Source organism: Scomber scombrus, chromosome 19 (genome assembly GCF_963691925.1).
Source record: "Scomber scombrus chromosome 19, fScoSco1.1, whole genome shotgun sequence".
NCBI classification, from domain to species: Eukaryota; Metazoa; Chordata; class Actinopteri; order Scombriformes; family Scombridae; genus Scomber; species Scomber scombrus.
In genome coordinates, this window is record NC_084988.1 from 2,930,497 (window position 1) to 3,062,851 (window position 132,355).

At 38.0% G+C, this 132,355-nt stretch overlaps 3 protein-coding genes across 14 annotated transcripts; 1 reads left to right on the forward strand and 2 right to left on the reverse strand.

Moving 5' to 3' along the window:
* Window positions 1-23,991: 23,991 nt before the first annotated feature.
* On the reverse strand, window positions 23,992-46,359 carry trmt61a (tRNA methyltransferase 61A). The gene is made up of 4 exons (XM_062440022.1): window positions 46,231-46,359; window positions 44,619-44,965; window positions 34,007-34,273; window positions 23,992-24,621 (listed from the first exon to the last, which is right to left on the reverse strand). The coding sequence occupies exons 2-4, from the start codon at window positions 44,947-44,949 to the stop codon at window positions 24,317-24,319; spliced, it is 903 nt and encodes a 300-aa protein (XP_062296006.1). The 5' UTR covers window positions 44,950-44,965; window positions 46,231-46,359; the 3' UTR covers window positions 23,992-24,316.
* A 1,448-nt stretch (window positions 46,360-47,807) lies between these two features.
* ckba (creatine kinase, brain a) lies at window positions 47,808-50,999 on the forward strand. Its single transcript, XM_062440021.1, has 8 exons — window positions 47,808-47,902; window positions 48,287-48,488; window positions 49,190-49,344; window positions 49,428-49,560; window positions 49,808-49,979; window positions 50,064-50,187; window positions 50,315-50,504; window positions 50,652-50,999. The coding sequence occupies exons 2-8, from the start codon at window positions 48,296-48,298 to the stop codon at window positions 50,828-50,830; spliced, it is 1,146 nt and encodes a 381-aa protein (XP_062296005.1). The 5' UTR covers window positions 47,808-47,902; window positions 48,287-48,295; the 3' UTR covers window positions 50,831-50,999.
* Window positions 51,000-52,699: 1,700 nt separating this feature from the next.
* mark3a (MAP/microtubule affinity-regulating kinase 3a) lies at window positions 52,700-120,877 on the reverse strand. 12 transcript variants are annotated; one of them, XM_062440010.1, is made up of 18 exons: window positions 120,222-120,877; window positions 110,945-111,127; window positions 108,973-109,026; window positions 98,286-98,334; window positions 95,203-95,268; window positions 90,732-90,802; window positions 90,265-90,321; window positions 86,153-86,389; window positions 83,908-84,027; window positions 80,733-80,832; window positions 75,374-75,486; window positions 74,271-74,418; window positions 72,506-72,723; window positions 71,455-71,558; window positions 67,891-68,160; window positions 65,164-65,190; window positions 55,083-55,127; window positions 52,700-53,644 (listed from the first exon to the last, which is right to left on the reverse strand). In XM_062440010.1, the coding sequence occupies exons 1-18, from the start codon at window positions 120,270-120,272 to the stop codon at window positions 53,299-53,301; spliced, it is 2,259 nt and encodes a 752-aa protein (XP_062295994.1). In that variant the 5' UTR covers window positions 120,273-120,877; the 3' UTR covers window positions 52,700-53,298. The 12 variants fall into 12 exon arrangements, with proteins under 12 accessions (XP_062295994.1, XP_062295993.1, XP_062295992.1 ...); XM_062440009.1 differs by having other exon boundaries at window positions 67,891-68,163; XM_062440008.1 differs by having other exon boundaries at window positions 83,887-84,027.
* Window positions 120,878-132,355: the final 11,478 nt, after the last annotated feature.

A 132,355-nucleotide genomic window follows, 5' to 3' on the forward strand; every position in this document is an offset into this window, starting at 1 on the left:
ACTGCATTTATTGCTTGTTTCTCTTGTATGTCCTCTGAACTTGTTTTGATTTAGTTTTTATTGCTTTTCTTGCTTCTGACTTATTGATTGTATGTTTTAATGCCTTTGTTTTTTAATGTTTGCATGTTTTTATCTCATCTTTTTGTATTCTGTGAAGCACTTAGTGTATGTTATTCCTGTGAAAGGTGCTATATTAAATACATTTATCATTATTATTATTATATTTCCATCTCAAATATTGATCCGGAAACTTTCCTCTAGTGTTAACATCATTTATTCGGCCACTACAGTATCCATATTATGGTGAGTGCTGCTTTAGTTAAGGAGCCAGAGGACAGTTTTGTATGTTCCTGTCAGCTCATTGTCGTCCTCCCACATTTTCATTCCCCCCCCCCCTCTAAACAGATGCGAAGGGATTCAAACTGGCAAACCTCCACCGAGCGCTCTGTCTTCATGGTTGCTGCGACTTGACAGCCTGAGGAAGTGAGACATTTGGAGAGAAGACATCACGCTCCAGTTGAGACAGAATTTACATAACCTCATTCAGTCCGGGTCAAAAGTCAACTGCTTTAAAAAAAACAGAAGATACTTTAGAGGATTCAGAGAGGAAGAGTTATAAGATAATTTATGCTGCTCGTTAGATGAATAAAAAAAAGGTAAAACAAGCAAAAAACGCAAGTGAAGTAACTGAAAAACAAATTAAGATAGTTAAAGATGTTAAAAATGCATCAAATTAATGAAGTTTGATCTATTTTATTATTAATTGGAGGTCAAATAAAACATATTTCCTCTTTTTTACTAACTGATTGGAGGTTAAAGGCATTATATTTATTATTATTTATTGATTTATGTAATGATAAGTTACATTTTTGACTTTTCTGATAATCTTTTACGATCTTTTGTCAGTTTTGGGTCAAAATTTGGGTCAATTGTTTGCAGTTTAAAGGCGTTTCAATAACACTTATATTATTTAATTCATTTAAATGGAGACTTTTAGTGTCCTGTGTTGCTTCAATTGCTGCTTCCGAGGCTTTTCTGACCTTTTATAAGAAAATAATCTGAGATAAATGTCATGAATGTTATTAGTTTGAGTTATAGCCTGCAATTATTTATCTATTTCATTTATTTTATAACTTTGTATTTAGACTCTGAATGATTTTATTTGTTGTTACTCGTTGTTTTGCCTTTAATTTTCTTGTCTTCTTATAATAAAGTTATTCTTATTCTTAATTATCTTATTATTATTATATAGTGAAATTAAATATTGCCATAAAGAAACTAAATATGGATGTAAACACTTCATATTATCATGTTATCCATCTATAGTTGTGATATGTTCGGTGGGCTTCTCTGTGGATGTAACACTGGTACCTGACAGTGATGGGGATGGTGCCATATTTGGCTGGTTGCCACAGCAACAGCAGCAGGAATTACTCACTCCTCCGCGGCAGCTGCCCTCTGTTTGGCCGGCGGATATTATCGTGTGTCTCCACTCCCACGTCTTACATCTGCTCATCTACTCTGAGTCCGGAGTGCAACACGAGGAAGAGGCAAAGTGCACCAGTGGCAGCAGAAAGACGAGTACGTTAGGGTTAATCCTCCCGTCGGTGCCCCCCACTGACCGAGGCACTGACCAAAAAAAAAAAGAGGAGATGGTCTTTGGGCGTTGGTCTGCGGCTTCCCACTGCTCCCATTATGTGTGTGTGTGTGTAAAGAGGATCAATTTCCCCACGGAGGATCAATAAAGTGCTTCTTCCTAGAAATAGCGAGGGAGTTACCTAACATGATTGTGATTTTTGCAGACATGGAGAGGATTAGTGTCATAAAAGCCTGTTTTAGAGGTCAGGCTGGGTGTTAAATGTCAGAAAATCCTAAAATATGAACACAAATATGAATTTATCCTTCACCAACAAACACACATGCATGCTTTTACATCCCTGCAGATGCTCCACAAAAGGTATTTTTAGGTGTAGAAAGGGCAGTTGCGTAACACTTCCTATGTATTCTGACATATACAGATATATAGGAGTAGCATGAGTGCCTAAACACTGCAGCTTATATATAGTATATGAGAGCTGGGGTGTTATATTTTATTCACATCTATAAGCTTTACTGTAAAGTGCTGCAATGGGAAAGGTAGAAATACAGTCCACTTAACCCTTTTATTACGTCTCTATTTCAGGACAAATAATGCTGTATACTGCTGGTTGATACACCACCATCCGAGCTGCAGGGGGCAGCCGATCATCGCTCCACGAAATCCAAGTCCTTCTCACCTTGAGCAAGACGTGTGCTCCGTTTGGGTTTTTTAGGACAAGGGGGAAGTTGTTGTTCCCTTTCCTTTCCCCCCCTGTGGGAATCTTCCTAACCTGTGACACGAATGTTTTTGTGCAGAGGATAAAAAAAAAAGGAAGAAGAGGTGAAGTGCTTAAAGGAAAAGGAGCCTTTTTTTCCTGAATCTTTGTAATTACATAAAGTTAAGTTTTGTAAAAAATCAAAGTCTAGTTAGGGTTGTGTGCTGCAGCTAATAAGGAAGTGAAACAGAAGACAGAATTACGACATCCTTTTTTTTTTTTTGGCTAATGATTGTAGGGGAATCAGATGTTCTTAAAAAAATAAAGCAATAAAAATATGACCAAGCCCTGTGCACAGTCTCTACACTATGAATGCAAGCTTGTTACAAGGGGAGGTGCAAAGTCTGATGATAGTCTCATGACTGAATTGTTGCAGTAAAGCTCCTCTACTCAACATTTTCTACAAAGGAATCAAATGACTACGTGTTAGAGAAAGGAGGTCACTTGTAGTTTGGAGCTTTTTATGCCTCCTTTAGCTGAAAGTTAAGGGTTTTACTGCACATTTAATCAGCATCAAACTGGCAAAAAGAAAGTGCATTAAGCAGGAATTGGTGGAGACTGAACCAGAGTGAATAATGGACTTAAATTCATGAAGTGGTCACGTGATTGAGTGCTAAAATATGGTCTTGATATGGAGCTCTTCTGCCTCCCTTTAAAAAAAACATAAAATACAGCATTTAAAGCTACATGGGAAGTGTGCATGAGTATGTCACCTAAGAACAGGATATGAAACCAGGTGGTGAATTTTCCTGAAAGGTCTAATCACATTTACTGCCTTGTACTGCCTTATCTCTTTATCTGTGTATGAAAATAAGGCATCTAATAGATTTATGAACATCTCTAAACTGACTGAGTCAAGAGCTTTGGAAGTGGTTCAAACCCCTTTCAATCACTTTTGTGTACAAGACTTACAAAAAGTATGGATTTATAATCAAACCACATGCAGCAGATGGAGTAAAATGTGTGTGTAGCTTCCTGGTGTTGAGCTGCTGCAGTGCTGCGCCCTTTTGGCCCGAGCCCAACCTGCGACTGTACGTCTGTCTTCCTGCTTCGCTGCACGTTCACATCGCTCGGGACAAGCACTCTGCTGCCGCTGCTGCTGCTGCTGCTCCTCGCAATACCTCCAGGAATGTGACACACCTTCTCCTCACCGCTTTAACCACAAGTTGTAAATGAAGAGACAACGGCTGCACCCATCCGGCCAGAGTTGAGCAACGTTAACTAACTTTAATTAAGGTTTTTTTTTTTAAATTTATTGCTTTGTTTACCCTTTATTTTGGCAGGTCTTTACTCATGTTAGCAGCGGCTCTGAGGAGGGAAATGTCTTCATGTATTTTTGTATGAAACCAATAAACCAACTTCACCAGGTGGTTAAGTGTTTGGTGCTCGTAACCACATTTACTGGTCCTGTCTGTGTCTTTTATCTATGTATGAAAATAATGCAGATAATAGATTAATGAATACACAGGATCGACTCTTTATCTCTAAACCGACTGAGTCAACTTTAGGAGGAGTTTGCAAATGGTTCAAACCGGCTCAACTACTTTTTTATTTGTTTGTTTGCAAAGACAAAAAAAAAACAGCTCTAGCTAATAATGTGATCTGTATTGTTATATAATAAAACAGTCCGAGGCTGATGGAGTAAAAAAGTCAGTGTTGCCTCTTGCTGCTGCAGTGCTGCACCTCTTTGGCCAAAGTCCAACCTGCAGCTACACATGATCCCAGGCAAGACAAACACAAATGTTACACTCCTTCTTCTCACAGCAAATACAAACATAAAGGTACAAAAGCTTTATCAATGAAACATTGGCAGGATTTTATATTACTGATACTAGTAGTGTGGCTCTAAGGAGGGTCTGGCATTTGAACGCCTTTAACACTTTTAACTGTTAAAGGGTCAGTGACAAATAAGGGCTGACAAGATGAGCTATTCAAAATATATAATTAATTTTTTTACCAAAAGTAAGACTGAATGCTCCTGAAAATGTCAAATGGTGTAACCACAAAAGAATGATAAATATTAAATAGTTTATCCACCTACAGTGAATTTAAGTGGACTTATACTAATAATGACTTCATTTAAAACATGTAAATGGTTCCTGATCTCCATGGTTACCAGATGAAATGTAATATTTAGAACAATTGTATTCCATTACCTTTATTTAATATAAAAAGTTATAATGTAAGATCATGCCAAACTAGTTGATATGGTGTTTTATTGACAATTTACAGTTTTTAAGCAAGTTGAATTATTTGGTACGAAGTTTTTATGGTTACACCACTTAGACATTTTTGCCATAATCCTCTAATATATTCTCTCAAAATGGATTAAAAGCAGAAATTTGATGCTGGGTCCACAAAAAAAGAATGTGTGCAAGTTATTCATACTTTTATTTTCACATTTTAACCCCTTTAAATTTAAACTAAACCACATGGACACAAACAAACCCCATCACTGACCCTTCAATGGATTGCTAGAATATTTCCATATTTCCATTTTTTTCCATAAACAACTTTACATGACTCACAGTTTGTGTGCCGACTGCAAATTGTATTCATGTGGAGTCACTGAGTCACATTAAACAGAAGATACTTTAAATGGGAGGCTCAGTGAATGGAAATGAAAAAATATCACATAGAATAGGCTAAATATGTGTGATTTGGTTAAAGAGATGCGGTAGTTTTGGCAAAGTTTACTATTTAGTCCCACTTTCCCACAATCAGACACTAATAAATGCCTTCAGACAGACCTTCTCTTATGTATTTGGTGTTATCTGATTTATATCAAACAGTAATATTGGGTAATCTTAGCTCAACTGTTGAGTGTCTATGGGATCAAATAACAATAAGCATGATCCCATATGTATCCAGGAATTAAGGAACCTTTTTCCAAGCTTTGTCTGAGGGAAGGCCGACAGTCCCCTGCTTTAACCTTTGTGTCGTCTTCCCGGGTCAAACTGACCCCGTCTGTTTTGACTGTTCCTTCTTTCCTCGCTTCCTCCCTCCCTCCTTCTCTCTTTCTTTCCTCCCTTCCTTCCTACCTCCCTCCCTCCTTCTTCCCTTCCTTCCTCCCTCCTTTCCTTCCTTCCTTCCTGCCTCTCTCCCTCCTTCTCTCTTTCTTTCCTCCCCCTACCTTCCTCCCTTCCTTATTTCCTCTGTCCTTCTTTCTTTCCTTCCTCCCTTCCTCTTTTCCTTTCTACCTCCCTCCCTCCTTCCTTTTTTCCTCCGTCCTTCCTTCCTTCCGTTCCTTCCTCTCTTCCTTCTTTCCTTTCCTCCCTTCCTTCCTCCCTCCTTTCCTTCATTCTCTCCTTTCTTCCCTCCTTCCTTCCTCCCTCCTCTCCTTCCTTCCTTCCTTCCTCCCTCCCTTCCTTCCTTCTTCCTCCCTTCCTTCCTTGACTCGAGGACAACAGGAGGGTTAAAGAAACATTTGAAGACTATGACTTTTCCTCTAGCGCCACTAGCAGCTTGACATTTTTTAAACTGATTGTCACAAAATTTGGTGCATTACTTCATGTTCCACTTATAGGATGACTTACTCCTTTAATTCTTCATACATATCGCCAGCAGCAGGTCAACACGTTCATGCTCCGCCTAGATGATGAACGTGTCAAGTCAAGTTAGTTTTATTTATGTAGCGCCAACCCACAACAGCAGTTATCTCAGGGCACTTTTCACATGGAGCAGGTCTAGACTGAACTCTTTAGGTTACAGAGACACAACATTCCCACATGAGCGAGCAGGAAAAAACAGATCCGGGCTCTGAGTGGGCGACCATCTGCCTTGATACGTTGGCTTTTAACATCGTAACATTATACCTGCTTGGCATCAGTCTCACGGAGCTGCAAGCGTGTCGACGATTTAACCCTTAGATACTGCTCAGGGTAAACATTTTTTACATTTAAGAGCTGTAATAATACCATATACACATTTATTTTAGCCTGACTTTTTCCTAATTTGATCCACAGTTTACAAAAATGGAAATAAAATCCATATTTTGTTCATTTTTTGTGCAGCTGATACACCTTTTTATATGCAAATGCACAAATTTGACCTGTGTTTATTAAAGGAAAATTCAAGTATCAGCATTCAAACATGTTGTGTTCATCATATTCATTAATAGTGATTGTAAATGTCTTTTTCCATAAGATTAATCAAACATTTATGAATGACTGATGGAGGAATTTTATGAATGTGTCTCGGTGTAGAGACTAATTATGAGTCAGAATATGAACAGTATGTATAGTGAATAAGATACCTGCTACTGTAGCTACACATCAGGTTTTTTACACCACTGTTTCATTGTAAATAACGTTATAACTTCATTTAGGAAAGCGCTGATGTTTAATCAACTTTAAATATGTTGATAATTTTTCATATTTGTATTTTAGCTGCTGTCTCGGCCAAGAACAGATAAAGGTTCGCTTTCAGGATTAGAAGTGTTACAAGCAGGAAATAGTAAAGAGTTCAGACAGTTGAAGCCTTTACAAGCTAATAAAAGAAGATTTGTTTTAACGTGACAATTTTATTGGAAATCATTCAATAAAACTGTCTTTTAAAAGCTATTTAAAGTCTAAATATCAGCTGTGGTGGTGAAGCTAAAATTAGAGCAGCTGTTTCTTGATTATGAAAGAGGACACTGTAAAAGTTTCAACCAACATTAACACATAGCTACATAATTGCCTGGAGGTGTTGCTTTGTAATAGTCAATAAAATGCACCAGTATTTAATCATTTTGTCTTTCAACCACTCTGTAAGTGTAGGTGTTATTTTTTCCCCCCATCCAGTAAATATCTCATGTAGGGATGAAATTCTTCTTTCTATTGTTAACTAAATGTCAGCTGTTATCAGTCAGAGCGCTCGTCCCCGATGTTTCCATTTTCCTGAGAAGAAGTACACAAAGCTTTGGATGCTTGTCGCTGCGCCCCGTGACACAGTGACTCACACATGGGCTCACAGACGTGGAAAATATACATCTGACTTTAATTCTTTGGCACAGCAGTGTCTCCGCCTGAAAGTTCAACTGGTTATGAATCAGATTTTATGTTTTAAGGAGTGATTTTTTTTGTTTTCCTGCAGCACAAAAAGTCTGCATGTTTAATGTCTTTGCAGGAAGTCTTATTTGTGCACTCCTTAAAGCACATTTTCAGCTCTATATTTATCTTCTGCAGCTCTACTGGAATATCTTTACATGATTTACAGTTTTAAAACTCCTTATTTATCTTATACTGGTCCTTTATGCAGCCCTTAGGTTCAGCCTCTGTCTGAAACAGGCCGTTTTAGCTCCTGTCTCTTTAAGATGAGCCCACTCTGTTCTGATTGGTCAGTTTCAGGAACATTCATCACTGCTAACTTGTGTCCATTCAGGAGGCTACGTCTTGTAACTCTAATCCTTTTTCTAATTCTTTACTCAAAATCAACTCCTCAAATACACCTGAACACGTTAGAGTCGAAATCTGATCCGAAATATAAGAGTGGACAGCGCAAAAAACCGACCCAGTCTCACGGCAGTAGAGTACATGGACAATTATTTCGTGACACTCAGCACGACTTCCAAACTAATGAATTTCTATTGTAAGTAAATTTCGTGCCTGCAACACGTTTTGAGTGCAACACGTCATCTATGACATCTATATACGTTTCAGATTTCCATGTTTGGAGGAGGTGTGTTGAGTGGATGGGTAGATAGGTGGCAAAAAAGTGGACTTTGCTGCAGGAGACCGCTGTTAGCCCTCCATTTCCAACTTCAACTCGGGACATTTTTATGTTGTGGTGTTTTTTGTTGCTATGATGACAAAGGTTGCCTGACGTTGCCGTGCCAACTGTGTGTGAATGCTAGCTTCCTCCTGATGAGCAGGTTGGCACACTGCATGACAGCCCCTGCCGTCAGTGTGAGAATGGGTGAATGTGACATGTAGTAAAAGCACTTTGAGTGGTCAAAAAGACTAGAAAAGTGCTACAGAAGTAAAGTCCATTTACCACTTGATGTCACACCATAAAACATCATTATTTTTTAACAGTGATTTTTAACGGTTTCTGAGTCCTGACTGGCAGAAAGATATTTTCTAATTGAAATACATTTGTTTAAAAGTCGTGCTGAGTGTCATGAAAAAAAGAGGAAATTCGTGTCCTTGTTCACGTATCTATAGATTCAATTTCGTGACATTTCACGAACTGCTGAGAGACTGTTGAAACAACACATTGAAAAACCTTCGCAACAAAGACTACGGACTACACGTTGTCAGAGTCAGTCAGAATCTTGAGCATTTCTACATACGTTCACCTCCAGTTTTGGAACTTTGACTACATTTATCCAACATTACAACAGTATATAAATAACAGAAAAGCAGCAAAAGCATAATATTATCCCCTTCAATGGTGGAACTGACTTCTCCATTACACGTCTTCGCTTCCCACTATCATGTTGGATTTACCGCTTAGACACCTGTGTTGTTATACTTGGCTGACAACACACAGACACACACACACACACACACACACACACACACTATCCATTCATGCAGCACTGATCCTCCTGACATCCACATCCCATACTTTAAATATTGAGTTAACTTGTTTATTTCACTAAATCAATTATCTTCTGATAAAGTTCAACACGGAGGCTCTCTTTTAACGATGTCACATGAGCCGGATCATAACAGCCGCTGTAATTGATATTTATATGTCAACAATGATTCACATGACTACTTGTATGTGAAAGCATGAAGTGATGATTCAACAGAATAATCAGCTGACTCAGCTCAGCATTTCAGTGTCTTTCACTGTTTTGGTTTTTCAGCTTGTTCTCACGGCTCTTTTCAGCTTTGTTTATGGTCGCCCAGCATCAAACAGAGGATTACCTGGTGATCATAGCGGAGCATTTAGCAGCTAAAGAGACAGATAAGTGGAGGCCGATATTGAAATGAGCTATTTTCCTTTGCTTCCTGTCTTGCTAAACTATGCTAATCACCTCCTGGCTATACAGTATAGTTTTACATGTACAGTAACACAAAGACATCTATTTTCCATATCAAGATTAAAAAGGCAAAACACGTGTGGAAAAAGTTGATATTTTATGTCTTTATTAAAGTGATTTTTTTGGCCACTTGGGGGCAGCAGAAACAAGCTGTAAACACAACGCTGACATATTGTCGCCTTATTTCTACATCCAGCAGTTACTGATCAACATTATCATTCATTTGGAGTCATGTTTCTGTCCACCTGCTGAATGTAAAGTCCAGTATTCACTCTCTTTTAGCTCTGTTTTAGCTCTCTACCAACTTGGCTTGCCTGTTGCTGCCTGTGCTGAGCAGGTAGTGAACTTTTCCTTTAAAAACGACACTATGAGAGTGCTGAGAGTGAACCAAAAGAGAAAAGTTGCAGCCAGACAGCTAAACAATGAGCTGAAACTCAACTATAAAGCTCCTTAAAGCTGAGAGGAGCTGCAGAGTCTCTGTTAATTCTCTTCACGGTTGTCTTGCTATAGTTTTGTTATACTTGGCTTGCACACACCTGACAGCACCCCTCCCCCTGACAACACTCCTCCCCCTGACACACACATACAGACACACACTATCTATTCATGCAGCATGCACCTCACACTGATCCTGCAAACATCCGCATCTCATACTTTAAATATTTAGTCAACTTGTTTTTTTGATTGAATAAATGAACCTTTAACTAAAGTTCAACATGGTACTTTCAGCAGGCAGCTGTATCTGCACAGCACCAAACAGGAGATTGAAAAATGAGCTATTAGTGACTATTATTAAGGTGTTTTTAAGTGAGGTTTGTCTATTTGTTTTTTGGACTGAAGCTTAAGTCATTATAAGCACAACAAAGCCAAAACTAAGCGTGTTTCATACGAGTCAGTCGCCCTTTAAAACTGTGTCATTGTGCCTGTTTTACTATCACAAGGTTGAACTGTTACTAACCTGCTCTCGCTGTCAGTTTGTACAGTGCAGCAGGCAGTGATTAGACGGCACCGAGCCAACATGCTGGCAGGTCAACAGCTCCTTGTGTTATATCGCCTGTTTATGACATTCAATGACAAGCATTTAAACATGTGACATCACCGGGAGCCAATCAGAGAGCTTTATGACACTGCTCTCACCGGTTTTTACATCTTCCTGATAAACTGGTTATGAAATGAGACATGTTGTAATACTGTGATCCAAGAAGAAGGAATGAAGTTGATACAGTGCATCCAGGTTGTGTCTCTCATGTTTTAATATTAATGTCACATAGGTAGGGTGTTTAAAACCACTTACCGCTGCTCTGAGGGTATTTCCAGAATCCATAAAGACTCATTTAAACATCTGGATAAAGAAATAGTTTGTCTGCTGCACAGTAAAAAAGATTTGTATCTATTTCCCCAAGCTGCACCTCTCCTTCTACATCAAGATAAATGGTATGCTGGTTTGTCTTGACGTCTGCAGGTTTTGTCCTTTCTTCCACTGTCGCACTGCAGTTCATTCAGCAGATGGAGTATTTTTTTTCATCCAGATGGTCAGAGGAGTCTTTTGGGGAGCAAGAACAGCTGTACGTGGTTTTTAAAACGACCTTCTGGGTCTTTCAAACATCGCCACTTATTTTTTAATGAAGCCGATGGTTACCTTTGTGGCCAGCGTGAATGCTAATATGAGACTGTCCTCCCAAGAAGAATCACAACAGACTGTAATGTCAGTTTAAAGTACTTCCACACTGAGCGGCAACTGGCATTCAAAGCAGCTTAAAGTCGCACAGATCCTTCAACTGACTCCCATTCAAAAAGTCTCAACTGCTCTCAATTCAATCATTGTTTTCAATTACCTTCCAACATCATTATGGTCTCAGTCTCTAAATTGAGGCCCTCTTATAATTGTGTTTGTGGTCAATTAGGAAATTACTCCTCCGTTAATAAGATTAGAAGACTTATAGTGGCTTTGATGTCTGCTGTCTGCTGTGATTGACAGCTGTGATTGACAGTTGGCTCACCTGCTGCTCAGGGACTCACACTGAGTCGGACTACTGTCGCAATATCTCACTAAATCTAATGTTTCTTTATTATGATATCGACAGCGTTAGCAGGCTGTGTTTCCAGAGAGTGAAAGGCAACACCCCGCTCTCCTTATTTGGAAGGTCCTGGATCAGAAATGGAAAAGATGGCACCGAACACAAGCTGCAACTCTGAGCTTCAAACCAGCTCAGATGCAAACCGATAGGTGACGTCACACCTCGCTACATCTTTACATCTTTTACTACAAGCTATGTTCCACACTGGCTTCTAGGGGTGGGAATCACCAGAGGCTCCACGATACGATATTATCACGATACTTGTGTCACGATACGATATAATTGCAATTTTAAATATATTGAGATATATTATTAATTACCTTTTTTCAACTGCAAATTATGTCCCCAAAGGAAAACTTCCTCCTGCACGCTGACCGTCACCTCTGCTGACCTCACCAAAAAACAAACTAGAGCCCTCTAGTGGACTGAAAAAGCAATTGATTTTATTATTCTATTACCAAAAACTTAAATTTTAATTTGCAATTTATATACAGTAATAAAATATCGATACTTGGCGTCCGTGTATCGATACAGTATTGCCACGAAAAATATTGCGACACTGTGCTGTATCGATTTTTTCCCCCCACACCTACTGGCTTCAGACTCAAGCTGATTTACGTCGTAAAGGAAACTAAAAATTGATGAAAATCTGCACAACATCAATGTTAGAGTGCTCAGAGACACATATTCATGCTAACAAGTTTATTCATGTTGCTTTCACTCCTCCAGACCGTGATGTAAGCTTTACAATCACCTTCTCGGGCTGCACACAGTCACCTCTGCAGAGGACTTACAGAAAGTATATAGAGATAACAGCCTGCGTTCACGCCACATATCTGCTCTTATATGTACTCTACGTCTGCAGGCACAGAACAGGCTTCACATTTACACTTTGTTCAGATAAGATACTGACGGCTGCTGTTCTCTCTTAGCAGCTGATACAAGCAGGCTACAGTATGTACAAATAGAAACACTATATATTTCTATTTGTCTGTTTTTATTAAGTTAGGGGTGGTAATAGCTACAGATTTACAGGGTTTTTTCTCTGTATTTCAGTTTTCCTGTGCATCAAATCTCACACTGTGCATCTTGATTTTTCCAATTTGTTGAGTTTTTGTCTTTTCTAATGTGTTGTATTTTATGTTATGTGTATTTTCTGTTGATTTTTTATTAATGTGTTGTGTTTTGCACATCAAGGCTGCCATATAAAAGTCTTTTAACTTGAAAATCATCAAGTCAGATCTTACTTTAGCTCCAACGCTTCTCCCGAAAACATTCAAAGAACAGTGGAGACAGAAAAAAGCAGAACTAGTGATGCATGGCTTCACATTATGTTGCTTCAAAAGAAAAAAACCTGCAGGGGAAAAAAGATATTTTGGTGAATTCGGCTGAGATGACGGGTGCATTATTACATGAAAATGTTGCACTCTGAAGGAGAGGGCATTTATCATCAACTTTATAAGCACGTTACTAAAAATGGATTATGGGTATTTAATCTCCTGCCCTTTATAAATCCTCTCAGAGCTCTCTGTGGTTTTGCGAGCAGAACACAGGAGCCATTTTCAGAGCTGCAGATACTGTAACAAAGACTCAGCTGACGGGTCGGTGACGTCAGAGCGAAGCAGAACAAAGCCTCGCCTCTGACCTCTGAGAAATCACCACTGATAACACACATCGACCACACAGCAGCCAGAGATACAAAGACTTACAGTGCAGCACATGCTCGCTCAGCCTCATCTTCAGGCGTCAACACTTCCTGTCTGCCGTTTTTGATTTCTTACAAGAGAATCTCGACCGAAGGAGGCGATCCTTATCTACGGAGTACTAAGATAATCGTCCTTTCACAATCAGGAGACGATACTGTTGTTACGTGTTGTACATCCATGAAGGACGGTGACACACTTATGTGGATGATAAGATGTTTTTGCATGTTTGGACAAATACAGATTCTCTTCTTTCTACACTGTAGCTGGTCTTCTTTTATTTCCAGTGCTGGAAGATGTTTTGAGATCTTAAGTAAAAGTAGAGATACCACATTTACATACTTAAAATACTCCAATACACGTACTTAAAGCCCCTATAATCTACATTTTTACTCACTTTACTTACTGTACACTACCTGCTCAGCACCAACCAGCAAACAGTAACAGTTAGCTGTAAACTAGCTGGTGAACATAGTGAAGCATTTAGCAGCTATAAAGAGTCAGATATTTCCCTCAGGAGGTGGTGGAGAACAAAAACAGAGCAAAAAGAGAGTGAATATTGGATTTTACATTCAGCAGGTGGACAGAAATAAGACTCCAAATTTATAATAATGTTGCTCTGCTGGATGGGGAAATAAGTTCAACATATCAACTTAAAAGGTGATAATATGTCAGTGTTGTGTTCACTACTTGTTTCTTATTGCAGATTTAAGCGTTAGTGCAATACAAAAATAGGAATATCAGTTTTCCTGGATAACCCTGCATGTTTAAGTTATGTCTATATTTATATTCTGAGGCTCAACTGGAATATCTTTCCATGATTTAGAGCAGTGGTCTCCAACCCTGCTCCTGGAGAGCTACTGCCCTGCATGTTTTAGGTATCTCCTCACTCTAACACACCTGATTCTAATAATCAACTCGTTATCAAGCCCTTTGACGAGCCTCAGCTGCTTGATAACGAGTTAGAGTGAGGAGATACCTAAAACATGCAGGGCAGTAGCTCTCCAGGAGCAGGGTTGGAGACCACTGATTTAGAGTAATAAAAAACTCAGTCCAGCCTCTGTCTGAAACAGGCCGTTTTAGCTCCTGTGTCTTTAAGGCCCCCCCCCCCCCCCCTCCTGATTGGTCGATTTCAGGAAGTTTCACCACGACAGCTCCAGTGGCAACACGAACAAACCATGAAACAACAAACTATAGTCGTAGGATTTAACTACTTTTTTTTGTTCTTTTCGAGCCAGAATCCTTTCTGAAATACGAGTGGACAACTTAAGTTTAACATCCAACATTATAAGAGTACATCAATAACAGAAAAAGGCTAATATGTCCTCTTTAAAGAAAACAAAGCTGAAATGTTGTCTTACCACGAGCAGCAGCAACATGAACTCTGTCTGCTTAAAACAGCTTCAAATTGGCAAAAGTATGCTTTTAAGGTAAAACTGCTTTTAGTATTTATCATTTTTTAAATTTAAGTATCAAAATATTTACATATAACACTTTTAACCCTTTCATGCATGGATTATGATAACATCAGTCAGGTTTTTGTGTTTTTATTTCTCTTTAGGCATGAACAAAAATTCAAACTTCATTTTCTTTTTCATCAAATTACATTATAATAACATAAATCAACTGATTTACAACCACAAAAGGTTACTGCAGATGAAGTGGTAGAGTATGGGATGATGCACTAGTGTCCACTGTATTGGCTAAAGTACAACTATGCCATGAAAAGCCATGCATATATAAAAAAACAGCTTTTAAATAGCTGTCCACTGTAGTGACCACTATGCATGAAAGGGTTAAAAGGAAGATACTCTGCCCTACTTGTAACCACGAGTTTAACACAATGACTGAAATCATCGTCCAGCTGGTTGTGTTTTATCACATTTATACAAATCTGGACAAATTTGTAAATGTTTGTGTAGTTTGAGCTGAGAAAGTAATGTCATACCACTTTTTCTAACCCTGGATTTGAGGTTTTCTTGTGCGCTCCTGGTCTCAGCAGACACACACACACACAACAACCCTCTCTTCCGTGGACAATAATGATCCCCAGTGTCCCCACTGCTGAGTGCCCATTTTCAGTGGTGGATCCCTGCCAACCAGTTCTTCCATTAAAAGAAGACGAGCCCTGCTGTCCCTCTCTGAGCCACTGTAGTGCGACGCTCATTAACCCGCTATTGTGGTCCAGCTCGGAGGCCGACCCGACACCTCGGAGCTCAAAACGACTGGCCGGCGTCCAAACTGTGACACAGGAATGTCGGTGGAGGGTCGCTACAAGAGTAGTGATGTGTCCTAATGAGCTGAGTTCCCAGGGTAAAAATAACTCAGAGGATGGTTGAAAAGCAGTGAAACTATCCTTTAATTACAGTTATTATTTCACAGTGTGTTTTCTTATGTTTGTAATTGAACTTTTTTTCTTTTATGGTTATTTTTCTTTCATGTTGCCCCAGTTAAATCTTAAACCAGGCCTCAGTTTTATCTCTCAGGTCTCCTTTTGTCCTCCTGTTTAAAAAAAAAATTTTCATTATGTTATCTCGTCTATTCTGCACACACAACAAATATCACATGTCGCTCCATGCTGGGAGAGGGATCCCCTAAGGGTTTTCTTGTCTTTTTGAGTTTCCTTTAGTCAAATCGATGGTGTGAGGATAGATCATGCCATGCTGCTGTTAAGCGTCCTGAGGAAAATGTGTGATTTGGGCTATATACATAAAGAAATACTTCATTTTAGATATTTTAACCCAGAAAAAACCTTAAATGTAGAGATCATGTGCCTTTTATGACTTGAATGTGTTAAAAAAAAATAATATTCCAGACAAAAAATAGCAAAATGTTGAAAATTGAGCTCTCATTTCAGTCATTTAAAGGGATCAAGAGTATGTAGACTAGCAGCACACTAATATACCCGGAAAAAAATATTAATTTCATTCACAGTGGAATCTTTTGTGTTTCGCTGGCAGGACAAACCAGCATCGGCTTTCCATCCTCATCGATTTTAATTCAGGAGACGACTGGAACGGATTCAAAAACAAGCTTATCAATATTTTATACAGTAATTAGAGCACAGACGAGCCCTGTGGCTTTTAATACTCTGCAGAATGGAAACACTTGTCCTTCTTTGACCAGGGCCGCGTGTGAAACTGGGTCACAGACATCTTTTATAACCGGAGGATCCCCAACTGCCCTTTCCTATCAGTCTGAGCTGCAGAGAAAGCTTTATTTCTAAGGACTCAGAGCAACATGCCTTCAATTCACAGATGATAACAGCAAGTCCAGTGAAATATACACAGGTAACATCTCTACATTTCATTTACATTTGTATTTATCCTTTTAAGAATTTTATGCTACTTACTCTCCTTAAAATTCAACATGATCGCACCGGGAGCTTCTCAGTTCACCATGATGTTCACATTCTTACATCCTTACCTGCTGTGGGGATAAACATGCAAAGTGTGTTCTGTGTTTCTTAAGAAAAGCTACAGAAATATTCAATATAAGCTTAAAAAAGAAGACGAAAAGGATCAAAATCAATGCAGCAGGACCTAAGATGTCCATGAGACTCCACACATTCATCTTATTGGTCAAAGCATGGTGCCTACATTACCCACAATGCAAAGCAAGCAAGACTTGTATTCTTAAAGTTCAGATGAAACAGCATAGAAACAGGACAGACAGGTTGGACATGACGTTGGGAGGGAATCTAGAATCCCTTACCAGTGTGACCCAGAGATAGTTTATTATAGTGAAGTTATATATGTTTATATTATATATTTTATATATTATTTATAGGTTATTATGCAATGGTTTTACTGGTCTGGCCCACTAAAGATCGGATTGGGCTGTATGTGGCCCTTGAACTAAAATGAGTTGCTTTAGTTTGTTTAGAAATGTCTCTAAAGACTAATAACAGTAATCACATTTTCAGTCTCTGGAGAGTAGTTCTGTGGAAGGCAGACTCTACTGAGCATGTGCAGAAAGACTGTGCTCCTACATATGAAAACCTCTTGACTTAGTGTAGTGAAGTTCTTTGAGAAATGTACAGTGTAGCACAAAGCCAAGAGACTGAAAATGTGATCGGCTTTAATGAGTCATTGTCAACAAAACTCATGAGATTTAATGACAATAAGAATAATGTAAAAAATCTAGACATAAAGAAGACAAACAGGGTTCAAAGTTTTGTGTGCATTAAAAGAAACCTCAGCTGAATCAATATTTTATCTCGTGATGATGTTACTGGAAGCACTTTTTAAATCTCCTAACAAACACATAAACATCTCATCCACCCATCAGCTCACTTTGACTCTGATAGAAGTTGTTATTGATCTGATTAAATCTACTTCTAAACCGCATAAAACTGCCATTCTGACAGAGACAAAGAGAGATAAAGCCAGGCTTGTGTTGTAAGAGGTTTATTAGAAACCTGGAACCAGCTTTGCACTCAGCGTCTCTTTTCAGCTCCTAATCGCATCATCGCTACTTTTCTACTCCCCCCCCCCCATCTCTCTCTCTCTCTCTCCCTCTCTCTCTCATATGCTCTTTTAGTCCCACCAGGATTAAAGGGTTAAAAGAAAACTGCAGAGCTGAGTTGTTCTCTCTCTCTCTCTCTCTCTCTCTCTCTCTCTCTCTCTCTCTCTCTCTCTCTCTCTCTCTCTCTCTCTCTCTCTCTCTCTCTCTCTCTCTCTCTCTCTCTCATCATGGTAATGGGCTTATTTTTGATTGCATACAGTCAAATAATAAACAGAGATCTGCAGCAGGGAGGTGGAGTTGGCACATGTGAACTCCTAACAGGCTTCTTCATTAGAGAGAAAAGTATTTGGAGAAATGAGGAAATTCAGATTACACGGCGGTCAGAGTAAATTATTAAATGGGATGAGTCACCTCTGTTAGCCTTCTGTCTCTCATATCTATGAGCTGGGAAGCTGATAAGTACATTTTAATAACCACGTCTTTGCATTTCATAAAATTTCACAACACTGAAAATACCGAAAGAGATTCAAGACTTCTCGAGCTCCATTTGAGTTCAGCTATTCTCCATTTTGGCCCCTTTAATTAGATTAGAAACAAATTATAACTGAAAAATATTAGTTTAAAGTTGAATTAAGGCCTCATCTCAAACATAAAACCATATAACTTCACTCTTTTTAAACTATTTTAGTCTCTAAACCACTGTATCTCCTTTAATTCTATAAGAAATTAGTTTTAATTGAAATATACTGGTGTAAATTTGAATTAAGGTGTCATCTCAAACATAAAACCATCTTTTTAAACTATTTTAGTCTTGAAAATGAGGAATCTACGTCAACTTCAGTGTCCTAATTTGAGGTATTTTCTCCTTATAAACCACTTTACCTCCTTTAATTCTATAAGACACTAGTTTTACCTGAAAAATATCAGTTTAAAAGTGAATTAAAGCGTCGTCTCAAACATAAAACCTAACTTCACTGCTGTCTCCTCTCTTTTTAATGAATCCATGTTAATTTCTTGTCTTTTAATGTATTTTCTCCCTACACAACACTTTACCTCCTTTAATTCTATAAGAAACTAGACTTAGCTGAATAATATGAGTGTAAACTTGAATGAAGGCCTCCTCTCAAACAGAAAGCTCTGACCTCACTGCCCTCTCCTCGCTGCCTCAGTCACCAACAAAAGCTCGACTATGTTAGTCTGAAATTTATGGCTCCAAGTTGATTTTCTCCTCCTAAATTAGCATCTGCTTCACTATAATTAGAAAGAACATTTAACTGAATGTGAGCGTACGTTTAGATGAATGCTTCGTCTTTCCACCATAAAACCATCTGACTTCACTGCCTTCTGTTCTTTGTATAAAATCAGATCAGTTATTAATAAAACCTTGACTATTTTAATGTTTTAAATCACTGATTCAAAGTTGACATCTTGTATCCGGGTCATCTCTGTCCTCAGCATGAACAGGCCCGACACGCCCCTTCACCTCACCCTCAGGTCTGTGCCTGTTGTCTCGTGCCGTCGCCGGCCCGTGCACGCTTGTGTCTTCGCTCCCTGTCAGCGTGGTGGTTTCAATTCTGGATGTTTGCCGGGTATCAGCGCTCGGCTCAGGAGGGCAGAAAACAAGCTGATTAAGCGGCAGGATTTCCAGCAGCTCAGAGCTGCTATTCCAAGCCTCGGCCGGGGAGATTAGACCCTCTGGAGCAGCCTGCTGCTTCTGGCCTTCGCTGAGTGCTGAGGCATTATTTCAGCTTTCACTTGAATAAACCCCTCAATTAACTGGAAATTGACAACATAAATATATATATTTTAAAATAAGCAGCTATTCTGTAAAGCCTGCAGTCATATAAGAGGCGGCTTCATCCCTGCAATTTCATTCAGGGCACGTTAGTGAGAGCTGGAACCATCACAGCGACTCATTCCTGAGACCAATTTGACTGTTTTCAAACTTTTAGTTTTATAGTTTGGTTTCTTCAGGAAGCTCAGACAGAAAAAAAAGAAATCACTGCCAGATGAGAGCGTTCTCCCCTCTCATTGGTCAGAATGTTCGGGGCGGGAGCAACTATGGACACACAGGAAGAAGATCCTGAATCTGCCAAAACATCAAGAAGGCAGAATAGCATCCAGATTGAGCCTTGATTCATTCTTCAGCTCGCTGCTCAAAACTGTTGATTTCACTCATCTGCATCTCACCAAGGCTGGATTACCAACTGGGGAAAATGGGCAACAGCCCCAGCAACCCAAAAGCTCCAGGTTCACTGCATTACAGTTATTTTTTAATCTGATTACTTGTTAATAGGTGGAGGGAGTTGGCATACATAAAAATGCATTGTGAGCTGAAGCAGATGCAGATCCTGAATTTTTATGTTTTTGTGCGAGGGAACAGAGTCAAAATCAAGATTAAAGAGCTTCATTGTACTTTATTATTGTGCTCTAATGATACTTTTCTCCTAAATAGAGTTGTGTTAAATTAAATAGCTGGAAACTAAACATAAATTAGGTATCATTGCAGCAGCAGCAGCACTCCACCAAATGGGATCTTGGAGGCAACACAGCATGTAAGCATCTGGCCAACTGGGAGCTGCAGAGTCAGAGTTGAAGCTGCTTTTAGTATATTCGTATATACTGCATGCAATTAACATATAATGTATAATTAAAGAAGTGTATTAGCCATCATTTTCACATTATATAGTGATCAAACTGCCATTTACTGTATTTTCTATAACCTTCACAAACTGAACTAGCTGTATGATTCATAATGTATAATTTTGTGAACATTTTTTTCCTCTCTTAAATCAGAAAAACACCAGGTTCACCCACCTCATCCTCGACAGGGAGCGTTACTCACTTCCTCCACCCACACGCTCCCTGTTGAAAGTAGAGGACTCGAGACACCCAAACAGTCATTATTCTAGCTCTACAACTTCCTCGCTTTCCTCTGTTGAGCAGAACCAGGAGAGAGGAACAGGGGGGCTTATTCATGACCCCGTGAATCTCTGCTTCACTGTAAAATAATTTCCAGTAACACTTAATTCACTGGTCTTACATTGCTAGCAGGTTTTCTTTTGATTTTGTGCCATGTTTCCGACGAATGACAGATGAGATATTGATAGTGAAACTGCATATTTTCCAATGGCAGTGTTGTGATTGGAGCTGGTCTCTGGCCCACAAGTGGAAAATTGGCTCCTCTCTCTCTCTCTCTCTCTCTCTCTCTCAGCCACTCGGTCATGCACACTCACATGCAACAGCCTGCCTTTCAAACACACACACATAGACTAAAACAACCTCAGTGCTTTTTATAACCTGCAGTTAAACCCCAGGATTATACTTTTAACCGACCCGTGCCATCACCGACACACACCAGCAGCTTCTAAATGAGGACGGAGGCTTTGACAGCAGCAGTTAAGTTGAAACGCTGAAACAATTAGGTCAGATTTAACGAGATGCAATCAGAAAAAGACTCAATTTCTTTACGAAATGCACTTTGACAGTGTAATAAATAAGATTAAACACTTGATATTATTAAGATGCTGTCGTCCAGTGATGCGACAGGAAAGAAACAGACATGAAAGATGAATGGGGAACACCCAGAGACCAAATTAAATAGAGCAGTAATGATTTTCCGGTGCTTTTTCGTGGCTCCGGATCTCTCTCTCCTCTCTCCTCTCCTCTCAGGGAAAAGGGGGGAATGGGAAACCTCAACCAACACGGTTGATGCAGCGCCATCAGTCAGGTTGGTTATGAAAGGTGAAGCTGAGCGTGTGGAGGCCTGGGGAGAAGAAAAGCTGCTCTCTGTGTGGAGCTGCAGCCTTTTTTGGTGTTCGAGGAGATGCTCACGAGTTAACAGGAACATCACACTTCTGCAATGAGACCACAGTATCACTTATGAATTTAGTTTTAAACTGATTTAACGGACGGATATAATTTGTCACTAGTAGTTATATTAAAATGATAGTTATAATTTTTCAAACAAGACAACGTAATCCTGGAGTTGTCAATATTTAGATTTTGTCTTTTTTCTTTTCTTTAACAGGTGTTATTACAGCTTGGAGTTAAAGTGATGTTGAAGTCAAAACATGCTCTGACCCTTTTTTTTCTTTTTCTTTTTTTACATTTGAGAGCTGTAAAAACATTTCTTTTAGCTGAATTTTTCCTAATGTGACCCACAGTATACAAAAATGGAAATAAAATGCATCATTTTATAAATTTTGTGCAGTTGATACAAATTTTTATATATGTAAATGTACAAATTTGACCTATGTTTATTTAACCTTTGTGTCGTCCTCCCGGGTCAAATTGACCCCGTCTGTTTTGACTGTTCCTTCTTTCCTCCCTTCTTTCCTTCCGTCTGTCCTTCCTCCCTTCTCTATTTCTTTCCTTCCTCTCTCTTTCCTTCCATCCTTCCTTCCTTCCTCCCTCCTTCTCTTTCTTTCCTCCTCCCTACCTTCTTTCCTTCCTCCCTCCCTTCCACTTTTCCTTTCTCCCTACCTCCTACCTTCCTTCCTTCTTTCCTCCATCCTTCCTTTCCTTCCTCCCTTCCTTCTCTCCTCCCTCCTTCCTCCCTTCCTCCCTCCCTCCTTTCCCTACTTCTTCCTCCCTTCCATCCTTATTCCTCCCTTCCTTCCTTGACTGGAGGATAACAGGAGGGTTTAAAAAATAAAAAATAAAAAATCCAAAATCAGCATTTAAACATGTTGTATTCATCATATTCTATAAAATGTTCCCCTGGACCATAAAATAGTGATTGTGAATGTCTTTTTTTCCCATAAGATTAATGGAGAATTTGTGAAATGATTTAGTATATGAATAGTATGTAAGGGTTAAACATGCTCAAAGGTCCAAAACTTTAGGTGAAAATATGCTAAAATACTCCCTGAAAGTCAAGTCTTCATTCTGCCCTGAACACTTCCTCTGCATTCATTCATCTTCTATCCTACTGAGGGTCGTGGGGGGGCTGGAGTCAATCTCAGCTATCACTGGGTGAGAGGCACTGTGACCCCTGGACAGGTCAACAATCCATCACAGGACAAACATAGAGTAGACCGACAACCATTCACACTCACATTCACATCTACGGGCCATTTAGAGTCACCAACTAACCTAAGCTGCATGTTTTTGGTCTGTGGGAGGAAACCAGAGAACCAGGAGAGAAGCCACACAGACACGAGGAGAACATACAAACTCCACACAGCTCCACCATGCCACTCATTTTGTTTGCAATGTTACCTAAACTTCTTCTTCTTGATGACGTCAGATTGTTTCGCACATGCTCACAAACAGACATACGTGTTGATGACGTTTTTCCATATGCTGCTCTCACGTTGTCCACTCTTAAATTGTGGTTTTGATTCAAGCTCCAACATGTACAGATGTATTTGAGAAGATTATATTTTGTGTAAAGATCAAGAAAAAGAAGTGAAATCACAACTGTTTGTTTATGTAGGCACTGAAAGTCTGCAGAGAGGCGGCTTCTGTAAACTGACCAATCAGAGTGGGTTCATCAGGAGAGGTGCCTTAAAGAGACGGGAGCTAAACAAACTTATTATAAATATACAAAAAAATAGGTTAAGTAGGCCTACAACTGTGCACGATATGTCCCCTTTACAGTGATGTTTCATGTACATTTCCAGGTTTATATTCATATTCTGGTATATCTTTGCATGATTTCCTGTTTTAAAAAAAACTCTTTCCGCCCTTCATGCAGCCCTTCAGTTCAGCCTCTGTCTAGAAACAGTCAGTTTTAGCCGGAGACAACATGAAGAAACAGAAGTAGCAGGATTTCACATCCTCTTTTTCTTCTTCTTTTACTTGAAATGGAAACTAAATACAAACAAATACAACATTCAAACCCGGCTGAAGTTCTGGTTTTTGTCTTGCAGGAAGCATTGTACTTAGACCATGTTTATGTAATTATATGAAATATAAACAACAGAAAATCACAAAAAACATACTTCCTCTTTAAGGTGTTTATGAAAGATGTGTCCTTTGCTTTTAGGTAACTGTAGCAGGTAGTTTATTGGTTACTGTGACAATAAATACACTAAAGCTCAGCGTCACACCGATCTGTCATCACTTTCCTCCTACACACAAATTATATGGTTACATTTTATAAATCTTTTAGGTTTTAAGTATTTTGGGGAGTATTTTTCGTGCCTTTGTTAGATATTTTGAAAGTAGAGATGACAGGAAATAGCTGAGCTGGTGGGAGGATGTCTTACTCAAGACCCTCTCAGGTCAAATGAGCCGTTGATGGGATTAAACCTTTGACCTTTCATTGACAGTAAATCCTTCTCTGCTGCATGCTGAGACAACAAAAGGAAGAAAAAACAGGAGTATAATCACACATTTATTGTATTTACTTCAATACAAAAGGAAAAAAATTAGACTTTCTTCCCCCCACAAATGAAAACGTTGATTAAAAGTGTTTTTATAAAAAAGGGGAGGCACTTTCTCCGTTATTATGCACAGTATAAGTAAGTATAAGTATATTCTACTCAAATTAAATTGCTGTCGACCTTTATTTTCACTCTTGCTTGATGCAAGCAACAAACCGGTGCCAAGTGACAGGAGCACAAAGTTACGTAACTAAAAACTGTAAATCCTCTTGTCGCTGTGGTGCCAGCTGGGACCTGGAGGAACCTGGTACCCCTCGCTGGATTTAAAGCCTGGAAAACATACTAAAACCTGGCACATAATACAGATTATAAACCACTTCCTCTTTACTTGTAGTGAACATGAACAGTTCTAGGTTCTTGGTTTGGTGGCGAAGGTCAGGTAGCCTGTGTGGCCGGGTATTTCTCTGGGTGGTGTGGTGGTCTTTATGGTAGCAGCGGTGTGTTTGGGAGCCGGCGCCTTCTCTGAGGGATCAGGTTGTTTCTCAGATGGGGCGTCGGAGCCGAAGTCTGGCAGCGGCAGAGAGACGGTTCGCACGTCGTGGACTCTCAGCAGGATCTCCAAGGTGTTAATCTCCTCAAAGCCGTGATCTGCCAGAGCCTCACAAGTCTTCTGAACTTGCTCGATGCACGGCGAGAAGGAGCAGACCCGACCTCCTGGAGAGAGAGAACAAACCACCAATCAGCAAAAAATCATGATGGTCACCTTTGAGCTGTTTGTGGTTTTAATAAACAACTAAAACCACCAAGTTAGTTGGAAAAAGAGAAAAACTTTATTTGTTTTTCTGTCATTTTTCAAGTCCGCCATTTTTCCCGATTTTCCACAAATATGAACCTGAACAGTGCCAGGGGAAAGTCAGGGGGTCAACTGTGAAATTCCTCTTGAAAACATAAATATATGAACAAAATCTGGTGTCGATCCATCAAATAAATGTTTAGAAATTTCACAAAATAAGTTTTAAAAAATTAAGAGAAAAAGTCGGAATCACCTAATCCAACAGGACTCATCATCAGGAGATCATGGATGCCTTTCAGGGCGATCCATTAAATAATTGTCAAGGAATTTTTAATGATCAAATACATGACTTTTCAATTGTCAATAACCATTTCTTAAATCCCCTAGATGAAACCTAAATGTCTCATTTTGTCTTGACCAACAATTCACAAGTCAAAGATTCAGTTTACTATCAAGGAGGACTAAATAAATCAGAAGATACTCACATATTTGAAGCTGGAACCAGAAAACTTTAGCTCTGTTCCTTAAAATATGACTCAAAACCATCAATCAGTTATCAAAACAGCTGGTGATTAAATATCTGTTGATCAACTAATCAAATGAATTGACTAATCGCCACTGCCGTCCCTAGAGCAACAAAAGGCATCAGTTAAGTTGTCTTCAAACCTTTTGGTTCAAAGCTGGTTTTCAGGCCCCTGGAGCCTCACGTCTGGTCCAAACCAACTGAGTCTCCATAATTGTATTTATTAGATGGAAATTTGTTCCAGTGAAGTCCAATATCAACTCTGACATCTTGTGTTTCAGATCTTCAAGATGGGCTCTGTGTTGAAATCTACTTTTAACACTTGAATAGTAAACACACAACTGATGGGCCGGTCGTATTATTCCATCATATTGTACTTTAAGACTGCAATCAACTGTTACTTTCATTATCTTTACTAATTGATTGACTGTTCAGTGTATAAAATGTCAGAAAATAGTGAAAATTATTCTTTAATGCCCAAGTTAACATATCAGATTAGTTGCTTTAAGAGACCAAAAGTCAACAACCCAAACATGTTGAGTTTAGTAACATCGAAAACTAGCAAATATTCACATTTGAAATGCTAGTACTCGAAAATTTGGGGTATTTTTGCTAAAAAAAGACTTAACTCATGCCATTAAATGTCTGTCCATTGACTAATTGATTCATCGTCTAATCATTTCAGGTCTACAGTACTACCATGTATCGAGGGTGTGTACAGGAGACCCAGAGGTGGTTAATCTGACCGTACATGTTGGTCAACTCGGTCTTCTGGTTGTTAAACAGAGGGGAGATCTGAGTGTTTTTATCTGAGCTCTACGTGGAGCCAAATCGGGACGGAGACAACCACTACCAGGTGTAATTTACTCCCGGGGATTCTCTTTCAGATCAAGATAACACCTTCGCAGATCCACTTAACCGACGATCTCTGCTCACATGACTCTTTGGAGAGCACAGGGAGTTCTTCTGGGAACAAAACAAGACGTACAAAATATGATGCAATAAATCTTCTGTGCGTGCTTATTTTGGCCGAGACAAACACAATAACGCCTTGAGGCAAACCAAACCTCCCTCAAGGAATCACATTTTAAAAATAAGTGTAGAAGGGTGGTTCAGTGTTTTCTCTCGGTGTTGTCTGCCAGCTCTGGATAAAGATAAATAATCTAAACTGAGGATTTCGGAACATAATATCGACTTAGAAATTTAGCCTCCCTCTAGGGAAACAGGTAATACTACTCCTTCTATTAATAATGTATTTTTCTGACACCTAATCGCGCTCACAGAGCAGATCTTTTTCTTTAACAAAACGAGACCTGTCGGGCTCCGGGGATGAGCCACTGCTCTAATAAACAGAGATCACCTGGCAGCTCAGGCCTCTCGTCTCTAAATGAAACCCTGCGGTGAGCGCAGCGGGGCGGCCGAGCGACGAGCCAAGAAAACTTTCACCGGCTGACCTGAAGAGTAAAAGAATGTGACCGTGAGAAGAAAGCACAGCCGGGGAGGGGTAGAATTAACAAACTGAGCCGAGTTTCTGAATGTTTTCTACTCTTAAGCTAATTCACTGGGATATAACGGAGAGGGGGTTATTATGGATAGAAGGAACTGCAGCTGTTGAAGGTGAATTTAGCAGTTTAAGAGCTCATTTAAAGGTTGTTGAGGTATGAAGTTGGTGTAACTGATAAAAAAAGGGATCGGCTTCATATCAGGTTTACACAGCACTGTGCGAGGAAGTGGCTCTCTTTACAGTCGCTCGCATTGATCAGACTCTGACCTGGATATTGTTAATTTCTCAAAGAAGTTAAGTTCAAAAATCTAAGTCTTTGTGACACGAAGCACAACAAGATCAGAGTCAACAGATGGGTGAGTGATGGGATCTTATACTGAAATACTTCCCGGAGAATGACACTTAATCCTTGTTATTATAGTGCACTCAATTTGTACTCAGAAGTATCGGAATTTCCGAGTTCCCAGTCGGAAATTTCAACTGGAATGCACTGAGGTCGGATTTCCTACTCAGAAGATTGGAAAAACCGCACCAGGCCTGACCTCAAAATCCCAAATCAACCATGGATGTTTTATAAGAGTTTATTAGGGCGCCACTGCTCGGCCTATCAGATGATTTTCCCCAGTGGTCACTCGCGGTATTGCAAAGAAAAATCCCCCTTCGGCCGGAAAAAGCATTTCCCTTATAGACCACTATTGTAAAAGAGACGTCTGTTAAATTGTTGACAGGACAACTCGAACTGCAGACAAGTCCAATTATGACTCTTTCTATCATGAACTTTTGATCAATGGAGGTTCATTATTTGTAAAACTTTCCTCGAGCCGAGAAAAGTGATTTTAAAATCTGCAACATCATCACAATGTGAAGTCTGTGGGTCGAGTGGGGGAAACACTACTGCGCATGTTCAGTTGGCTCAGTAATGTGGAAGTAAACCTGGAAGCTAGAAAATTTTTTTTGGCGTAAACACCAGCCGAGCAATTCTTACAGGACTTAACAGGCACCACTTTTGGTCCAATATCCAGCTCTTATAATACATCCATGGCATCAACAGTGTGAAAGTTGTAGTAATAACCTGTTTATTAAAGCTTCTGTCTTATTTGCATCTCATTAAATCAGTCGTACACACAGCGCTGTCTAACTTCTGGCTGTGGACGAGTTGCTACATGTGTTTTTAAATGGTATTGTTATCAGTGGCTAACCTGGCTAGACCTGGTTTGATGTCTCTCCGAGCTCCAACTTCCTTCCTACCCAGAGCTACAAAATATGACTATTTTTATATGGATTTCCTCACAGCCAATCAATGCAAGCGTTCTTCGATTTAATGTGACATGTGATTGGCCCACTTCCACAGCAGCTACGACCCGTCTGTGGTGGTAAAGTCGTGGTGAATTTGAGTTAGCGTGCTTAGCACTAAACGCTCTAAAGTGTGTCTACACTACACGCCTGTTACACCAGATAAAAGACAGAGACCTAAATGTGGAAAATGTATATATGGAACATGAGTAATATGATTAAACGCTTGCTTACACATGGAGAAAACTAATGGGTGGCATTTTATGCAATTTAATGCTTCTATTCAGTTGGTATCAGTATCAGTATCACCTTTAAAGATACTTGGATTGGTGCTGGGGCGTAATTCTTTAAACGACACCCAGTCTTAGGTTACAATAAGAAAAACATATAAAAACAAATATAGAAAATTGTCGTTCATATCTTTTAATTTTAAGTTATTAAAAACATCTGGAAAAAGGAACTGAGCAGCTGTATTAGGGGAAGACAGAGAGATGAAGTCACCAGCTCGTCATAAAAACTGCGGAATTACTGAACGACATAAAGAGTCTGCAGAGGGCAGCCTCAGTGAAAAGTCCTTTGTGTCCCAGAGACATTACAGGAGACGTTGGGATGTTTCAGATAGCGGTCGTTCCTTCGGCTAACAGGACCAGTGTTCTCCCTCGGGATTGCCATAAATACAGCTGAAAGGTCTCCTAGCAACCAGGATGAACACACAGGGAGGGGTCGACTCTGACGATTATACAAGAGCATCTCAAGCTGGTATTAATAGCTTTGTTATCAGCCGTACCTCCACAGCTGGGGGCGATACATGCATGAAACTATCATGAACAGTATCAGGTCAGCTTAAGCATGTGTGTGTGTGTGTGTGTGTGTGTGTGTGTGTGTGTGTGTGTGTGTGTGTGTGTGTGTTCACGGGTCATGTTTGCTTTATGCTTACATAATAAAACTCTCTATTAGCGCGCAGGGACAAGAGGGGAGGGAGGGGTTCTTCTCAGAGAGGCAGCTTACACTAAAGAGAGCCGGGCTGCGGGCCAAAACATTAGAAGAATTACAACATGGAGCGATAGAGAGAGAGAGAGAGGGGGAAAAAACAGAGAGAAGAAATATTTCACCAGTCCTTGTTTTACTTTGTGTCCAGTTTGCTGCAGTAAACAAGCTCCCAGAAACTTCTTCTTGAGTATGAGAAAAGTTTAGAGTTTGCAGCTCAGTTTAGACTCACATGCTGAGAAAAGAACGAACAACAAGGTGATGAATTTTGTTTGTAGGTGATGTGTCTGCCTCCCGTCTTTGCTAACAGTTTTGTCGCCTTTGTCTAAAAAATGTTTAATTTTACTCTCCGCCTGTAAGAATTCACAATTATTACATTGCTTCAGGTGTGATTTTGCTAACCTTTTTGTCTTTTTGTTTGCTTTTGTAAAAGTGTTTTGGGGGCCTTGGTTTGACTCTCTGGAGAAAACATCCAGTCTGAGCAGCAGCAAAGCAAATCAAGTCTTTCCTTATGGAGACACATTCAACAGCTCTGAGCCTGCAGCATAACCCTGTATGGTCATGAGACTGGTTCTACAACAGAGATCTGGCTGCACTCTATTTATCTGTATCTGTAAATGTGTGTGTGTGTGTGTGTGTGTGTGTGTGTGTGTGTACATGCTCATGAAAGGAATATGTAGCAGGGGCACCATAAAAGGGAGTCAGAGAGGAGGTGGGAGAGCAGCATCCTCGCTCCTCCTGCATTCCTCTTCATATTGGGGCTTACTTTTTTAAATCGTGTTGCATTTAGGAATATTAGCGTTTACTCTCTCACACTCAGTGACCTGGGAGTCTGATTTAAAATGTATTTATTTTGAGATGCACCTTCTTGTTTTCAAGGGGGTTCCCGACATATATAACAACTCGGCCTGTCACAATAATTATCGACTTATCGTACAATAACGTAATTACTGACATCATCACGTCTTATCGTATGATACATGGACATGATCTTTTTTTTTATACCTCAGTATTGCCACACTTCACATTAGCAGCTAAGAGGCTATTCATGTCACGTTGGCTAAGTGAGTAGTGTCCTCCATTCCTCACTGTGCTCGTCCTGAGTGGAGACTGCAGAAGAATTAAAGGAAAATAACTCTGTCCCCAAACATAATGGCAGTCCGTGTTTTTAAAGAAGTGTAGTGTCCACTCTCCAATCCCACCCACCTGGGATTGGAGTTAAAATGATCTTCAATTAACGATAATACTGTTTATCACGATTATTTCTGAGACAATATATCGTCCAACTGAGGTATCGTGACAGGGCTAATAACAACACTACATAACAACAGGAGGGTCACATGATACAATCAATACAACAAACATAAAAATACAATAAATGAAAATATTACAACAACTTAAACGGCCACCAGTGTTTCACCAACTGGTACCAAAGAAGTGTGATTCATCTGGAAGTAAGAAGTCAGTGACTGCTTAAACTCTTAAAACTGCTGATACAACTCTGATGTTGAAGAGGTGAATTAGAGGTAATGGTGCTTTAGAGGTATTGGTGCTTGGAACTTGAACGCTCGTTTTCCAATCGATTCCTTAGCGTGAGGAACAGAGAAGTGAAGCTGAGCAGAGTAAGGTGAATTTGATTTGAGTAAAGAGACTTTGGTGGTCATGAAAGCATCATAAAATATTAGTTACTGACAACCTTCCCATCCACCAAACACTAAAGCACTCTGGTTACATCACTCTCAGGCAGTCTGAATGAGTTCAAACTAATTTAAACTCTCTGACTCTCTAATGTCTGTTCATGTCATGTGATGTTAAGTTTTGTTGTTTCACCCCCCCCCCCAACGCCTCATGTCCGCTGGATTCTGCTGCATTGTGTTCATGTTTTGCAGTGTTGTGTGGTGCTACTGATTCTCCAACTGATCGGGGCTGAACCCTGAGAACCAGTTCCCAACCACATAAAGACACACTAAATAATATTTACTTGGCAAAAACAACCTCACAAGTGCCTTCAAATGTCTCCTTAATAACGATGAAACAAAAGCCTCTTCTGTAATAAAGAAAAAATGCTTCTTCAATAATCAGAAACAAATGTCTCCTCTATAATTATGAACCGATGCTTCTTGTGTAATAAGAAATATAAACAATAAAGTAAAGCCTGCAGGCTGTCGTTGGGAAAGCAAAACTCTTGCATGAATAGAAGTAAGATCTGCTTTGATGCAGGTTAATTTGTTAATATTCTCTCATGCTGGACTCCAGGATGCTCAAATCCCCTCTATCTGAAATCTAAAAGACAGCAAAGACGACTCGAAAGGGGCCTGAAGAGATCAGAGTTTCTACTCGAATGAAATCGGCAGTAAATCAGGATGAAAATAATGTGGCTGTTTAGTTCCTCACCTCTCTTAAACCCCTCAAAAAGGGCGTTGTGACACCCCTGATTGGCCAGGAGGGGGAAAGCACCCAGCTGCTCCCAATTACTGTTTGGGATCCGGCCTCGCACCTCGTTACCCTGCGCAACAGGTGATCTAAACCCTCCAATCAGCACTGAGAGGGATTTCGAAAATTCAGCTACAAACGAAGAAGAAGAAATGACAACGAGTCCCAAGAATGGCGGTCTGGCCTGCTCACGGCTGTGTTGCGGTTTTGATCTCCAGTGGAAACATCGGAGAAGTGGAGCCACATTTCCAATATGGTTAACAGATGTTTAATACTCCGTCTTCTGCTGTCTTACAAGCAGAGATACACATTTGCGGCTCATTTAGATTTAGCAACAGATGCTTTTGGAGTTTGTACTTGAATATGACAATAATGCCTTTAGGGAACTTTTTGTTATGCAATTTTTTTTTTTACGACAGTAGAGAAATGAAAGCAGAAAACCTAGAGTTGAATTGAGTAGCCAAGAGAAACAGACACAAAATGTATCACCAGCTATTTTGATACACAAATAGTTGTTGAGTCATTTTCTTAAAGACAAAACATGCATGTTTTCTGTTTCCATTAGTCATCTGTCATAATAAACTGAATATTTTTGGGTTGTGGGTTGTTAGCTGGGACACAAACAACATTTAAACACATCTCCTCTGGCTTTGGGAAATGTGGATTCCCCATTATTTGACCTTTTCTAGTATTTTATAAACCAAACATGTAATTGATAACTTGGAATGAAAATAATTGCTGTGGCCCTGCTGGGAAAATAGTGGATCCATGACCTCGAGTCTGTGTGTTTATTTGGTGCAAAAAAATGCAAACCGCTATATAAAAATGTGATGTGAACGCTGCCTCGACATCCTGCAGGACCTCTCGGCTGTTGTGAAAGGCTGAGAGGGGTCGGTTGCTAGGCGATGCACCTTAAACATTAAAAACACCCGACTTCATATCTAAATATTGACCACCTCAGTGATCCACCGACCTGCCCGGACATGCTGCAGGTCCTGGTCGCTACAGAAACCTCAACAAGCTTTCTGCCTCACCGAGTGACCAGGAACACACAGAGCGACTAATGTACACACACACACACACGCAAGGGCAAAGTTAATGAGAGCCGTGCCAGCCAGGATCGATTATCTTTGTAGGGAGTGCAGAGTGAAAGAGTGAAGTGACATGGCCGGAGGGGTGGAGGGGCAGACGGAGGGAGGGAGGGAGGGGGGGAGGGTGTTATTTTAAAATATGCTCAGTCACAGTCATGCCGTGCTCCACATGACGAATCAGAGAAAACTCAGAATCAGGTGGTGGTGAGTGTTGCTCCGAGGCTACGCCATGTACAAACACACACACAGGAACAACTTCTTTATTATTTTACTCCACCAACCTTCAATCATCCACTTATAGTTACACCGTCAATTCAGGCTTGTGGGAACATTCATTGCGTTGTTGTGAAAGATCATATTGTTGCTTTCATTTTTTTGCCTTTATTTGACATTTTAAAGTCAACATATGCAGGATGTGTAGCACACGCCATGTCTGTTTAACATCCTGGTGATGCTTTCTGTGTGATAATGTTGGATAATGTCAGAAGTTGCAGAGCAAACTGGCAGAAAGTGGGTGTAACATGTTAACCGATGATGAAATAGTCACAGTAGCAATACGAAATTGTGGTTATGTAACATTATTAGTCGGTATTACGACATCATCTGTTAAAAATGTTTCACAATCAGGGTGCAGAATAAACAGATTTCCCATCCAGCTGCTGAGTCAAAAAACATTTGTGGATTAATTTCTGTTCCACTTTTGCTTCTGTTTACAACATATTTGCCTTTATTGCATTTAGAAAAAATACGGGAGTATTTTTTGATTCCTTTGAAGAGCCAGTTTGGGCTTTAACCATAAATATTCATAAAAAACCCTGAAAGAACATCTATAGAGTTATTAATCCACAGGGAGCAGAAATTAAAATAGTAATATAATAAAGTTTCACCACAGTTCAGCTTATTTTGATGCTCACCTGACTACGTTTAGACATTAAAAGCTGCAACATTTATACAAATCTAGTAGCCAACTGACAGAAGATTAACTGGCTACAAGTAAATTTAATCTTGATTAATATTTCAATAATTGTTTCCAGCTTTTCAAAATGTGAGAATTTGCTGATTTTCTGGATTTAAAATCAATGCAAACTGAAATTCTTCGAGTTTTGAAATATTAAGATATTCTCTCTCCATTTACATTCACGTACTATTAATGCATTTCACTAACTTAAACTTCTTCCCCAGAGTTCTCTGTGCTCTCTCGTCTCACAGGTAGCCTAGGGGCGTAGATGTCAGGACCTCGTTGATGTCTGGATGTCTGATTGCCTTCACCACTCCTGTTATTTTTAATGTTGATTGATTGTTTTGTCACTGTGCCTCTCTCTCCTCTTTCTTTCTCCTTCTTTCCCTCTCTCTCTCTTTCCCTCAACCTCAAAACTCATTTCCATCTATACTTCCACAGTGGAGGATATCATTAATAAAGTTTTGCATATCTTAGACCTAGGCTTTAACTGACTGTGTAATGTGGGTGTTCTTACCGTGCTTCTTCATGGCAGTCTTGGCGTGTCTCACAGCCTCCCAGGGACTGGGGATGTCCAGGAAGACGGCGTCCGCCACGCCCGCCACTCCGAACCCGTCCTTGCACACATCCTGGTTCCTGACGGTGACCAGGTGATCCACGCGGTGCTCCTTGAACTCCTCGGCCACCGCCTCCGCCCGCTTCTGGTGGAACTCGACCGTGTGCAGGTGACCCGTGGGGGCGATGGTGCGCAGGATGGCGTGGGAGAGCGAGCCGCTGCCCGTACCTGTGAGACGACAACATGACATTAGAAACACAACATGGGCACACCTTAAATCTATAAAAACACCTGGTGATGGAAAGTTTGGTGCCTGTTTGATAAAGACACTCTAAATTTTTGAAAGCAGCATGAAAACAGAGTTCAGGATGTCAAGATTAAAAACAACTTTAATCTTTATTTTTTAATCTGTACTCATTTTCTAATCTTTAAGCAGCATTAAGCATTATTCTCCCAAACAGAAACAGATTAGAAAGACTCAAAAATAAACAAACTACTAGCTGATCTGCTTTGTCTGTCGCCTCGAGTCACTAAACCTCCATCTAGGAACAAGCTGAGAGAAGATCTGAGTTTCATAAAGAGTTCTGTGTTTAGTTAAAATCCTCGCTGCTCCATGTCAAATGTTAAAGCAAACTTTAGACTCAAGCAACAGTAAATAAAGTTAAAGGAGTCCAGATGTGTTGGTGACTTCCTCCACGTCAGCAGAGGATTAAAAAAAGCACTTATTTTGTTTATAAGACTTCAGTGAAGAAAACAGGACAGTGCAGATTCATGAGGTCAGAGTCAAAACAGCTCTCACAGGTTTTCACACACATTGATTAAATGCCATAAAGTTATTGTGGATAAAATGATGTAATCTCATAGTTAACTGTATGAAAGTATTGGATATGCAACACCTAATCTCACTGAGGCAGTTTATGGTGGACCTTAGACGGCTGGTGTCACTGGTAGATAAAGCGGTGTGTCATCTGCAGAGCTGCAAATAACAGTCAGCTTGATTATTGATTACAATGCTGATAAGTGTAGGTGATGCCTGTGCCAAAGATAGGCCAACATTATGATGATATTATGTTGTCTTCTCTTCATTACGGATGAAATTGCAGAGTTCATTTTAAATCCAATTGTTATATGAAAGAATGTAGAAAAAGATATTTACTGAAAAATGTCAGTATGACATGTCAATGATGTCATTACAGTATTTTATATGTTGTGCAGTAATAAACTAGTTGAACTTGGATAATCACTTCTGCTTTCTTTTTTGGATGGTTTGTTTGGAACATTTATGAAGTGGTAAAACTTTCTTTCCCATGCTTTGTGGGTGTGTCATCATCATTTGTACCTATACAACCAGTAGTTTTATAGATATACCCTTCTCATTTTGCTCTCAGAGTGCACCAAAGTGATAGATTCGACTTTAAAATGTACAAAATTTTGCCCTTTTTACAGTCAGACTGAGGAAAACCACCATAGCCTCTCAAAATTCTGTGGGAAACTCTAGTTTAGGCCATTAGAAAAGTATGAAAAATGCTTGTTTTGATTCCCAAAGGTCTTGAAAGCCAAAGATAACGTCTTTGATTTGCTTGTTTTGTCGAATAACCTTCTGTTTATCAGATTAATTTACTGTGGATCGACCATTTAAACCACTAATCACTGCAGCTCTGTAACATCTTAAATCATATTAACTGTATAAGTCTACATGCAGAAAAAGCCTCACAATTTTACTCATGACCTTTTTCTTAACGTGCAACCAAGCGGCAACTATGACAGCTTGAGGCTGAAGATCTTACTCCCATCAAAAAGCCTCAATTTTTCTCTTAGTTCAGTTTATTTCAGTAATTTTCAATTTATGCAAGTAAATAATCATATGTCCTTGCCATCTTCTTCTCCTTTAAAAACAGTGACAAGCCTCTACAAACACTACCTTCAACGAGACATTATGGTCTCAATCACTACATTCAGGCTCTCTAATCAGTGTCTGGTGGTCATTTTTGGTAAATCACTGCCCCCGTTTATAAGATTTGAAGACTTATAATAGCGTCTAAATCTAATTTTGACACATACAAGATTAAGCTTGTTACCTTCAATCCACTGAAGGATAGATGTGAGCATGAGAGCACATGACAAGATAAACTATCATTAACACACGGATGATTCTTTTCACTTGGCATCATGTTCAACAAGCAGCTCAGATAAACTCGCTGGCTTCATTTCATTGACAAGTTTGGACACATTTTGCTCATGTCACAATCAGATCTTCAAACAGGATTAAAGTCAAGTTCATATTCAGGTCTGGAGCTTGTTTCATTCTGGGTGTTGGCTTGAAGGCTTGTAAATTGAGAGAATCTAAAAAAATTAGTCCTCGTTGAGTCATTAAAAAGGACATTAAAAGCTTGTCCCAGTCTAAAACAAAGAGCACACAGCTGTTACTACAAAACACACCCACATTTTCACACTGAGTGTCTCTCCTCTCTCCGGCTGAGGAGTGGAAGCTACATTTCTGAGTGGGCCTGAAGCACAAGCAGTAAACAATGCCTGCTAATGTACAGTTAGAGGAAGACTGATGGCGTGTGTGTGATTTTTACAAGAGAGAGAAATAACATGGGTCATGTGACTTTTGGAGCATGGAGAACACACAGCTAGAAGCCAGCAGATCCCCGTCCTCTACTCTCCCCCCCTTCTCCTTCTCCTCCTCCTCTTTTTTTCTTCTTCTTCTCCTCCTGACATTACGTCACCGCCGCCTTTGTTAGCGTGGCAACAAAGAGAGCAATGTTTACGCCGTAGCAGGACTTTGACTTGCTAAAACTCACACTGCTGAACCGGATGGTCTGTGGCTGCAAACCACTAATAAATAGGAAACTGTGGAAGGATCTTTACCATAGAACGGAGATTAAGATACGAGTCAGAGACAAATAAGGGTTGGCAAGATGAGCAATGAGCAAAATATCTTTAAAAATAGTTTTAAAAGCAGTATCAGGTTTATTAATATATATTATATAATTTGAAATGACATGTGCAGCATTTTTTTTTTTTACTAAAAGTGGTGTAACCACAAAGAATGATACATATTAAATATGTTATCCACCTACAGTGTATTTAAGTGGACTTATACTAATAATTACTTCATTTAAAAACATCAAATGAAATGAATTTTTTTTTTGGAGTATTTTTTAAATTTAAATTTTAAAGCATTTTGTCAATATTGAGCAGGACGTATCCTAAAAACAACTATGTTTTTCTAAATAAGTTGCATCAAATAATGTAAAATTAGTTAAAAACCATACTGTTGTGTGGCTAAAAGTGGATTATATTTATTTCACATTTCAGTTCACATTTCATATTTTTCTGTATATAATCAGATTTGCATTGAAAAAATACTGGTTACACCAATTGACACTTAATTGCATCACATCATTGACCCATATACGACAGATAATTTAGCTGAATAATCAAAAAAGAGTTGTGTAATATAGGTCAGGGCAGCAGAATGAGAGAGACAGTAACTCCCAGACAGGCTTTCTGCTTAATTTACCTCATTTATTGATAAAGACAGCTTTGTTAACGTCACGGCTGAAGGACTAACTGTGCCGATTACACGTCTGTCCTGTCGGTGAATGAGAGGCTGTGAATAACTGGACTTTGTGTTGATAAATAAATCATACCAGGAAACATATAATCTAATGTACGATGTAATGAATCAAACAAAGCTGCAACCAAATTAATCTGCAACTGATTAGATAACTGAATGATTGTTTTAAACGCTCGACATTTCCTGGTTCAACTTTCTCTTTCAAGTGATGCTATTGTGCTGTTATTCTTTGTCTTATATGATTGTTAGTGCATTACTGTGGTTTGTTAATAATTATGAATGCAGTTTTTTCACTATTTTTTTTATCATTTCATAGATAAAAAAAGTTAATAAATAATGAACTTGAAAACTTTAAACCTGATGAAAGCCACCTGTTCTGGGTTAAATAGCATCATTTGTCTTAATTAATCAACTAGTTTTAAAAATGTCAGAAAACAGTAAGAAAATCACTTTCTCCTAAAGCCCAGGGTGACATCTTCAAAAGTCTTGTTTTGTCCTGACCAACAGACCACAAATCAAAAATAAAGACCACATAAACCAGAAAATATTCACTTTTGAGAAGCTGGAATCTGGACATCTCAAAACAATTATATGATTATAGATTTAGTTAATAATGAATATTCTCTTAATTGACTGATTGACTAAAACTGAGCTAAACATCCCAATAGTCACTTTGGAGAAGATGGAACCAGCGTCTTTAGTGTTTTTGTTTGTTAAATGACTTAAACGATGAACAATGATCCATTAACTGTTTTCTGTTTATTTCTGTTGGTTAACTATTCTGTTAATTGACTAATTGTTTCAGCACTTAACTCCTGCTGTGATCATGTTACTGCAAACAGTACTGTAATACTATTATGAAGGCTGAATGTTACCATGTGAGAGTGGAAAGAGGAGATATCGATTTGTAAGTTTACTGTTGAGAGGTAATGGATGTGTGGAGTTTGGTCTGAGTGATGGTCGAATCCTCGGCTCCGATACTGCCTGATGTGCACATACAGATGATCGATAAGCACAGAGCGGTCGCTGCACGTCAGGCTTCATGCCAGGACGCTGAAAGGTTCAGTCCAATATGTCATTTCTGCCTCTAAATAAAAGATGGAGTTGGATGACAACCAGCTTCTCCTGGTTAGGATTCATTCAGTATTCATCATTCAGCAGGTTTTTATCAGGAGTCTAATTATCCTCCTCCTCCTCTCCAAAAACGTTCACAGGGATTAAAACTGGTATAACTGATTAAAACCTGGAATAAAGCAGTTTGACGTATAAAGTCTGTGTTTTCCGAGGTCTGGGAGCTGTAACTATTGTTTGCTCAGCTTGTTTCTCTGATAACTTGAGATCGAGACGTCTGACGACTAAAATACTTCATCCGGTTAAAATATGTACTTAAAAACGACCAAGATCTAAAAAGTTTATGGTAAAAATGTGGCTTAAAACTGAATAAAACATGGAATAAACCAGTTTCACGTAAAAAGTCAGTATTTTCCGAGGCTATTTGGCGGACACAGCAGGTCTAGGAGCTGCAGCTAACATTTGCTCAGCTTGTTTCTCTGATAACTTAAGACTAAAAACCTTTATACAGCTAAAAGATACCTTGAAAACAACCAAGATGTAAAAACTTAAAAAGTAAAAATGTGGCTTAAAACTGTATAAAAGTCAATTTAGCCATCTTTCTTTCTTGAACATTTCTGGTAGACAACCACATGGGTTACTTTAACTTTTGTTGTAAGAGACATCTTGCATATCTTGTTTTGCACGTACTCTCTGGTAGATGTAACTGTGGCCAACAACCACAACTTTGATCTAGTGCATGTATACTCATCTTGTTTGCACGCACTGTCTGGTAGATGCTATTATGGCTGACAACCACAGCGTTAATGCATGCATCCTGTGCACGTATACTCTTTGGTAGAGGGTGAGCAAATGAAACGGACCGTTACCAGAGTAAAACTACAGATACAATAGGTCACATAGGTCACATTGCTTTTAGACATTTTAATGCAGGATAGTTACATATTACAGCTTTAAGACATTTTCCCACAGTATTTATAAATGACGACCCTTTTATTCAGTAGAAAAACTCTTGGCTCCATCTGTAGCTTTCCTCTACTGTGTTGTTGTTGGTGATGAATCGCTCTTTAATGAGAGCTTTGCTTTGAAGCGAGTGGTGAATGGTGAAGGCAACTCATGACTCACATGAAGGTTTGTAGTGTGCTCTCAGAACAAGACGTCACGTCAGTGGGCAGCGACTGAACGCGAGGATGAAAACGGGGTGGAGGAGGGGAATCTGACTGCTGAACTGAACCGAAGGTCATGTCGCTGCTCTCTGCTCTCCATCTTGTTCCTCTAACTAATGCGGTAGCCGGCCGGAACGAGAAGCAAAACCAGACCACATCTCAACTTCCCAGAAGACACTTTAGAAAGTGAAAGTAACAGTCATGTCATCTCATCATTAGCCCACTTCTGTCTTTGTATACTGGAGTAAGACACTAACTCCCCTGACTGTTAGTAGCTGAACTGAGTGTGGTTACAGCTGTTCTGGCAGATAATGAGAGTAACAGTTTATAGCTTTAAAGTTTGACTAGTTTCAGTTTTCACATCCTGCTGATACACTTGACACACATTTCTTTCACTGCTGATTCATACCTTAAAAATCTCAAGTATTCAGGGTTGATCCCAGAGGTTTGTTCTCGTTGGTGTGGAAACACATCTGTCACAACCATTATAAGATTACGAAACCGGATGAATGAAATTCCTGCAGTGTAGTTTCCCCCTCCATCGTGTCCGCAGTGAATGTAAACTGACAATACTGCAAGTATGGCTGAACTGCCTAAGATGTTTTTCAATTAATCCATAATTTTCTCAGTCTGTCTATCAAATAAAATGAAAAGTACCTTTTGTAAGTTACCAGAGACCAAAGTGAATGTCTACAAAGGGTTTATTTTGTCTGGCCAACAGCCAAAAACCCAAATATAATATAAAATGTTTAAGACAGACAAAAGCAACAAAAACAGGAGTTGTGATATATGTGGTTGATAAATGACTTGCTGTATATGTTATCAGTTATTTCAAATGTCTTTGGTAAATGGGTGTTTCAGCTGATGAGTAAAAATGTTCTGCATGCATATATTAAGAGAACATTGTGTTCCAAGATGGAGTCCCATTCATTTCCATGAAAGGAGGCCTGAATGCAAATATCCACCCTCCGGACTTACAGACTGAGCCGTCTAGACTTCACTTGTATGCACCGTGACATGCTCACCATCATCACGTTAAGTCTTCCAGGGCCTCCAGCGTTTCCCTGGAGATGAATTAAAATTCCTGGCCCTGTAACCCGTTTCACAGCGTTTTTCTGAACGGTTCTTATAGTTATGATATGTGCAGCAGCTATGACAAATGTGGTCGGACTGCTCAGTGAGAAGTTCCCCTTTACATGAACTGCTAAACAGCGCTAATATTACACTCACTGTAACTGTAACTGAGGACCTTTACACTGTAGGTGGACAAAAAACAACCGTTTCCTGTCTAATATAGCAGATTATAATAAATAAAGTTATTGAGCTTATAGGCCTGTGAATATTCTGTGTGTATTAACAAACTTCACTACATCAATTTACAACATAACTGGGCAAAAGCATCACAAGCGAATATGGTGCATATAATTATAAGAATGATTGTTTTTTTTTAAAGTATTGATAAAACACTGTCAATGCCATATTGCTGTGGATTATGGGTAATGTTCTGTGCAAAGTATTGTTAAAATCTGCACCCGAAGCGGACTCTCTGGGAGTCTGTACAGAAGTCTGCATGAGGCCCCTTGTGGACTTGAAATGTGGATTTGGACGGCCCCTCGGCCCTCGGCGCTCACAGACATCCCACAAGTCTGCCAGTGCAGTGACGTGTGGACATTCAGATCCAGCTATATCAGACTCACCAGACTTCCACATTTTTGGGCCCACAGAGCATGTTCAGTAGGGTCCTTCTCTGTCTGAGCTGTGGGTTACTGATTTCCTTTGGCTCAACACTAGCTGCCCACACATGAAGGGCATGAAATTATCTACTGATACAACTCTTGTAGACTCTTTAAACCTAATGCTTTTGTGATAAACGTGGACGTGTAAAGGTATTTTGGGGCCACTGCGCATTACGTGATCCTATAATACCAAATGTGACCAGAACGCCAAAATCTCCTCACAGCCCAGTGCATGAGCTGAAGGCTTCATTTGTCTCTGAACAGCTGTGGCGCCGCCTGGATAGCTGAATGTGACGTGTTTTTTTTTTCTTTTTCTTTTTTTACACGGCCTCAACTCACACGCTCCTCCATCTGTCATGCAGGTCATTAACACCATCAGACCTTGAGTTGTAGTATTTGCTCAGTATGCCGACGCTTTGCCGAACTGATGAAGCACTGATACAGGTGGAGGTGGAGGAGGGGGGTTGAAAAATAAAACATGCAGTAAATAATTAGCTCAAAAAAAACTGTGGGCCAGCCGGGCTGACTTCCAGAACCACCTGCCTCCAAGGTGACTGACACCTCTAGGTGACCGAATGCTCCTTCTGCCGACTCGGCACGCAGTCCGAGTGAGAACAGCCAACAAAATTATCACCTGTAATCAGTGCGTGTTTATACAGCTCAGTGACACAAAGTCAACCCTCTGCAGGACAGCGCATACTGGTAATAGACGAGTCACCGCTGTGCCGTACAAAATGCTGATTAGCACCTCATCAACACGTAATGACACTCAACCCAATTAGACAAGTCATTTAATAAATCAAGCACTTCAATTAATATTCAAAGCTACTGGATTCAGGTGTGAAGAGACCTCCAGAGAGTCGTGTTTACTCTGATACATGTGTGTATGTGCACATGCAGAATATTAAAAAGACATAAAAAAAGGCGCCAGAGGAATGTGATAGCGATGCAGATGAGGTTCAGCTCTCTCCATACTGCTGGTGTGTGAATTACTGACTAAGCAGATTTCCAGCTGAATTTATTCATCACCCCAAGGACCCGTCCAACAGCTCACCACACACACACACACACACACACACAATCAATAAGGTGACATGCGCAGAGCTGTCAGCACTAAAACATGATGAAGCACTGCACCACCCAAACATAAAAAACATCCTCGCCCATCCCCCTCTGCTGCCCTTGGACCAGGAGAAACTGCGATACTGAGCCGAAACGAACACCAGCACACTCTGACAGATTGCAATTACACAAAATGGAAATGGAGAGACGGAGCTGGAGAGGGAAGAAAGCAATCAGAGTTGAGTCGGGGGAAAGATAGAGTGTGACAACGTCGACAAATTGAGAATACTGTGTTACATAATGTCTGAATCTTCTCAGGCACGTCGGTCCCATGATGATGAACAGCTGAGGCTCGGTCGGCCAAAACATCTGGCTGAGACTCAAAGGTGTGAACAGGAGGATTAAAACCAGGCATTTCTTAAAGCTGCAGTAGAAAATATGAGGATTTATTAAATAATAAAAATACAGGCAGCTATAGAGAGAACATTCTGGGGTTGGGGGATAAAAATTAAAACCTGAAAATGAACTACAGAGTGTCCTGAGAATCCTCTAAAGACACAGTTAAGGTTTTAATCCTGTGTGCCTGCATTAGCTGTTGGGTTTATATCTTGATTTAAGTGTATGTTTTAGTGTTTTTATATTAAATTCCTCCCTTTTATCTTCCTGTAAAATGTTTTAATGACTCACCTTGAACTAATCCTAACCCCATGTTCACAAATGTATCCAATTAAATGTGATTATGGGGTGACTAACACTATGCCCATCATAAAAAAACCCACACCTGACCGTGCGTTTGGATCTCAGTCTGCAAGAACGTACATTTCAAAAGACGTTGTTCGAGGTCTAATTTATTCATTCCCTCCTCCTGATCTAACAAAGTGGGGGAAGGACATAGGTGTGGAGGCCAATAGTCACTCAGTATCTGCTAAAACACAAACCCTTCTTGCAATCACCTGGAAATATGTCACATTATGGAAAAACAAAGATACTCTGACTGCTGTTTTACTGCGACTTTAAGCAGAAAGCTTTACAGACTATCCAGGTGTCACACATCAACATGCATAGAGCAGTTTACTGATGTCACATTAGAGCTTTTATTCGTATTCAAATTTCAGTTTTCATCCAAACAAAACTCCTCTCATCACAACCACCAACATGCAAAGCTGCACGGTGCAGCTTCAACCAGGCTATCACACGACTGAGCTTCACGGGAATGAAAGCAAGAATGAGACCTAAAATACTGCTGCCTCTTATTTCAAAAATCAACTTTCAAGTTTCTCAATGGCTGAAGATTAGCAATTGGAAACCATTTTTGAGTGCATTATTTCTGCCATGCATTACAAATATTTAAATATTGTTCTGTGCAGTATGGTTAACCTGTAAGGATGCACCAATCCAATAACAGAATGATAAACTTATTTAGCAGATTGGATATCGGCCATTGATCAACACCGAGTACAGTTTTGAGATGTTTTCCTTTAGGAGCTACCACGGATACTTTGCTACTTCCTGCTCGTGCTTCACAATACCTTTAATTTAAGGTGAAGGCAGCAGTCAGCTTTCATCGTATAAAGGAAAGTGTTGACAACGACTTTAACTATTAAAGGTTTTTAGATTTTACGTTCACAAAAAAGAAGATCACAGGTATGAGCCAGCAAAGTCATTACTTGGTATCAGACAATCAGTATTGGGGGGGAAATAATAATTTCCCAAATACACTTTACTCTACTAGCATCAATATTTGCAATTGAAATGTTGTTTACGAGTAAATGCAGTAAAGTTGTGATTTTGAACCATTCAGGTCAGTCTACACACAGCTTCTCTCATTGTGTTTCCAAAGATCCTGCACCAAACTATGAATATTTTACTCATGTTTTCATCTATAGTTGTTACTGTGCTTTCTAAAACAGCTTTTTATAACATATCTGACTTGAATATGAAGCCACCCTCACCTGACTCGCAGACGACAGACCCCGGCTTCAGATCCAGCATCATGGTGATGGTGGCGATGTCTGTGGTGTAGAGGATCTGCGTACGGTGCGGCAGGGTGACCGTCCACAGCTCAGGTGTGGGGTGAAGAACGTGGACCCACCCGCCTTTGCTGCAGGTGACCTTCGACCCGTACCGCTTGCCTATCAGGTCTGTGGAGTGGCGGATGACCCCGTAGCGCGTCTGCGTTTGGGCGCCCTGTTGCACCTTCACTGGCATCATGTTGTCATGGCTCAGGTAGACGATGGCTACGTCTCCATCCTGAATGAAGTCGGAGTACTCCACAAAACTCATGGTGAGGGCCTTCAATCTGCACCAGCCAGGCAAGAAATTAAGGACAATAGTCAATTAATCGATTAGTTGCCAACATTTTCTTAACACTTCATATTCTGACTTTAACACAGTTCTCATTAGGAGCTGAGCCCCCATAAAGGTCTACAGTCGCCCCTGTTTGCGACTATTAAATTAATTACAAGTGATTTTGATAATTGATTTATTATTTGGAGGCATTTTTAATGAAAAAGTCCCAATTCTCTGATTGTAGCTTCTCAACTTTCTGGTTTATTTACTCCTCTATGACTTTAAACTAAATATCTTTGGGTTGCAGGCGGCTGGTTGGACAAAACGAAACATTTGAAGAAGTACAGCAGCGTTCTGGATCAGTTGTAGATGATACATGATAGATAGAGGCCATTAAATTGACCACTAATTAATTTATGACAAAACAATAGTCCTCCTGTTCTGTATCTTGTATCTGGTCCTGGATGGCAGCAAAGCCCTTGATACCATGGCAACCACTCCATTATGTCACCCATGGCAACCCCATCCCGTTACTACCACGCGCACTAACTGTTACTTTATAAAGGTTTGCATTTTACAAACTGAAATCAAACGGCTGCTAAACTTGAGAGAGAGAGGAGGCGACTTCACTGTTAAAGCTTTATAAAAGAAAGAAAAAGAAACCAAAGGAAAACATGTCGGAGAACTTGGAGAAGATGTAAGTCAGATTAATTCATTAATTAATGTTAAGAATGGTTATTACTGTATTTTAAGTGTATTTTTTTTGTGAGAAAATCAGGTGTTTGTGTCGAGGTCTGTTTCTCCCTCTGAGGTAACTTAATAATAAGCTATGCAGTGATAGAAACTGATTAGCAGAGGAGATAGGTGTAGGGAAAGTACAAACTGATGGGAAAACAGACTTTAAACAATACCGGGCTGTGTTAAATAAGAGTTTTTAAGCAAATTATAACATTAAATTAGCGAATATCTCATAATAACTGACGCTAACGTTCGCTGATTAACTGTTAAAACAGTTAAATAGCAAGCTAACATTAAGAAGTTGAGTCGGTTTTAATATCAAATTCCCACTTTCTAACATTAACCTTAAAGATACACATATGTCACAGTGCAAAAAACACAATATCTGTAACCTAAACCTATTAATTTAATAGTGTTTGGTTTGAACGTTAAACGCGTGTTTTGACTTTGCTAATAAGGCTACCATTAGCACCGTTGGCTAACAGCTGCCGTTACAGTTGATGACGCTTGAAGAACGTTTATTAAAAAAGCCGTTACCTTGACAACAGGTGTTCAGTTGCTGCCGAGATTCAAACGATAGCAAACTATTCACCGTAAACGGTTATTGTATGCTTTTAACGCTGTTGTAAGAGCATGTGGACAGCAGCACTGACTGCTACTCATTCATTCCCCACACACACGTGGTTTTGTTTTCACGGGAAGTGGAGTGAGACAAACCGGATGGAGACCCAGGTTCAACTAATCGGTAAAATCTCACAGCTGGTGAAGAGAGTTTAAGAAAGGCAGCACGGATGATGTGTAGATCTGCAACTTTTATCCCTGCAAATTAACAGGCAAAATGTGAGCACTTCAAGAGGACCAAGATGCATTGATTCTGCCCTAAAGCAGAGAGAGAGGTTTGTTTTAAGCACGCAGTGTTTTAAGATGTATATAACTCTACTTTGAGTTATAATTTGTGTCTGATGTGACAAAAAAAGTTCAACTATCTTGTCAAAATCCTTAAAATTATATATACTCCTTCATTGCTATGTAAATCCCAGGAACATTGCACGTATATAATCCCAGGAACTATATTACATATTTTTTTACACATAGATTGTTCACTGTATTTTATTTTATTTTGTTTATTTTATCACTTTCACCATTATGCTGCTCTTTTTTCCGCTGTACTGCTGTCAGTTTGAATTTCTCCCAAGGGGGATCAATAAAGATACATCTTACCTATAAATTAAGCAAATATATTTTATCTCAGATGTTTAACAGCTGGACACAAGATGTCTCCTACTGCACTGTAGAGTCAATTCTCAGAGAAACTTTCCACTTTGAGCAGATCAAACTCTGAACATACATCATTATGAACAGAGAAGTTCAAACAAGAAGAAACATATCAATGAGTGGATGGGGACTCCAAAAAAATACAATACCGCTCATTAAAGGGTTTTTATTTATTTGTTTTTACTGTTAACATTTTAGATCCACACACACATCAAACCACAATTATTCATATTTTAGATTCTGCATGCTGTAATGTAATATCTCAGCCAGCTTCATGAGGAAAAACTTTAGACTAGTACTGTCTGTGTTCTTTAGGGAACAAACAACATTAAACTCTGTTTAGTTTGATAAAACAAGGACAGGTGGACAAAACAGCAAAATATAATATCAAAAGTAAAAGTTCCTCAGCAGCAAAGCAATTTTATAAACAGTCCATGTTTCATGATTTACACCATTTTTAGACTGTAAAATTCATCATGAATAGAAACTCTAATGTTATACCCTTTATAAATATTTATATTGACAATATATATGTAGTCAATATCTCTGATCAATTTCAGATGTTTTCATGGAGTCACTCAAACGCAGCTTCAGCTCCACAGATTTTATCAGTCTGTTGGAATAAAAGGTGAATCCTTAAAATATCAGATAAAAAATATTTTTAATTTCAAAGAGTTTGATTGTTTATTAAGTTAAATAATAAGTCAGACCTGTGTGAAGGATTCCCCTCTGAAGCCAAATCAGCGTGTCCAATTGAATGAATGGACTAGAAATAGTGACCAATGAGCGCAGAGCTGCAGGAGTATAAAGGACGAGCTGCACCATCACACTGAGCGGAGAGCTGCTGCTGGGACGTTGTTGGAGATTTGTTAGCTCCTCGGTCGGAACAATAGGGATCTTTGTATCAACCACTGGTAGTAGTAGTCAACAACAGGTAGGAATCATTTAATTTAACTTAAATTCAAACACAGGCTGAAAATCTCTGAGTTTAATCTGAGTGCAGCACAGCTGGGTGTAGAGGCAGACTGGTTTTATGAATAGGTCCGATTTTCACTACGATGATCCGTGTTAGCTCATTGTTACAATTTACTCATTTCATATAAAATTAAGAAATGCTTTCACAGTTTATCTGCTGCATATTTCTGCACCTGGTTAAACACATAATTCATCGCATTATTTAAACTGTCTGCACTTTAATCCAATTTTCTACATTTTAAAACCTAAATCTTAATATCGGAATGAAGTCGAGACTTTGCTGACTGTGCGCTCCGTTTGTTTCGCTGCTTTTCACCGTGTCTTCCCTCCATCCTCCGCCCAGGGAGCAGCCATGCCTTTCGGTAACACGCACAACCAGCTGAAGATGAAATTCGCTTCGGATCAGGAGTTTCCGGACCTCAGCAAACACAACAATCATATGGCCAAGCTCCTGACTCCTGCTTTGTACGAGAAGCTGAGGAGCAAACAGACACCCAGTGGATTTACTTTGGATGATGTCATTCAGACTGGGGTTGATAACCCAGGTAAAAAACCAAGCGGCTTTTCAGCGGAGCAGCCATCTGTTCCGCCTGACCGACCGTTTAATGGCTGCGGCTCTGAGAGGGACACTAACAGCTTTCTGCACTGTGACATTAGAGTAGCTCTAAATACTCAGTTAGAAACGGTCATCCTCCTCTAAATGGGGCTCCATTATAAGAATACTGCACCGCTTTACAGCAAATAGTAAAGATTACAGTGTTACATAATATATGCAGCAGCTCATAATCCACAGCTGCCTTCATGCTCTTATGTCAGTTACACTTTAATGCCTGATGCAGTGAGGCTGCTTCCTGTGTGATTACCCCAGGATTCATTTTTAAACTATTTTCAGGAGAATTCAGATAAGTGAAGTGTAGCAGGCCCCCCTCACCCTGTAGACTGTCTCTGTTTAGTTCTGAGGGTTTGGCCAAGCTGACGCTGAAGAGGCTGTCAGCTGAGGATGAGTACCCAGATGTCAGTCAGCACAACAACCACATGGCCAAGTTCTTAACCCTGGACATGTACACCAAGCTGAGAGAGAGGGCTACACCCAACGGATTCACCATAGATGGTGTCATTCAGACAGGGGTTGATAATCCTGGTACAGTACCACAGTCCCATCCTGAGACATTAACCAGTTAGTGAGGATGTTAGTGTGTCTGTGCTTCTCTCTGTCTCCTCTGTGACCCTCTGACTCTGTGTACAGGTCATCCCTTCATCATGACCGTCGGCTGTGTCGCCGGAGACGAGGAGACATACGAGGTGTTCAAAGACCTGCTGGACCCCGTGATCTCAGACAGACACGGAGGATACAAACCCTCAGACAAGCACAAGACCGACATTAACCCAGACAACCTGAAGGTAAAACAGCATCATGTGAACCAGCTGTTTATAAACTGATCAGATTCATTCTGCAGATACTAAATCTCTCTCTCTCCCCTCAGGGAGGTGATGACCTTGACTCCAACTACGTCCTGAGCTCCCGCGTCCGAACGGGCCGCAGCATCCGCAACTTCTGTCTGCCACCACACTGCAGCCGAGGAGAGAGGCGCGCCGTGGAGAAGCTCTCCATCGAAGGTAAAGAGCCCAGTTCATCCTGACTCTGCCTCCATCTGTACTCAGTGCCATATATGCAGATGGAGGACACAGCGATGCTCACTGAAGTCAAACACATTTCTGTAGCAGTGAGCGTCCTCTGGTGGCAGCAGCTGGTATAACAGCACAGAATAATATGACCTACATGATCTGACTGTAATTTTCCACACAGTCCCTCACAGGATGCCTCTTTGTTGCTTCCTGACAACACAGTAATGTCTCTCCACAGCTCTGGACTCTCTGTCGGGAGACCTGAAGGGGAAATACTACGCCCTGAAGAACATGACAGACGCAGAGCAGCAGCAGCTCATCGATGACCACTTCCTGTTTGACAAGCCAGTGTCTCCTCTGCTGCTGGCCTCAGGGATGGCCCGTGACTGGCCCGACGCCAGAGGCATCTGGTGAGAAGTCAACACCTCAGTCTGTAAGTCTTTTACATTATAATATAAGTTTGAAGTAAACTTAATTTGACTTTGTGTCTGAAGGCACAACGACAACAAGACATTCCTGGTGTGGGTGAACGAGGAAGACCATCTGCGTGTGATCTCTATGCAGAAAGGAGGAAACATGAAGGAAGTGTTTAATCGCTTCTGCACCGGACTCACCAAGGTCTGTAGGAAACGAGGTTAAAGGTGTCATTAATCTGTAAGGGGGGGGCTGTTCTCAGGAGCAGCACTGAGGGAAGTTAGTGTTTATTATTGTTACGTCAGAATCTGATCAATCTGCTTCTGTTTAGATCGAGTCTCTGTTCAAGGACAGAGGACACGCATTCATGTGGAACGAGCACCTGGGCTACGTCCTCACCTGCCCGTCCAACCTGGGAACCGGCCTGCGTGCTGGTGTGCACGTGAAGCTGCCCAACATGAGCAAGCACGCCAAGTTCGAGGAGGTTCTCAAGAGGCTGAGGCTCCAGAAACGTGGAACCGGTACGTAGAACATTCAGGAGTTCTGTTGAAAGTATCAGTTTGTTTCTAAACTGTAAAAGTTCAATAACTTCAGATCAGTGAGATGTGTAATATTCAGATAGTTAAAACTTGAACTCCTCCAGTAAAGTGTATATGATGTGTTATCAGGTGGAGTGGACACAGCCGCTGTCGGTGGAGTGTTCGACATCTCCAACGCTGACAGACTGGGATTCTCCGAGGTGGAACTGGTCCAGATGGTGGTTGATGGTGTGAAGCTGCTGGTTGAGATGGAGAAGAAGCTGGAGAAGAGTCAGCCCATCGATGACCTGATGCCCGCCCAGAAGTAAAACGTCCTGACACCAAACTACCCCCCCTGTTCTACCCCGTCCTCGTCTGAATGAATGTCTGACTCTGTCCTGGAATGCACTCTGTATCAGTTTGGATTTGTGTATTTAAAACTAAACGGTTCCTGTGAGGTGAAGATGGATCTGAAATAAAATGTTCTGTTTAAAGTTACTTTTTGTGATTTTTATCAGTGAAGTTTAAACAATGTTCATCATCCTGCTGAGACTGATTCAGTGTTCATGCGGACAAATCTTCACCTTCAGACACACGGAGTCACCTTCACTAAATCCTGGACTGATGTTAAAGGTTTATCTAAGGTTATCATAACAAACATACTCTGGAATTAAAGGACTGAAACAGTTTACACTCAGCAGTGAAGCTGTTTCAGGTTCCTCAATACTTTTATAACTTCAGATCAAAGACAAAATGTGGAAATTATAAAGGAACATTTTGTGGCATTTTAGACAATAAGTTTGAATATATATCTTTATTCTTCAGGGTTTATGAAGCTGGACTTTGTTTCAGCTGCAGTAAAACTCTGAACATCCTGACACTGACCTCTGTCTGCTGTGAATTTAAATACATTTACATTGTGAATAATTCGACCTCCTGATTTAAATATTTCAGACAAACTCGACTCTGTTCAGATGTTGAATCAGTTTCAAAGCATAAGCAGGTTTTTACTTATTTACAATTCCAATACTGAACATTTACGTGTCTGCTAAAACTAACAATTCTCATTGATCTACAGAAGATTGAAACACTTCACAAATCAATGAATCCTATTTCAACACAATTACTAAAACATGAACGATTAATCTCAGTTTTTCGATCTATAAAATGGTAATTTACTGTCAGACTAAAGAAACCAGAAAACTGCAATCAAAGAATTTGGATGTTACTTTCCTTTAAAAAAAAAAAAGACTAATTGTCAGAATAGTCAGTGATCAATTTAATAGTTGGCAATTTATCGATTAATCGACTGAACGTTGCAGCTTTAAAAGATAAGTGTGTCGATACATGATGTATATTTTTATAACATACAAGGCAATAATTGTCTATAACTGTCTAATAATATAATATTTAACTGTCTGCTTGAGTGTCTGGAACTGGTAATGGTGTAAATCACAAGTTTCTTCATGATATATTTTATCGATTCAATGGACAACGAGTCAATGTTTCAGATATCACAAAATCTGCCACGATTTCACCGTTTCATTTAGATTCCATTCAGGAGCCAGAGATCGATATGAGATGAAATCAAGATCACCTCCATTCATATCAAATCACAAAAAGCAACTAAAACATCATTTCTGAGCTCAACCAGACATTTAAATGAAAATTACAATTACATTTGATTACTTTTCTCATTTCAGCTGTTAGGGTAAATGTTCCCATTAAGCACCAAAATCTAAGTTCAGCTGTTTTTCATGGATACTGACATGATTTATAAGGGAGATCATTTCTTATAAAGCAACATTTATCTCTCATTTTAAATGTATTCATTAGTTCATGTAGATTATGGAATATAAATTAAAGATATTTGATGAATAAAGTGGGTTTAATTGATACTGTGACTCCATTTAAGCCCACGTGTGCTCCAAATAATCCAACATCATGATTTATTTACTAAATATATAAACATATATTGATATAAAACAATTAAAAACAGTAATATATGTATTCAGTAACATGTTAAATATTAAAAAATAGAGGAAAAAAACCCTCCTGAGGTCTGACTTCAGATGTAACCTCCTTTATAATCGTCAACATTTTCATCAGTAGCTGTAACAGATTACACTTTTTTTATAATTAAATAAAAGTAACTAGTTACTCTCCGACACTGCGAATAATCAGCGTGAGACGAGACGTTCAAGTTGACAGACACTTCTTTTAATTGAGACATGAGTGACCCTTTAACCATCATGTGGGCATTTACACGGACTCCCCCCATCATCTCTACTTTTTAAACGAAATACAAAAAAAAAAAGGAAAAGAAAAAGAAGAAAAAAAAACAAACAAAAAATGAGTATTGCAGAGAAGCTGTCTTTTTTTTAAAGTAAGATACATTATTTACACTGAAACAAAAAAAAAAAACGCTACGTAATTTTTTTTCTTTTCCAGGAGAGAGAGAGTGAGTGAGTGAAAGATAAAGAAGAAGAGAAGAAAATAATAATAATAAGATGAAATAAATAAGACTAGAAATGCTTTTTTTGTCCACATTCACAGCATGACAAATCATATTCAACTCGTTAATGTCGACCCCGTGTGGCCAGAATAGACTGAGATATTAGTAGGTAATTCAGTGATTATTGCCAAAAGCCTTAACCTATACATTATAATATTCAATACATACTCTGTACTTTCTTTTTAAAAAAAGGAGACATTTGGAAACTGCTACTTGGATGATTGTACAGCTTAAATACTTCTAGATATATATATGTATACTTTTTTTTTAAACCCCTTTTGTTCATAGCTTTAACTCGTTGGCAACTTTGGAAGCAATGTTTTTGAAAGCGATGGATGATCCGGATATCCGTTTGAACCTGACGCCGTTGAGCGAGAGACGGGGCAGCTTGCAAACCTCCATCTCCCACTGGACCAGGTTTTCGGCGCGCCCGTCCCCGTGGACGCAAAGAAGCAGGAAACTCTCTTGCTGCTCGTAGTCGCAGTTGTTGGCGTCGAGCACCTTGCGAATCTCCCGCATGATATCGCAAGGCTCCATGGAGCTGGTGGTCCTCATACTCCAAGTGAATCTGAGGGAGCGGGGTTTACTGTCTTTATTTTCCCCTTTTTGATCCCCAGGTACATGGCGACTGTCGGCAGAGAGAGAGAGAGATAGAGAGAGAGAGAGAGAGAGAGAGGAAACACAAAGAAGATTTAACCTCTGCAACATTTTAATCAACTTATTAAAGTGTTTATTAAAAGCTACGTGAGTTGGATTTACAGACACAACGGCCACTTAGGTTTCACTCAAGATATGATTTTTGTGTTTTTTTGGTTCTTTTATTAACCCCCCCCCCAAAAAAAAATTAGACAAAAAATTCAAAATATTTATTTATCTGGTGGCCGTTGTCTGTTTCCACTCACGCACACGTCACAGCCCCAGTTTGAGCTCCTCTATTACATTTGAGTCACAGAGTAAAGCTTCAGTCTCTCTTTAAAAAAACTAAAACTCCATAAAAACCTTAAAAAAACGTTTTCTGAGACATACTGTTGCAGCTCGAGTCTTTGAGTGTAATGATAGTTAAAAATGAAAAGAACTAAGTTTAACTTTACAAAAATTACACTTTAATAAACTTACCATCAAAAAAATATATATAAATTTTAAGTTTTCACAGTTGATTTATAAAAAAAGGAAAATAATAATGTTTTTCAAGCTGTAACAGTTACAGTTCTTCTCATTATTCATTTTGCTCTATAAAATATCAGTGAGAGCTTTTGTTTTCTTAACATATTTAATGTGAGACAAAGAAACTGCAGTGATTAAAACATATTTGATTAGTTTTCTTTACATCAACTGACATACTGCTGCAGCTCTACATGTTTCTGCACATTTAAGGAGTCTTTGAGTACAATTAAAGTTAAACATCTACACTAAGATGTAATAATTGCCTAAATCAACTTCTTATAATGGAGATTTTCTACATTCTTGTCATTTAAATTGAATTTAAATGACAAGAAATACAGCGACCGCTTAAAAAAAACTGATTAAAATTAAATATTTTTTCATCCAGATGATTAAAAACATTTCCTATGAACAGCAGTAAAGCTATAAAGTTTACTGGAAAAATATCTTAAACTCTGTGACTTGAATGTAACAAACTGGAGGCAGATGCGTCCGCATGCTGGATTAAAAAGCAGGTTGTTGTATTAGAGGGGGGGGTTGGAGGAGGTTTGGGGGGAGGGGGTATTAGGGGTATTTCACAGGTTGTAAGAGGATTTATAAACCAAAACAACATGCAATGATGCAAACTGAGCAGCGCACGATGATGATGATGCACACATGCAGGTTCAAAACCGTCCAAACATTCAACCATCCAAAAGCAGAGAGGGGGGCGAAGAGAGGAGGAGGGGGAGAGGGAGAGGGGCGACAGACGAGGACTAACTGAAGCCTACAATAAAAAGGGAGAGGAGGGGAGGGGGGCACCAACACCTGAGAGAGAGAGGGAGGGAGGAGTGTGTGTGTGTGTGTGTGTGTGATGATGGAGGGGGAGGGGGGGGGGGGGTATTTGAGGGGACCGGTAACCTCACCTTGAGCCCTCAAGTCTCCCGTTTCTCTCAAACTCGGTTGAGACTCTGGAGAGCGCACGAGAGAAGATCAGATAAGGGAGGAAAAGAATTAAAATAAAAAACAAGAAAGACAGAAAGGAAGAAAAAAGAACAAACAAACAAATAAAAAAAGAAAAGAAGAAGAAGATGTGGATTGTGCACGACATCAATAATCAATAAAACATTTCCAGTGAATAAAAAACAATAAAAAAGAGACGTTAACATTGATAATAAACAGAAGGAGGAGAGCGAGAAGTGACACCGAGGTGAAGCCACACCAGAACCACCACCCAAAAATACACAAAAACACACAAAAGAGCAACAAAGAAGAAATGGAAGATTCTTTTTTTCTTTTCATTTTACTTCCATTTAAAAATCAGTGAAGAAAATCATGAGAGAAAGAAATAAAAAAAAGAGTGATAAATGCGAAGCGTCGTGAAAATGAATTTTTTTTAAAAGCATCTCATGAACTAACGAGAGGAAGTCTGACGATCACAAGACGGCGACAACTTAAAGACAACATTTTGTACTTTTATCAAAAATGTCTTTAAATTGAAATCAGAACTACAAACAATTTAGGCTCGATTATTTTTTAGGGCTGCAAAGTAACGATTATAAACTTGATTAGTCGTCAATAAAATGGTGAAAAATGTCGATCGAAATCAGAACAACGTCCTTAAATGTCTAAAAACCCAAAAATATTCAGTTTACTGTCATAAAGAAACCAGAAAATATTCACATTTAATAAGCTGGACTAAGAACATATGGACTTTTTTTTCCTTAAAAGAACGATTAATCAATTATCAATCAATAGTTGGCAACTAATCAATTAATTATTGGAGCTCTAATTCTTTTATTCCTCTTTTTTCCCTTTTTTAAGATTATTTTCCCCCAGTACTGATTTACATCATGATTTACTTTGACTCAACGTCCACTTACTAACTTTTTCCAGAGCTTTCAACCACACCAAGCAACACAAATAAAGAAACTCTCTCCACAGCGAACACTGTGACACGAAAGGTCTGGAAACTATTAGTAAGTAAACTTTATTAATATTAAAATCTATTTGAATTATTTAGTTTTTATTAGAGCTGCAATAATTCACTCTTTACTATATGTATAATAAACTATGTTGTAATATTAAATGCACTCTTTACTATATGTATAATAAACTGTCTGTAATGTTAAATTTAGAAGACATTTTTCACCATTTTATTGACCAAAATAATAATCAGATTCATTATTAATAAATAAAATAATCTACACTATAGTCTACACTTTAGTTCATTTTCTATCTTTATGTTTGACTTTTTTTGGTGCTTTTTTCTTATTTTATTGATTTAATTTGTTGATTTATTTAAAAGTGTGGAAGCTGATGAGGATCCAATTTAAGAATAAAGAATTTAATAATATACTGTGTTTCACTTTGAACCCTCCACTAACTCGTTCTGCTCGACTTTTTAATTAAAAATTAATTCTGCAAAACAAATCTGATATTTCAGATTTCTATACTACAATTTAAACAGGTTTTGTGATATGAGTCAAGTGTTTTGTGTGAATGTAAGTTAAGATCTGATTGTTAATGGATTATTATTATTATTATTGTTGATTATTGATTAATAAATAAAACACCAGATTAAACAGTTACTCGATCTTAACATTAACAGACACCACGAAAAACACACTGACTGTGAGCCGAGTAATCCACAAAGTCACAACAGTAATAATCACATTAACAATGACTTACTGTCGTGTGTGTGTGTGTGTGTGTGTGTGTGTGTGTGTATCTGCCACAAACACACAGACAGCTCATGTGGATGCTGGTGTTGAGGATTTCATGCACAGATGGACACAGACAGTTTTTTCTTTAAAGGCATGTTTTCAGGGCGGATGCAGATATGAAACTCTCTAAAAACACCAAACTCTTAAATAAAAACCCTCAAACCAACAAATGTTCTCCGGCTTCGACGCAACACGTTCGACAACTCAGAAGAATCAACAAGAGGAACCGTGTCCAAAAAAAGCTCACAACGATACTCTGATGTTCCTCACTTTGTCTCATCGCTCTACACATGAATCTGACATTTAGGAGAAAAAGAGGAAACACTTTAAAGGAAGTGTTTGTTTGTTCGCTTCCCTCGTTGCTTTCTTCCTGATTTTAATTACCGAGAATCAGCAGTTTCAGACAAAGATGTTTAAAAAAAAAACAACAACAAATTCTTACAGATTTTACACTCAGCGATCACTTTATTAGGAACACCTGAGCAATCAAAATCAAACGCTGCCATAAATTCTACTTTTATAATTACGGTTTATTAAAAAGTGTTCATATTTTATATATTTTAAATGTAAATAAATGAGTAAAAGCTGAATTTATGGCTTAGCTGTTTCTATTGGATGAATGTAGACGGACGTTTCAGGCTTTCAGCATTTCATCTTTATTTCTTACTCATTACATTATTATTGTTTCTGTTTATATATATGAATGTATGTATGTATGTATGAATATAGTAACATTGTGTGTGTTTGGACTGTTGCATTACTTTTTATATTTTCTCTTGTAAAGCACTTAGTGACTTTGTGTCTGTGAAAAGCACAATATATAAATATATATATATATATATAAATAAATCTTACATTATTACTCTGCACAGGTTTGTTCCTAATAAAGTGATCGGTGACTCCAATAAGTCCCTCATCATTTAACCGTCATCATTTACACATTGAAACTCTTCCGAGAATAAATTAAAGTTCTCAGCGATCTTTTAATCAAAGACTTCAGGAACAACAGCGACATCGATCATGAAGGTAAAGTTCAGTTTTTCGACTTTATGAGTATCACCTGATCAAAGCTTGTTAGCGACTTATTATAACAACTATAAAAAGCACTAAACTCTAGCTGGCGGCTCTCATGTCAGGGACAAAGTTGAGATTATCGTTATGACGACCTGCAACACGAGACATGAGACTACGCTATAAACACTGAGACATATTCTCTGTATGAAAGAATATTCTGATGCTAAACAATCTCTTTAAAGCTTCTCCTTTAATACTTCTGTACGTCTGGACAATAAGGGCAGCGGATATTTGAATGTTTTTTGCATCAATGTGATGAAATAAATTGATTTATCAGGTATTTCATTTCCTGGTTCAACCAAAAAAAATACAAATTTAGACACACTCGCTCATACAAGTTAATGAGAAGGTGTGTCCAGACTTAGTTTAGTTCAATGATTCTCTTTGTTTTGACCTACATCAGTGAAGAAATATAATATTAAAAACTGTAACAGAGAGATTTGCTCCTACACAACGTTACCAGAAAAGATGAATTTCTACAATTTCTAACAAGAACATCAAAAATAAAACAGACCAGTATCTTTTACGAGCACTTTTGACTCTTTGGGTTTTTTTTAAAACTAAATAAAAACAAACAGCAGCTCATCTTTAAGAACCCAGCCCCCTGAATCACCACCACACACACAAGAGAAACAGCTTTATAACTCAAAGAAGCAAATAAGCCCAGCTAGCTGCAAGTTCCAGCACCCAACACTGCACCTCTAACAGAACGGGGTTTATGGTGTCAAGCTCCCAGCATGCACTGCAGCCTGCGTAACAGAAAAAAACAGGACAGGTGGAGGAGGAGGAGGAGGAGGAAGTGACACCAAGCTCTCCGACAGCTCGAGGGACGTTTAAACAACAAGAGAGGGTGAACAGACAGGACTGACAGCAGGTCCTGGGTCGGTCGGGGCGACTCTGATGTGTTTCAATCACAAGACCGAAAAAAAGGTGGGAGTGGGAGGGTAGGTGAGGGAAGGGGGTAGAGGAGGGGGTCAAGAGGGAGAGGGGGGGGGGGGGGTTGAGTCCCTCCACATAACCGACACTGAAAACAGTCCCTTACTCTAGATCTTCATCTTCCTACAACTCTCTATATCTTCCGCTCCTGAATCTGAAAGAAAAAACGGGATTCTGAAAAGATGGCAAAAAATTTCTCTCAATGGACACATGACAAGAAAAGAGGGAGAGGGAGAGAGAGAGGGAAAGAATATTAAAGATGTGAGACATGACTACAGATTTAAAAAAAGAAGATAAAAACAAATAAATATGGAAGGATGATGAGAAGGAAGGAAAGGAAAAGCTGATAGAGACTGGAGGGCAGAAGACTTACTAAGGGTCTTTCCTCCCTGGGTAGAAGGGATGGCAGGCCCTGTTTTGGCCGTCTGCCGTTTGGCCGGGTCAATAGTGACCCTAGGCGGAGAGGAAGAGCAGCAAGAGGTCAAGGTTAAAGGACACAGGAAGGTTAGGAAGACAAAAAACACACAAAACTGTGGAGGAGAAGGAGGAGTGTGAAGGACGGAGCGTGAGATGACTGAACCTATAAAAACGTCCTGAAGGAGGAAACTCCATTAAAAAAGTCACAGGATGCGAAGATGAGCAGTGGGTTTGGTTTTTTTTTTTTCCAGATGTACGGAGTCCCGAAACGGACAAAAAAAGTCAAGACAAGTCAAAAACATGAATGAAAACATCAATAGATAATATTGTTTGTTAAAGAATTCAAATGAAGTGTAGAAATAAATATAAAGCATCTCTTTAACTAAGGCTGCTGTTCATTATTTTCTAATTTAATCGACTCGTTCTTTGGTTTATAAAAAGGTCCGAAAATGGTGGAAAATGCCAAATGTGAAGCCCTCAAATGTCTTCAAATGAGTTCCATCATCAATTAGATTCATCAAAAACACTCACTCTAGACTCATTTATCTACAGCTGGAAGATTCATTAAAGAAAAGTTTTGACATTTTGGAAAATTAGGTTTATTTTCTCCTTTAACTGATTAGTCATTTGGCAGTTTTCACCATTTTTGGGGCATTTTATAAACCAGAGTACAAGTTGTCGTCCTCAATGTCGTCAGAGACCAGAAAATGATCACATTTGAGAAGGTGGAATCAGAGATATGGATTTGGAGGAATTTTCTTTTAAAATAATTACTCAGAACAATTAATTAATTACTAAAATAGTTGGTGATTAATTTAACAATTTGCAACTAATCAACTTATCATCTCAGCTCTACATTTAACCTCCAATCAGCTAAATGCTAAAGTCATCATTTGATCATAAACCAAAGTACTGGATTTAAATTTGGACCTGATTGTGGTGTGAGATGTAAAGTCAGGTGATCAAAAGTTATTACGATTCAATCTGAGGACATAAATGTGTGAGCCAAATGTCATGCTAATCCATTTAACAGTAGTTGAGATACGAGTCAGTGACAAATAAGCGTTGGCAAGATGAGCAATTTAAATAAATATCTCTATAAATAGTTTTAAATCAGGTTTGTTAAAATGTATATATATATATACACATGTAAAAAAGTAAGACTGAATGCTCCTGAAAATGTCAAATGGTGTAACCACAAAGTGCCATAAGTGGACTTATACTAATAATGACTTCATTTAAAACATGTAAATGGTTCCTGATCTCCATGGTAACCAGATTAAATGTAATATTTAGAACAATTGTATTCCATTACCTTTATTTAATATAAAAAAGTTATAATGTAAGATCATGCCAAACTAGTTGATATGGTGTTTTATTGAGAATTTACTGTTTTTAAGCAAGTTGAATTATTTGATACAAAGTTTTTATGGTTACACCACTTAGACATTTTTGCCATAATCCTCTAATATATTCTCTATAAATGGACACAGAAAACGTCACTGACCCCTTTTTTAAAGGAAGTTTGCGCTGCTCTTGTCATTAGATGAAAAGTCAAAGGATCACCAGATTAATGTTGATTGATCCTCTGAACACTGCGGACTTTTCTGCCAATTTTCATGCCAATCAATATCATAGACGGTGAAATATAACAGTTTAGAAAGTAGTGGACCAACAGACTGACATCCACCACATCCACAGAGCCTTCAGATATAACAGTTTAGAAAGTAGTGGACCAACAGACTGACATCCACCACATCCACAGAGCCTTGCCTAACCCATTATAGAAACACAAGTAATTTTCCTTTATCACCAACCAGTTAATAAAATAATTACAACATATTTTATTCTACTCTGAAATGTATCTTTCACTGGCTCATTTTATTTTTCAACTCTTCCATTTAATATTCCAGAAGAAGATATATCTCATATTTCTTCATGTTTATGTGATAATGAGATGAGGCGTGTCCGTGCATGTCGAGGGACGCAGAGTTCAGAGAAAATTAAAAAGCCAGTGAAAGATAAATGTTAGAGTAAAATAATTAAAGTTTTAATTGATTTCATGAACTGATTGGAGGTTAAATAAAAAGTATAAAGCTTCACATTTCTTTTTTTACCCTCCATTTTAATCAGTTAACTATCAACATTATTAATTGATGTATTCATTTATATTTTTTGAACTTGTCTTAATAACCTTTTAATACATTTGGTCAGTTCTGGGACTCCACAGGATGACGACAAAACACAAAAAAACCCAGAGTGAGGTGATTCGAGTTGAGATGGGAGGACAGTGATGACAGATGAAAGCCTCGGAGCCTCTGGATACATGTGGACGCTGCCAGAGGAAGTCTACCAATCAGCCACCAGAGGGCGCCGCCGAGCCTCCAGACGGCGCCCTGCGAGGGCCACAAACGCTCCTCTTATGGTCAGAGCTACAACCAACAGCTGGTTCAGTTTATCAGCAGCAAACTAACCTTTTAAAAAAAATAAAAAAGATCTATTTTAAGATTTTAATTGTCTTGTAAAATAGTGAAAGTTTTATTTTTGGTGTCATTTTCTCAGCCTCCTTTTTTTTTCTTTTTCTTTTTTTTTCTTTTTTAACTCTGAACCCATTAGTGGGAGAAGTGAACTGAAGCTGACCAGACTCCTTTGAGCAACCACAGGAAACCACAACTCCTAACGTGCTAAATGTTGGTTTTATATATAAATGGTTTTATTTTTTTCCCATGAAAGGAGAGATTCAGACAAAGCTATTCAAAGGAGTTTGGGATTTCTAAATGTTGGCACTTTAAGACCCTTAGAGCAAAATTAGGATTTAGTTTTTTGTGTTGAGTTTCAAGTTTTATTGAAAGAAGAAAAATGAAACTGAATTGAGGGGAAGAAATGTTTAAGTCAACAGCAAATTAATAAAAATAAAGATTTGTTATATACAGTTTTTCAATATATGGAGGTTTAAAAAGTACAGAATCTGCCTTTTTATCCATTGATGAATTAAGATTAAATGATTTCAGGAAGATATTTAATTGTGATTTTTCAATACATTAAACTATAGGTCTGTATTTGTGATCTACATCTTCTCAAATATACGTTATTTGTTCTATTAATAAACTCACTCAAGAGATCCCATAGGTAATCAATTAAAGAAAGGTTCATCTTTAATTAAACTTTTACAGCGTTCTATAAAAATATTGACCAGTTTGTTATGTATTTTTGGTAATTTATGTCTGTATAAATTCATCTCTGTAGCCAATACGCATTAGTTTTATTACATATTGAATAAAGGATGATGCTGAAGTTGTTTTGTATCATCTACAACGTCAGTCACATGACTGAGGAGCCAGGAAACAACCTCTGACAACACGCTGGAGGAGGACAGAGGGTTTAAATCGTCTCATTCATTTCTCCAGAAAATGAACCTCTGACACACAGAAATCCGGTTCAGGAACTCCCCAAAAACAAACCAAAAGAAAACTTAAAATGAACTAAAGAATCGGCTGACAGACCTTACGAAAAAAAGATATTAAACTTCCAACTTAAGCGACTAAGTTGGAAGCAAAGCACAAAGAAACATTTACCCCCCCCCCCCCCCAAAAAAACTGGACAGATCAACCTAACACACACAACGTCAACCTACACAAACGCCGTAGTCACAAAACAACACACAGATAGAGGTAAAATCTCTTTCTGGGTGATTTCTTTCTGCTCTGACAGACCCGAGCAATCACTTCTGAGCCAGAGAGAGTTTAAAAAAAGAATAATCATTTTTTAAAAAGAGTGTTTTATGGTGAATAATGCAGCAGGATAATGTTTAAGGCACTGTGTCTAAAATGTGCAGAGAGAGGTAGAGAGAGAGAGAGAGGTAGAGAGAGAGAGAGAGAGAGAGAGGTAGAGAGAGGTAGAGAGAGAGGTAGAGAGAGAGAGAGAGAGAGAGAGGGAGGGAGAGAGAGAGAGAGGTAGAGAGAGAGGTAGAGAGAGAGAGAGAGAGAGAGAGAGAGAGAGAGAAAGGTAGAGAGAGAGAGAGAGAGAGAGAGAGAGAGAGAGAGAGAGAGAGAGAGAGAGAGAGAGAGAGAGAGAGAGAGAGAGAGAGAGAGAGAGAGAGAGAGAGAGAGAGAGTTCAGTCGCTAACAAACAATCATTGTGGTGGAGAAATAAAAACAAACCACGATCAAATGGCAGCTGTAAAAGAAGCGAACCCCCCCCGTGCATGCATTGGCGATTGATTAGTGGCAAGCTGCTTTTTGTTGTTGTTGTTGTTGTTGTTGTTGCTGTTGGTTAAATGGACTGATTGTTCAAGGAGTCCGGTCTGCTCTCCCAATCAGCCTTTATCCACTCAGACCAACCACAGCCACGCCGGCTACATTTACACTCACACACAGAAGCACAAGATCAACCTGATTCAAGACAAAACTCTAAACTAAAGCCTCATTTTGTAATAGAGTCTGCTTTGATTAACCTTAAGAGGTTGTTTGATATAGAAAATTAATATATCATTGCATTATTTCATCTTTAAAGGAATAGATCAACATTTTTTTGAGAGTTAAAGTCAGATGAGAAGATTGATATCAGTCTTATTTACCTACCAGCACTTTTAAACCTCACAAATTAACACTTTATATCTTTATTTTTTTTCAAAGTACAGATTGTATAGAGGAGTCAAAGTCATGACGTAACATCTGGGTTAGCTTCTGCTCTCTCAGCTTCTGTAACTCAGTTCAATCTGTACTTCAGTGTTTCTTTCATGTGTCTTTCTCTAAAAAACAAAGTGTCTTCCTGGGTTTTTACTTTTATATTCTCAGCCTCACTACAGCAGCTGTTATCAGAAACCTTTATTTTAACAGTTAGACACAAAAAAACGACTTCTTATGTACGTCACTGCAACTTTGTTTCATAATTATCTGAATAACACTTTCTTCTAAAGTAACGGTTCATCTTTCTAGTTGTAATCTCTTCTGTATGAAGACCTGAACTTGCTCCTCTTTGTTCTGATGTAAGGAGATTATTTAGCCAGCTTCTGTAACTCAGTTTAATCTCTACTTTAGTGTTTCTTTCATGCGTCTTTAACTTTACTTTTATATTCTCAGACCGCTCGGCCTCACTACAGCAGCTGCTATTAGAAAGCTTTATTTTACAACTCTTCTGTCGAGCTGAGGTATTTAGCCTGTAAACATCTTACTTACAGGAAACAATGTCCATTAGAAGGAAGCTAAAAAAGCATTAATACGGAATAAACAACGATATTTGATCCTTTTTCAGAAAACTATCTTCCTTATTTAAACATATGAAACGAGCCACAGATGAGAACGGCTCTGTTTCAAGGCTGGATTTTTGGTTATTAGCAGAGTTAGAAATGTTAATATGATTTTTAATGGAGATTTTCTTACTTCTGAAACAGAATCTGGAAGTTTAGGCTTCAATTTGGCTCTCTATAAAACAACTATTTGCCAGTTTGATGGAGATATGTGTTGGACAATTTCTTATCAGTTTTTGTAAGGACTTTTATAGGTGCTGGTAGGCTGTATTCATATTTAAAGTACAGATCAATCTTCTCAGCTGACTTTCAGAAAGACAGATAAATACCTCAAATGTCAAACTATTCCTTTAATTAAAGTATCCACAGATCACGTTAGCTCAGTTTGTATCACTTAAACTTAAAAGCTGATCTCCTAAAACCTGACTGTGTGTGTAAATGCACCCAGAGAGAGCTTCTTTTTTCTTTTTTTCTTCTGCTAAGCGTGTGTGTTAGTTCAGTGCCAGCAGCCTCACACGTCTGAGAGTTTCAGTTTCAGTGAGTTTTTTTTTCTTTTTTTGTTGTTTTTTTTTGGCACAGAGCGAAAAGGCAGTACAAGAGTCCTACCTTTTGGTAAACCTGAATGACATGTTTCTACAACAGAATCAGACAAAGAAACAGTGAAAATGGTGAAGGAGAAGTGAAAGGAGGGGAAAGGGGGGGCAGGGGGGGATATGAGATAATCTTCAATGAGTGAACAAAAATGGGGTGATTGGAATCATCAACAGTGAAGGGGAAGATTCAGTTTTTTGTTCTTTTTTTTTCTTCTTCTCATTGATTATCAAAATGATTTCAATTCCTCATTTCAGGTCAGTCATTGCAGGAATGATGTCGCTGGCCTGGCTGCCGCTTTTAGAGAAAATCTGAATATTAATATAAATCCATAAGAAGACATTTTAACTTTGACATTACTATAAAATATTCATCTTTCAGAGATAAGAAATATTTTAAAAGTTGAACTCCGACCAAATAATGATACCTGTTATCTTTTTATATGTTTCATATTCACACTGACTTATTATAATCAAACCAAGAGGAGTAAAAATTAACATGATACGGACGGACAGGTGCCTCATTAACTGGACAGTTTTGGTGATGTCATCATGCATCATCAGCTTTACATTCACACCTACGAGGGTCTTTATGAGCTTTTTTGTAACATCAGAGAATCTAAATGAACACAGATGTCTCAGTTAAGTGAGAAATGACCTTCTGTCGGTCATTAAGAGTTTGATTTCCCCACAATGACGCAGGATGACATCACCAAAAAACGTCCAATAGAGTTGTGAAGTGTGAAAAGGTCGCTGTATTCCCATTTCATTGCTTCCTTAAAACATCACAGATAATAACGGTTTGTTTTTTGGTGTCGTGAACCACTAAAAATACCCATGAGCCTCAGTCGACGTTATTTTATGTATCTCCCCACTCTAACACACCTGATTCTAATAATAAACTCATTATCAAACCCTTGAGAAGCTTTTTAACAAACTGTGTATCAAATGAAGTACTCAATTAATATCAGTGTCACTTTAAGGGGACTTGATTGTTTTTAACCAGAGCGTGTAGTAAATTTAAAACACTACCTCGTTTTAAACAAAAGAAGGAAACTGTCTTCACACATAAAGTGAACCAGATATTAAAAGAGAACTGATCAACCTATTGTAAAAGCTTTTATCTCAACGTTGTAATATTTAACTTCCTCTAGAAGTGATGTTGTTCTTCCTCAAAACCAAATGTTACACCTGAGCAGACAGACAGACGGTGTATTAACCAAACATGTTGATTCCCAGCTGACAGAGTTAACATTAACTAACTACAGCTGAGTGAATCTGTGGCCAGAAGTTGTTACAACTGATCAAATCAAAGCCAACACTTAAGCTTTAACTCTTTTTTTTTTTACTGCTTATTCATCAGCTGTTTATTCTGCACATTATAATTAAAATTGCAGCTCCTGTGATTCATAAAATGTCACTCTTAAACAATCGTAAACTTAGAAATCAAAACAACTGTTCAGTCTGTCTGTGATTGTTGGTGGAAAGCTTTAAAAAATAATTATACTACAATACCCGTGAGCCTTGGCTGCTGTTGCTATGGAGATGAAGCTAGTAGAAGACTTGAAATAATCAGAGGAGAAATGAATTTAAAACGCTTCATTGTTACAGCTGTGAACCGAGAAATTTAAATCTGTGAAATCTTTAAACTTCTGTCCACCGTTCGCTTTGCATGTGAGCAGATCTTAAGCTTGGTGATTTGATATTTTTTTGCCAAAATGCACCATGGGAGTCGTAGCCTACCCTGATGCAGTCTTGTACTTTTGACTTCTTCTCAGATATTTTTCTAACACAGTTGCTCATTTTTCGTGTCATGCTGATCCGAGCTCCAGCTGTGAGTCACGTAACATTTATAGAAATAAAAAAAAAAAAATGAATGGGACTTAACCTTCCACTTCACAACTCTATAAACGAGTTACCCGTCTGCTCATATGACTTCAACTTGACTCCTCTTAAAATAAACTAACAGAACAGAGCTGCTGCGGCCTCGTGGTTACATAAACCGACTTCTCTTTACTGGCTGCCGTTTGATCGGAGAGCTTCTGCTTTGATTTAGATCAAAAGCAACAAACTAAAGGTATAAATGTATATATAAATGCACCCTTTGATAACATATATAAGGTAAGGGATTTCTAAAAGCATATTCATGACTATTATGTAAGAAATTGATCAGCAAACATCTTAAATGAAACATAGAAGTTATCTGTTGTGTTATTATTACTACACAGGAACTGGTTAGAGCCCAGTTTCCTGCACCATAGCACAGCCTTTAACCGCTATAATAAATCTCATTAAAAGAGGTCAACTTGTGGCTAATTCGGAGCGGTTTCGGTTTCTCTGGCAGGCAACCAGGCAGCGACAGATAAACAATTTAGACTTAAGAGTAAATTACATCGTACAGGACAGTGAAGTGTTTCCCCCAGCATGTAATTAATCATCCTAATTCTACAAGGCACTGTGTTGATTGGCTTCTAATTCCAACAGACAAGAGTCGCAGGGAGATTATTTCAGTAAAGAGCCGGGGCGCTGGAGTCTATCCCTTCTTTCTATTTCAGTCAGGAGGAGGAATCGCCTCGACGTTTAGCCCCTCGGAAGTGGTGGAAAAAGTTGATTTTAGCCAAAATGTAAGCTTTAAACTGACTGAAGAGAAAGAGAGATAAACCCCAACTACCTCTTTTTTTAAAAATGTATTAGATCTCTTAGATCAGACTAAAGCTGAGGCGATTTATGTGTCTTCGCTTACCTGCGGGTGAGTTTGGAGGTGAGTTTGGAGAAAAGGTTGCTGGTTCCACGGCTGCGGGTTTGGGAGAGCGGGGTGGCGTCGTGGGATAAAGTGGGCGAGGCCGGGGGGCCGTTGTACGTGGCGGTGCGGCGGTCTCTCAGCTGGCCGCCGTGGAAGGTGCTGCGGCTGGCGGTGCCTCGCGGGAAGCGCAGTCTGTCGGGCGTGGTGGCGTTGGCGATGCTGTGAGTGGACGCCACGGGGTTCCTCTGGCCGCCGGGCGACACGGCGACGCTGCTAAAAGAAACGGAGGGAGGAGGGAAGAGCAGCGGAGACAGTTATTATCCTGTAAGGTTTGAAGTATCACTCAACAGTTTTTCCACTGCAGTCGATACCTCTGTGTTCCTGCACAGGTTAAACAACTAAAAATAACTCTTCATGCATATTTTACAAACTCTGACACACTTTGTAAAACTTTACTCATGTCTCTCCCTCTCTCTCTCCAAAATAGACCAACCAAACCTGCTCAGTGTTTACAGTGAAGGTCAGAGCACCACAGGACAGGCACATGAGCGTATTACTGCAATGCAAAAACTCAAAACTGTTGCATCACTTTTTCCCCCCCTACTTATCTTGAAAAACTAGCTCAGAGTTGTTATTCCTACGTGGTTTTTCTGATGCTGACATGAGTTTAAAGTCAATGAATCTCTGCAGGTTAGATGTCAACAGGGTAGGAAATTGGAAGTGGTGGATGAAAAAGCTTTAACTATTTAATTTAACTATTTTACTTACAGTTTGGTTATTAGCAGAAGTTCAGGAGACAAAACTAAAATACTTTAAATTAGTGATAGAAACATTTTACTAAGACTTAAAATGTTTCCATCTTGACATTTTGTCTTTTCAACTAGTTTTATTAAAAAAAAGGAGCCACAGGAGCCAAATCAGGAGCTGAACCATGAACACTGACACTGACAATATTCTACTTGTGTATAAATGTATGATTTGCTTCTTTAAATATATTTTAAAGGGGAGCTGAGGCCATCATCTCGCCACCTGACTTTACCACAGCGCAGACTCTGGCTCCAAATGAAGTCACACAAGCAGGATGGCGGCTCCCAGAAAGGAGATACTTTTGGCCTCACTTTTGCACAACAGAAGGAAAACCAGTAACGGTTGAGAGTTCCTTAAATGGTTTCTGGGCTCCAGGAAAAGCTCCTGTGGTAAAAACTGGCTTCAAGTGTGGACACAGGACAAAATATATAAGAAATTAAAAGTGAGAGAATTTTGATAAAAGGACAGACTGAAAAAGAGAAGACAAATTGAACAGCTGCAACTAACTTTAAGCAGCATTTACTTAATCTACTTAATTAATTTCCCACCCTGGACGTGAAGCTCTAATCTCTTATCGTGTACAATGAGGAGAGTGAGTCGTGTCCGTTATCTGTTAGCGTCTAAACAAAAGACAAGATGATGGTCTGAAGGGTGCTGAGGGAGAGAGAGCAGTGAGTGGGGGGGAGTGAGCCGGCGTGAGCGGCGGGGGGCTTGGCCGTCGTGTCGGAGACGAACAGGTGAGGGATCCAGACGGAGAAGATCAAGAGGGAGGTCAAAGTTCACAGCGGAGGATGGAGGAGGAGGAGGAGGAGGAAGAAGAGATCAGGAGAGTTTTGTTATTGCAAATGTCTGCAGTGGAGCCAAGAGGTCGTCCAGTTTATGGCAGGCGGAGGAGGAGGAAGATGATGCAAAATGTGGAAAAATATCATCACACAGACTTTAAAGACCACGTTCGTCAAAACGTAGCTCGGTTTCAGTGTGTGGATATATATTTTTCCCCCCGGACTTGCGCCTCCACTTTTTATTATCAGCGTCTAAATCAACACTCATCATGAGCCAAGTGAGGTTAAAAATCACTGAGGTTCATCTACAAGCGTCTGAATATCTCCGTTATCTAAAGTAAAATGATGTTTTTCCAAATCAAACAGAAATGGATTTATGTGTTTACAAGAGGGGATTCAAATCAGATCCTAGCAATTACATCAGGAGGAGGAACGAAGGAGAAATGAATCAATTAGACTTGTTTTCATTTCCAAACACACAAAGCTTCTACGATGATACAGATCAGAACACAAGCTATCGGTCAAGTGCTTTCTTTTATATGATAGCAGTGGATAGCAGGTCACCTCAGATCACCTTTGACTGGATACATTTAAGTTAACACTAATAATAAATAATGCAAATGTTTTCCAAGAGGAGAAAAAACAATCACACATATCAGAACTTGGACAACATTTTTTCTCTTTCTCTTTTCTTCTTTTGACCACCATCTATCCTCTGAATGTGAGTAAATCAACTTAAAGCAAACCTAACTCTGTATTTAGAGTTCTTATAAACGACTTCTGCACATATTGGTGGCAGTGAAACATCGAGCATTGAGACTCCTGTGTCTAAAAATGCTAATATTGCTGCTAATATCAAAATGTGATAGTTTTCTGTCTGATTTTAATAAATTAACATGTAAATAATTGTCTTTTACCACCTCTTGGCTGATGAGCGTTAATTTCAGACATTGGCACCAAAAACAAAAAAAACAAGTTGGACGCACACTTTCCTTACTGTTCTGTGCAGGAAATGAAGTCCATGGTTTAGTTTTTGGGGGTTGTTACAGAGTGTGAAGCTGGCTGGATGTGTGGGGTTAGCGGAGGGGGGGCCAAACAGGGGCGGAGACATGAGAGAGAAGAGACAGACAGGGGGGTTTGGAGGCCCTGTCGTCTTACTTGGGCGTGCAGTAGTCCAGATCGTAGTAGGAGTGGGGCAGCGTGGCCCAGCCTGCCTGACAAGCGTACATAGGGCCGACGGTTTGATACCTCAGCCGCACCGAACTGGACGAGGCACCGAACGCAGCGGCCGCAAAGGCAGAAGAGGGGCTAGTGGCACAAGCCATCTCAGTCATGCTGGTCATGCCACAATGGAGAAAAAAAAAAAAAAAAACCCAAAAAGAAAAATCCCCAGCCCCGCCCGAACGACAAACACACACAGGCAGAAATGAAAAAATAAAGATGATGAGAAAAAAAGGGTATATACGTGAAAGAAAGAAAGAAAGAAAAGAATAGAAAGAAAGAAATGAGGGAATGAAACAAAGAAAATCTCTTGTAGGGATTCTGACTGGCTTTAACTTCTAATAATAATAAAAAAGGACAATAATGGGCTCAAACTTCACTGGAGTTCAACCAGTTTGGATTTAAAAGGCTGATGCTGATATTTCTGTTTGTTTACAAGCCGTGACTTTGACCTAATGAGGATTTTTGCATTCTTGTTGGGTGGAATAAAACTCTTAAAACAGCATTTAGACAACAATACTGGCAAGAGACGACACTGACATGTGGTTAAATCTAAACTAAACGTCTCTTACAGCTTCCACAAGTATGAGTTAGCTCAATAATAAAAAACAAATAATGAATAATTAAATAGTTTGTTTCCACTATATTCTGCTTTCTGTTCGTGTTGACAGGTTTTTATGTTCTTTTATTTGAGAGGAAAAACATGTAAAAAAAAAAAAAAAAAAAAAAAAGGCGACTAACTTCCTCCTCTCACCTGTTCTCTTTTCCGTTGGGAATGACGGAGAGACGGTCCGTGTTGTTTCTGTCACTGCAGACATACGTGTTCCTCCTGGTCATGCCTGCCGACGCAGTGTTATTCTGCAGAGACACACACACACACACACACACACACACACACACACACACACACACACACACACACACACACACACACACACACACACACACACACACACACACACACACACACACACACACACACACACACACACACACACACACACACACACACACACAAAATCAGATGTGTTACGATATTAATACCAAAAAGAAAATGAGTTTAAGATACGATAAGATAACGAGGACATTTACAATATTGCAGCAGCACAAGAACAATAAATAATAAGTACACAAGTCGTAAAAAATATAGCAAATAGTATGTGAAATACACATTCACTTACTTACAGGTAGATGAGAAGTTAAATATCACTCTCCTGTCTGTTAAATGCACTTACATATAATAACATGATGGACTGATAATGACCAATGTACAGACTGTCTCTAGAACTGCTGCGTATGTGGGTGCACTTAGTTATAATAAATGTCTTATTATTGTCTTTAGTTTGCACTTTTGTTTTTTTGTATGTATGTATGAAATAAAACTGAGTTACTGAGATATATAGGTTCTGGTAGTTGGACCAGAGCTGGAATGACAGTCAATTAATTGATGAGTTGATCAACAGAAAGTTATTTTGATCATTTATTTAGATCGCTTTGATTTTAATTTGATTTAATTTAAAATAAAATGTCCAAATGATCTGATACCAGCTTCTGAAATGTGAATATTTTCTGGTTTATTTAGTCTTCTGTGATAGTAAACTGAATATCTTTGGTTTGTTATTCAGGACAAAAGGCGACATCTGAGGACGTCACCTGAGACTTCTCACTATTTTCGAGCATCTTATATCACATACGTTAATCAATTAATGTAGAAAATAAGCTCATTTTCCAATATATCAAACTCTTTCTTTTGAGATCATCCAGCTGCAGATAGATGAGTGTTGAGTGATGAAGAAGAGACTCACGCTCGGGCCGGTGGTGGCGCCTTTCCTGCGGTCAGGGATGTCGGCCTTGTTGGGGTTGTTGGCGTTGCCCAGCAGGGGGCTGGCGGGCGGAGCGCCGCGGCTCCCTGGGGTGCTGGGTTTACGCAGCTGGACTCCGGCTTCCTCCTTCGCACTGTTCTCCGCTGTGGTGGTCTGACTCCTCTTTGGATGAGCCATGCCTGGAGGGACGTTCTGACCAACTGCAGAGAGACGACACAGAGACTCGTTTTTATTTCATTTACTTTAGCTACAACTCTTCTAATTCACAGCAAAAATTAACTAGTTTCAGCTTCTCGAATGTGATTTAAGTATTTTACCTACCTGGAAAACTATGAGGAGATTTTTAAAACTATTTTATGACATTTTATAGACCGAACAATAAATAGTTTAATCAAGAAAATTATCAGCAGCTTAACTAACGATGAATATAACAATTTCATGTCATCTAGTCAAACTTAGCAAGTGAAATCTAAAAATAGCATGATATGATTTTTATTCTCCTGTTTTAGCTTAATTTTTTACACTTTTAATCGTATTTAAATGTATTTTTATCTTGCCATGAGTTGCTTTTATATCTTGTCTTGATGCATTTTATGTTTTATGTAAAGCACTTTGAATTGCCTTGTTGTTGAAATGTGATATACTAATACATTTGCCTTGCTTTGATATTCTATAAATGTGCAGTGAGTAATGGCTGTGAGGAGCCAGAAGTTTAAGAGGTTTGAAGTGAAGCTATTAGAAAGAGGAAGCAGCACAATCTGAGGGTTACTGACACAGCATTATATCACAGTGGACAGAACTGAGCTGTGCAAATAAGCCAAAGGTTAAGTGCTTCCACCATGTGACCGCTTTGATTTAACTGCTTTTATCAGCCTGACAACGAGCTACTGAGAAAACCCCAAAGCTTTACTCAGAAGGAAAGACACGACAGAGTTTAATCAGTGTGCTCTTTTTTCTTTTAACTCTACTGTGATGTAACAAAAGAGCAAATAAAAACGGCTCAAAATGTGAAATGAAAAACCAGCCGAGTCATGTTAAAGACCCTGAATCCTGTTTTCATCATTTGCTTCTTACTGTTCGCAAAAAAACCCCCAAAAAACAACACCCTTCCTGTCAATAGTGCAACTTTTTACCTCCCGGGTTAAATGTGACCTGTGTCTGGTTTGACGGTTTATAAAGTATAACGTATAAATTATCACCCAATTCTGTGTAACACCATTTTAACCAACTTCATTCTAACTAATTACCACAAGTTCTACATGTATTTTTGGAAATTGTGGTCATTAAGTCTCATTTAAATGAAAGTATACCTCAATTTTGAGTTAAAAAAGAAGAAATTATGAATTACTTTAACTACATTTAAGATCAGAGGGAAATATGTTGATGGATTATCCCAGACTGGTATAAATTTAGCCATGTTGTTCTCCTGGGTCAACATTGACCTGAGGACAACAGGTGGGTTAAGGATTTTAAGCTTTTCTGTGTCATAAATGATGACAGTAAACTGAATATCTCAGGATTTTGGACTATTAAGACTAAATGAGACATTTAAATAACAAAAATAACAGATAAAGATAATAAACCTCACCTTTAAACTCCTAATAAATCGTAACTTAACCTCAACTTTAAACGTTATTGAGTTTAAAAGCACATTTACCAAAGATTAATTCTTCATATTTGTTTATTATCGAATGTGATTAGAAGAGAAAGAAGGGTCTGGCTGCAGACCCCGCTGATTCCTCCTCACCTTGTTCGCTGTAGCGCCTCTGTTTGTGGTTGGAGGAGATGCTCCTCGAGACTTTGAGGTGCGAGGGCGACTGGCCGTTGAGCTCGCTGTTGGGTCTCGGTTTGGCCAGAGAAAGGTTGCTGCTGGAGGCCGACTCGCTGGGCTCCATCTGTGGGGGAACAAAAAAAGAGCCAGATTCAGTTAAAACAAGGAGTAAATACTCCACTTTCACACTGCTGACAGTCATTACCTGGCCAGAGTTTAAGTCGACGTTATTACACTCTGCATGCACGCTGACAATCAAGATTTAATCGGATTAAAGTGTGTGAAAAACATTCCTGTCTTCGCCTCAAATTTAATATAAGTCTGCAGTGGAGGAGAACAACTGATCTCTATGAATTAAGAAGCGACAGGGTTTCCACATTTAGCACCAAAAACTTCATGTCCACAAGACGAGATGAATGAAAACTTAATATGAGACAGACAGAAGCTGAGTTTTCATCCAAATGTAACAGAACATTGGAATTAATGGGCCTTTTCAGCCACTTCTGTTAAATGATTATTAGAAGTTGGGTCATTAAATCGTTGCAGAGGTGCCGATAAAACCTCAAATAATTGTAGAAAACATGATGGAAATATGAACTTTGTTTGTTTCATGCTTTAATTTCTCTTCAGTTGAGTCACATGCTTCTCATACGTCACTATTTCTCCACTTAATCTGTTTCAATGTTACTTTAAACCTCAGTGAAGTGTAAAAACGTCTTTGCTTTTTGGTGATTAAACAGATATAAGGGAAAGCTGAACTGACCAATGTGAGATTAGTTTTTAATATTTCTTCTCCAGTGTGCTTCATCTAGAGTCACTGATGTTAACTTCAAAGCATTTCTGGCTCATTTTAAATCTGCTAATGTTTACTAGAATCAGTTTGAAGCTTTTTAAAGAACTGAGAACAAGATGACAAAGCAGCAGATACATATCAGATTTATACAAAAAAATCTTCTATTAATCCCAATGACATTTATCTACTGTAAGCCAGAACAGTGTAAACTAAAGATAACACACACACACACACACACACACACACCATCAGCTGATCTGCAGTATGATAATAAACAGGTTTGTACCTCAGAGGCCTTCCTGCCCAGCAGCAGGTAGGTGGCTGTGATCTCGTCGTACTTCATCTTGGCCAAAGATTCCTGGATCTCCTCCAGGTTGTATCCCATCCCCACCATCACATCTGCACAAACACACAAACAAAAACACACATGTGAGTTTATTCAAAGAGCTTAACATGTACTGGTTGTGCCCTCTTCCACCTTCATATAACTGGTTTACAGGCTTTCACTCCAAAGTGTAATGTGTGTGATTCACGTGAGTGAGTGAGTGAGGAAGGTAATCAACCCCCTGCTCTCCTGTTCAGCCACGATCAATCAGAAACAGAAAGATGCTGATTGGAAAGACTTCACATGTACAGTACACACACACACACACACACACACACAAACACACAGGAGTGCAGGGGTTTGATGTGAACCCCTCCCCTCCTCCAGCTCACGTTTACAGCAGAATGTCAGATGAAGCTGAGCCATGTTTCCTTCTGCAGCTTTAAACATTTATATGTGTGTGTATGTGTGTGTGTGTGTGTGTGTGTGTGTGTGTGTGTGTGTTTATATATTTGTGAGGACCGCTTTCAAGGTCAGCCCTCCCTACTTCAAAAGGACTTTTTATGAAGGTTAACATTTGGGTTTAAAGTTAAGGTTAGACCTGGGTTTAGGAGTTAGGAGGAACTATATAATGTAATTTAAAGGCATTCACAATAGAATACAAGTAGAAACACAACACATGAATAAAACTGAAAATATAGCACATATAAACTGTGATTCCAATATAAACAACATGAATCCAAATCATTTCTGATTTTCCTCTTTTGTCTTTGACATCTAAATATTTGAAAACTAATTGATAATCCAGATACTATAATCAGAATAAGGTTTAGATGCAGTGAGATCTCAGCTCTACATTCTTATTATTAATGTGTTTGATTCTTCAAAGATTGCAGTGAATTCAACATCGCTTTGCTCGAACAAAACAAGACGTGATGATGTAACCTTGAGCTATAGAAGGTTTTTTTTTTACTGGTACTGACTAACAATGAAAATAATTATTAGTTACAAGTTAACATTAAAGCTGTTCAACTAAAAAACATATTTTTCTCTCTCGGTTTCAGCTATGTCATCACTAAGCTTCCTTTTTTCTCACCTGAAAAGTAAAAACATCTGAAAAACAGGAGCTTATTTTAGTCGGCTGTGTGTTAATCTCTTTTGTGATCACCAATGTTTTGTGTTGTTATCACTAAACTACTAAAACACACAGTCATTCACCTGGATTAATGCTTTCATTTTGTCAGATGTTATTAAATGACTGCAGTGTAGCAGCTTGGGAATGACTGCTGGTTAACAGAGTATTTATGAGCCACTATCAAATGACTGTTTCCACAACCGAAACTGATTAAAATGTGCGTTTGGCAGCTTTAATACTCAGTTAAGGTGTTTCCAGACAGCAGGAGGAGGTTTAAACCAGCTGTGACTAACAATAATCAGGCTATAAAAAGAGATGAAGGAGAAGAGGAAGAGATTTAGCTGTTTTCTTAGTGTTCAGGTGTAAGAACGACATGGAAACAATAAAAGAGGATTCACATGGTTTTAAATATTAGACTGGCTCAGCATCTTCTTCCCCCCCCCCCCCTTTCCACCCCCAACATGCACACACGAAGGCTTTTATGCTTTCATCTCGACGCTACGCAGCCTATTAATGTTTCAAAAGACTCCTCCATCTGAAACATGTCGGAGAACATTTCAGAGCAAACCAGGTTAAAGCTTCAGGAACGTGGAGCCGGTTTCCTGAGCGGAGGTGTCGAGATGACTCACGGCGACCCGTCACGCTCTCCTCTTTCCTGTCACTGATCGTTTAATGTCGGCGCTCTACGAATTTGACTTTTACCACCAATCTGTTCCCGGTTTGGTCTAATTATTGTTTGAGCTGTAGAGAGGAGCAGCTTCAAAGCTTCTCTGGGATGTTGCAGCATGAGTGTGTGTGTGTGTGTGTGTGTGTGTGTGTGTGTGTGTGTGTGTGTGTGTGTGTGAGTGTGAGTGTGTGTGTGTGTGTGTGTGTGTGTGTAAATCCAGCAAAGACGTCACAGCTTTATTGTATTTTTAGCAAATGTTAGCTTCTGCGTGTCCTTGGAGCAGCCTGCTTTTACAGCTCTGCAGACAAATAACTGTCTTGACTTTTATATGGGACATAATGAATTAATAACTGCTAACTAATTACATTACCAATATATAAAAGATAAGAGGTGCAGCTCCTTAAACATCTTAACATCTCTTAAAATAAGTGTTTGATTACCAATTCAAAATCAACAAAAATGTAAGAAACCAGTTTTATGTAAACCTAATAATAAGAGACAAAGATGTACATTTTTCAGTACATGTTGTAATATATTCTATTTGGACAAATAAACAGCCTGTGTTTAAGTATACATGTTATCTTCTATTAAGGAGAAGTGGAAGATACTTTTATTGTGAAGGTCCTGGAAGGGAAGTTACAGTATTGGGCTGAACTGTGTTACTGTGTTATTGTTGTTGAACATGGCGGTCGCCAGTAAAGCAGCTGTACTTTTCAAATAACAGTTTGGATTTATGAAATGTCAGGATATAGTGAAAAGTGCTTGTTAAGTCTAAAGATCTTCTGCTTGCTATCTATCATAAAGAATAGGCAGGAAATCCTCATATTTCAGAAGCTGAAACCAGCAAATGTTTGGTATTCATGCTTTAAAAATGCTTTTAATCTATAATGTTTATATTAATATAAACATTATAGATTAAAAGCATTTTAATCTATAATTTGCTTCTGGGTGTCAAGTCTCACTTTTCCTTCAAAACCTTTAAAACGTTGACGTTGTCTTCACTGCAGTTCCACAGTGTGTCTAACAGTGAGAGATCATCTTCCTGCTGTTTTAACAGGTTTTTATGACACTGACAACACATTTTAGTCCGTTTTTACAATCTGTTAAATCATCCTGCAGTTATTATTCAATCAGCTGCTTTATGTGATTATTAAAGTCTGTCAGTGTCCAACCTGCCTGTTTAGATTCCTGCTGCTGTTATCAACTTTTAAGCTTTTTCTATTTCTTGTTTTCAAAAATATCAAAAACCCCAAAAATACACCAAAATAAAATCCTGTCTGTTCTCCCTGTCAGAGCGGGAGACAAAGCCTCTCAGGCAGCGTCACACTAAAACTCTCCTCTGATAGCCGTACTAATGGCATTATTTTCGGTGAGTTAACGTCATCTTTTTCTTTTTTTTTTAACTGACTGACATTCTTAAGTCCTTCCACACAAACATGGAGTAATTCAGCCTGGCAGATGTAACTCATTTAAGTGAGCTGAACTCATAAACCATCATTATTAAAAACAGAATCAGTCTTTTATGGCTGGACTCTGTTCATGTATGACTGGCTGATATGACGGAGAAACGTGCTCCGTTTCTGTAACCGGGCAGAATCTGTGATCTCTCTCTCTCTCTCTCTCATCTTTTCCTCGTTCATCTCTAACGCTCCCTCCTTTCCTCACATCCACCCTCTGGCTCCCCCTCAACGCGCCTCTATCTGCTCCTCAGCTCAGCTTCAGTTGGAAAGAGCTTTACTGCTGCAGACATGCTTGTTATCAAAGCAAAGATAAACGGGTTTATATTTAATATAAATGTTAATAATAAACTTAGTAACGGCCGTGTTTTTCCTTTTTTTTCTAGTTAATCTGGCAGCATACTGAATTAAATATCTATCAAATGTTCTCAGAGTTCATGGTGAGATCTTTAAAAGTCTTGTTTTTGTTTCGCCAACAGTCCAAAACTCTACAACTGCAACCATAAGTCAAACTACTTTTATGAATCAAATGAATTGTTTCAGTCATTTTGAACAATGTTTGATGGTTTCAGCTTTTTATATGTGACGATTTGCTGTATTTCTTTGTTCTTTATATGACAGTTATTTGAATATCTGAAGGGTTTAAACTGTTATTAAGACAAAACAGACAAACTGTGGATTTTTAGTTTATTAACTGATTAATCAATGATAATCAGTTAAAAAATTAGTTAAAGATGTTTGATTTCACATCACAGAAGACAAGAAACCCTTAAAAAAATCCTATTTTAAAGCAGCAACTACAGAATGCCTATTTTTTTCTTTAATTACACCAACTATTAATATAATATTGAAACAATTAACTGAATAAATTGATTCAATTGACTGACTGACTGACACTACAGAAACCTGCAAATAAACTTTTAATATCCAGGAAGTATTATTTATTGTTTTTTATTCTTTTTTTATTGATGCCCTTTCTATTTTACTCTCCACTTTGCTGCTGTAATAATGAAAATATCTCCATCATGGGACTAATAAAGGAATATCTTCTTTATTATTTATTGTTCTATATTTTTTTAGTGATGCTCTTTCTATTTATTGCTGCTGTAACGCTGTAAATTTCCCCATCATGGGACTAATAAAGGATTATATTATCTTACAACAAGCAGTGGAAATCATGATGGGCTTTTATTCACAATCAGCAGATTAAACTGTAATGAAAATACTCTTTGTATGATTGTACGGTTAATGGATTATCAAAATGCTTTCCAATTAAATTCATGTGGATCTACTTATTGATTAATTGACCGGTTGTGAGAGGAACAGTGTGCATGTTTTACACACATTTTTGCTGCTTCTGCACAAACACATTGTTTTCCGTTCGGAGGGGGGTGAGGGAGAGGAAATGTTTTATAAGTTGAATTTATTATTTAGGGTTTGGGGATTCCTCTGCTAGATAAACCCCGGCTTTCTTTTTCTTTTCCTCGTGCACTGACTGGGTGACACATGTGTACAGACAGCCAACCCCAGCTGCTGTTATGTAAGAGACCCCCCCTCCCTCCCCTCCCCTGTATCTCTCTCTCTATCTCTCTCTCTCTCTCCCCCCCCCCCTACTTTAACAGCTTTCATCTAGGACACAACGGGGAGGCTTCTCTCTCTCTTTGCATGCAAACAGCACCGCTCGTGTTTATTTATTCATCATCACGTTTCATCTTTTCTTTTAAAAGGAGCTGAAAATAATAATGAGACCGCCTCCGTGATGCAGAGCTGATGATGATGATGATGATGCACCCCCCCCTCCCTCCCCCTGCTTAACGTTTAAACTCCATATCACACGTCTTCTTCTCCCCCGTCAGACACAAACATGCAGAAACAATGCTGATTTTTCTTTCTTTTTGTTTTATGATGCGTGTGCACTTTTTTTTTCTTTTAGATTATACAACCGACACCCGACGGTCATAAAGCTCGCTAAGATCTTAAACGACTAAGCAAACTTTCCCTTTGAAGACAGAAATCGCTGCAACTTCAACAACGGTTTCATAAACATCAGCATTTTTTTACCTATTCTCTTCTGATCCGTGATGTCCAGCTCTGGTTCAGTGTAAGGCTTGAGCTCGTCTTCTTCGAAACCCGCGTTGATCCATCGATCCTTCATGATTTGCTGCAAAAATAAAAGTAACAAAAGTTAGTCAGACCCCCTCGACTATTTAAACCTCCTAAAACTGGTGCTGGAGCTTTGTGGCCGATATTGATATTGGTATTTTAGAGTTTAAAAAAACAACGATTCTGTATACTTACAGAAATTACTTTTCTTTTCTTTTTTTACATTAATACATTATATACATAAGCTTTTTTGATTAGATCCATTAAATTTGTTTTTTATGATCAATTTAAGCAAGATATTTAAGATATTTTCTTTAAATGATCTCAAGCTTATCTCAGATATTTGTTTAGTGTAATTTCTTGTTAATTATTGACCAGCATTTACTCTGCATACTCAATACAATATATATCTGCTGATTATCGCCCAGCCCTATACTGACAGTCCGATCATGAATAGTTGACTGTGCAGGTTTTGATTTGATTCAATAAAGGTTTGATTAATTTCAAACATAAAACAGACGCATCATACAGATTTGTGATCAGGTTGTATCCCCGTACCCTAACCCAGCACCACCAATCTTAAACCAGCAGTCAGGTGTCCAAATGATCAGTGAAAGAGGTTTTCCTCTCTGTAATCATTCCTGCTGTTCATACTGACTATTAAAATATATCCTTCAATGTACAAAATCCACAGTGTCATTAAAAGTAGATGATCAGCTTCTATTGAGCTTCATCAGTGTGAGTTAGTCATATCAAGTGATATCTGACACATTTACAGTGTTTTTAGCATCAAATTCCCTCTTAGTGTTTCCCTGTTGAGCTGTGGTGGAAGTATAGTAACAAAAAGACTTTGGCTCTAAAAACACTGTAACAATGAAACATAGAAGACTTGATTTGACTCATTTGGACGACTGAAGCTTCATATTAGCTTTAGATAAACATTTTAGCACAGGAGGACTGTGGATTTTGTCTTCTAATGGTCAGTATGAAGAGGAGGAATGATTAAAGCAAGAAAAACAGGTTTCAGTGTTCATTTGGGCTCCTGACTGTTATTTTAAAAGTTTATAAACCACATTTTTAAAGCCAGATTTTACAGAAATGTCTTTTTTTAGTAGCTTGACAGGTAATTATAATACTTTTACTTCCAAACTCTTCCATATTTTGAATATCACCCTCCCTGTATATTTAAATCATTTATATAAAAGGAAAAGATTGACTACATGTGAGTGTGCGATAACTCCTCTGCCCTTTCACATTGATGCACGTCATCTGTTCACACCTTTGTTTTTCATTTGCTGCCGATCAATCGCTCTCTGCTAATTAATTTGGTTGGTGATTAAAACCCTAATGATTACGCTCTGATGTAACCGCAGCTCATCATATAATCCGGGGCAGTCATCATGTGGCATCCGAGGCCGACACGTGACCGTCAAGAGTCGAGAATAACAAACATTTAGTTTTTAATTCACTTAAGTTCAAACTCAACAAGACGCAATAAAAACTGGTTTTCTTCTAAAAAAAAAAGTGGGCAAATTAAAGAGTGAAACCTGCTCTTTGATCACATGTTCTTTTCTTTAAAGTCGATCCACTTCAGAGTCAACGTGCCAAAAATAACCTTTGATAGAAACGACACTTTATATGTTCATGATGTACTGTTTGGTATCAGTTAGAGAAGCTCGACCGCAGCTTAAAAAAGATATTTATGAACATTTTCCTGACGTGATGTGATGTGTGGAAGAACTCTCTGGAACCTTTCCGTCTCTGAGATCAAACACTTTGATTATTCATCTTCGCAGACGCTCCCGAGTGACACAAAACGTCAAAATATTTCCAGTGTCCTGATTATAAATTGTGGAAAATTAAACTGCAGTTCAACATGTTTAAACTCACATCTGTCACACGTTGACCTGTAACAGACTCTGTGGCGGCTGGCTGATGACTTTTCTGACATTTTGGACTCGGCTTGTGTCTCGTCGCTGTTTGGACTTGATGAATGTTATCGTTGGCGATGGAAACACGTTAACTCAACTACAATTACTACTATAATTCCATTTGAATGATATTTAATACTTATATCCAACTATGTTTCATAAAGTTATTTAATGACTCTCTGGTTAGTTTTCTACAGCCTCAACAATAAATTGATAGTTTAATAGTCATTTTAACAACGCCTGATGGTTCCAGCTTCTTATATTTTACGATTTGCTGTAACTTATATTCAGCTTCTGAAACATGATGCATTACTTACATTAAAATACCCCAATGGAAACATGTTTACTCAAATACTGAAGTACAATTACTATCATTATTTTAATTAAATAATATTTAGTACTTCTGTTCAACTATATTTCAGAGGGATATATTGCACTTTTTACTCCGTTGCAGTTATTTAACGGCTTTGGTTAGTTTTCTACCGCTGCAACGATAAATCGATTAGTCCATCGCCATAACATTTATCATCAAGTATTTTGATAATGATTTTTAAAAGGCATCTGAGAAGGTTATATATCTAGTTAAAGAACAGAAAAACAGAAGAAAATCTTACTGCTATTGTTGGTTTACGTAACTCTCCAGAGCTGGTGGAAGTTAACCAATCAGAGCAGAGTGGCTCCTCGTCTTAAAGAGACAGGAGCTATAACGACCTGTTTAAGACAGAGGCTGAACTGAGGAGCCAGTTTAAGATAAATAAGGATTTTTTTTAAAGCTAGAAATGTGCATAATACGTCCCCTTTTAAACTTTACTTTTTCTCAAAATTGACTCAACCAAGTTTTCTGTGCTGCTCCAAAAACATTTCCGTACCCTCGACCCGTGTTTAAAGACAGAGGCGAACAAGAAAGACAATTTTTGGTACAAACACAAGAATGATGATGCATTATTCATGGTTACAACATCAGAGAAGAAGAGGAGAGTGTGGGCCGGGCGCTCACAGAAAACAGGACACCGTGGGCGGCAGAGAGGATGATGCAGGGGGGGCGGGAGGGGGGGTTTGGAAGGATGCAGGGACCGGTAGAAAGGAGGAGGGGTTGTCGGAGAGGTGGAGGATAGATGGCATTCTCCGATGGTGCAGATGTGCTCGGGAGGGGGGAGTTAAGAAGTAAGAAGTATAATTACATTTTCTGCGTCCTCCCTCACCTCGAGAGTACCCCGCTTCGCCGGGTTAAGCACCAGGAAGCGTTTGAGGAGGTTCTCGCAGTCTGTGGACATGTAGAAAGGGATGCGGTACTTCCCTCTGAGCACCCGCTCACGCAGCTCCTGCAGAGAAGAGAGGAAGCAGGAAGTTAGCAACACACTGAAACACGCTACATGCTAATAGAGAGGAAATAGACACATGGATGTAAATTCACTGGTGGAAGAGAGGAGAGGTGACTGATGCAGATTATAGGCTCCAAAACATTGTTGATGCTTTTATTTCAGCACAATTTTTGGAATTTGGAGAATGTCGACTATTGACAAAAATATATAAAAACTAGAGCCTGACCGATATATAACAATCAACCGATATCGGCCGATATTGGCCTATCACAGGCATATCGGTATCAGTGTTTTCCCATATGTGAAGATATATAAGCTGCATTTTATGTATATCTGTGTGTGTGTGTGTGTGTGTGTGTGTGTGTGTGTGTGTGTGTGTGTGTGTGTGTGTGTGTGTGTGTGTGTGTGTGTGTGTGTGTGTGTGTGTGTGTGTGTGTGTGTGTGTGTGATGGCGGCATATTTATAAAAGTTAGGGGGTGGGGGGTAAATTGCTTTTAAGATGTAGGTGATGTAGATGAATTCTGTTATTGATTTTAATTTATTGTATGCTCCATCTTCCTGCCCAGGGACTACGGGCGGAAAATAGCAACTTGCTAAAACCCGGTGCAATGCATCTCTCCTTGTTTTATACAAGGTTAATATTTTATTGGAAGAAAAAATCTGAATGTATTTCCTAATTCAAGTGTAATATATACATAACCTCCCAGTGATGTTTACTGTTTCAGAGTACTGATGTCATTTTATAAAAAATAAAGTTTAGTCTTAAACTGTAAAATATCATAACTCCATTACAAAAATAAGTGTTTATGTTCATACAAGATAATCCATGATATATTGATATCGGAATTTTTTTATTCCCTATTATCGGTATTGGCCCCAAAAATTCAGTATGGGTCAGGTCCTACTAAAAACTGAAAGAAACAGCTCAACATGGCTTTATCATAAATAAATCATTTTGCCATATTAAAATCAAGTATTATGACATTTTATGACCCAATTCAAACTGTAAGAGTTAGTAACACATTTAACCAGGTGAATGAAAACACAAAGTTTTCTCTCTTCACATCCTGCTGTAATGTGTGTTCAGGGTTTTTCTCATGAAACTGGTCCGATGCTCAATATTTAACAACTTGACACAGACTGTTGAATAAAACCGTGTAACTCAGTTATTCCTCTCACATCCCTGTTTCGACCTTTTCCTCCCGTAGAAACTCAGAAGATTCTCTCTCTTTCTCTCTCTCTCTCTCTTCTTGCTGCTCTGATTAATTACCGCAGAGCCCACGTACGATGGGATCGATCAATTACACGCTAAGCTGAATCTGACATAACAGATGGGGGCCACAGCTCATCTGGTGATTTAAGCTTGTAGATGATGGTCTAAAACAGTCAGCTCACTGAAATATGTGGCCTGTGCTGTGTGAACTATCAACTCTGCTCATTTTCCAAACTCTGGTATTAATATCAAAAACTTCTACACATAAAGTGCCACATCCAACACCAAAACCAGTTATTCACACTTATATAAGTACATATACACGTACTGTATATACATATAATACACAGTTGGCCAGCGAGTTGCATTAGTGTACATGCACATGAGGAAAAAATAATAAAATAAAATAATATATAGATCAATTTAACTGAAGGAATTCAAATATCACATCAAATTGAATGGCTTTGAAGCTTTTCATTGTAACATTATTGAACTATTAATTATGAATCCCAGTTAATGAAACTACAAACTTCAATGGCCGATTAATTCAGAAGTTGGAGCTGAAATGTTGCTTTCTGTAACGATTTGGCGTCAAATAGTTAATGGACTGTACTTATATGGCGCTTTTCTAGTCTTTAGACCACTAAAAAGCGCTTCTACACTAAATGTCGCATTCTCCAAATCACACACACATTGGGGGCAATTTGGGGTTAAGTATCTTGCCCAATCAGGCAGGAATCGAACCACCGGTCTTCTGATCAGTGGACGACCCGCTCTACCTGCTGAGCCACAGCCGCCCGACAAATCACTACGTAAAAATGACAAATCATCACAACTAAAAAAAAAAAAGAGGATATTTTTAAACAATATTAGGTGATTCATCGTGACGTCAGCACATCCACATCATCCCACCTTGAGGTTTTGTCCGTCGAAGGGCAGCGAGCCGCTGACCAGCGTGTAGAGGATGACCCCCAGACTCCAGACGTCCACCTCCGGCCCGTCGTACTTCTTCCCCTGGAAAAGCTCCGGCGCGGCGTACGGCGGGGAGCCGCAGAACGTGTCCAGCTTGTTGCCCATAGTGAACTCGTTGCTGAAGCCGAAATCGGCGATCTTGATGTTCATGTCTGCGTCGAGGAGCAAGTTCTCAGCCTGCGGACAGAAGGAGAGATGAAGAGAAAAGGGTTATGAGTCTTTCTAACTGCTTTTATCCAGGAAATATGCTGTCCATTTATTCTTAGAGGTTGTGTGAGTTGTTGGGTTTAAAACTGAAAGGTAGTAGTAAATCTGACTGAAGAATTATTGATGATGAATATTGAAGTCACAGTGAAACTTAGGTTAGAGCATCTTTAGCTTCTGTTATTTCCCAATTAAATGTAATATTTGAGTGCTGTACAATAACATAAGGGAGTTAAATCAAATCCTCAGATGTGATTGGACTGCTTAACAACAGTGGGTGTGGCTTAGTTTAGTGTAACACAAAGCTGCACACACACCACCTTTACTTGTTGTTTGGTCAGGAGGAGGAGGAGGAAGAGGAGGAGGACGGAGAGATGAATGAATTAGACCTCAGCAACATTGTTTTTATCTCTCCTCATCTATAACCATATTGCTCTGTTAACTACTATGACCCACAAATGGTGAGAAGCGGTTTTATTGGATGAGTTTTTGTAAAAGCCCCTGAGCGCAGGATGAGTCAGACATTTGAAATAATTTTACCAGAAGAGTAAAAAAAAAAAGAAAGGGGAATTTGGATGTAAAAGTACTATTTTTGGCATAAAAGATGAGATAACTATACAATTAACACAAGGATACAGGATTAGAACTGGGGGAAAGTATTATAATATCAATGTGTACTATATTAGTGTGACCTTTTATTCTATTTATCTGTATGATTCCTAATTATCTCTCTGGTTTCTTCTTGTGATGCTGTAATCCTAAATGTCCTCCATAGATTCAAGTTTAATCTTAACGTAAGTACAATTCATGATCTCTATTGAAAAATGTCTGTTACAACTTCCCAAAAATCTGTGAGATATTATCTGATATAATGAAACTGTAAACATGTCCCCGTTCAAACGTAGGCGAGGGCTTTCAACTCCCAACATCTGCTCGTTGCTCACATGCAGCTGTGGGCAAAAGGCTAATTAGGAAGTCGAGACAGAGAGAGCGCACAGAGGGAAATATTCTATCGAGCTCCGAACGATTGAACCGACATCCTGAGAGGCTTTTGGTCCGCGTGTGAGGTAACGTTGGCCGACCGTCATCATGGACAGACAGCAGAAAATCATTTGATTTTAATGTCAGCGGGAGACACGATGAGCTGAAGCCTCTGGAGGCACAAAAAGAGCAAAAAGTGGCCGACGTGCCTGAGGGAGAGCGGTTGTTAAAAAATTTAACCACTGTGTTCCTGGTTGTACTTCCCCCTCGGCCGCACAAACACAGTCACACCTATGACATATGGCCACACACACACACGTATATACAGTGAATATGACGAGCAGGAAGAAGATACAGCTCTCTGCTCCTCTCACATCTCCCTCCTTATGGATCATTCATGAAGCTCTAGAGAGGAAACAGTTTAGACATGCAGCTGTACTGTGTGTGTGTGTGTGTGTGTGTGTGTGTGTGTGTGTGTGTGTGTGTGTGTGTGTGTGTGTCTGTGTGTGTGTGTGTGTGTGTGTGTGTGTGCGTGTTCGTGTGTGTGCATGTGTGTACGTGCTACTCCCACTGACGCTGAGATAAAAATACAGAAGCATCAATATTTATACACGGAGAAGCAAAGAACGTCACGGCTGTAAAAAAGGAGGAGGGTCCATTTACAGTACGACGGGGTGATGTGGTGGAGAACATGTGAGCGGTTTAGAGGGCCGCCTACTCGTGCGTCCGTAGACACACTCCCCTCCACCCCACCGATCTTTAAAGATTAAAAAAAGGTGTATGTGCTGCTACGAAAGATCAAGAAAAAGAGCAAAGTGTCAATTTAGTAATTTAGCCTTTAATCAATTAGCTGTAACATCTGTTATCTTCACACTGATGCACTTCTTTTTCTTGATTTTATATATTCTATTTACTCTATGTTTTAGCTACTTAAACTATCTACTCTTTATACTATTTTACTATTATTACTATTTTAATTTTCCATCTTATGTTACATTAATGGGTTTTTTTTAACATTGTTTTATGCTCCTTTCTAGCTATGATCTTTTAATGTGAAGCACTTGGTGAATGATGCATTTCTTTTGTTGTAAAGCACTTTGAAAGCTGCTATTATTATAATTATCATTATTAGTAGTAGTAATTAGACATGCTGTGTTAGAGCCGTCAATGGTAAAATGGGAGTTAGGTTGAGAGTCATAAAAACACGTAACACTGACGTCAGATGTCGATACTATGACCTTTCTATCCAGTCTGAGTCAGACGTAATGAGCCTCAAAAGGTGAAGACACTTTGAGATTATTTAAACTCGATTGGATCGCTGGCGAACATGAGAACTGTTAACAATGTGGATTATTTTATGACAACATGTGCCCCCCCCCCCAGTACTACAACACAAGGAATTTAGTTTAATCTGAAATAAAACCCCAAAAAAATTCACATTTGACAAACTGAAACCAGCAGATTTTCCTTTTTTTTGTTGCCCAAATTGGCTTAAATGGCGCCTCCATTAACTATTAGTTTCACTGTTTCTCACTTTTCTTAATTCCTACTCTGTTGTATTTTTATTTTTATTTTATTTTTAAGTGAATTTAACTGTTATCATTTCATATTTATTCAGTTGCTCATATTTTTTGATATTTTGATACCTAAAGAGACGTATTCTGCACATTTCCAGCTCTATTTATATTCTGGGGCTCTATTTGAATATCTTCAATATCTTTCCAGTTAAAAACTCCTTATTTATCTTATACTGGTCATTTATGCAGCCCCTCAGTTCAGCCTCTGCCTAAAAAGCTCTTGTCTCTTTAAGGCTCGCCTCACGATGAGCCCACTCTGTTCTGATTGGTCAGCTGACATCAGCTTTGTAGAAAAGTTAAAAGGTTGAAGCCCCTGACTTTTGCTGGCAGTTTTGGAGCTCTGAACATGTTTATCATCCAACATCATAAAAGTATAAAGATAATTTGAGATACTGCAGTGCACTTTTTGCACACCGAGTTTTTTATTATTATGTATTACACATATATATACTATAATTGCTTTATTATTATAACTTTTGGATATTTTTAGTAACAAGTTCTTAGATTTTCTCCATTGGATAGTCAGAGATGTGTTTTTGTGTGATGTTACGTATGGCTACCTTAAGTGTGGATGAAGCTGCTGTAAAACAAGCAATTTCCTGTCAAGGATCAATAAAGTATCTATCTATCTATCTATCTATCTATCTATCTATCTATCTATCTATCTATCTATCTATCTATCTATCTATCTATCTATCTATCTATCTATCTATCTATCTATCTATCTATCTATCTATCTATCTATCTATCTATATAAATCCAGAAAAAGCATCTTCTGCCCCCCTTTAAGTTCAATGCACAATAGAAAATGTTTTGTTTCCTCTCACAGAACTTTTTAATAACCACATCTGAGGTTTGCTTTTTACACAAACACACATTTTCTAAAAACTTTATACAAAACTCAGCAGTCCAAACTCCAGGTTTAAGACTTTAAAGTAAAAATAATGAGCAGATTTGTTGTTTATATGTTTGCCTGTTTAGTTGTTCGCATCTTTCGTTCCCCCCTTTGTTGTTAATTGCCTTTATTTCCTAAAAGCTTTGAATACCAGAAAACACTGATGTCTCTGTGATCATGGCCACATACCTCGCTCAGTCTGTCTGATGTACTGAAGCTGCACACTGTGAAGTAGAAGTTTCGGCTACTGTACTGACTACAAACCGGTGTGTGTGTGTGTGTGTGTGTGTGTGTGTGTGTGTGTGTGTGTGTGTGTGTGTGTGTGTGTGTGTGTGTGTGTGTGTTTGTGTGTGTGTGTGTGTGTGTGTGTGTGTGTGTGGCTTCTCTGAACTCACCTTGAGGTCTCTGTGAACGATGTGCTTCTGGTGGCAGTACTGCACCGCCGATACGATCTGTACGAGGAACACACAGAGCGGAGTTGAGTTAGATGTATGCTGTTCTCAGACTGTGATAAAGGATGTGGTAGAATTGACGGGGGGGGGGGATGTGGTCGACACTGACAGGAAGATAAAACATGACAACGTTGGGACAGAAGAGACTGTTTGCCCAGTTTTTAATCTTCACAAAACAGTTAATGACTTTGAACTGTGCGTGACAGTCGTTGAGAGATAAATGATGGGAAACGGGTCGGGTTGGGACATTTCTCATCAGTCTTTAGACATCAGAGACGTTGCTGCTGCCTCCACCCTCCACCCTCCACCTCCCCTCTGAGGAAGGAGGACGGAGGACAGCGACCTGTCTGAGCTACGGCCCGGAGCAGAGGTGTGAAACCAGAACACTGCAGGGGGAAGAAAGCTGGTACCTGTCTAAATTTAGCCCTGGCCTCTTTTTCCTTCATTCTTCCATGTGCAACCAGGTAGTCAAAGACTTCTCCTGCAAAAAGAGAGAAAGAGAGAGAGACCAAGTTAGAGAACCGGGGGGGAGAGAGAGACTGCTGAAGTGAGAGAATAAAGAAAAAGACACAAACACAGAAGGTGGACAGAAACAAAAAGTGAGTCACAACTTATGAGTAGATAAAAATAACCCCCCCCCCCACCTCTTCCCTTCCCTTCCCTTCCTTCCCCTCCCCTCCAACTTTTCTACGCAGCTGGCCTGCACCGTCACCCATGTGTATGGTTGGAGGGTGTTTCTCGGCCTCCTCCACACACACACTGAGCTCTCCTGGAGGCACAAGCTGCTGCCCAGCTCGGCTCCAGCAGCAGCAGAAGCAGCAGCAGACCCTTCCTTCGGCCCACACTTCTGCACACTTCCAGCTAAAACGTGACTGCGATTGCTCGTGTGCTAATTGAACTCGATCAGCTGCTTTATGTGTTGTGTGTGTGTGTGTGTGTGTGTGTGTGTGTGTGTGTGTGTGTGTGTGTGTGTGTGTGTGTGTGTGTGTGTGTGTGTGTGTGTGTGTGTGTGTGCGTGTGTGTGCATGAAGCCGAAAAAAATAGGAACTGAGAAAAACAACAAGCAACAAAACCTGCAACAACAAAAAAAAAAGGAGAGGGAAAAACGCCTCCCCCTCTTTTCCTGAATCCTCGAAAACCCTCCCAGTCTCTCAGCGCTGACCTGCAGAGGTGGTCAGAGCGTACGTTTCTCTACTTCAGAGCTCTAGAAAAGCAACAATTCATCCACTCTGTCTCTCTTTCTCTCTCTCTCTCTCTCTGACTCAACTGCTAAAGACAGAGTGTGCCTGCTAACACTTTGCATGTCAGAGCAAAACGGCACAACGTGTGCTGTACATGAGAAACTAGATTATGGAACACAAACTGGGGGAAAAATGGTGAGCAAACTGTGAGAAATATTCTGTAAAAAATGAGAGGAAAACAATATATCTTGTACAAATGTGATGATACAAGGTTAAAATTCTGCCAACGTGAAATTTCTCTGTGATTAAATCATGTCGAGGCAACTTCTAGAGCAGCATTACCCGGCTAAGATTGCCCTCGTTTCAGTGCACGAAAGCAGGCGGTTAGCCCTGATCCAGTTACACTACGCCACATATCATGGTCCAATGTGGATTTTCTCCCAGAACTCGTACATTTCTCTTTAACAATAGTTTATTCTTGGGAAGGAAAAGCTGAAAATATGATGCTTGCATGGTAGGAAATCTTCTTACTGACCCCACAAGCTATGAAAACACATTAAAAGTAACAGAAACCAACATTTATTCCAACAGAGAAAAGTCAGCTTTAGTTTGCTTTGCTTTTATTGTCCTCTGCTTATGTCAGTCTGAGTTTTATATTTATTGTAACTGACACGTCTTACAAAGAGTTTTTTTTAGGCTGCCAACTCACACCTGGCCAGGGACTAGCCATTGGGCCTTGACAAATAAACTAATACAATAAAAAAAGTGCTGCTGTTGTAGGTCAAGAAAAACGTAAGATAAAAGTAGTTTAATGTGAATCAACGTTTTAAAAAGGTTTAAATGTGATTTTTAGACATTCAGGAAAGTTTCAGGTTGTAGTTATTCGTCTGAACGAGCAGAAAACTTGCTCATGACCTGTTTGAAGTGTGTAACGGAGATGCACTAATACTGAAATCGGATATCAGTCTGATACCGACTCAAATAGCTGGATCAGGTGTCTGTGACAACGGGCCGATCTGGTGTCGCATTAGTGTAACAAATAATTCAGGAAGTTTATATCTATGTATTTATTAAACATATATATTAGTAAGAAAGGGGTATATTGTATGATGGTATTAATTATTAATTAAATTATAGAACAGAGGAAGCTGTTATAGTAGCAATCATTGATTGATGGAGAAGGTTGTGTGTGTTCTCAGTGTTCACCTCTTCCTGCTCCTTTTCGGATGTGGTTGACTATCATGCATTGCATTATATGTTTACTGTTATGTGTAAGTCTATTGTGGTTTTCAGTATGACCATTTTGTTTGTTTTTCCTCTGCCACACATTTGAAATAAAAGTTTCAAATCAAATCAAAATTAAAGTTAGTTTAAGTCAAGCCGGATTCATCCTTACACATAAAACACTGAACTTATTAATTATACACTGGGCGACACACTACCACAGTGCTTCCTCACACTGTCACTGGTGGTCCAAAGATGTGAAAATGAGGTTACAGTTTTCATTTCTAGTATTACTGCAATTATCTTCCAGCCAGCAGGGGCAGCACTGAGCAGGAAGCAGTTCTACATCATCTAGTTTCATTTAACGCATTTCCCACGGTAAATCCACTTCATTCTGTTGCAGTAAATCATGTTTTTCATGTTACTCCTCCGTCTTATTGCTCACTAATAAGATTTATTCCCTTTCAAATCTGGTCAATTTTACAGTTTCAACATTATTCCTTTAATACATTTCATGAGCTAATCTGCCAGTGAAAGCACAACTTTTTGGTAGATACCCATACAATCCTGGCGCCAATCTGCTGTGCGTGAGGGAGAGCTGAGGGGGTCGCCTTGAGATTCTGCATGAATTCCAAGGAAATCAATGCCAAACTTGAAAGAAATATATTAGATTTACTTCATTAAGATCTAATGCAATTGGCCTATGATCATAGTTCCCATCTCTGCGGTAATGTGATTTGTTCCTAGGAGGGCAGGTCTTCTCAATTTGTCATCTCCGCTTGGCTCAACCGTCCGAATTCGACCTTTCCAAGGAATCAATGACAAGATGTGCTTTCAGGGTCCTGTGTACGTGTGATGCTGCATTAAAATGAGCAACTTTTAATAGATCTCGCCAAAAGAAACCGTATAGTTAACACACTGGTTGTTGTTTTTTTCCATTTTAAAAAGTTGTTGATTTTCATTATCGATTAATATGTTGGTTATTTTTATTAGTTGTTTGGTTCAGAAAATGACAGGAAGTGTTGATTTATGTTTCCCAAAGCCAAACAATTAACTAATTATCGAAGCAGATTGCAGATTAACTTCACAACTAATCGATTCATAACTGTAGCTCCAACTTTGCTGCAGTAGTCCTTTTTAAGTATACGGTGGCCCTGAGGGTCAAAACACACCAACATTGGATTAAAGGTGTAAATGATTGGCCCAGTTGGAGCCTTTGTGGTTAACATTTATATATTATTGCTGATCAAACCTTTGTTATATATTTCAGATCAGTCCAATCAAGAATAAGAATAGTTTCCCCATGTTTAAAGTTTTCTGAAATGCTCCAGTGTTTTTTGTTTTTTTATTCAATGATGTTTTGTTTGCATTTGTGTTTCTTGTGTTTGATGTTTAGCCGTTTGTGCAGCGACAGTGATAAATATGAGAATTTATTCATTTTAATGTCACATATCACCTTCATCGTTTGTTTACGAGCTTTCTGAACTCTACACATTAGTCCACCTTTGAAAAAACTGTTCCTGGAAATGTTATTTCCTCCTTCTTCCTCCGTTTGAGCACAACTCCCAATCTTCTTTAACTGCTGTAGCACAAAACCATTTATCAAGTAATTATTATGAGGACACATGTGAGCGAAGATCCAGAGAGAGATTTAGTCACAACCAGGTGTGTGAGGCCAGAGGAGGAGGAGGAGGAGGAAGAGGAGGAGTAACTAAACTGATCCTGTTTCACTGAGTGAGAGGAAGCGTGTCGTCCTCTTCAAAGTAACACATTTAAAACTTCATTCGAACCGTCATGGCACACATTTACTGATGCGATTTCACACGATTCATTCCAAAGTGACAGACTAACACCATATTCACCAACAGCATGACTCATCTCTTCTAAAGAACAAACTAAACTCAGATTTATACTCATCTACTTTATTTTTCCCCCCTTTCCGGTTGAAGCAGAAGAAGAGTGCAGACTATATATGCAGCTCCCAAAGTGTTTAAATTATTAACACACACATTTATCACATTTGCTGTTAATAAATTATACTCGGGACCCTGGGAGCAGCGCACCGTACGCATATGTCTACCAACTATATCTGGTCTTCTGTGGAGCAGCTGTTGGGATGCAGATTTTTATAGTTTATTTATTTATATTTCTTTATTTTATTCGTTGTTTTATACGTTTGTATGTAATATTATTGTCACTTTTTATGTGGGTTTCTCCCTCAACCGCACATGTTTTATTTTTATTTTACCATTTTTCTCTGACTTTTATTTTAGATATGTGCAATTAAACCAATAAACCATTAACTTTCTTTATTTGTCACACCTCTTCGCTTGGAAACACTAAATGCAATTTTGTTGATTGACATATTTTCACTCTGGTGTAAAAGATGGGCAGGTTGTGTTTATGACATAAGGATAAAAAAAAGGTGCATTTCGAACTACAAACCAGACATTAAACAGTTAAATTTCTGCCTCACCTCCGCTGGCGTACTCCATCACCAGGTAGAGTGTCCTCTCCGTCTCAATCACTTCAAAGAGCTTGACTGAAGATGAGAAAGAAAGAAAGAGAGAGAAAGAGACACAGGAAATTATAAATTCAATTATAACTTCAGACGGAGGAGATTCAACACAGAGACACTAATGAATTCATGGACACGGACACCAAAAAGAAAAAAGAAAAAGAAGTTTCCAAATAGACATCCGGTGACAGAAGAGAGGGAAGAAAGAGGAGAAAGTGAAGTTTCTGTTTGTGTGCATCGTGATCGTGTTTAAGCTTTTCTTTTTCTTTTTTTACTGTGCTGGTCCAGAAAAAAGTTGCTCTTTTAAACTGCAGCTTGCCGATATATAAAAGAGTGAGTGATGAGCTGCTGCTGCTAAATATAGACCAGGTGGGATGTAAGACAAAGAAAGAGAGAAAGAGATGAAGAGGTAGAGAGGGAGAGAGAGAGAGATAAAAGAGTGTATGGGCTGGTAAGCGCTTACTATCACCCTGGTAATTATAATCACATTTCTGTAGAGGAAATCATGGAGCGCAGGGAAAGGAAATTAAAAGTAATTAGTGGGGAATCATGGCGGACTCGTCTGATGTGCACATGGTGTGTGTGTGTGTCTGTGTATCCAATGACACACACAGGAAAAAAGCCTCGGTCTGACATTTAGGATCATGTTGGACCTTGCAAACACCATGTCAGCTTCCCAAACACCAGATCTAAACCACCAGTGCCATTCCTCCTCTCTCTTTTTTTTTCTCCTTTCTTTTCTTTCCAGTCCACGTTCTTGCCTTCGACAGGCTGAGGTTTTTTAGTGTTATTGGCTTCATGCTGGTGCAGTGGTTTGGTGTTAGTTGGTATTTCCTCTTGCAGTTGGCTGTGCAAAGCCTAAAAGTTTTGACTGCTCTCTCAGCAGCATGCTCTCTCTTGTTTATTGATCAAAACCACTTAATGTCTTTCTTTTCTTTCTCTTTTTTCACCAAGAAAGTATCACCCTCCACAATCACCTACAGCTGCCCAGAGAGTTCATATCATAAATCATATTATTGTATCATTATTTCAATTTGTATGCGTGTTATTTAAATGTCAAGGATGTTTTTGTTGGCGTTGGCCTCGCTGCGTGACCTCCTAATTTTCTGCATGGCGTGCATATTTTACAGAAACCTTCACATTTCCAGTTTTGACAGGATTTTTTCTTTTTTTTTTTTTTTAATATACCAAAGAATGTAATAATCTTCTCTGCTCTGTGTTTGTGAAAACGGAAATGAAGGAGAGAAAAAAAAGCACAAAAAAAGCTTTAACTAAACTAAGTGTGTAAAAACAGACGACTGCAGATAACATAGAGTGACAACATGCTGCTGGCTCATGTGACTGTCTGGGAGCTGAAAGGTCAAAGGTTAGAGCTCTGCATGTCAGGTGTCCCACAAAGCTCACAATGTAAACAACTGAGTCTTCATTGGCAGCACAATATATACAGTACTGTGAAAAAGTCTTAAGCCACCATTAGATTGTGGTTTTAGCAATGCTATTATGACCCAATCATATATAATTATCTCTCAGTCTATTTATTACAATACAACCACAACATACAGGAAATGTGTATTCAGTTCTATAGGCTAAAGTGTCAAGTATTTAGTGTGACCTCCCCTTACACTAGAGCAATAGCAGGAACCTGGCTCTCTTAAACCTAAATTGAAAGGAACCTTAATTAATAATAATATTTAATAATTAATGTTAAATTGTGTGTACATATTTCCTGTATTTTCTGTTTGTATGATGGTGGTGATCTAAGACTTTTGCACAGTACTGTATATATAAAAAACTGTTGCCTGAATTCAAATGAACAGATGCGGCCTGGATCATAAATATTTTGGGAAATATTTATTTATTTATTTAGAGTTTAATGAGAAGATTGACATTAATTTTCTAGTCTGTGTGTTACATACAGTGTTAGAAGACAGGATGTGGTTTGCTTGGCTTAGCATAAAGACTGAAAGGAAAGGAAACTGTTAGCCTGGCTGGTACAAAGTTTAAGCTGACTCATAAATATGGATGGGGTATCATTGAAAAAAATGACGATACCAGCACCAATCCAAGTATCCTTAAAGTGATACCGATACCAGCTGAGTACGTCATTCAATACCTATTACAAATTTAGATCTCTGTCTTTTATCTGGTGTAACAGGCGTGTAGTGTAGACACACTTTGGAGCGTTTAGGTGGCATCTTGGCTTCTGAAATGCTAAGCTCGCTAACTCAAATTCACCACGACTTCACCAGCACAGACGGGTTTGTAGCTGCTGTGGCAGTGGGCCAATCACATCGCATTAAATCCAGGAACACTTGAGTTGATTGGCTGTGAGCAAGTCCATATAAAGTCATATTTTCTAGCTCTGGGTGTACAAAAGGATCGATTGTAGGTATCGTTTGACGGGGGATGTTTTGATACTACTTGATATCTATTTAGGTCGAGCACTGACACTCATAAATAAGTTGTTTCTCATTTGTCATTTGTGGTGTAATTATAGGCTCTATAATCCTGTGTTAGGGCTGTAAAGAAGAATGTTAATAAGCAGCCTTTTGCTTTTTGTTGCTTTCGCTGGACCAAACCAAGCCGACAAAACGTCCTCTGGCGTTCTGAATCAGAGACATCGTCAGCTTCCTGTCTCGCCATGTCGACTGTCACCTTTTACACAGACGTCGATGCGGCTCTATGACTATGATCTGTAGCCGGATTATTGACGAAGCTACGACCAACCACCTCCTGCCTGTAGCTACATACTTAACCCTTTACATACTGTTCATATTCTGACTCATAATTAGTCTCTACACCAATTCACATTCATGTATTTTATTTCCATTTTTGTATACTGTGCGTCACATTAGGAAAAGTTAGGTTTAAGAAAGCTCTCAAATTGGACCCTGAACAGTATGTAAGGGTTAACATGCAGATATGATATTAAATCATCTGATTTAACTCTACAGAAGAAAGCTGATATGGTTGAACTATTCCACTTAACTGGATGAATGCTTTTTGCGCTTATATATACAGTGTGTGTATGATCCACTTACCTATATTGGGATGATTCAAGATCTTCATTATTCTTACTTCTCTGAAGAGCTGAAAGAAAATGAAAAAAAAGAAGGTTTTAATGATTATTTCTTTGTAAAGAACATAGTAAAATTCAGCAGCAGCATCTGTAAAGCCTCTGGCAGCAGATTAATGAATTATTAAGTCACACAGTGATAATTTATGTATTTTTCATTTGAAAATATCTTCAGATTCATTTTTGCAAAGATCTTGTTATATTCACAGTTTCTGTCTGCCTCGTGTCTGATGTTTTGTGACCTGATGTGATTCCTGATGACGAGGAAAAACACGTCAACGCCGCTGCTTTTATTCTTAGCTCGCACCTATTCTTAGACTGCTTATAACGGGGGGGGTGGGGAGATCATGGCTTCAGAAACCCAAACACTGGCGCTCGTACTCGCCAACATCAACACGTTTTTGCCAAGGAAATGTGATCATTGTGTCGTCGATGGCACCGAATCATGACAAGAGGATTCCCAGCAGCACGGCCCAGTTTAAACCCGCCTGAGAGATGCTTGTACAACAGCTGGGGTCAAAAGGGGGACCTGAGTCGAGTTAAACATGCAGCGTCACATCTCACCCGCCCGGCGTTAATAAAAAGACGCTCTATGGACACACACACACACACACACACACACACACACACACACACACACACACACACACACACACACACACACACACACACACACACACACACACACACACACACACACACACACACACACACACACACACACACACACACACACACACACACACACACACACACACACGCTCGCCTTTCTCCATCATCAACATTCAAAGTGAGCAGACACAAGCAGATTTGTAACGGCCAAAAATGCTTTTTAGCCTCCCGCTGTAAGAGAACCCAGCGCTATGTATTATTGATCCGTGGTTAAAACACACCGCGCTCACTTCCCCGTCATAAAATTATAAAAAGGCATCAATCTGTCATGAGGCGGGAGCGGCCGCAGAGTGCTGGTTAGATCACCGACGAACAAAATCACAGAAAACACACACACACGAATATCTTCTAACAAAATGGACAAACAGCAGGAAACGTATCGCTGCAGGTTTCTTACACTTTCTGATGCATAAGTGGTCTTCTTTTGAATAATATATAATCAGTTAGTTTATGATTATTTAATCCAGTGAGTAAAATATTCCTTTAGTGTATAAAATGCCACAAATAAACACAGATGTACTTCCTGCTTATTCTGTTTGAAAGAAAATCCCACTGTTCAAATAATATGGAATCCAGCTAAAATATTTCAGCTGTAAACACTAAATGCTTTACATCTTTACACTGGAACACGTGTCTGTCTGTGTTTTAACGATGAGGCTGGACAGCAAAAGGTCTGGCCTGTTGAAAAAGGCTGTAGAGGTTTCAGAGTCACGATAACATCCAAGCTACTCCAGGAGATGGGATAGCGAGGGAAGGTCCACCAACAGGCAGTCAAAGAGAAAACACCCTAAGTGAGTGGATGGCATCTACACCCGGGACACTGAGATTCACTGCTGAACCCTGTGGAGGTGTCATGGGCCTCTCAGAGAAACATGGAGGACGGAGAGCTCCCATTGGACAACCAAGAGGACGCCATCACTCACTTGACCATCCCAAAGTCCAACAGTCCTACACGATAGATCCAACCAATACTGCCATGACCCATTTATATCTGGTCTGTTTTGTCCTTGTATTGTAATTTAATGTTCATTTTTCTATGATGTCTTATGTTTGTTTTATTGATATGGACCTGCAGATGTGTCCAAAATAAAGATTGCTTCTTTTATTATCATTATTATCAAATATTAAAACTGTCATGTTTTCATTTATTACAGCTGATCATTTTAGCAACACTACTGAAGTCGTTTTCATGCTTGTTTTAATTTTGATGAATCATGTAACTGAAACATACTGTTGAGACAATAACATTTTGTGTGTGTGTGTGTGTGTGTGTGTGTGTGTGTGTGTGTGTGTGTGTGTGTGTGTGTGTGTGTGTGTGTGTATCTTCCTCGTTCATCGCTCTGATACCAAACTGTTCTTTTCACTTCACTTCACTAACGTCAGGTTCTCATCCTCCTAACTTATCAAAGCACAAAATGTCCAATTTTTTTTTTTTCTTTAAACACAATTGACACAATTTCTACACTACTGAATTAATAATGATATAAAGTTACTCATTTTTAAAAGCTATAAAAACAACAACTGTTTGACATTGTTTTCTGGATAAAGAGATTTTCTGCAGCACTTTTATGAATCAACTCAACGTCTAAGTAAAAAGTAATAAATGGTTAGTTTTTTTATTTTCTTATTTATCAGTAAGTTTGATTCTTGTTCTATTCTCTGACTGACGAGTGACATGAGCGAAGACAGTAAAGCGAGCGGTGCGTCTGAGTGACAGGACGAAGGCTCGCTGACAGATTGGGAGCGGCGGCGGATCCACCGGGGACGCCCTGTGAAAGCCTTCTGTCCTGAACCCTGGACGGCTGGAGTCTGAAGCCTGAGAGGCAAACAGATGGTGACAGACAGCGGGTGATGTTTTCACATTCAGATACGATGCTGCACGCCGAGCTGCTCGACACACACACACGCAGAGTTATATGAGGATGTAAAAACGTGATACGTGTCGTTCACCGTCTCTCGTGCTTTAACACAGACCTCTGAGCTCTTACATTTATTCTCACATTTAGTTCCTTTTAAAAGTTTTCTGGGGACTTTTTGGAATCAAAGATCTAAAAAGAAGAGAGGATCATAACGTCCCCTGATATTGGGCTATAAATAAAATAAATAAATATAAACAGACATGACTTCTTGCTTACTTAAAAGAAAAATATCTTTAAAAGTAACATTTTGGACAGATATAGAAGGGATGAAGAAAGAGGTGGACTGGAAAAGTACGATTTGGTACAGTGTGTCCCTTTGATTGTCATTTTTATGGTTTTGAATATATTTCTAGATATAAATAAATTGACTTATTGCATATTCTCATTGCTACCAAAGCAACTTTTACCTTTCTGCTTCTTCAGTTGTAGAAAGAAGTTTAAATAACCAAAAATATTATAGTACAGATAATAAATATCACTTTTTAAACAAACTCCAGTAGGGAATGCCAGCAGTGGGAGTCACTGATAATAAATCTGTTTCCTTCCCGGCTGTGAGACGACTGAAGGGTTAATTATGATCTCCAGTCAGCCTTCAGGATTGGAGATCTGGAAGCCATGTTAACAAACTGTGTCTGTCTGCTGACGAGGAAGAGGAGGAAGAGGAGGAGCAGGAGGAGGAGAAGAAGAGCCTGAGGTCTCCTCACTGTCATTACTCAGCGTGTGATCTCGCTCTGCCCGTCATTACACTGAAAATACTCTCCTGAGCTCTCAGAAAGTACAGAGGAGTAAATCTGAGCTGTTTGTCACATCTTCACTGCTGCAGGAGACACAAATGCAGCTGATGCTTAACTTTATTTTATTTATTTATTTTATTTTCAACTTTATTTTATTTATTATATTTTCAACTTTATTTTTATTTTATTTATTTTACGTTCAACTTTATTTTATTTATTTATTTTATTTTCAACTTTATTTTATTTATTTATTATATTTTCAACTTTATTTTAATTTTATTTATTTTATGTTCAACTTGTTTTGTTGTTTTTTTTAACATGTTTGAATGCTGATTTTTGATTTTTTTTTTTTTTTTTTTTTTTTTTTTTTTTGTACACTTATATACAAAAATGTGCATCAGCTGCACAAAAATAAAATATGATGCATTTTTAAAAAACATATTGGGGGTCACATTAAGAAAAATCTGTGTATAGGGTGTTTTTCCAGCTCTCAAATGGAAAAATAGGTCAAATTAGATCTGAACAGTATCTAAGGGTTAATAGAAATAACTGACTCAGTACAGTTATTTATTCAGAAACCAGTCTGTGACTTTGTAAAATCTTTGGGCACAGTCTGTCCTGTGTCCTACATAACAGAAACAAGCTTCCTGACACCTGGATGGGTTCAAAACACACAGTGAGTATGTGGGAATACTTTGTCAGGTATGTTATGCAGTAAACTGAATTAGTGGAAAAACACCAAGAGATGATTCACACAGCGTGATACGACCACTAAAGAAGGACGTAAACCTGCCGCTGATGCACTCATACATACCACCGCCACGATGTCACCGCTGGCTTCCATTACACAATCGAGCCTCGTGATCGATACTGAGCAGCTTCAGGCCAAACGGCACGCAGACAGAGGGTGCGATCACACCTTTTTTTAACACAAATCTTGGTGGGAAAAACTCACCCAAGCATTTAGATTTGAACACAGCTTCACATTTACAAGTGATCTGACGAGCTGTTTTAGTCAACTCTGATCCCTGTCTGTGCACCTTTTCTTTGCTGTATTTGACCTCCAAAAAGTAACAAAAACAACATTTACTCTTCCTACATTTGGTTAAGCTCAAGTTTTCAGAGCAAAACAGAGAGAGAGACTCCTCAGTGCTCTTACATACTGTTCAGGGTCAAATTTGACCTATATTTTTTTTTACATTTGAGAGCTGTAAAAACACCAGATACACATTTCTTTTAGCCAGATTTTTCCTAATATGACCCACAGTATACAAAAATGCAGCTGATACACATTTTTATATATGCAAATACAAAAATACAAGTTTATTTTAAAAAATCAGCATTCAAACATGCTGTATTCATCATATTCTAGAAAATGTTCACCTGGACCATAAAATAGTGATTGTGAATGACTTTTTTTCCCACAAGATTAATCAACCATGTATTAATGACTGATGGAGGAATTTATGAATGTTACTTGGTGTAGAGAGTCAGAATTATGAGTCAGAATATGAACAGTATGTAAGAGGTAACGTAACATGTTTTTTTGTTCTCAGTTCAGATTCACGGCACCGATCACTCCCACTTCAGGATGTTTATCTGAAGCCGTCATGAACTCACAAATGAAGAGGTGTCTTTGTGCGAACCGACTGCGGCAGACTTTAAACTGATGTATAAGAATTAAGCACTCTTGCCGAGTTAATTTAGTACATTGCTGCTTTTTGTCGCAGGTCACCTGAAGATATTTAATTCACTGTGATAGAAAACTGAAAATATTCACATTTAAGAAGCTGGAATCATGAATTTGTGGCTTTATTCTTATAAAATGACTCAGAACGAATCATCAATTATTAAAACAGTCAGTGTTTAATTCGCTGTTGATCGACTAATTGTAATTAATTAAAGGTAATGGAAGGGAGAATGAAAATAAAGCAACCGTACAAAGAACTTTTAGTATTTGACAGTTTGACTTCTGTATTTAGTAATTATTGTAGCCGGAGGGACCGTAAATATTTGTTCCTTTACATTGTAAATATTTGTTCCTTTACAACCAGCTGTGGTTTAGGAGGTAGAGCAGGCCGTACACTAATCATAAGATCAGAGGTTCGATTCCCGGCTCCTCCTGTCCACATGTCGATGTGTCCTTTGGCAAAATGCTTAACCCCGAAATGCTGCGCCAGCGTTGTGTGAATGTGTGTGAATGAGACATGTAGTGTAAAAGTGCTTTGATTGGTCATAACGTATAGAAAAGTGCCATATAAGTACAGTCCATTTACCATAAAGAACCATTTACCAGAAGAACTTAGTTTTTTGGGGGGTTTTTATGATGCACTTTGTACTTCCAGCCTCCAGGTTGGGAAGCGGAGCGATAAATGACATGTAAAAAGGTTTTTAATATCTGCTTCATCTAAAAAGGAGAATCTCAAACCAGGGAGCGGATGTTGAGCCCAGAGCTTTTTGGATGATGGACTGTGTTTACATTTAATCAAGACTACTTCCCAAGAGTCACACTCCCTCCTCTGACCTTTGACCTGGACGCGGACAACAACAACAAGCTTCTGCGGGCTGAATGAGGACACGAGGAGGAAGAAGATGGAGAACAGAGCAGGGGGGGAGAGAGAAGGAGAGCGCTGGGAGCTGTTTCGAGCAGCAGCCGGTGACAGATGTGCACGTCCACTCAGCTCCTCCAAAACTATTAAGAACAGTGGCTGAAAATAAACATTTTAGGCTTCAGAGACGATATCCCCCGCTATATCTGCCTCTCGCCAATTCTTCCAGTTACATAAGAGGGTCAGGACACACAGCAGCGCCGGCTCTGAGGCAGGTTACAGCCGCGTTACAGCAGCGGCAGAAAAAAGGAGCGAGGAGAATGAAAATAAACACGAGATCTTATCTTTTTTTTTTAACTTAGCTGAACCTGAACACAACATGCTGGTCGTGGCTCGTAGTGACGAAACCTACGGAGAGTTATCAGACGCTCTGGAGCTTTATAGTGAGTTTCAGCTCATTTTTTTTAGCTGTCTGGGTGCAACTTTACTGTTTTGGCTCACTCTCAGTGCTCTTATGGTGTCGTTTTCAGAGTAAAAGCTGTAAAAAAGCCACTGTACACTACCTGCTCAGCACCAAATGAACATAGTGGAGCATTTAGCAGCTTAAAGAGCCAGATATTTCCCTCAGGAGATGGTAGAGAGCAAAAACAGAGCTAAAAGAAAGTGAATATTAAGTGAAACAAGACTCCAAATGAATGATAATGTTGGTCAGTAAACAGCTGGGTCAACTTTAAAAAGGTAAAAGATGATTCAGAGTGTTTTTTCCTTTCATTTCTAAGTGAATTGAGAGACATACATTCAGAAGCTTCTATATAAAAAGGCAAAGACGTCACTGATCGGTTTGATGAGTCAGAAAATGACATGAATCATACGCTGCTGCCTTCACAGTCACCGGATCTCAACCTAATTTAAACACGTTTGGAGGATCTGGATAAACGTGCTCTCTACCAACATCATCCAAAACACCAAAATGAGAGTTCATCATCAGACTGATACCAACGCCACACATTGCAGATTTAACTGACTGTCATATTTTAAGTTCATAATAAGTGTTATTTTAGATTTTTGTTGTGGACACAAAAAATAATAATTTAATGCAGATTTAAGTTGCTGTCTTATTCCCTTGTTTTGCCCTTCTCTTCACATTTTAGGTCATGACTGATTGCCCTCCCGTCTCATAGAAACAGCTTCTTTTCTGTTATGTGATTGTTTAAGTTTCTATATTATCATCAAGACAACATACGGGTCAGTGACAAATAAGGGTTGGCAAGATGAGCAATTCAAAAATATCTTAAAAAATAGTTTTAAAAGCTAAGTAAGACTGAATGCTCCTGAAAATGTCAAATGGTGTAACCACCATATTTTATCCACCTACAGTGTATTTAGGTGGACTTATACTAATAATTACTTCATTTAATATAAAAAGTTATAATCATGCCAAACTAGTTGATATGGTGTTTTATTGAGAATTTAGTGTTTTTAAGCAAGTTGAATTATTTGGTACAACGTTGTTATGGTTACACCACTTAGACATTTTCGCCATAATCCTCAAAATGTTATGCTGGGTCCACAAACCAAGAATGTGTGTTATTCATATGTTTATTTTCACATTTCAACCACTTTATATTTGACTAAACCACATGGACACAAAATCCCATCACTGACCAAGATATCAGTGTCTAATTTTTCTTATAAGACATTTTCTATAACAATCTGAGTTTGTATCGTTTGTGTTTCGCAGCTCGACCACACACACACCCACCCACCCACCCACACTAACACCAGTGGTTTTAACACATTTAAAGATCAAACCCACAGTATTAATGTCACAGAGTTTCACATCCTTCAGCCTGCAAATCTGATCCATGTCAGGGTTTCCTCCAACTCGACAGCAAAAAAAAAAGAAAAACAGGCTATATGAAGCCTAGAAACACATGAATATTGAACGTGTCAATCATGTTAAAAAAGTACTGAAGTATTTAAAGCTGTTTTCTTCTTTTTAAGCCTGTTCCAGTTCCTTAAAATAAACATTAGAAGAAGTATAAATCTCTTGTGGAGCAGCAGCAGGGTTTTTTTCTTGACTGTGACAAAGCAGTAACCTAAAAAAAACAACAAGGATAGCCGACAAAAGCCATGCTTTGTGTCCCCCCCCCTCCTGTGAACGGCACTGTCATGACTCAGTGTTTTTCTGTCAGCGTAGTGTCACAGCCAACGCCAAAGGGCCCGGGCCTCCAACATACAAAAGGCCAGAATCAATGGGAGCTTTGGAAAAACTGATGGAAAACCACTGCCGGCCGCGCCGAGAGAGAGAGAGAGGAGCCCAAACAGCGGGGGCCAACGGGATGAACATCAACACCCGACATCATCGTCACTGCCACCATCATCACTACCAGCAGCCGCCACCATGCTCTGCCCCCCCCCCCACCTATATCTGTCTGATGAGGGCAAAAAGAACTGCAAAAGCCCGGTGGGTCGATATCACCTCTGACTTCCCCGAAAACCGCTTCCAGCCAACTGAGACAAAATGTACAGCGGCTCAGATCACAAACAAACCAGGCACATATCTCCTTTTTATAAGGAACATAGACATAATGAAAGAAAGAAAGAAAGAAAGAAAGAAAGAAAGAAAGAAAGAAAGAAAGAAAGAAAGAAAGAAAGAAAGAAAGAAAGAAAATGGAGGAAGATGAGAAAGAAAAACAAAGAAAGAAAGAAAGAAAGGAGGAAGAAGGTAAGACAGAAAGAAAGAAAGAGGGGGAAGATGAGAGAGAAAGAAATAAGATGAGAAAGAAAGAAAGAAAGAAAGAAAGAAAGAAAGAAAGAAAGAAAGAAAGAAAGAAAGAAAGAAAGAAAGAAAGAGAAAGAAAGAAAGAAAGAAAGAAAGAAAGAGAAAGAAATAAGTTGAGAAGAAAGAAAGAAAGAAAGAAAGAAAGAAAGAAAGAAAGAAAGAAAGAAAGAAAGAAAGAAAGAGAGAAAGAAAGAAAGAAAGAAAGAGGGGGAAGATGAGAGAGAAAGAAAGCAGCTGATTCTTAACTTGCTGACTTAAAGCTAGAAAGGGAAAGTGTTTTTTTTTCTTAAAGTGAAAACATCACGTTTAGTTTCAGTTTGTGAGGCTGCCAGATGTTTACAGAGACGCTTTTAATAACTATGAGACTCATTTACATCTTTAAAAATGACTTTTAAAAAGGAGGTAAAAGCAGAGCTGGATACCACAAGTCCAGAATCCATTAATATCCATTAAATTCTTGGTTCAGATAAATATTAATATCAAATAAAACACTTCTTAGTTTATCCTGGGAACTTTCATTTCTTCAACGTTTAACAAGTGAGCCCAGTACAAAAATGATTGGCATCAATAGAAAAGTAATTGTCAACTATTTTCATAAATCGGGTCATGTTTTAAGAAAATTAACCCCGGTAAAAAAAAGTCCCAAAGATGAAGTGAGTCACACTTCAGAGGTTAGAGGTAGAGATGTGCTTCCTGAGCTGCTGGATGTAACCAGGTTACTACAGTGCATGGAAGCACGTTCCTGATTAAACTGTCACACTGATAATTAGTTCCTTAGCAGATTAGCCGCAGTCAGCTGACCGTCCTGAGACACGACCGACCCGTAAACGGAGAGACTGAGACTATTCACGTCACGGTTCACAGGCTCATGTTGTGACTCGGCTCTAAATTTAAAGTCATTTGAACCTATTTTAATACATAACTTTTTAATTTAAAAATCAGCTTTTCGTGGACATTGTAATATCTCAATAACTAAGGGTGTACCGATTGTGAAATTCTGGAACTGATAAATACTGATACCAATTTTTTTTTATGATCTTATGTTTTATTGTTATTTATTCTGCGGGGAAACAAAGAAAAATTTCTTTTTTTTTTAACTGAATTGTTTTAAAAGTAATTCAGCCCATCATTACACTCTTTGAATGAGCACAAATTCATGAAACAATATTTAATAACTTTCACAAATAATTTCTTTTTCCTTTTTGAAAAACTGCTTCAAAATGCGTTCAGCCTGTTTTACAACGACCGCTTCTGCTACTGTTGCTGCTACTGTTGCTGCTTCTGTTGCTGCTACTGTTGCTGCTACTCCAAATAACCAGAACATCGGCCAGTGACATCTGCGAATTTTGATCTTATTTACCGATAGTCTGATGTTAGTCAACATGGAGAATATTGGCCAATAAGGATATTTGGCCGATATATCGGTGCATCCCTGTCGATTACCGTAAAGTAGACATTTTACACATCTTGCAGCCTCCCTAACTGAACCATTTACAACAATTAGATGCACAATATGCGTACACACAACATTTAGAGCTGATGTACGATAGCTATTGCTGAGAGTGGGTGAAAATGCAAAGATCGATACTGTTACCACTCAAATATAAACTGCGATTTATAACATTTAAAAGGAATTTTTATATCCAGCTTGAGGCAAAAGTAGTTGAATTCACTCTTCTTCTATAAATTGGCACATACACCCACACACACACATACAATCATCTCCAATGATAAAAAAGGCGTCACATTAAAGCAACATTAGCTCTTAATTCACCCTGGGAAGCTATACGGAGGACACATGCTCCATCCCAGCATGCCCTGCTTCCCCATTTACACAATTAATACTCAATCTGTTGTGCTTCATGAATTAGTAAATGAATTGTGCCACAGCGTGAGTGTATAAGAGGAGAGAGAGAGAGAGAGAGAGAGAGAGAGAGAGAGAGAGAGAGAGAGAGAGAGAAAGAAAGAGGGAGAAGTAAGGGGGGTAAATTACCTTCTGAAGGCTGTTTGGGTTCAGCTGCGTCTTGTCTATTATCTTAATTGCCACCTGTGGAGAGAAAAGAAAACAGCATCAAAACTGAGCTAAATGGGACACAAGAGCAGAGGAGATGTGTGAAGAAGAAATAAATAAATAAATAAATAAAAGAGGAAGTAGAGTATGACATTGAAACTAAAAAAGAAAAAAGAAAGCAGCTCAGAGAAGGAAGCAGGCTTTAAGGACCGAGCAGAAAAAAGCATAGTTTTTTAAAAAGATGGGAAAACTTTGGATAAAATTTTTTTTTTTAAAGACATAAATGGCAAATGTAAACATAAAATAATAAACAAACAGAATCAGCAGGGGGGATTTAGTTTAATGTCGTACACTCTGTTTAGAAGAGGCTCTCTCTCTTTTTTTTCCTCTCTCTCTCTTCTGTTCATCAATTATGAACAAATCAAATGCTCGGCAGAGACGGCGCTGCCTGTGTACATCCATTACTGCCAGTGCAGGTTTACAGCCATGAACCTGGCAGCTATATAAAGCTGGCAGGGCGTTGTTTTAAAACACTGGTGCTGATACTACATCTGAGTGTTGTTACAGTGCTTTTTACCTTTATTTTAAACCTAATTTTGAGCCTTAACACTGCACAGCTTTCCTGTTTTTCATCCAACTAATAGAAGCCAAAATGTTCCCTAATTACAAGCAGCAATACAACAAGTTCACTAAAGTAAAATAGCTAAAAACTGTCAGAATTTAGACTAAAAATCAGTGACTTATTCATCAAAGAATAAATATGCTTTTGGTACTTCTGTTTTTCAAAAAGACACATTTCAGTAAATATCAAAGAAGTATTGAGGTTCAATTCACAGCCCTTAAAGCTGGTATGAACTTAAAATAATAAATAAATAAAAATGTAAATATCAACCTAATTTGTGTCTCATTCTCCATCTAAATCACTAATAGATATAAATTCATCAGCTGTGTGACGGAGAGAGATGCGGTCAAACTAAAAATCACTGAAGGAAACACTGAATGTCTGGATTCAGACGTTAACAGCAGGTCTGTGTGTTAAAATATTGATACATGAACTTTATGTATTATTTAATGTTATGAATGTTATCTAGCATGTTCTGGCTTTGTTATTCTACTCAGCTACATTTTATTATTACAGGAAATAATGTAGAATAAATCATGAGTTTTTCTATTTAATGAGATTTAATTTGTATGCCAATTAAAACTCTTTATTCTACAAATACTAGAGCAATAACATCACAAACATCTAGCTTCTACTATAAGTGGATTTAAATTTTTCCAAAAAACACACCGATATTTCTTAACCAGCTTGGGTTTTTGTTAGTTTTCAATATTCAATAATTGACGTTCAATAATCAGCCACACGAGCCAATCAAAATCTCAGAAAGGAGCTCATCAGCTGACTGAAGGTGAGGTGGTCAAACGAAACCACTTAAGGAAAACTGAATCCCAAAATTTGGTAAACTTTTACATAAATCTGTCGATCCAATTGTTAAAGCTAATGTTCGGACTTTAATATTGTAGAAAATTGTGGTTTTACTGCAAGTTACATGTACTTTAAATAAGATTTGATGTTATTAATGACATCTTGTATGTGTTTAAACTTCATTATTCTACTCTGCTACACTCTTATTTGGATTTATTATAGAAAAACTATGAATCTCTAATTTGAGTTTTATCTTTTTTAATATAAACATGTAATTCTATCATCTTTATTCTACTAATATTAAAGGTTAACATCACATGAATCTAACTTCTGCTCCAGGTACATTTTAATTTAACCTACTTTTTAACCATTTTTCTAAAACCATGCAGATATTTTACACCACATTCGTCCTCCTGCTGTTGTTTTCACTGTCCAAGTCATCATCTTTAATATTTAATGCTAGTGAAACGATAATATAACCTGATTTAACTTCACTCCTCATTAAAAACAACAACATCTGTTTCTCACCTCTCTGCCGGTGAGGATGTGTCGGGCCAGTTTGACCTTAGCAAAGTTTCCCTTGCCGATGGTTTTGAGCAGCCGGTAGTTGCCTACGTGGGGCTGCTGCGGCTCCTCGGAGCTGCGGGTGCGCACGCCGGTTCGGCCCGAGCGCGCGCTGATCTCCTGACGCCCATTGGTGTGAGACGTGTGCTGTAGGAAAGAAAAAAAGGACACACACATCATTATTATTATCATTATTATAGGTGACGCAGAACCGTTATTATTGTGAAACGTCTACATGCATCAGCGGTGACTCATGTTGACCCACGCTGACATATCCGCTTAGGAAGTGCGGGGCAAAAAAAAAAAAAGGAAAAAAAAGAAGATATTAATAGTGCTGTAAGGAAAAAAGAAAGCTCTCATCCATCAAGCACAGGTGGCAGAAATACTATGGTTTCCAGGCAGTTTCATCATTTCAACAACCAGATATAAGAGCCTCAAACACCAGGAAGATCATTTACTATCACTCAGTACTGACACACTTTCATTTATAAATGAGATTTTTTGTAATCTGCCAAATTCTCTGATGACTAATCTGTTAATTGGTTTATAATTCAGTCTATAAAATGCTAGAAAATAGTGAAAAATGTCCATCACAGCTTCCCATAGTTGACTAAATGCTTGTTTTATCCAATGAACGGTTAGTTTCATAGCACACAAGACAAGAAAAAGCACAAAAACCTCACATTTGAGAGGTGGGAAGAGATTCATTTTGGGCATTTTTTATCAATTCCTGCAGATGAATTTCATCTCAATTTGTTTTTAGCTCTAAGATAAATCACAAGCAGCTAGATCTGTCACATAAACTCAAGTTATCTTATAATCTTGACTGCTTTTATTCATTTATTCTATTCAAGTGCAATATCCTCCACATTATGCTATTATAGCTGCATCTTATCTGTCATCTTTTTATTGTATCATCATTTTTTTTGTTGCGTGTGACATGTTTTTTAATCTGTTTTTAAAGCACAACTGGAGTAGTACCTGTAATCTCATTATATGTAATACATCAATGACAATAAAGCTTTCTATTCTATTCTATTCAATTACACTGGTAACATTTACATAAACATTAAATCATAAAGAAGAAGACAAAAACAGATTGATGAACATTTTCTGCTGGGCCGGTTTGTACTGGACTGAACTGGAGAAACGTTCCCCAGTAATTTGGCTCTCACCAATGAATGAAAAAAGGTCACATTCACACTCGAGTCATTGACAACTAAAAATGAAAAAATGTGAACAGCGTTGAGAGCAAACTGCAGAGTTATTGACCTCTCCTCTAACTCAGATATTTAACCTTTTGTCGTCCTGGTTTGTTTTTTTAAATATAAATCCTTTTACTGGATAACAGCTGTTTAACTTTTCAGCAAATACAACAAGTTCAAACTGTATTTATCACCATTTATTGTCTTCTTCAATGTGTTTTTTAAACCACAAACTACACAATTTAAAAAAGGCATAACATTTCCCATGATGTGGTTTAGCAGGTGGTGCCTGTGGTGGGTGCACTCAGACTTAAAACTGAAAACAGGATGTAAAGCAGAGCGTAGACAGAGTGACACATAGAGAAAAAAAAGGGTTTGCAAAAAGGTTACTGAAAGTGACAAAGGGGTCAACCCATTAACAGCTGTCTGGATTAAAAGAAAAAAGAAAAAAGCTGTTGAATGATATTTTTCTACTATTAAAAAAGGTCTGACTGAGATTTCTAAAGAGTTAACGGCACCGTATCACTGACAGTATGTGAATATACTTGTCTTGTGTGATTTCAGGCTGTAAAAGTATATAAGTATAGTAAGAAAGTAAAGTATAGTAAAAGTATACATATAGTGGTGAAATATAGTAGTTTTCTTTTTAATCTGAGCAATATCAATACCAGATTCACCAATATTTACACCAATATTCCTCTTTTACATCATATTACTATTATTTTACTACATTGTTTACAACTATTTAGTGTTACTCTTTATATCTTTCTATATTTGATCTCCACTTGCTGCTGTCACACTGTACATTTCCCCACTATAGGACTAATAAATCTTATCTTAAATGATCAAAATGTTTAGAAAAACCTGATTAAAGATGAGCTGGAGTCTATTATCGAGGCTCTGACAGCACCACCAATGTAATGGACATTGATTTTTTTTTTTTAGGCGTGGGTGGGGAGGGTTGTTGCTGACATGTGTCGACCCCTCCCCGAGCCATACACATTACATTACATTAAAAAAAACCCTGATAGATACTCGGTGTGGCCTCGGTATCGACTACACTAACCCCAATGCTTCATTAAACAAGGGCAGTGTCCTCTCTCTCTCTGATCTGCCCCGCCCCAGCTCAACCCCCTCGATCTACCCCTAACCCCCTCCCCATACAAAGCTGACCCCGTTTACCCCTTCAAACGACACAGATGAGGATTGAAAATTAACAATTAAAAACTGCAGATTGTCATACAAACAATTAAATCCAGAACAGAAGTGGAACATAAAGTAGCGAGAGAAAAAACATGATCTTCACCTCCACAGAGCACCAATCGCATCTTTAAAAACACCCCGTTATCACACATTTATCTTTAATTATATAAGCTCATGTGCAGATATTACACAGACTATGGAGGTCTCCTTTAAGGATATAATTATAAATAGGAATACCACACAAGATAAAGTTACTATTAGGTAGGACAAGGTCACCACCACCACAAACTGAACCACTCTCTCTGTCTCTCCACCAACAATATTTTTCACACTGTTAAGAGTAAGGTTGCTTTAAATCTCCCTCTCTATCTCTCTCTCTCTCTCTCTCTCTTTCCTCCTGCTAAGAAAAGAAAAGAAAAGAAGGTACACAGACACACTTTAAGTCAGTAACAGAATATTTTAGGACTTCTACAGCAGATAGCAGCTGAGATAAAAATATCATCGACTAGGTTTAAGGTCACAGACGCACAACACACACACACACACAAACCTTCCACTAACAGCTCATTATAAAAGAAAACTTGTTTTTTAAATGTTCTTAAACTAACAAACCCTTCCTCTCCTCCCCTCCTTTTTTTTTCTTTTCCTGTTCATCCGGCTGACGACTTCCTGTAATGCCTTGTTTTCTAATTTGATCTCCCTTTTCTTTTCTTTTCTTTTCTTTTCTTTTCTTTTTTTCGTTGCGCGGTTACTCACTAAGCTGCGGTGTCTCCTCGCCGCCTGGGAGCCCGTCATGTTTCAACAGGAAAACACTGATGATGCCCATAGAGAGAGAGACAGAGAGAGAGAGGGAGAGAGAGATTCCCACCACACCAGATTTTCCCCCAACTCTCAGAGCCCTGATAACCAGAGAGAGAGAGAGAGAGAGAGAGAGAGAGAGAGAGAGAGAGAGAGAGACAGCAGGAGGAGGACTGAACGACGTCAAGCCGGTGACAGACAGCAAAACCAGGAAGCCAGACGCTATCCTTTCAAAGCAAAAGCATCTCATTGGCTGTGTGTCTACAGAGTCCTGCCTCTCTTTTATCTTTCAGCCTGGCTTTAGATTAAGGATGGTTTAGTCTTTTGTTTTTGTTTTGAGGTTTTAAAATTTTGTTTTACTTTATTTTATTAATTATTATCATTCTATGAGTTGTATCTTCTGTTTCTTTTGTCTTCTAATCTCTTTTTTAACCAAGTTTTAGTCTAGCTTTTATTACACTTTGTCTCTTTTATTTCATTTTACTTGTTTTGTCTTTTTTATCTATTTCAACCTAGTTTTTTTACTCTAACATTTAATAAACTTTTTTTCCATATTATCTCTATTTATTTTACTCTTATTTTTTTGCCATGAAGCAAGGCACAGTTATATGTATAGCACATTTCTACAAACATTTTCTGGCAAAAATATACATTTAAAAAAGATTTAAAGTGTTTAACTGAAAATAAAATGAAGGTTTAAAACAGGTTCATTAAAAGTTACAGTGCAGTTTAAGATATATATTAACCCTATAATTGTGTTATGTTGAAATAAAACCTTTAATCCATCATAATCTACTCTACTGTGGTTTATTATCATTATTAGTATTAAAGCTGCAACTAACAATTACTTTCACTATCGATTACGATGCCAATTATCTCCTAAACTAATCATGTGGTCAATAAAACATCTGATAACAGTGAAGCCTGTTGAAGCCAGTGAAGAACATTTATAACGCTTTATCTTGTGTTTTAAACTTTCACTTTTGAACCTTTTATCTCTTCTTATTAGTTTTAATGTTTCTATCTTCATCTAGGCTGTTGAATTTTACTTTCTGTACTTGTTTGCTCTTATTTTATTGCAGTTTGAGCTGTGTTTTATGTATTAAAAGGTGCTTTATAAATAAAGTTATTATTATTGTCTTAAAATGTCTCACTTTTTCAGAGGAACAGTCCAAAACCCCCCCAAAAATGCCATTTACTATGATGTAGGGGAAAAGAAGAACAGCTAATTCTTCCCATTTCTGAAGCCTTAACCATTAAAAGGTTTGGCCTTTTTTTGACATTTTCTTTTTAACTCATCTTTTAACTAATGCTGATCCTGTTTTCTATAGAGCAAAAAATGCTTGTTGATCGAAAGACATCTTCACTGCCAGCTATTTTGACAGTTGATTTATTGTTTTGAGTCATTTTTTAAAGGAAATATATATTTAAATTCTCTGATTCCAGCTTCTCAAGTGTGAATATTTCTTTTATGTTTCTTTTATTCCTCTGTGACAGTAAACTAAATATCTTTGGTTTGCGGGTTGTTAGTTGGACTAAACAGAGCATCTAAAAGACGTCATCTTGAGCTTTGGGCAACTACACTGAACCCGTTTCACTATTTTTGTGCATATTTTAGACTAATCAATTTATTAAAAAAAAAATTTGTAGATAAATCAATATGAAAGTGATTGATAGTCTCAGCCTGACTGTTTTCTTTTACAGTAGCGGAGTCGTCTTTCCAGTTTGGTAAATCTTTAAATCTTTACAGCTACTGAAGTGGCACAATTCTTTTTTCTCCCCCTAAAGGATCAATAAAATGTCACCACATCTTATCGACCTCTGCGCTCTGTTTGTACAGTTTAAGTCTTATCTCCAGCTGACTCTCTGCTGCCTGCTAACGTGATGAGTCAGGAGATTTTGTGGCGATAGATGTTACGAGGCTGAAGTTTCAAAAAGAAAAAAAAGGGTGAGGGGGATACAGTGGAAAGGAAATGTAAAAGTGTGTATGAGTGTGTCAGGATACAATTAAAAAAGAGGATAAATGGAGCGTTAACCACAGAACAGAAACGCAAAGTCCATGTGAGAAAGTGTTCACTGCAGCTCTGAGAAAATGGGCAAAAACAGCAGCTACAAACTACAGCTAACTACAGGTAAGTTACAGCTCCACACTGGATCAATGGAATATATTATTTAGTCATTTAAAGTAGCTCACTAAGAATCATTTCCCCTGATTTCCAATTAGAAGAGTCGATATGCTGTAGCACTATTCACAATCAGTGAATATCAATGAGTTTAATCGTCTAGGGCTGAAACATTAGGTGACAAATTAAACTCAATCAAGAGCAATTATAAGGTTGATTGTGAGATTTACGTTCCCAGACATTTAAAAAGCAAACCTACAAAATCAACTGGTCAAAAAAGGCCATACATATAAATATACATATACCACTATCTTCTGACATATTACAGCCTAAAATGTCAGATTAGCCGTTTCAGTCCTGTATTAGTGGTTTGAAAGGACCCTTTAATCATCAACTAATAGTTTCTGGCATTCAGGCTAAAATTCCAAACATTTGCTGGTTGCAGCTTTTATATTTTTGGCAATTTCAAGGTGATGTATGAGTTTTTAGCTGGGTTTTATTCTTTGTATATATTATTCAATTTAGACACACTTTAGAGCGGAAATGATTGCTCAATTAACAGAAAAGTAGTTTGCAACAATTTTTGACAAAGAAATTATCATTTCAAGTTATTTATCAAGCAAAAAAAACAACAAATACTCTCTGTTTCCATCTTCTCAAACATGAGGATTTTCAGCTTTATATCACTGCTGATTTAATAATTGAATTGTTGGGATTTTAAACTGTTAGTCAGCATTTTTTCTTTTTAAACAATCCTTGGGTTTTCACCATTTTCTGTCATTTTATAAACTAAGAATAATTGACAATTGGGTTTTGCAACCAAAAGAAAATAATGAAGAAGTTTTTGGGAAGATTATGAAAGTATTAAGTAGTTGTAGCCGTCATATTTACTACAGGAAATGTTATGAACTTTACATCATTACTTTGGGAGCTGTTAAAGTCCAGATTCAATGAAAAACACCCTGTTAACCCTTTAAAATCACAACTCCAGTCATACAGTGCACCTCTTTAACAACACACGTCAAAAATACCAAAATAATCAGTTGCTTTGTATTCTTAGATCAAAATCCAATCATGTTTACCTAATATAAAACAAAATATGTGTGCTTACGTTGAATTGAACCAACCAATAATATCAGGACATTCACACAATCTTCAACCTTTAGCAGCACAGAGCAGATTCATTGCAACACGCCTACTTTTCAACCCCTCAATTAAAATGACATCCCGCCTGTTGGAGACTCATGTAGTGCTGATGTTAGATATTCTCAAAATGCTGTTTCATCCAGACTTTAAATAAATATATTTAACATTTGACATTCTCTGTGAAAGTAAAAAGCTAGACAGTAAGTAAATTATTTAAAGTCCCCTGGTCCACTTAAAGATATGTTTTTGTTCTTGTTCCTTCAGTCGGAAGTTTCAGCTTCACTGTGCAGAGTCTGTTCTTACATTCATTTATTCGTGTTAAGTTTCTCTGAGCTCATTGTGAGTCTGATTTTAAGGGGCAAGACTTATGACATCACACTTAGTTTGGAGTAGGGCTTGGCAATATAATCAACATCATATTGATATTGTGATATGAGATTAGATATCGTCTTAGAATAACAACGTAATATTGTGATATAGCGTAAGTGTCTTTTCCTGGTTTTAAAGGCGGCAGTACAGTAAACTGGTGTCATTTTCTCAACTAACCAGACTGTGATTATCTATCAAGAATCTCATTGTGTAAATATTTTGTGAAAGCACTGATAGTCATACCTACAATATTGTTGCGATATCGAGGTAATTGGTCAAATATACTGTGATATTTGTGTTCATCTATATCGCCCAGCCCTAGTTTGGAGGCAAATGTGGTGCAATATTCAATAGGTCAGGGCATCGGGAATCAATCGAAACCAAGTAGTATAGAAACATCTCCCGTCAAACAATACCCACAATCAATACTTTTGGCACCCACAGCTAGAAAATAGGACGTCTGTGGTGGTGAAGACGTGGTGAGTTTGAGTTCAGCAGCCAAGTTGTCACGTAAACGCTCTGAAGTGTGGCTAGTGGCTACACAACATGCATGTTACACCGGATATAAGTATACACAGAAAAACAGAGAACACTGATAATCTGATTTAACCCTTGGTTACACATGGAGAAAACTTAGGGGTGGAGAAATGCACTGTGTTCACAAAGCCAACGTCTTCTGAAGTGACGCGCTACACAACGTTACTTCAGGTAACATAAATAGTTAGTAGACTTCATAAGAAAGTTGTGTAGTAGACGCGCACGTACATAAGTATAAAAGCAGGTGCTGGACCAAATAACTAACAGCAGGAAGAAGTCCAAACGCTGTAACTCCCAATGCTGGTATAGACTTAATCTGAAGAAGAGCAGAATGTCTTGAAACATCACTCCTGTTAAAACTATACTTGCATTGGGAGCTGCGGTGTGCAGAGCTTTTTCTGCTAGTAGACTTAATGTCTCATCTTTTGTGCGTTAAATATTGGATTTTATTGAAATGAAAAATCGCTTTCTCTACTGGGCAGGGTTTGTGTGCTAGTTTGCTAACGTTTCCCTGTAACCAGCGACTTTTAGAAGAACAGCTGGATTTATAAGTATGTGTGACGTATGCTGTGACCCACATGCTGATTTTGAACATTCTGTATTCAATAAATCATTTTAAGACTTTTAAAATGCATTTGTGTAAACATCAAATAATTTAGATGTGGAGGAGTGGTGGCATTTTATGCAATCTAACGCTTCTATTCACATGATGGGTGTCGAATAAAGTACTCAATTGGTATCAGTATCACTTTAAAGGGTACTTGGATTGGTACTGGTATCGCAGGTTTTTAAACGATACCCCACCCTATTATTCAACTTCCACAGGTGTGATAAGGAAACTTGAAGCCTTCACTGCACAAACACTGAGAATAAACTAAACCCTTACATGCTGTTCAGGGTCAAATTTGACCCATTTTTACATTTGAGAGCTGTCAAAGCACCCTATACACATTTCTTTTAGCCAGACTTTTCCTAATGTGACTCACAGTATACAAAAATGTAATTTAACTGCATTATTTTTTTAAGTTTTTGTGCAGCTGATATATATTTCTATATATGCAAATGTCCAAATTTAACCTGTGTTCATTAAAAAATTCAAAAACATGTTGTTGTATTCATCATATTCTATAAAATGTTCTGCCGGACCATAAAATAGTGATTGGAAATGTCTATTTTCCATAAGATTAATCTAAAATGTATTAATGACTGATGGTGATTGGCATAGAGACTAATTATGAGACAGAATATGAACAGTATGTAAGGATTAACAGAGTGGCCAGCTGTTATTTTTATGAGATTAAACATGTTTAGATTCTGGATTTGTAATAAGGGAGAAGTAGATGGTGCGATTTTAACAAGGTAATTTAACTTTTTCAGACACACATTATTGTTCAAAGAACAGTATTTTAGATCAATCTTATCTTTGGAGGCTCTTTAATGTTTAAAACAATAAAAACACAGATTTCAAAGATTTGTCATAATTTGAAAAATCTTAAACCGGAAGCTCTGATTGTTGCCTTGACGACACCTTTTTCCCTTTTTTTTTTCAGCCAGCAGATTCTGTTTGTTCGCGAGGGGGCGGGGACTAGCGAAGTCCATATTTGGAAGCTGAGCGGTTGAAACGTTTGAGTGACAGCTGCGTGGAGCCAATCAGCGGGCCGTGGACAGAAATCTACTGTTGCCTGCCAGAACAACCAGCAGCAGGCAAAGTCCTGTAGTTTTTGTCCGTGGTTGGGCCTAAATACCCTGACTACGTCCTAATTACCAACAATCACATAAAAAATAACAACTACAAAGATATAATTTACATATAAATAAGCCAGATAAACAACCCTTTTAAAAATATATATATATACTTACACTTTCCGTCACCTTCTCGTTGACGGTTGGCAAAGGAGTTTTTGTTGACATCTTTTTTTTTAATTCGTCCTTCCTTTTTAATAACCAGCCGTCCTCCGCCGACGTCCAAAAAAATTGCCGAAAAATGATTATTATTGCCTTTGCTTTGCAGCTCTCTCCGAGGAAACAGTCTCAGCATGGATCGTGACAATTTTTTTCAAAACCCAAAAAGACCGGACGTGTTAAAGACACCGAAAAAAATAATAATAGTAATAATAAAAAAAATCCTTTACTATATATTTACATGGCGAGTACACTCCGTATTCGACCGTTAAAATCCGAGTCCCCGTTTGTCCGTGTGAGTGTTTGAGTCAGTGAAGCTAACTAAACTAACCGTTAAGGCGCTGTCGGTGTCGGTGTCGGTCTCCACTTCCAACACACACACACACACACACACACACAAAAAAGAAAAAGAAAGAAAAAAAGAAAAGATATATCGCCCTTTAGGCTCTCTGTTCACAATTATAAATCAGTCTAGCAACGAGCCATGGCGTCTAATGTCACCCGTCGATGTTTCTTGAAGGGGATTCAGCAGGTTTCAGTGGGTGAAATACTCGCAGTCGGCTCGGTTTCTTCCATCTCCGGCGGCCCAAAGTGAAGCTGCTCTGTCTTGTTTTAGGTGGGGACCCAAAATGGCTACTCAGCGGCTGGGCTGGATTAGGAGGCGTTCACGGACCGTTCGCCGGCTCCGACATAAGAGAGGCGTTCATTTAAAAACGTCGATTATTTTCACGATCAACTCAAGTTTTCTTTTGTTAACTGCGTCGACTAATCGATTCAAATGTGTGATTGATTTCATGTCCTACCATGTACTATTAGTGTAATGTTTTGTTGTTGTTTGTTTTGTATGATCATTTTAAATAGATTTGAGATTAACTTTATTGTTGCCCTATAAATGTATTATTATTATTTTTAAAAACAGAACAAACAAATACATTCATACAGATTATATTATATTAAAATGTATTATATTATATTATATTATATTATAATGTATTATAAGGGAGAGCTGGGTCAATTGTAACACTTACTTTACCTTTTCCATCTTAAGTCACAGATTTTTAGAAATACACCAGTCATCTTTTGATGCAAGAGACATATATATGTGCTCTAATTAATAATGCAATTAAAATGTTTTCATTAATAAGGACAAGACTATAATTTTTTATATTATATTATATTATATTATATTATATTATATTATATTATATTAGGAAAAGTCAAATAATTGAACGTTTGCAAAGCGACTGAGCAAACGTCTTTCATTTTCTTTGATAAATAAATTATATATGTCGGGATTTTGATACATTCATTGACCACTCAGCGGTGTATTATTATTAAAATAACAGAAACAAACAAATAATTTCATACATATTATGTTATATATTAGGTCACATGTCCACATCTTTTTTTAGTTTATCTTTTTTTTTGTTGCTTTTTTGCTTTATTTTATTTTGCAATGTTTGTATGTAATATTAATTAGGTTAATGATATTTATGGGGTTTTTTTTATATTTTTCTCTGCATTATTATTGTGTTTTATATCTCTTAAAAGTGAGGTTTTAAGATAAGCTCATATTGGGTTTCCACCTCGATTTGCCCATGTGTTTTATTTTTATTTTTACTATTTTTCTCTGACTTTCATTTTACAAATGTGCAAATAAACCAATAAATAAAGCTACTGAGCAACTGATTATATTTTCCTTGATACAAAATAACAACATAATAACAATTCAGGCTGTAACTTTCATTATTGATTGATTTTCAAGTTATTTTCATGATGTCTGGTCTTTCTGTCTGGACTACGATACCTTCACGGACCAGTCACTGGTTCCAACATACGTTTTTTTCATTCATTCATTCATTTCAACAACCGACCGTTATTTTCATGATCAATTCATATTCTGTTGGTTATTTTTGCATCTGGTTAATTAAAATGTATAAATCTGTTAAAAAACCCAACAAAAGCAATTATTACATATTAATTATCAGTTATCACAATCACAATTCAGGCTACAACTTTCATTATTGATTGATCTACAAATAATGTTCATCATGTCTGGTCTGTACGTCTGGATTATGATGCCTTCATGGACCATTCTTGGGCTCCGACATAATTATTTTTCATAAAACCAAAGGCCTTTTCGGTCCGTGTATCTTTTGGACATTCGATTTTCTATTAAGGAACAAATATCTACGACGCCAGTGTTTAGATTTGTTTAAATAATGTTTCCTGCTTAGATCAAATAAGTAAAGTACGGGGTAATGGGTAGAAAAAAGAGGGATAGGAGGAGGAGGCAGAGTATACAGCCCAATAGACTCCCCTAAAACCGCCATAGTACCGACAATGGGCCATGACGGCTTTACGGTGAATATAATGGCAATTCCTGGGGCTGTGTGGTGTATGGGACACATGATATTGCTCTTAAAAATATTTTAGGTTTTGAAACATCAAATCCTGGGGTCGTGCGGTGTATGGGACACAAGATAATGCTTTAAAAAAAACAGATGCCAAGGATGTCTTGGGGCACCAGGGAGACATTGCTTGATCCCAGTTGGCCCCCGGTCCTTCCTCCTCTTGGTTGTAGCTGGGAAGGCACCGCTCTGTCGTGGCTGGTCTTGGTCATTCCCGAGGGAGACATCTGGGTTTCCCGGGGGACAGGGAGGCTAGCCATGATTCCTCCTTGACCCTGTGGTAGCTGGGAAAGGCAGCGCTCTGTCTACTGGCATATAGGCTACCTTGACATAGCAAGAAGGAGCAGTGAGACTTGGCACTTCAGACCTTACAGTGTTAACAATTGGTCTGTGGTGGTCAGGTGATAAGTATGTGCCGCCCCCCCACCCCCCCTAGTTCCGACTCTAGTAACAGCATGCAGGGTGTGGTGGTCCAAGGCGGCCTTGATCGTGGCCCAGGATAGCTTCACTCATCCAACCGAACAATGTGCATTACTCATGAACAATCTACTCTGAAATCTGTACTTTCAACTACAAATGTAATACTTACCCAATACTTACCTTAATATTTACTTCTAATCTTTAATACTTACTTTCAGATCCTAATACCTACTTTTTTTGTTTACTTACTTCAACATTAGTCCTATAACTTACTTAATACTTTTAATACTTAACATTTACTGCTCAGAAAATGATTACTGTGTACTTACCTTGATGCCTTGAACACTTTAATCTACCTTTAGATTCACCCTAATACTTATCTCAGAATAGATTCTAATACTCCTCTCTAGTCAACAATTAATACCTAAAACCTACTAATGCTTAATACAGGACATATTCTAAATAATGCCTGTTTCTTTATGTCTTTTAATGACAAATTCCAGGTTTCTTTTGTGTAACATTTATTTCCAAGAGGTGTTTTTAGGGTCAGTTCCTATTCTGGGATCCATAGAATAATCGCTCCTATTGTATTATAGGACACATCATCAGTTGCAGGCCTCAGGTCAGCGGGTGTTTTGACTGTTATCACCTGATACCCTCATCTGAAGGAAAGCCCTGTTGAGGTTGATGAAGCCTCACAGTGTGACCTATCTGGGGCAGATAATAATGTGTGTGTGTGTGTGTGTGTGTGTGTGTGTGTGTGTGTGTGTGTGTGTGTGTGTGTGTGTGTGTGTGTGTGTGTGTGTGTGTGTGTGTGTGTCAGCCTGTGCATCGCCTTTGACTCCCTAGTTCACATGACCAATCTGACAATCCAATCTGTAATCTGTACTTTCAGATTTAAATTTAATTATCTTATTTCTCATCTTAATACTTACCCAATACTTTAAGATTTACAACAAATCCTTAATACTTACTTTTTTACTTTAACACTAGTCCCACAACTTTTATACTTATTTATCATTTCAGAAAATACTTACTGTGATCACCTGAATACTTTAATGTACTTTTAGATCCACTCTAATATTTACGTCAGAATATATCGTAATACTCCCTATTATACTACTTATAATACAATAAGATGCTAATGGTTTTTTTTAGATTTTAGGAAATTGTAGTTACCCTAAAAAACCTCTTGGAAGTAAAAGTTAGACAAAAGAAATAAAGAGGAAATAATTTAAAGACACAAACAAATAGGATATCTGGGCCAGATTCTAATACTACTACTACTAATACTATTAATACTACTAATACTACTACTACTATTACTAATACTACTACTATTACTACTACTACTACTAGTACTACTACTACTACTACTAATACTACTACTACTACTACTACTACTACTACTACTACTACTAATACTACTACTACTAATACTACTACTACTACTACTACTACTACTACTACTACTAATACTACTACTACTACTACTACTACTACTACTAATACTACTACTACTACTACTACTACTACTAATACTACTACTACTACTACTACAACTACTAATACTACTACTACTACTACTAATACTACTACTACTACTACTACAACTACTACTACTACTACAACAACTACTACTACTACTATAATATTCACGCTATTGACGATTTTTCACAATAAAATTCCCCAAAAATATGCAAACTTTTTTTTCCCCTGAAATGACTGTTGTAGTATGATTATCAGGTGACCATTGTTGTGTATCATGATTTTGGTGAGTATACAGTGTATAATATTAACGCTATTGACGATTTTTCACAATAAAATTCCCCAAAAATATGCAAAAAGCTTTTTATGAAATGACTGTTGTAGTATGATTATCAGGTGACCATTGTTGTGTATCATAATTTTGGTCATCCTACAGTGTATAATATTAACGCTATTGACGATTTTTCACAATAAAATTCCCCAAAAATATGCAAAAAAAAAATGTTTTTCTGAAATGACTGTTGTAGTATGATTATCAGGTGACCCTTGTTGTGTAGCATAATTTTGGTGAGTATACAGTGTATAATATTAACGCTATTGATGATATTTCACAATAAAATTCCCCAAAAATATGCAAAACGTTTTTTTCTGAAATGACTGTTGTAGTATGATTATCAGGTGACCCTTGTTGTGTATCATGATTTTGGTCATCCTACACTGTATAATATTAACGCTATTGACGATATTTCAAAATAAAATTCCCCAAAAATATCCAAACTTTTTTTCCCCCTGAAATCACTTTTGTAGTATGATTATCAGGTGACCATTGTTGTGTAGCATGATTTTGGTGAGTATACAGTGTATAATATTAACGCTATTGACGATTTTTCACAATAAAATTCCCCAAAAATATGCAAAAAGTTTTTTTCTGATATGACTGTTGTAGTATGATTATCAGGTGACCCTTGTTGTGTATCATGATTTTGGTGAGTATACAGTGTATAATATTAACGCTATTGACGATATTTCAAAATAAAATTCCCCAAAAATATACAATTTTTTATTTTCCTGAAATAACTGTTGTAGTATGATTATCAGGTGACCATTGTTGTGTAGCATGATTTTGGTGAGTATACAGTGTATAATATTAACGCTATTGACGATTTTTCACAATAAAATTCCCCAAAAATATGCAAACTTTTTTTGCCCCTGAAATGACTGTTGTAGTATGATTATCAGGTGACCCTTGTTGTGTATCATGATTTTGGTCATCCTACAGTGCATAATATTAACGCTATTGACGATTTTTCACAATAAAATTCCCCAAAAATATGCAAAAAGTTTTTTTTCTGAAATGACTGTTGTAGTATGATTATCAGGTGACCCTTGTTGTGTATCATGATTTTGGTCATCCTACAGTGTGTAATATTAACGCTATTGACGATATTTCAAAATAAAATTCCCCAAAAATATGCAATTATTTTCCCCTGAAAAAACTGTTGTAGTATGATTATCAGGTGACCCTTGTTGTGTATCATGATTTTGGTCATCCTACAGTGTATAATATTAACGCTATTGATGATATTTCACAATAAAATTCCCCAAAAATATGCAAAAAGATTTTTTTTTTTTTTTATGAAATGACTGTTGTAGTATGATTATCAGGTGACCCTTGTTGTGTATCATGATTTTGGTCATCCTACACTGTATAATATTAACGCTATTGACGATTTTTCACAATAAAATTCCCCAAAAATATGCAAAAAGTTTTTTTTCTGAAATCACTGTTGTAGTATGATTATCAGGTGACCATTGTTGTGTATCATGATTTTGGTGAGTATACAGTGTATAATATTAACGCTATTGACGATTTCTCACAATAATATTTCCCAAAAATATGCAAAAAGATATTTTTTTCTGAAATGACTGTTGTAGTATGATTATCAGGTGACCCTTGTTGTGTATCATGATTTTGGTCATCCTACACTGCATAATATAAACGCTATTGACGATTTTTCACAATAAAATTCCCCAAAAATATAAAAAAAATTTTTTCCTGAAATAACTGTTGTAGTATGATTATCAGGTGACCCTTGTTGTGTAGCATGATTTTGGTGAGTATACAGTGTATAATATTAACGCTATTGATGATTTTTCACAATAAAATTCCCAAAAAATATGCAAGAAGATTTTTCTGAAATGACTGTTGTAGTATGATTATCAGGTGACCCTTGTTGTGTATCATGATTTTGGTGAGTATACAGTGTATAATATTAACGCTATTGACGATATTTCAAAATAAAAATCCCCAAAAATATGCAATTTTTTTTCCCCTGAAATAACTGTTGTAGTATGATTATCAGGTGACTCTTGTTGTGTAGCATAATTTTGGTCATCCTACAGTGTATAATATTAACGCTATTGACGATATTTCACAATAAAATTCCCCAAAAATATACAATTTTTTTTTTCCTGAAATAACTGTTGTAGTATGATTATCAGGTGACCATTGTTGTGTAGCATGATTTTGGTGAGTATACAGTGTATAATATTAACGCTATTGACGATTTTTCACAATAAAATTCCCCAAAAATATGCAAAAAGTTTTTTTCTGAAATGACTGTTGTAGTATGATTATCAGGTGACCCTTGTTGTGTATCATGATTTTGGTCATCCTACAGTGTATAATATTAACACTATTGACGATATTTCAAAATAAAATTCCCCAAAAATATACAATTTTTTTTCCCCTGAAATAACTGTTGTAGTATGATTATCAGGTGACCATTGTTGTGTAGCATGATTTTGGTGAGTATACAGTGCATAATATTAACGCTATTGACGATATTTCAAAATAAAATTCCCCAAAAATATACAATTTTTTCTTTTCTTGAAATAACTGTTGTAGTATGATTATCAAGTGACCATTGTTGTGTAGCATGATTTTGGTGAGTATACAGTGTATAATATTAACGCTATTGACGATTTTTCACAATAAAATTCCCCAAAAATATGCAAAAATATATTTTTTTCTGAAATGACTGTTGTAGTATGATTATCAGGTGACCCTTGTTGTGTAGCATAATTTTGGTCATCCTACAGTGTATAATATTAACGCTATTGACGATATTTCACAATAAAATTCCCCAAAAATATGCAATTTTTTTTTTCCTGAAATAACTGTTGTAGTATGATTATCAGGTGACCATTGTTGTGTAGCATTATTTTGGTGAGTATACAGTGTATAATATTAACGCTATTGATGACTTTTCACAATAAAATTCCCCAAAAATATGCAAACTTTTTTTCCCCCTGAAATCACTGTTGTAGTATGATTATCAGGTGACCATTGTTGTGTAGCATGATTTTGGTGAGTATACAGTGTATAATATTAACGATTTTTCACAATAAAATTCCCCAAAAATATGCAAAAAGTTTTTTTTCTGAAATCACTGTTGTAGTATGATTATCAGGTGACCCTTGTTGTGTATCATGATTTTGGTCATCCTACAGTGTGTAATATTAACGCTATTGACGATATTTCAAAATAAAATTCCCCAAAAATATGCAATTTTTTTTCCCTGAAAAAACTGTTGTAGTATGATTATCCGGTGACCCTTGTTGTGTAGCATGATTTTGGTGAGTATACAGTGTATAATTTTAACGCTATTGACGATTTTTCACAATAAAATTCCCCAAAAATATGCAAAAAGATATTTTTTTCTGAAATGACTGTTGTAGTATGATTATCAGGTGACCATTGTTGTGTAGCATGATTTTGGTGAGTATACAGTGTATAATATTAACGCTATTGATGATTTTTCACAATAAAATTCCCCAAAAATATGCAAACTTTTTTTTCCCCTGAAATCACTGTTGTAGTATGATTATCAGGTGACCCTTGTTGTGTATCATGATTTTGGTCATCCTACAGTGCATAATATTAACGCTATTGACGATATTTCACAATAAAATTCCCCAAAAATATGCAAAAAGTTTTTTCTGAAATGACTGTTGTAGTATGATTATCAGGTGACCCTTGTTGTGTATCATGATGTTGGTCATCCTACAGTGTGTAATATTAACGCTATTGACGATATTTCAAAATAAAATTCCCCAAAAATATGCAATTTTTTTCCCCTGAAAAAACTGTTGTAGTATGATTATCAGATGACCCTTGTTGTGTATCATGATTTTGGTCATCCTACACTGTATAATATTAACGCTATTGACGATATTTCAAAATAAAATTCCCCAAAAATATGCAAACTTTTTTTCCCCCTGAAAACACTGTTGTAGTATGATTATCAGGTGACCCTTGTTGTGTATCATGATTTTGGTGAGTATACAGTGTATAATATTAACGCTATTGACGATTTTTCACAATAATATTCCCCAAAAATATGCAAAAAGATTTTTTTTTTTTTATGAAATGACTGTTGTAGTATGATTATCAGGTGACCCTTGTTGTGTATCATGATTTTGGTCATCCTACACTGTATAATATTAACGCTATTGACGATTTTTCACAATAAAATTCCCCAAAAATATGCAAAAAGTTTTTTTTCTGAAATCACTGTTGTAGTATGATTATCAGGTGACCATTGTTGTGTATCATGATTTTGGTGAGTATACAGTGTATAATATTAACGCTATTGACGATTTCTCACAATAATATTCCCCAAAAATATGCAAAAAGATATTTTTTTCTGAAATGACTGTTGTAGTATGATTATCAGGTGACCCTTGTTGTGTATCATGATTTTGGTCATCCTACACTGCATAATATAAACGCTATTGACGATTTTTCACAATAAAATTCCCCAAAAATATAAAAAAAATTTTTTCCTGAAATAACTGTTGTAGTATGATTATCAGGTGACCCTTGTTGTGTAGCATGATTTTGGTGAGTATACAGTGTATAATATTAACGCTATTGATGATTTTTCACAATAAAATTCCCAAAAAATATGCAAGAAGATTTTTCTGAAATGACTGTTGTAGTATGATTATCAGGTGACCCTTGTTGTGTATCATGATTTTGGTGAGTATACAGTGTATAATATTAACGCTATTGACGATATTTCAAAATAAAAATCCCCAAAAATATGCAATTTTTTTTTCCTGAAATGACTGTTGTAGTATGATTATCAGGTGACTCTTGTTGTGTAGCATAATTTTGGTCATCCTACAGTGTATAATATTAACGCTATTGACGATATTTCACAATAAAATTCCCCAAAAATATACAATTTTTTTTCCCTGAAATAACTGTTGTAGTATGATTATCAGGTGACCATTGTTGTGTAGCATGATTTTGGTGAGTATACAGTGTATAATATTAACGCTATTGACGATTTTTCACAATAAAATTCCCCAAAAATATGCAAAAAGTTTTTTTTCTGAAATGACTGTTGTAGTATGATTATCAGGTGACCCTTGTTGTGTATCATGATTTTGGTCATCCTACAGTGTATAATATTAACACTATTGACGATATTTCAAAATAAAATTCCCCAAAAATATACAATTTTTTTCCCCCTGAAATAACTGTTGTAGTATGATTATCAGGTGACCATTGTTGTGTAGCATGATTTTGGTGAGTATACAGTGCATAATATTAACGCTATTGACGATATTTCAAAATAAAATTCCCCAAAAAAATACAATTTTTTCTTTTCCTGAAATAACTGTTGTAGTATGATTATCAAGTGACCATTGTTGTGTAGCATGATTTTGGTGAGTATACAGTGTATAATATTAACGCTATTGACGATTTTTCACAATAAAATTCCCCAAAAATATGCAAAAATATATTTTTTTCTGAAATGACTGTTGTAGTATGATTACCAGGTGACCCTTGTTGTGTAGCATAATTTTGGTCATCCTACAGTGTATAATATTAACGCTATTGACGATATTTCACAATAAAATTCCCCAAAAATATGCAATTTTTTTTTTCCTGAAATAACTGTTGTAGTATGATTATCAGGTGACCATTGTTGTGTAGCATTATTTTGGTGAGTATACAGTGTATAATATTAACGCTATTGATGACTTTTCACAATAAAATTCCCCAAAAATATGCAAACTTTTTTTCCCCCTGAAATCACTGTTGTAGTATGATTATCAGGTGACCATTGTTGTGTAGCATGATTTTGGTGAGTATACAGTGTATAATATTAACGATTTTTCACAATAAAATTCCCCAAAAATATGCAAAAAGTTTTTTTTCTGAAATCACTGTTGTAGTATGATTATCAGGTGACCCTTGTTGTGTATCATGATTTTGGTCATCCTACAGTGTGTAATATTAACGCTATTGACGATATTTCAAAATAAAATTCCCCAAAAATATGCAATTTTTTTTCCCTGAAAAAACTGTTGTAGTATGATTATCAGGTGACCATTGTTGTGTAGCATGATTTTGGTGAGTATACAGTGTATAATTTTAACGCTATTGACGATTTTTCACAATAAAATTCCCCAAAAATATGCAAAAAGATATTTTTTTCTGAAATGACTGTTGTAGTATGATTATCAGGTGACCATTGTTGTGTAGCATGATTTTGGTGAGTATACAGTGTATAATATTAACGCTATTGATGATTTTTCACAATAAAATTCCCCAAAAATATGCAAACTTTTTTTTCCCCTGAAATCACTGTTGTAGTATGATTATCAGGTGACCCTTGTTGTGTATCATGATTTTGGTCATCCTACAGTGCATAATATTAATGCTATTGACGATTTTTCACAATAAAATTCCCCAAAAATATGCAAAAAGTTTTTTCTGAAATGACTGTTGTAGTATGATTATCAGGTGACCCTTGTTGTGTATCATGATGTTGGTCATCCTACAGTGTGTAATATTAACGCTATTGACGATATTTCAAAATAAAATTCCCCAAAAATATGCAATTTTTTTCCCCTGAAAAAACTATTGTAGTATGATTATCAGATGACCCTTGTTGTGTATCATGATTTTGGTCATCCTACACTGTATAATATTAACGCTATTGACGATATTTCAAAATAAAATTCCCCAAAAATATGCAAACTTTTTTTCCCCCTGAAATCACTTTTGTAGTATGATTATCAGGTGACCATTGTTGTGTAGCATGATTTTGGTGAGTATACAGTGTATAATATTAACGCTATTGACGATTTTTCACAATAAAATTCCCCAAAAATATGCACACTTTTTTTCCCCCTGAAATAACTGTTGTAGTATGATTATCAGGTGACCATTGTTGTGTAGCATGATTTTGGTGAGTATACAGTGTATAATATTAATGCTATTGATGATTTTTCACAATAAAATTCCCCAAAAATATGCAAAAAGATATTTTTTTCTGAAATGACTGTTGTAGTATGATTATCAGGTGACCCTTGTTGTGTATCATAATTTTGGTCATCCTACAGTGTATAATATTAACGCTATTGGCGATATTTCAAAATAAAATTCCCCAAAAATATGCAATTTTTTTTCCTGAAACAACTGTTGTAGTATGATTATCAGGTGACCCTTGTTGTGTATCATAATTTTGGTCATCCTACAGTGTATAATATTAACGCTATTGACGATATTTCAAAATAAAATTCCCCAAAAATATACAATTTTTTCTTTTCCTGAAATAACTGTTGTAGTATGATTATCAGGTGACCCTTGTTGTGTATCATGATTTTGGTGAGTATACAGTATATAATATTAACGCTATTGATGATTTTTCACAATAAAATTCCCCAGAAATATGCAAAAAGTTTTTTTCC

Bases quoted from the DNA above. Each gene is read 5' to 3' on its own strand.
- ckba (XM_062440021.1), top strand. From the start codon at position 48,296: ATGCCTTTCGGTAACACGCACAACCAGCTGAAGATGAAATTCGCTTCG. The intron at 49,345-49,427 runs GTAAAACAGCAT...CTCTCCCCTCAG, and splicing joins TTAACCCAGACAACCTGAAG to GGAGGTGATGACCTTGACTC. The intron at 50,188-50,314 runs GTCTGTAGGAAA...GCTTCTGTTTAG, and splicing joins TCTGCACCGGACTCACCAAG to ATCGAGTCTCTGTTCAAGGA.
- trmt61a (XM_062440022.1), bottom strand. From the start codon at position 44,949: ATGAGTTTTGTGGAGTACTCCGACTTCATTCAGGATGGAGACGTAGCC. The intron at 34,274-44,618 runs GTGAGGGTGGCT...GTCGTCTCACAG, and splicing joins GTCTGTCGTCTGCGAGTCAG to GTACGGGCAGCGGCTCGCTC. The intron at 24,622-34,006 runs GTAAGAACACCC...CTCTCTCTCCAG, and splicing joins GACTGCCATGAAGAAGCACG to GAGGTCGGGTCTGCTCCTTC.
- mark3a (XM_062440007.1), bottom strand. From the start codon at position 120,272: ATGTCAACAAAAACTCCTTTGCCAACCGTCAACGAGAAGGTGACGGAA. The intron at 109,027-110,944 runs GTGAGAAACAGA...TTCTCTCCACAG, and splicing joins ACATCCTCACCGGCAGAGAG to GTGGCAATTAAGATAATAGA. The intron at 95,269-98,285 runs GTAAGTGGATCA...TCTCATCTTCAG, and splicing joins CTTGAATCATCCCAATATAG to TCAAGCTCTTTGAAGTGATT.